This window comes from Ursus maritimus, unplaced genomic scaffold (assembly GCF_017311325.1).
Source record: "Ursus maritimus isolate PB19 unplaced genomic scaffold, ASM1731132v1 scaffold_8, whole genome shotgun sequence".
In the NCBI taxonomy this organism is placed as follows: Eukaryota; Metazoa; Chordata; class Mammalia; order Carnivora; family Ursidae; genus Ursus; species Ursus maritimus.
The window spans coordinates 53,203,427-53,325,322 of record NW_024426996.1 but is presented as its reverse complement, the minus strand read 5'-3'; the positions used below and the strand labels follow the sequence as shown (position 1 = coordinate 53,325,322).

Genomic DNA, 121,896 nt, shown 5'->3' with positions numbered 1-121,896 from the left:
CAATGTGTCAAGATAACAGTGTATCTAAGAGAGGAGAAAGTTGTGGTTCTGAGGAACTTAATACTTTCTATTTATAACTCATTTTATTTCTGAGCTACAAAGATACTTGAATGTGTATACTATTGTTCTCCTGGTGATGACATTATTGTGTGGTTCTGAGGTGGGGTTCTGAGCTTGTCTTAGCCCATTCATAGTAATTGGAAGTGCTCTATTATTTCTAAAAAGCAGCAAATTACGCAATCCTCAGCATCCCGTCCTCACTTCAAAAACGAGTTTCCATGATGTTGCAGGTGTGGTTCCTGCTGAAGAATTGTAGGAGAAGGAAGGGAAGAAGAAGAAGGGGGGGGTAAACAGAAGGGGGAATGAACCATGACAGACTATGGACTCTGGGAAACAAACTGAGGGCTTCAGAGGGGAGGGGAATGGGGGAATGGGATAGTCTGGTGATGGTTGTAAGGAGGGCACGTATTGCATGGTGCACTGGGTGTTATATGCAACTAATGAATCATCAAACTTTACATCAGAAACGAGGGATGTACTGTATGGTGACTAACATAATGTAATAAAAAATATTATTATTAAAAAAAAAGAATATGCTTCTTGCAAATTTATTTTTGTGGTGTGAGGAATGAGATGGCGATTCCACTTCCCAAGAGATGAGTCCTTGTAGGACACGTCTGGGAATAAGGTCTCTAGAAGATGTCCTAGAATACAGGTGAAGGGTCACTTTGTGGAACTGAGATCTAGAATAGCACAGTCATATTCGATGGGTAGATTATGTTATGACTGTCCAGAGGGAAGGAGGGCACCTAGAGGTGAACTTGGAGAAATATATAGTTTATATTAGACCCTTCTTTTTTCTCCTTTCTAGACTTCTCCTTCTTTCAGGTTTCTTCTGTCTTTTTCCAGAACTACCCTCAAAACTCTAATCATACCCTAGAAGAAATCAAGTCATGAGGAAGGTATAGAAACATTCTAAATACTGGGATACCATGGGTGCCTGGGTAGCTCAGTCAGTTAAGAGTCTGCCTTCGGCTCAGGTCATGATCTCAGGGTCCTGGGATTGAGTCCCGCTTCTCCCTCGCCCTCTACTGCTCCCCCGTTGTTCTCTCTTTCTCAAATAAATAAATGAAATCTTCAAAAAAAAATACTAGGATACCATAAAGTACATAGCAACAATGCATCTAGCACACCCTCATTTGAAAATGTGTCTCAGGAAACTTTGGCAGAGAGGAAAACTATCTAGTTTTTATTTCACATAAAAACTTACTTCATTGGTTTCATGTCATCAGCTCATGACTGTATAAAGAGTCAGAATCCTTACAATCACATCAATGACTCAACAGAGAAGTGTTCCAAAGCTTTAATCTAAACCCTGGTATTAATTTCAGAGGCCAATAATGCTGCTAAAAAAGGAGGTTTTGCTAACCAAATAATGGAATACCTTTAATAACTTTTCAATTCCAATATAGTCCCTGACTGTACTATTACTGTTTCCATTTTCTTTACATAGTGACTATAGAACTTGCCAATGGAGGACTTGAAGTATTAAACTCCCAAGTATGACAAGGCATCTCAAATTCAATAATTACTATAATTGAATGATAAAGATTGAGTATTTACATATAAAGAATGTAACTACTGCTGCAAATATGTCTGCTGTAGTTTTGTAAATCTGGTGACTTAGTTTATTTTTTTATTTTATATTATTTTAAAAGGTTTTACTTATTTATTTGAGAGAGAGGGAGACTGAGAGAGTGAGAGAGAAAGAGAGAGAGAGCACAAGCAGGGGGAGTGGCAGGCAGAGGGAGAAGTGGGCTCTCCACCAAGCAAGGAGCCTGATGTGGGGCTCGATCCCAGGACCCTGGGATCACACAGACGCTCAACAGACTGAGCCACCCAAGCACCCTGGTGACTTAGTTTAAATCAACTCTTACTTCTACTTCTCATCACACATAAAAATGGCAAAAATGAAAGATAAGCTTTAAACCTATAATTAAATTGCTCTATCTCCATTTTTACTGGCATGTTGTTAATGAGTTTTTTAGTTCTTTAGTTCATATGAAAATCATTAACAAGGAGTTCGTTGTGTATTTGGACTTTATTTGGAGCCCGACTTCTAAAAACTTGTGTGAAAAATACGGTGTTTATGACTTTTACAAGACAACTGGGAACTTGAACCCTGACCAAGTATTTGATAATATGAAGCAATTTTTAAAATTACTATTTAAGGAGAAGAGTCTGATGACTTTTTTTTTTAAAAGGATGTGTGGATTATTTATTACATTTCATCATTGTCTTAATCATCCAACATTTGTTGACCTTCTGCTGTATCCAGAGCTCTGTGCTCCAGATGAAGTATTTGACAGCGGGCCATCACCAGGTCGTAATTATGCCACCTCTGTTTGAGGATCGTGCCAAGTGCAACTGACTACTTTTAATTTAAGTTCATTCTTGAACACCTGCCACTGAATTCCAAGCATTTTTGAATGACAAAATATTCCTTATGAAGTCAATAAGAATATGCATTCGTTGTTCTGAAGGAACCCACTTGATGTGAATATGTTATGCAACTGTAATATGAATGCAACATTTGGCCTTAGTTCTTTTTTAGTGTATAAATGTCATTTATATCAAAGTAATACCTGTACATAGTTCTTAAAGAATCAATAGCTCGACAACAACTTTAAAGAAAGGCAACAGCGCTTGCTCCTTTCCTTCCTCTCAGCCGAAGTACCCAAGCATCTGTTGATGTCCTACAGTCAAAGGCCACCAGGAACACACCTGTCATTGAATAGGTAGAGTTTACTACTCATTTCAGTAAAATGAGTAAAACACCATGGGGTTTCTCAGTTAAAGAGACTTATAGGAATGGGCTTTGGTTGTGTGATTTGGGGGACGTTTCTTGATCTGGATGAGAAGTTGTTTAGAAATGGAGACAATTCTATGATTGGGTATTTCCGTAAATTTTATCTATAGGGAGGGAAGACTAGAGAAATTCTAAAGCTACAACTGGTAAGAAGTAGCCCTCAGCCATATGAGCTGAAACAGGGAGATATTTGGTATTTTGTGGCTAGGACAATGCTCGTATCTTGTTTGTGTTTAGACATGATTATAGACTGGCCTTCATTTTGCCTTGACCCATTATGGTCACAGAATGTCCTTGTATGATATTAATGTTCTTTGAATTTTTTCTGTTTCGCAGAATACCAGGGCCTAGCTGTGAGTGGCAGGCCAGTCCCTAACAACACCTGGGCCCAGCAGGGAGCACTGGACTAGCCCTTAGAGGTCCGGAGTTGCTTTCCTTTTTCCCACAATCTTCACCAGGGGCAATGACATTCAATTTTTTTTTTTTTTTTTTTTTTAGCGGTTTCTTCTGGCACTTACCTCCAGATTCCTAAGTATTAGTTTCCTCGTATTCTTAAATATTTGATTTATTTTTAAATATTTGGCTTCCTGACATAGAAATAAGCCTTTTGCTCTCATATCCATCCAATTATACTCATTCTCTATGTATGCGCCTCCTGTACCCATCCTGGTAATGTACTAATATCACCAGTATTACTTAAAAGTAATTACAGTTATTTTTGTTATTATGGCTGTGTAAGTATTATCCATACCAGGGTTATATAGTATACTATGATTATATATCCTTTCCTTTAGAATTTCATTTTATTAATTGTCTCATTTTATCTCATTTGCTCAGTTATCAATAATTCTTCCCCCAAATTCCCCAATAGAATTGCAAAAATTCTCTTTGAATGATTAAAAGATCAGATAGTTCTTTAATTCCAACTTCCGCTTGCAGACAGCGCTCCTGGACCCCCAGGTGACTGCCGCAGCCTGGACTAGGAACTCTCGAGGTCCTCAGCATTGCTGCCAGCCTGGATTTCATTTTAAGCGTTTAATTCATCCGTCCCTATCTTTCTTGGCTTTTCTATTTCCTGATTCCCAAGCCTTTTTTCTTCTGTTAACTCTGTTGCTTCTGATGAGTACCACCCCTAGTACTTCCCAAGAAAATGTACATAGGAGGCAAATTTTTTGATATGTACATACCTGAAAATGACCTCCCCTCCCTGCACACTTTTTTTTTTTTTTTAAAGATTTCATTTGTTTGACAGTGAGTGAGCAAAAGCAGGCAGAGTGGCAGGCAGAAGGAGACGGAGAAGCAGACTCCCTGCTGAGCTGGGAGTCCACCACAGGGCTCAGTCCCAGGACCCTGGGATCATGACCTGAGCCAAAGGCAGATGCTTAGACCAACTGAGCCACCCACGTGCCCCACCCCTCACATTTTAAAAAATATCTTATTTTTTCCAGTTGTATTGAAAGATAATTGACAAGAGGCTTCATTACATAGGCATAATTGATGAAATCATTGGCCATTAGTAATTGATTCAGCCTCCAGCCCCTCTTGCCTCCCTGGAGCAGAGTTTGACACCCAGCCCTCATCCGCAGGGACTGTCCAAGAGTCACTTCATTAGCATAACAAAGGACACCTTGCTTGCTCTCAAGGCTTAGGAAATTCCAAGGGTTTTAGGAGCTCAGTTTTAGTAGCTCAGTTCCAGAACTGGGATCTGAAACCAAATATACCTTTCTTATGATAAATCACAATGTCACAATATTGCAATATGATTATCACCATAGTGTAGGCCAATCCTTCCAGCACATCCCAGCAACTTTTCGTTTTTGTGCCCCTGCACACTTACATGACAGTTTAGGGGAAACAGAATTCTAAGTTAGAAAGAGGTTTCCCTCTGCATATTAAAGCCACAAGTCTGTTATTTTCTAGGTCTTAGTGTTGCTGTTGAGAAGTTCAATGCCTTTTGATTTAAAAGAGACTTTTTTTTTCCCTCTTCAGAGGCTATTTGGATCTTTGTCCTCGGGGTTTTGAATATTCATTATGACATAACCAATTATGATTTTATGTTTTTTGCATATATTGTTTTCTGGGAACTTTCCATCCAGAATATGAAATTCTTCAGTTCTGGGAAACTTTCTTATATTACTTCCTTGATAATTTATTTCCTTCAATTTTTTTCTCTCTAGGGGGCATATTAATTGGACTGCCAGGATCGAACCATTAATTTTTCTTAACCTCCTTTTCCTCCCCATTGTCTCTTGTCTTTTTGTTTGACCTTCTGGGAGATTTCCTCAACTATTTATTTCCACCCATATACCAGTTTGAAAAATTTCTGTTATCCTATTTTCATTTCTGTGAGTTCTTTCTCATTGTCCAAATGTTCCCTTTTTTAGAAAACCTTTTGTTTCATTTTGTAGATGCATTATTGTCTTGTATCCCAGGCTCTAATGATGTTAATTATAGCTTTATTTGATATTTTCTCCTCTTCCCTGTGCTCGCTCTATTTTTTCAAGTTCTTTATTCATGCTTGCTTAAGTGTCTAACATTGTATTAGAGGCTTTTTCCAATGCCCAACTCCCTGTTCTGTTATTCCATTCTTAAATGTGAGACATCAGGAGCATCTTTAGCAAACTTATATGCATAGATGGGGCTTATGACTGCCCAACCGGATGCTTCATTGTTGATGACCTGGCAGGGGCAGGACAAACTTTTGGGGGTAGGGAGTAGGGGGAGGGGCACTAAAAGTTCCTATTGATAGATTTTTCTCTTTGGGTGTGAAGTTACTCTAGAGAGGAAACCTCTAATTTTCTGCCTGACAGGTTATGCTTGCCGGACCCTGTTCTTGGAACTGAGCGGAACAATAGAGTGGGACCTCATTATTTAACACTGTCACATTTTACTTAACCCTTGTCATCATCATAGCACTTCCTTCCATTTCTTGCCTCAGCCCAGGCCTCGTACTCCCTGCTGCATCTTCTTCATAGAGAAAATCTCTAGGTTCTGATGTATGGGAGAGAGAGTTGTCTGGCTGTTTGGGGCCGAAGAAGGGATTTAGGAATCTACTCCTTCCAAAACTGAGTTCCAGTAATAACTTGCTTATATTCCCCACTTCACTCTCACAGTTAGTGGTGCTTATATCTCTAATTCCTGGTACCTTCTGAGATTCCATGGCGAGAACTAGCCTATTTTCTACCCTAGAGCTGCTCTCTTTGCTTGGTTAGTCATTTAACTTGCCCATGTGATTTTGATCTTTCAAAAGATCAACAAATACAGATTTGTTGACATCTTTTGTCTATCATAGTAGCACCTGTTTTCTTTGTCCTTTAGGGTTTATATATTATTTATCCTTTTCAGTGGCATTTTGGAAGGATGCAGAGATAGAATATATATCTAACCTACATTGTTTAACCAGAAGTCTTAGCTTCAATTTTTATCACTTGTTCTTTAAAAGCTTTTAAAAATCGGGGGCGCCTGGGTGGCACAGCGGTTAAGCGTCTGCCTTTAGCTCAGGGTGTGATCCCGGCGTTCTGGGATCGAGCCCCACATCAGGCTCCTCCATTACGAGCCTGCTTCTTCCTCTCCCACTCCCCCTGCTTGTGTTCCCTCTCTTGCTGGCTGTCTCTATCTCTGTCGAATAAATAAATAAAATCTTAAAAAAAAAAACTTTTAAAAATCGATAAGCACACTGAGAATTCTGTAACAAATTACTGGGGGAAACAAAAACAAAATGATTACTTTTCCTACTCCTTCCACACATCATGCAGTTGTATGAGCTAGTCCGAAACAGATAAAAGATAAACAGAAATCCAACAAGAGTTTTCAAATGGGGCAAATTTAGCCTGTGCTCGTTGCACCAAAATGTCTGATGTAGGCAACTACAGGCACTCAAAGAAAAGAACATCAGATAACAGGATTTATAATATTGACTCCTAGTACCTCAAGCCTATGTAACTCTTTTGCTTAACATTTGACTTATCAACCATTACTCACTATAAATTCCATGGCAACTGGCATACTCTATCACACTTCAAACTGCATTGCCGTCACCTTCTACTGCCATCAACACATTGTTCAGTCTCTTGCAGAGTTTTCTTTCTCAGGTATAGTAAACAAGTGACGCACCTACTTAACTTGAATTTCATTTCTACTCCCTGTGATGCTTTTAACGTTCAGAGCTGTTGCTTTTCAACCCCCAAATGTTTCGTATGAATTCCCAACTGCATAGGAGTTTCACGTCAGTGGAAGCAAAGAGTTCTCAGGAAAGAAAGTAAAAGAAAGTCTCAGTAGTGATAATAACTAGTAGCCACAATGAAGATGCTAATCAAATGTCAAACCCTCGAGGTGAATTTTTGCAGTTCATGTCTGTGGGTGTCACAAATCTTGATGGCAAATGTCAGTTCTTTCCATGGTTAGCGACATCAGTTCATCGAACAAGAGGCAGGAACATGCAGGTGCTTGTCTGAGCAAGTAAATGTACCATGGCCTGTGGTAGGTCTGACTTTGCAAATATTACATGTTCCTGGGAAGCCAGACAGAGAACAAGTTTGGACTTGAGGATAGCAAATGTCAACGAGGCTAAAGAGAAATGTTGGGGTTTCTTGTTTTGTTTTTTTGTTTGTTTGTTTTTTATCCTCCTGCCCTGAGGAAGAATTTTCCCACATATTTAGAAGGGGAAAAAAATGTGGATTGGTCCCATGTTCAGCATTTGACCCTCAGTTCTATTCAACACTTAACATGTGCATGGTATAAATCTCCACTGATCTCTTCTACTTCCACAGATTCATCCATTGGCCGTTTGCTGATGACATTCAAATATGCCAAAATTATTCTAACTTTTCTTCTTAATTTCTAGTACATTTCAAAGGACTGTCCTAAGCTATCTCAAACTCCACAAATACCAAATTAATCCAATTATCTACCCGGCAAGTCTTTTTCTTCCTAAGTTCCTTAATTAAATGAATTTTTTTTACCATCTATTCAGTCATCAAAGCTAAAAATTTTAGTCACATTCTACCACCAAGCACAATTCTTGCACCAAGAGCCAATAAATATTTCTCAAATAAATGAATGGATTTTTAATGCTCTCTATTCCTATCCCTCTAACTAATGATTTAGTAAGTTCTAGTCACTTGACAGCAAACCCCCTCTCACGGCATCCCCTTCCCTTGGCTGCACTGTTGCTATTCCAACGTGGGCCCTCAAGCCTCCTCCCTCTTGGGTCTCTACTATCTAAACTATCCGCAGTGCAGCTTTGGTCATATTTTAACTTGGTTTAAAAATATTTAATTTCTCTCTTTTGCCTGCCAAACAGAATTCCAACTTCTCTTCCTGACTCTCCTCAATTATTAGACCTTCGTCACTTCCTCTGACTCCTTCCTGAGTCTTCCTCTAAAGCCATGCTTTCCCATTTTTGATCATGCTGGATCATTCCATGCCTTCATGCCTTTGATCATGTGATTATTTCTGATGCTGGGATGTGCCTTTTCCCTATTGTCTATCCGCTCAAATCCAGATCGTCCTTTAGCTCCCAATCCAAACACTTCCCGGGCCTCTAGCTGGAATGATTTTTCTACTCCTCACAGTGTTCGTGACCTGTTGATTTCTACTTTTGCTCTACTTCTCAACACAGGCTGAGCTGCACTGTCTACACTGTTATGTGTCTGCCTCTCTCCCAAGTCCTAAAAGGCCCTATTCCCAGCACTTAGTGCCCAGCCCACAGTAAGTGCTATAGAAAGTTTTCAGAAATGACACTGAATTAAAGCCATTCTATACACCATTACCGAGAATCAAATACTTATTTCAGGAATCAAAGGAAAAGAAAAAAGAAAAGAAAATTGAACCAGAAAGTGTTTAGTATTGAGAAGAAAGTGAAAAAAAAAATATTAAAACAATGTGATCCATGATGTGGTATGAACTCATATCTCAAAAAAAAAAAAAAATCTCCTTTTCGGTGAACAGAGGTTCACTGAGCCCCCACTTCCACCACCAACCTGGCACCATGCGGCATACTGCTCCTTTCCTTTTCCTGCAGACTCTTGAAACCACAGGCAGCTGGGGCAGTATTTAGACCTGTGGTATTCATTCTTTACTCACTGGGTTTTGATTCCCTATCTTGTCTTCCAGGTGTCAGGAGTGTGGCTCTAAGAATCCCCGCGGTAGGTGAGATAAGGCGATGGCCGTGGGAGGAAGCAGTCTGGCTCCCCCTTTGGAAAGCTTTCACTTCATCTAGTACCTCTGAGGGAACAGGGGTCCATGTGAAATGTACTGCTCTCTCCCTGCGGGGCTGTGTTCTCCCTTATCAGGGGAGGGGGGGAGGTGGAGTTGGAGGGGAGGAAACAGGCTGTCCTGGGTTCCCCCACACCCTCCCAGGTTCTCCCGTATCAAGTCCTGTGTTGCAATGGCCTCATGCATAACGTGCCAACTGAGTGGCCAGTGGTGATGAGAACTTGTTGCATTAGATTTTTAATTATACGTGCTGAAGAGTCCTCGCTAGTTCAGAGAAAGTCACTCTTCAGGTTTGCTTTATTTTAGTGAAGGGGCGTTTTTTTCTAATTAGAGAGAAATTATCACAGAGTAAAGAATCCAAGCACCTATCTCAATCTCCCTGAAGACTTGCCTATAGGAAGGTACTAATTAGACTTCTCTAACCAATGGTAACACACTTGCTCCAGCAGAGAATTTTTTTTAAACTCTTTACTATAAAAAGTTATAAATATATGCTAATTAGAATTGTAAACCATATCAAGCTTCAACAAGTAACAGCACATCTTCATGCATCTGTACACTGCTCCCACTCCCCTGGATTGATTCGCAGCAATTCAAACATCACACTATTTCATTCATAAGTATTTTTAAATATCACATAGCAATCTTGTTGGCAATATTGTTAAACAGCTTACATCTGATTAATAAAGTTCTCATCCTACCACAGTGTCTATATTTTGTTGCCTCAAAACTTGAGTTTTTCAATTACATATTGAATGTGTAAAACTTACATGGCGAGGGGGACCGTGTGAGCTAGTTAGCTAGTTCTATCCCTGTGATTAATCTGTTCTGTACACAATGGCACCCAGGGTGTGGGAACGCCCCTCCTTTGGTCACCTAGTAACTTTTCACTGGTCAACAAGAAGCTGAATAAACTATTCTACTGCGAGAAAGTGCTTGGCTGGCTCCCTCGGATCATCTCCTAGATTAAGCGAAGTAACATCGCCAAGTTTGAGTTTGCTAAACCTTTAGGCTTTGCTGGCAGAAAAGAAGCATTCCACTCTTGGAACATAAATGGATTCAGAGGACATGGGCTCAGGTAAACTAGGCCAAATATTGAAACAGATCTGGAGACAAAACCTGATGCTAAAGCAGGCCTTCCTGGGTGATAACCCTTGTGAAGGGTCTGGTGGGGCCACTTGGGTAGCCACAGTGGTCTTTCTGGGTCAAGAGCTCAGTGGGGCCCTTCACCAACTCTTGGAGCACACGGCAGGCACTCTGCACTCCACCTGCCAGCAGCTGTATGTACTGCTTGACAAGGAGAATCAATGTATCTGGAGACAAGGCAAGTATTTCTTTTATTGATTCCTTCTCTAAGAAATGTTGATTGGGTAGTCACTTTGAGATGTACGAAGGAGCGTGCAAAGAACGCTAAGATACAGCCTTGTCCACAAGGGACTAACAATATATTAGGGGGAATAAGGTAAGACAAATGCACAGTAATGCAAGGGACGTTAAGGCTAGTTCCGTTAAAGACATACAAAGGAAGTACATTGAGACTTCCCAAGCAGGTAAGATTCCACTTTTAGAGTAGACAATAGGGAATTTTGTAGATCAAATGTTGTATTTAAACTAAAACTTAAGTAATGAATTGGATTTATGCAGCTAGAAATGAGGAATCTTAAAAAAGCATTCCAGGCAAGCATATTATTAGCAGGATCCAAGATTAAAGGTAGGAAAATATCCCTAGTTTGAGGTAAAACAAGCAGTTTTTCTATATTGGATTATGATATTCTATCTGTAGAATTATTTGAACTTGAACCAATTACTGTAAAAACGCTAGAAAGACCGGGCTGGGCTATAGAATTAGACCCTCTTCCACATACACTAGGAGGGGAGCAGATTCTTGGGAATAGTCCCAATTATGGCTGCTGAGAAGTATGGCAGGAAGAAATCATCTAGGGGGCAGTTGGTAGGCATCAGGGAAATCTGCCCAAAGGGAGCACGACCCAGACAATAGCAGCTGGAGCTTGTAGCTGGGACTCTAGTCTCTGGACAGAACTGAATATGGTCCTAGGCAACATATTGAAACAAATACTTATTCATGGAAAATGATAAGGGCACAGCTACTAGAACAGGAGATCAAAATAAAGATGGTCTTAGGTACAAGACGAAAACACAAGTTGTCAAAATTGGAGCCCCAAAATAAACTCAGACTCGTAAAAGGATCCTTTAATGATGATTCTTAAAATACTGACCAATGGGGCTATAAATTATATATTCCTTAGTTCAGAATTGAATTCTAAAGATTGGAGAGTTGCCAGGCCTGCAAGAAGTGATCAGATGACCTCAGCTGTGAGCTGTAACCTCAGAGGAAGGATGGAAAGAAGAGAATGCTAGGACGCGGGGATGAAGTGAGAGATTATATCAGATCAGATCATGGGGAGGGTCTACACCAGCGTGAAAAGGCTTGACTTGGTTTAGCAGCCTTTGAGTCGCCAGTGCCATTTTAATCAGAGAATCAGAACTCGTAAGACTAGAGCTATTTTTTGGAAGGCTAATTTGAAAATTGTAAATGATCACAAGCTCAGCAGGAGGAATAGTGTAAACCTAACTTAATTCTCATAGCAGCCAACAAAACACCTAAAAAAAATATAGCATCTGCACCAGTAGGAGTAATGTAGCTATGGTATGCCGGCTACCCAAGGCTCATCTGAAGTGTTCTGCTCAATTTTAGGCAAATAATTATATGTGGATCATTGATAAATGATATAGTACATTCAAAGGAGAAGGAATAATTCTCAAAATCATACTAAAACATCAAGGAATTATTGAGAGAGATGTTGACTTCAATCGACGAGTTTTATGGGTGTCAGGGGATCATGGTGTCTGCCTTCAAATATTCAAAGCATTTTTATGAGCAGGAGGAATTAGCCTTATTCTTTGCCACTACAGTAAGAAGCAATTTGTCCCCAATTCCTAAATGTGTCAAAAGAGTGACAGTTGTACAAATGACTTCTCCTTCAGGAGGGAGAGAGGCTTAAATGCCTGGTAAGTGCCTTGGTAAGTTTCTAAGGTTATCTTGCCATACCTCATTAGATGTAAGTAGAGAAATATAATTTGATTCAGTTTTGTATTTTGTTTTTTTTATGTGTCTGTGTGTGTGCAGAAATCTCTACTTTCATAGACTGCCTCATGAAAATAAATGAATATTTGGGGCGCACTGCTACACTTCTAAAGAAAGAAGAAAAAGAGATGTGTAATTTATGCGGCATGCATGATGAATGTACCCCACTGCAGACAATGTCCACCATTCACGATATCAAAGCAGCAGACATTGCTGCAAGAGGGGAACAAAATGTCATAGAAACAGCCACTGTTTCTCCCACAAATGGAGAGCAAAGTCCTTATACAAACCAGGTCCAGTTAAAAAAAAATAAAGCACATATGAGTTCAGAATTAGTGGGAAAAAAACACAATACCTCATTGAATGGAGACGTACCAGAGCAAGGGGAGTCACAGAACAAAATGTTCCCAGATAATGCTGAAAATGAAGATGATAAACAAACAGAACACATGACTGTTGAGAACATAAATGGCAACAAGGAAGAGATGCATGACATAATTCAGACAACAGAAAGAGAAATTCAAGAGACCTCAGAAAGCCAAAGAGAAGAGATTACCACATCCTCAATAGCATGTGATATCTCCAGCAAGTATCTGAATAGTCTTCTTTCCATTGACTCAGAAAGTCTAAAGCAAAAGAGTAACATAATGGAGAAGGAGTAAGTAAATGTAATGTGAGAGGTGCTTGTCTATGCCTGCTGATGTGTGTGTTTCTGTAGTTATTATACGTAGTACTTACATATGACTAGGATTTTATATTTCCATTTCAGATCTCCAAAAGATATTGTAAATCAATAATTCAGTTTAAATTACTCCCAGTAAAATTATACGACTGCTATTACTAATATTTTTTTTTATAATTTTAGGAAACAAACACTAAATGTTTCTTTCAACAGAGGAATCCGATAGAAGAAAGTAGTCTAAATGAACAATTGTCCAGAACATGAACACTCTTCTAAGTCACTACTCTTTCAATTATAATAAGAAAAAACTAGGAGGCTGTGGAGAGTTCAAATAATAGAAAAGCATTTTCCAGCCTCGGATTTATTTTAACTATATCCTCAAATAAATTCTTATATTTATTTTATTTATAAATTATAAATTCTTAACCTGTGTCTGTAGACTCTAGGGGGCATGGCTAAGCTTTAGGCAGTTTTTAAAACTGAGTGTATATTTTCATACCTATTTTATCTCCTTGGAGATGGTCCAGAGCTTTTCCCAGATTCTCAAAGAGCCCCCAACTTAAAAAAAAAAAAAAAGTTGAAATTGACAGATATACTTCATAAATTATCTCCCTTATACAAGGGGATAATAATTCCTATTTGTCCAAATAAAATAAAATATTCACAGCCATAGTTTTCCTGCGAAGATCACCCCCTTAGAAGACAATGGGGAATAATTAAAAAAAAAAAAAATCATTGCTTTGGGAGTCAGACAGACTTAAATTTTATCTCTTGTTCTTTTACATACTAGTTTTGTGACCCTGGGCAACTTACTTCATTTCTTAGCCCTATATTCTTCTTTGTAGAAATAATATATACTTCCTGGGATTATTTGGTAAAGTCAAATGAGAAAGTCATGTAAAGGGCCTAGCACCACACTACTTTGCAGATGTTCACGCTGAGCTAAATGTGAGTTTGTAATTGATTTCACTCTCAACAACCTTCACTTTCTCTACCCCCCACATACTTCCAACCTTCACTTAACCCCTCTCTGCCATGATGTGTGATGCTCTTTTCAGGTGTATAATACCATTTCCAGGACAACACCATAACTGAGTCTTCAATCTCAAGCAACTCATTTTGCTATTTTGACCTTAGTTATCTCATTAATAAAATTAAGAGGTTGAGTTAGATTAGCTGAGAGGTCCCTACAGGGTTGAGAATCTAATGAATTTTATAGATGTCATGGAAGTACTTTCAATGCTTGATAGACCCCATAAGTTCAAAGAATTACTGCCCCTACAAAACAACTATTAAGTTAGTTAATATGTGGCTGCCCATTTCACTTGAGAAAAACATTAACACTTCATATTCTCACATTCAGAAATGACTCGAACTAGTGAGTCACTGCTGAACCACTCCCTCCAACACCTCCCTTAGGTGTTCCCTCATTGGTGATTTCCTCTTTGCAGCATCCAAACCAATTGTGCTTGACTTGCATATTTATAAAGATGACTACTCCTTTCAATCCTTCAGGCTAGGAAACCATCAGGCCACTTAAAATACGTGTGTCATAAACAAAATCTCACTGGGAATCTGTTGTGATTCCTCCCTCGATAGCTTTCTGTAAGAAACCTATCTCTTCTAGTGCGTTGTCCTAGTGTATATAGACTCAAAGGGAAACAAGAGTAACACAAAACAATCTGATTACTTTAGCTGCCAGACTAGACCTATTTGACTAAGGCTAGAGGAAACGGAAGCATTTATGGGTCTCTTTCCTCACTTCATCCTCAGTCTTTTAGAAGAGTGTATGCAGATAGTTTCCAAGGCACAGAAGAAAATCATTTTTGAAGTTATACAAGGCTGGGTCACTGTATTGTCTATTAAACAATTCAGAAATTGTTTCTCATTTTCTGAAGTACCATCATCAGAGAATATACAAACAAACCAATGTACTGGGTAATTTTCATTCCAACTTTACAGGTTCAGAATTATAAATATAAATAAATGAACTTCTCTGCAATTGCAACATTTTTTAAGATATCTATGTTCAAGTGCATTATAAAATTCAATTTACTAATAATTGAAAAAATAGTTAAAATCTGATTATCCTAGAACTGGGTATTAATGCTCAATTTTATATTGATCCTCTCATTTTTCTCGACATTGCCAATATTTCAGTCATTTCACTGACAAGAAATGAGAAGAGGAGAAATTCAGGTTGGTAATTTTAATGTAGAGATCTAACTTATTGAGCATGCAATTTATGCTAACCCCCTATTATAACAAGTTTAAAAAGAAGTTGAAATATTTTATCTCATTCCATCTTCATACTATTGTGGATTAGGTATTAGTTTCAGTTTCTAATGGATAAAGAAGCCAGTGCTTTAGAATGATTTGAGGATATTATGTCAGAGTTTGGGCTTTTGTGCTAAATATAGATGGATTCCATTATTGATTCTGTAGACTTACCATCCATGTGATTTTCAACAAGTGAAATTTTCTAAGCCTCAATTTCCCTATGTGTAAAAGGTAATGACAGTAGTACCTGCCTGACTCCCTAGTGAGGATTAAATGAAATAATGTGGGGACACCTGGCTGGCTTAGTCAGTAGAACATGTGACCCTTGATTTAGGGGTTACGAGTTCAAGCCCCATGTTGGATAGAGAGATTACTGAACAATAACAAAATTAAAAAAAAAAAAAGAAACAATGTGTAACCTAAAATCTGGTCCATAGAGCTAAAATATTGGGTGTTTTAATAATAATTATTGTTGTCTAAGGTCAAACAAATAATGATTGAGCTCAAATTTGAATTCAAATGTTTAAGACTCTAAAAGCTTTGGCAAAGGTGATGGTTATAAAAAGCAAGAGTACAACAAATGGTCAAAATAAGGTTTTGTATTGATTCTTCAGGATTGTCAATATTTTGCTTCTAATTATCTTGCTTAGTCATAAGTTCACAGTACTTTTGTACCTTTCTCAGGTTTTATAAAAAACATAATAAACATCATTCGATATCATGTGCTTGGATAATTCCACTGCCAGATATGTATTTATCCCCTTTCCTCAAAATTTAGTAAATGATTCAGGTATTAGTACTTGGCTTATCAAGAAGCATTAGCAATCTTCAGATTCATATTGTAAAGCAAACAAAACTGAGAAATCAACCACCAAAATAATAATAGTAATGTCAATAGTAACAATAGTAATAATAGCTCATATACATAATACCTACTATGTGCCAGGCATAGCTTTTTAATTATTTGACATATACTAGTTTCTTTAATTCTCACAGCCTTGGAGTGCCTGGGTGGCTCAGTCATTAAGCGTCTGCCTTCGGCTCAGAGCCTGATCCCAGGGTTCTGGGATCGAGCCCCGTATCGGGCTCCCTGCTCCGCTGGGAGCCTGCTTCTTCCTCTCCCACTCCCGCTGCTTGTGTTTCCTCTCTTGCTGGCTGTCTCTCTCTCTGTCAAATAAATAAACAAAATCTTTAAAAAAAAAATTCTCACAGCCTTCTTAGGAGACAGGTATTATTTTATTATAATTTTGCAGTTGTATAAACTGAGGCACAGAGAGCTTTAGTATTTTGCTAAAGGTTACAGAGTTAGTAAGTGGAAGAGTTGGGAGTCACACCAAGACAATGTGACTTTAGAGCCTGTGCACGCTTGCCTGCTTATTTATTATTTATTTATTTTATTTATTTATATTTGTTTTATAGTTTATTTTTAAAAATTTTTAAATTTAAATTCTAGTTAGTTAACATATAGTGTAATATTGGTTTCAGGAGTAGAATTTAGTGACTCATCACTTACATTCAACACCCAGTGCTCTTCACAAGTGCCCTCTTTAACACCCATCACCCATCTAGCCCATCCCCTGCTCACTGCCCTCCATTAACCTCAGTTTGTTCTCTATAGTTAAGAGTCTCTTGTGGTTTGCTTCCCTCTCTTTTGCATTTAGCCATAGAGTACATAAATCAACTAACTGGAAAAACGGTGTATTTTTTTTTTCCTGCAGGTATTTTGATATGCTGAGTGATAGCAGCCCTCAAGTGTCTTGTTATATTACAGCACCATCATACATTCTACAGCATCTAGAATGCCAGGTCATTAACAGCATGAGTTCTTTAATAGTGAATGATAACGAAGAGTTGGTCAGTAATGTCATCACTGTTGGATGCTCAGATATGGAAAAAAAAATCCCATTTCCAATATGCATTGCAATTCCATTTACTGCACGTTACAGGGGAAATTACAGAGACATCATGGTGAAAGTGTCTGACATAAACCTTCATTCAAGTTACCTAACCCCAAATTCACTGGAAGGAATGAGAGGAAGTTACAAGGTTGGTAAATCCTTGGCTATATCTACATTTGCTGTTTGACTGCTCTACTAAATATTACTCAGATTACCAGATTGTGTATAGATATAATTGCTCCATTGATAACAAATGGGAGGGTTGATTAGATTAATGCCAGTGAATTCACGAATTTTTTTGCTATCTTTTGATCTTTATGATCAAAGAGCAGAAATTACTGGCCAAACTTAGGAATGAAGAACTTGGGTCTAGGACCCAGCAAATGTTGTATTTTTACCTGGGAAACAAAATCAAAATCATGGCTTAATTAGCTTCATGCTTTGGATTAGCATTAGACTAACATTTAAGTGTGACAGACCTCTGTCTAAATTTAAGAATGTTGGAATCCCCAGGTAATCTAACTTTATTTTTTATCATTCATGAGTTGGGAAAATATGTAAAAAAAAAAACCCAAAACCAAACCAAAACAAACAAAAAAAAACGATGAACAATTGTGTGTGTGTGTGTGCCTTGAGATAGTTTCTAAGTCTATGAATTGTGTTTTGTTCATACACAGAAGACAGTACATGTGATAGTTAGGATGTGGGTTGTGGAGGAAGATTAGCTGGGTTTCAAATCTGGTTGCTGTACTTCCGTGCTATGTTAGTGTGGGTAAATTATGTAACCTTGCCATGACTCAATTTCTTTACCTGAAAAATGAATACAATAATAGTGTCTACCTGATAGTCATAGGGATTAAATGAATAAATGCACTTACAAAGACAAAAGGGAACTACTAACACGGGTTAGTAGTTAATAATTACCATTTTTCATGGTAGACTTAATTGTAATAATTCTGAGTTTCTCTGTGGTCACAAATTCATATGTTTTTTTGTTTGTTTGTTTTGTTTGTTTTGTTTTGTTTTTTTAAAGATTTTATTTATTTATTTGACAGAGAGAGAGATAGCCAGCGAGAGAGGGAGCACAAGCAGGGGGAGTGGGAGAGGAAGAAGCAGGCTCATAGCGGAGGAGCCCGATGTGGGGCTCGATCCCAGAACGCCGGGATCACGCCCCGAGCCGAAGGCAGACGCTTAATGACTGAGCAACCCAGGCGCCCCAAATTCATATGTTTTGAGGACAAGTTATAACAGTTATTAAACTTAACATAGAGTTGATGGGAACTAAGGTTAAAGATTCTTCTGTGGGCCACTGAATTTATTTTTAAACAGAATATTTGTCTTTTTTGCTTTATGTGAGTTGTCATTATTTGAAGAGAGGGCAAGGAATAAATATTTTAAAATTCCACTAAATAAGAAATTCTTTATAATACATCTCTTCTTTCTCTGATTTGTGTCTTTTCTGAGTTACAAACAAAGTTATACAGTAGAATATGAAAGCTAAGCCTGTTCTAATTATTTATTCTAATTCATGTCACCAGGATATTTTATATTTAGTCTAGGAAGCCTGTATATATAATAGCCTGGTCCACATTGCCCTTGACTGTGGCTTTTTAATCTTGACCAATCCGTGTGACTGTCATTATAAAAGCAAAACCTGTTGATAGTGCATGTGACTTTCACAAAATGGGCAGCAAGATGTTTTGTAAATGGATCATCAGAGCAAAACAGAAAACAAAATAAGAGGATCCTTGTCTACTGGAAAATATAAAAGCATATACTTTTCATAGTTTTCTAATGGTAGTTATCCCTATTTTTAGCTCAAAAAATTTTAAACTCTGGATTCCTTCCAAAATTTCGTGTGGTTCATATGACATCTAAGAATTCTAATTCTGGGGTCAGATAAACAAACCATCACCAGAGTTCTGTTCATGACACTTCCCTGCTTAAAAACACTTCTGGTTCCCAGCATCTGCCAAATGTGCTCTAAATGCACAACCCACTATCAGTTCCGGGAAGACTTTTTTTCTCACCTCTCACCATTTTCCCTTCAGCCAATTAACTACATTCATCACGCCCTGAATTTTCCCAGCGATGGATTCCTGAAGTGATATTGTGAAATGTCTTCCTTAGTCAGTTTTCAAACGATAGATTAGTCTCCATTGTGATTGTGCCTGATATGTTTGTGTGTGTGTCTGCGTGATTATCCACTCCTGCTGGGGCGGAGCCGGGCTGGTGTTTGGGGAGACATGAATAGACCAGATGACTTTCAAGTCTTCCTCTTCATTTTAAGCTTTGGTGATTATACGAGTAGATAATTTTGTTTTCCTTTATGTACTCAGTTCCTTTTTTGTGTGATAAAAAAGCTTGAATACAAGCCTGCATATATGCATTACAAATTTAAATGTCACTATATAAAAATGAAACACAAATATCTCTCTTCAGTCATCTGGTCCCACTGCACATAGGAGAGAAATAGAGAAAATGACTTTACTAAGAGATTATGAGTTGTCAGAAGGAAGAATTTGCTGACAGAACAGGTGCTCTAGCTTTTGCATAAACTCCCCAAATGATGACATTTGGAATTCCCTAAAACAGTGTTGAATTTTCTGGATAAAGGCCAATATTAAAGTTTATTCTGGTAAAGGAAGATAGGATTGCAAAAACAGTTAATATTTGTGAGAACACTAAATGTGATTGTCCATTCACTATACATTTTGGGTGGAATTTAATTTAATTTTAAAAACATATTTATTTCTCTCTTTTCTATCATGTTGTTCAAAATTGAGAAACTAATATCTACTTCTACTTCATCTCATGAGATGACCATCCCTTCGGAGTTAATGAAATCTTTCCCAGCTGTGGGAGATTACAGGGTCAGCAGATAGAGTGTGCACAGCAGATACTCCCAGAACAGCACCGCGTTAATGTCCTTTCCCGTCTTCGATTCATACAGGGCACCTGTGCCGAAGTGAAAGTGTACAAATTGGGTATCTTTTCTGTTGTGTCTTGTTTAAAGAAAGAGTCCTTCATGGTAACAAAGAAAGGCCTTACTCTTAAGCCAAGCATGGATTCCCGAGTGTCTTTAAATTACCCTCCAGGAGTTTTTGGCTCGCCAGTGCTGGTACAATTAAAGGTAAATATTGAAAGCTGGTGAGTTTCTTCTCATAGATTTTGTGGGTCAACACACATGGTCCAAAAAGGATAAAGAAGGTACAACTGTTTAATAGATCAGTAAATGAATTCTTCTCTTATACTTTTAACGACCTAACATACGGTGTTATCAGTGATAAAGTGATGATTTAGAGCATAGTGAAACTCATTCCAAAATAAATCCCTGCTTTATTTGAAAGCTTTCTTAGCTACTTTTGTATGTGTGTGTGTTTCTTAATGATATTTATTGACAAAAACATATGTCGAGTAGCTACGATAAAATTGATGCCAGACATTGGGACATTCATATGAGTCAAGGTTTGCATTTGAGAGGATGGCAAACAGGAGGCTAATTAATTAAAATATTTATAATTATGAATATTGTGTTATATTTAACTATAAAACAGCCCTTTTTTGAAATGAGGAGTTCATATAGACAAACACTATTCGCAAGGTATACATAAGATATAATGGAACATCATTGTACATTTGAGAAGATACGTTTTCTCAATATTTCCTGTCCTTGCAGCCTTGACTCTCCCCCATGCTCTCCTGTTTCTCCCAGTTATTGTAAGTGGTTAGCAAAGAAGAAAAACTAGGGGAAAAAAACATATTATGAGCAATTTATTCATAGATATTTTTCATAAACTTTGAAATTTTAGAATCATGCTCGCTATTTTTATTAGCCATTATTATGGGAGAGGAAATAAATAAATATAGTCTTGTTTTTATAGTTTCTGAAGATCACTTGATCTAACAACAGTCCTAATTAGAAATTATGTAAAATGTCTATTTTGTTTTCTAGGTCATTTTGTTGCCTACAATTAAGAGTGTTTCTCAGTTATTTATAACATAGGACAGGGAACCTAGATTTCAGACAGACTTTGTAAAAGGGGGACCAAACGCTGTGTTTTTAATAAATTAATGCCGTGTTGATTCTAGTCAACAATGCATAAAGAAATGTATAGAACTAGGTTCTATCAAATTTTCGGAAATGGCTTGGCTTAGAAATGTGCTGGTATGTTGCATCTTTTGCTATTAAAATATATGAATAGATGTGTTTTTTCCTTGTTTAGGTCCAACCAGTTGACCCATCCTTGGTGGCATATTTAAAAACACAGCAAGAAACTTCCTACCCGGTGGTATCCACAAGCCCTCTGATACATGTTAAGCACCCGTCAATACATCCTTTCCAGAAGCCAGTCACTGTATTCCTACCTTGTTCTCCACACCCTGATAAAAAGACTCTTGGGTCTGAGATAGATCATAAAAGAACAGCTAGTGCCACATCAGACAGGATCATACCTTTATACCTCCGCCGGTGAGTTAAATCCTAGTATCTCTGACTGACTTGATGATAAAGAAATGTAAAAAAATGAAAAATGTTATTTGATGTCCCATATTTGAATATCAGTATTGAAATATTATGAAACATTTTAATTAGAAATAAAATATTGTGGATCCACAAAAGGTAATGATTTTAGCTGTAATGGGCCTGAACATATGCTATGTGATAAGGTTGATACAGAAGATGTAAAATTAATCCTTGCTTTCAAAGAAATTATGATATGGTTACTTATAAAGATGTGGTATAGTGATTTTAATTTCTATATTTTTTGAGTGTTTTGTTAATGTAGGAAAAAGATTAACCTGGACTTTCCTAAAACAAATTAAATTTGAGTCTGTATTTGCCGTATGGGTAGATTCTTTCCTATTTTTTATAATTAAACAAAATCCCCACCAGTAAGACAAATACACATATTGAGTTACTAGCCAGAAATGAAATTCGAAAGGACATGCTCACAATAAACAGCATGCCCAGAATAATCCCGATCTTAATTCCTATTCTTTCATTTAATACTTATTTTCTTTTCCTAGTGAAAAAGGTAGAAGGGGGGCGCCTGGGTGGCACAGCGGTTAAGCGTCTGCCTTCGGCTCAGGGCGTGATCCCGGTGTTATGGGATCGAGCCCCACATCAGGCTCCTCCGCTGGGAGCCTGCTTCTTCCTCTCCCGCTCCCCCTGCTTGTGTCCCTCTCTCACTGGCTGTCTCTCTCTCTGTCAAATAAATAAATAAAATCTTTAAAAAAAAAAAAAAAGAAAGAAAAAGGTAGAAGGGAACTTGTCAATCCTTCAGTTCTGAAGGAAAAGTTTTTGGTTTTTTTTTCCTCTGAAAAACTGGAAGATGGAGAAACAACTTCAGACACTTAATTGAAATGCTAACTACTATTAATTGAGAAGCTACTGTGTGCCAGGCTTCCTGTGTATATCCTCTTATCCAATCTTCCCACCATCATATTTTCATTTTACTAGCAAGAAGACTGAAACTCAATGAGATCAAGAACTTGTACAAGTATCTACATCTACCAAGTGGTGCCATCTTGGATGCACCCACGCATCTCTAGATCTACTCGTGACTCTGTGTAGCCATCATTCATTCAGTCTGAGGCTGCAAGGCTGGAAATTAAGAAGTGAATTATGTGTCCTTTCCCACCATGTTTGCAATTTAGGGAGCTGGCAACAGTAGAATATTCGGTTATGGCTGGGAGGAGAAATTAAACTCTACCTCGTGTTAGATAAGTGAGAGAGAACATAAAAATATATATGGCTTCCGGTTATATATACTTTTGCTACTTGATCAATCAATCGATAGATCTATCTAACTATCTCAGTGGTAGTTTAGTTAATCCACATTCCTGTGTATCATGGTAAAGTAAGATTTAAAACCAGAAATATCATGGAGCTTCCAATTTAAAATGTACCAGTCTAACAGATTAAGACATTCTCTTTTAGATATTTCCTGAAATACATATATATATATTTAAAGACAAGGACTTAATCCTTAAAATGGATTTTTGCCAGTAACTGGTTGCTAGAATCTGGTATTTCTATTGTATATAGAGGGCAGATGGCAAAGGATTAATAAAAATAATTTGTGACTGATATGTACTTTCCATCATAAAACAAAGCAGCCCCATTTGTAAGAAAATGATAGAAAAATAATTTGTCCATCCCTGATTGTCTATTGCCATAGTCTCTGTAATACATAGATATCATTTTTGGAACTGATTACATCAGCGTTCCTTCGCCCCTCTTTTGTGATACTTCCACATCATGCAGAAATGACAGAGTAGAATGCAGAGAGAAATTGGAGGCAGCATTTTTCATTGTCAAAAATGAAATTCCCACAAGTATAGAGATCAGGAGAGAGACAATAAGAGCCCTAGTAGAAATCATGCTGAGGGTGGCACATTTTTATACACTTAATTGATTCGAAACATTTAAAATCCAGTTATATCAGGTAGAAGAAGATTACACATGGTAACCCAGATAAATGATACTCAGTAAAAATGATTAGACGCTGAAAATTGATTTCTAAATTATGCACATGATCTGCTCTCCAGATCTAAGAAAGATTCAAGCAGCTACCAAACTGGAAGTGTGTGGATGAATATTCATTCAAGATTAAGGAAAAAGTTCCTACATGGTTTCTTACGGGAAAAAAAAAAAAAAAAAAAAAACAACCAAAAAGATTCCAAAAGCAAAACAAAACCACCAAAAAACAGACTATAGAAATAAGGAAGGAGGACATTGTCTTGATGTTTCATAGTAACTTGAATAATGAGAATCACAGTTCCCTGGAGAGTATTATAGAAATCTATTTTGGAAGTTTAGGAGTGGTCAGTAAGCAGAATTTCTGAGAGGAAGAAAGCCATCAGGATAGACCAGAAAAAGACAAGGACAGGAGGATGAGATACAAAGATAACAAACAGAGATGAAAAGGGACCAAGGTATGATAAGGAATCATTTGAAGTGATGTCACCTAATAATTATGGGTACCATCAAAGTAGCAACCAAAACAACTATAAAGGAAGCAATAATCAAAGGCATAGTTGAATTTAATTTCCTGATTTGATTAAAGCCTTGATTTAGAAAGTGCTGATTGATTGCTAGACATAATTATGGAAAAAAAAAAACAAGGCATACATAGGCATAACACAGAACATTGAAATGTACATTTAAATAAAACATAATTCTATAACAATCCATTCAGCGGAAACAGATTAAGTAAAAAGGAATAACATCAGTCTCACCTCAGTCTCATTCATAAAAGCAAAGAGCAGAAAGGAAGAGTTTATATGGCAAAGGATAAGAGAAAAAAACAAGAAAACAGCATGGTGATGTTATAGAGAAAAGATGATATAAATATAAATGGGTTAAGCATAATCCATACTGTTGTTCATCTTACATAAATCTTTAATATTTTTTAATATCTTCTATGCTGTATTTGAAGTGATTTCCTTAGATTTGTCATATATCTTACATCTTAAAAATATTTTACCGTTTTTTAAATCAGTTGTTTCAACTGTTCATTTCACTCATTGTAGTTCTCATTTCTAAAAAGCTATCGCTATATCTTAAAAATATTTTTTCCAAGATGCTCTGTTTTTCATTAAGGCTTTCTATTTCTTTCTTTATCCCTTTAATCATTGCAAACATGCTCATTTTATGGTTTCATTCAGATTATTCTACCACCTACCTGTTAACATGATATTTAATATTATCTGTTAGCATGGCGTCATCTATTACATTGTCTATAATGCTGGCTCCATCCTTAGAAGTTCATTTCCAAGTATTGATTATGATTTTTAATCAGATCAATTTTTCTTCTCCCCTTCCCTCCTGCCCAGAGCTGGTTTGCATGTTTGTTGATTTCTTGAGCCAATGTTCCAAGAGAGTTTGGTTGCTTTTGTTGTTTCTCATTTCATGGACAATGCTGCCCTTTTGAGATTCCAGTTTTATGACTGAGTTAGTTCTAGCTAATAGCTAGAGACTGTATCTAATGTGCCTGATAATATGTTAAGCTCCAGCCCCCACATACCTGGTGTGTAAGCGTGGTTGGTGGGGCAGGGTATGTGTGTGGAGGAGACTGATGAGGGTGGAAGTATTCATAGAATCAGTGGCTCATGTTCCCTAGGAAGAGAAGAGAATTCTAGCTTTTTGAGACTTTTTAAAAAAGATTTTATTTATTTATTTATTTATTTATTTATTTATTTATTTATTTATTTGAAAGAGAGAGAGAGTGAGTGAGCATAAGCTGGGGCAGGGGGAACGGCAGAGGGAAAGGGAGAAGCAGACTCCCTAGTGAGCAGGGAGCCTGACGCAGGACTCAATTCCAGGCCCTGGAGACCATGACCTGAGCCAAAGGCAGCTGCTTAACCAACTGAGCCACCCAGGAGCCCCTAGCTTTTTGAAATTTTGTTTATTTCCAGACCTAAGGGACTTTCTTTCAGGCTTTTGAGTTCCTCTACTTTACTCTCTTTGTTTCTGTGTGTGTGAGAAAGAGAGAGATTTTTGTCCAGCATTTCTATGTAGTGGGAAGATGGCCATTTGTCATCAATTCAATTGGCTGAAATATGGATTTCTTTTTTCTTCTCCTTTTCTTTGCCCTAGTATATGCTCTCTATGCTAGAAAATCCTTTGTTTATCATGTTTAGGTGAAGAACTCTGGTTTATTCTGTAAGTGGTAGCTCAATTTTTTCCTTATCTGTCAAGACATTCTAAGATCTCCAGGAGGGATTGATTTTTTCTCTCTTTGTGTCAGTCCCATTCTTTGTGCACATCCTATATCGTACTATAGTATTATTAAATTCTCTTTTACATTTAGCACCACTCAGCACAAGTACAAGATAGTAGGTGCTCAAAAAACATTGCATGAATTAAAAAATTAATGAATAAATTTGTGGAAATGTAAATAGTATTAGTAATTCTTCTATACCTTTTAACAATGCTAAATTCGTATTTTATAAAATTCTCTGTTGTTATTAATGCTAGATATGGTAGATGCATTTTCTCTATCCAGTGGAACATAAAACAATAAAATGGGACCCTATACCAGCTGTTTATTTAACATTCTTTCATCAAAGGGTGAAAATAGTTGAACATCTTCTATGGAAATAGGAACACAATGAAGCACTCCATGCATCATAAAATAAAAAAGATAAAAACTAGTTGATGCCAAAACAATTCTTAAATATTAAGAATTAAAGGTCTTTATTACATTACATTCCTTTATGTCTGAATGATTTCTGGGAAAAGATGAGAGTCATTTAATTATGAACCAGAAAAGATTTCTTAATAGTAATGAAAGGTGAAATTAATTTATTAAATAAAAACTCCATATTATATAAGAAATATTTTAGAGTTAGATGGGAAAACATTTTTGTTCATGAAAAATGCCATTTCTGCATAATGTTATTGGTTTTAAGATGATCTTGTTCAAATGTAATATGCGAGTCATATACAAGAATATTTGTAAAATAGATGTGTCATAACACATAAGAATAAAATAGACAAGTTGGTAAAATTACCACGTCACTTAAGAAATCAAAAAGAGATGATCCCCCAGAATAGCCAACACAGGAGAAGAACAGAGTTGAAAGAGGGGCACTACCTGATTTTGAGACTTACTATAAAGATATAGTAATCAGCACAATGTGGTATTGGTGAAAGAATAGGCAAATAGATCAATAGAACAGAATAGAAAGCCCAGAAATATCTATATCTATATCTGTATATGTATATATAGTCACCTGATCTTTGACAAAGGAGAAAAAGCAACACAATGGAGTAAAATAGTCTTCTGAAGAAACGGTGCTGGACCAAGTAGATGTCCTCATGCAAAAAAGAATTGAATCTAGGCACAGACCTTATACTCTTCACAAAAATTAACCCAAAATGGATTATAGACCTAAATGTAAAATGCAAAACTATAAACCTCCTAGAAGATAACGTAAGTGAAAATCTAGATGACCGTGGGTATGGCGATGACTCTTAGAGACAGCATCGAAGGCACAATCCATGATAGAAATAATTGATATGCTGGACTTCATAAAATTAAAATTTCTGCTCTGGGAAAGACAATATCAAGAAAATAAGATATAATACATAGTTGGCAAATAAGAATCTGAAAAGATATTCCATATATGTCATCACTGAGATGCAAATTAAAACAAAAATGACACAACAATACACATCTATTAAGATGGTCAAAATCCAGAATACTGACCACCTTAAATTCTGGTAGGGATGTGGAACAGCAGGAATTCTTATTCATTTCTGGTGGGAAAGCAAAATGGTACAGCAACTTTGGAAAACTGTTGGTTTCTTAAAAAACTAAACATACTCTTATCATAAGCACTTCTTGGTATTTATCCAAAGGTGTTGAAAACATGTCGACACAAACACCTGCATATAGGTATTACAGAAGACTTACTCATAATTGTCAAAACTTGGAAGCAACCAATATGTCCTTCAGTGGGTGAATGGATAAATAGCATCCATACAATAGAAAATTACTCAGTGCCAAAAAGAAATGAGCTATCAAGCCAAAAAAGACATGGAGGAATCTTAAATGCATATTGCTAAGTGAAAGAAGCCAATCAAAAAAGGCTACATACGTATGATGCATATTGGATGACATTTTGGAAAAGGCAAAACTATGGAGACAGTAAAAAGATCAGTGGTTGCCAGAGGCTGGAGTGAAGGAGGAACAAATAGGCAGAATACAGAAGATTCTTAGGGAGGTGAAAATACTCTGCATGATAATATGATGATGGGTACATGTCATTCTACATTTGTCCGAACCTATAGAATATACAACACAAGAGTGAACTCTGATGTAGACTATGGACTTTGGGTGATTATGATGTATCAGTGTAAGTCTACCAGTTATAACAAAGGCACCCCTTTGATGGGGGATATTGATAATATAGGAGGCTATGCATATGTGGGCATAAGAGATAAGTAGGGAATCTCTGTACCTTCCTCTCAATTTTGTTGTAAGCCTCAAACTGCTATAGAAAAAAAGGATTAAAAAAAAGAAACTGTCCTTGAAAAGTTCCCAGCAATGTCTATTCAACTTGTGGAACCTTGGAACACATCTTTTTTATCTTGGGAAAAATCTTCTGAGTATCTTTTAATTGTGTGGCGTTAAGGCATTGATCTCAGAACAACGTATTAGGACACTGTTAGACCTGAGAAACGCAGTCTGGAGTGGACATCTGCTGCTTTGTCTACCCAGCCACTTTATTTTTTGGGAATTGTATCACAAATTCTTTCCAACCATGTGGATGCAATGGGATTTTTCATGTTTTTCAATGTCCATGTTAATTATAATTGAACACTTGAACCCAAATGGGCCAGTTATAATTCCCTTAATGCCTGGAATTTTGATATGGAAAGTCTTCAACTCAAGAAATAGCAAGATCAATTATTCCTGAATAAACAAATTGATGTAATAAAGGTTGATTATGTTTTATGGAACTCTTAACACATCAGAATGTCCTGTGGAGTGTGGTCAAATGCTATGCACTGCTAGGCAATACTGGATGTGAAACTTTGCTAATAGCATATATAAAAGGAAGAGTTTATTTGCAGAGTTGTTAAGAACAGCTGGGATTAATAAGGATGCTGCCAGATCATTTAATTTCAAGATGAGGTATATCTAGTATCATATTAAAGTCTAAATTTGAGGTGATAGATGTGTTAACTAGTTTTACTATAATAATCATTTTACAACATATACATGTATTAAATCATCACATTGTACACCTTAAACTTATACGTCAGTTATATCTCAATGAAGCTGGAAAAAATGAAATCTAATTTTGATCTTTATATCATTAAGGATTTTTTTTTTTATTTTAAGTGTCAGAAAAGCAAATTCAAATTTTTAAGGAGAAAGAATTCTTTGGTTCATGTAAATAAAGTCTGGGGATATATTTATCTTTACATTCCTCTTAAACCAGAAAGAACATAGTCTCTCTCCTCGCTTTCTGCCTTCCTCTGTGCCAATTCCATTCTCTGACAGGCTTGTCGCTCATGCTGGCAAGATAGCTACATCTTAATAACTCCAAGTTCAGTAGAAAAGGGGAAGCTGCTCCACGGATATGCATAAGAACCCTGAGAGTTATTCTCACCCTAAATCAGTTACAAACCCATCACTGAACAGATCACTGGGACCAGAAGGAAGATGCACTATATAGGGCAGGCTAGGCTGGGCTATGGCATATTAATAAAAACCTGAATTCCTGAAGGCTGATGACAATCTTTTATTTTATTTTATTTTATTTTATTTTATTTTATTTTATTTTATTATTTTATTTTATTATTTTACTTTATTACGTTATATTACTCACCATACAGTACATCATTAGTTTTTGATGTAGTGTTCCATGATTCATTGTTTGCATATAACACCCAGTGCTCCATGTAATACATGCCCTGCTTAATACCCATCACCGGCTTAGCCCATCCCCCCCACCCCCTCCCCTCTGAAACCCTCAGTTTGTTTCCCAGAGTCCATAGTCTCTCATGGTTCATCTCCCCCTCTGATTCCCTCCCCACTTCATTTTTCCCTTCCTTCTCCGAATGTCCTCCCTGTTATTCCTTATGTTCCACAAATAAGTGAAACCATATGATAATTGTCTTTCTCTGCTTGACTTATTTCACTTAGCATAATATCCTCCAGTTCCATCCATGTCGATGCAAATGGTGGGTATTCATCCTTTCTGATGGCTGAGTAATATTCCATTGTATATATGGACCATATCTTTATCCATTCATCTGTTGAAGGGTATCTTGGCTCTGTCCACGGTTTGGCTATTGTGGACACTGTTGCTATGAACATTGGGGTGCATGTGGCCCTTTTTTTCAATACATCTGTATCGTTGGGGTAAATATCCAGTAGTGCAGTTGCTGGGTCATAGGGTAGCTCTATTTTTAACTTTTTGAGGAACCTCCACACTGGTTTCCAAAGTGGTTGTACCAACTTGCATTCCCACCAACAGTGTAAGAGGGATCCTCTTCAACATTTGTTTTTTCTTGCCTTGTCAATTTTTGCCATTCTAAGCGGTGTAAGATGGTATCTCAACATTGTTAAAATGTCTATGCTGTCCAGAGCAATCTCTACTTTCAATGCCATCCTGATCAAAATACCAATGGCATTTTTCAAAGTGCTGGAACAAACAATCCTAAAATTTGTATGGAACCAGAAAAGACCCTGAATCATCAAGGAAATGTTGAAAAAGAAAAACAAAGCTGGGGCCATCACGTTTCCTGATTTCAAACTATATCACAAATCTGTGGTCACCAAGACAGCAAGGTACTGGCACAAAAACAGACACATAGACCAATGGAACAGAATAGAGAGCCCAGATATGGACCCTCAACGCTATGGTCAACTCGTCTTCAACAAAGCAGAAAAAAATATCCAATGGAAACCAGATGGTCTCTTCAATAAATAGTGCTGGGAAAATAGGACAGCTATATACAGAAGAATGAAACTCGACCATTCTCTTACACCATACACAAAGATAAAGTCTAAATGGATGAAAGACCTCAATGTGAGATAGGAATCCATCAAAATCCTAGAGGAGAACATAGGCAGTAACCTCTTTGACATCAGCCACGGCAACTTCTTTTAAGACACGTCTCCTAAGGCAAGGGAAATGAAAGTGAAAATGAACTTTTGGGACTTCATCAAGATAAAAAGCTTCTGCACAGCAAAGGAAACAGTCAACAAAACAAAGAGGCAACCCACGGAATGGGAGAAGATATTTGCAATGACACTACAGATGAAAGGCTGGTATCCAAGATCTATAAAGAACGTCTCAAACTAAACATCCAAAAAACAAATAATCAAGTCAAAAAATGGGCAAAAGACATGAACACACACTTCTCCAAAGAAGACATATGAATGGCTAACAGATGCATGAAAAAATGCTCAACATCATTAGCCATCAGGGAAATTCAAATCAAAACCACATTGTGACAATAATCTTTATATCTCACACATGCTGTGTTGCCATCAAAGGCAGTCTACTTCTTGGTTATCCTTACTCCAGGACTCGGTCTGAAAGGCACCCACTTTCTGGCTGCTGTCATGGTAGCAGAAGAAAAAGCTCTGGGTAGACCCGCATGAGCAATTAAATGCTTGGTCTCCACATGACATTCACTGTTCATTAACCAGAGGTAGTCACACGACCCCACTCAACCATAGGGAACAGGAAGTGTAATCCACTCTGGAAAACAGTATGGAGGTCCTCAAAAAGTTGAAAATAGAACTACCCTATGACCCAGCAATTGTACTACTGCGTATTTACCCCAAAGATACAAATATAGTGATCCGAAGGGGCACCTGCACCCCAATGTTTATAGCAGCAATGTCCACAAAAGCCAAACTATGGAAAGAGCCCAGATGTCCATTGACAGGTGAATGGATAAAGAAGATGTGATATAATAGAATGTTATGCAGCCATCAAAAAATGAAATCTTGCCATTTGCAATGACGTGGATGGAACTAGAGGGTGTTATGCTAAGCAAAATATGTCAATCAGGGAAAGACAATTACATGATCTCACTGATATGTGGAATTTAAGAAATGAGGCAGAGTATCATAGGGGAAGAGAGGAAAAAATGAAATAAGATGAAACCAGAGAGGGAGACAAACCATAAGAGACTCTTAATCTTAGGGAAAAAACTGAGGGCTGCTGGAGGGGTGGGGAGAATGGGGTAACTGGGTGATGGACATTGGGGAGGGTATATGTTGTAATGAGTGCTGGGTATTATATAAGACTGATGAATCACATACCTGTATCCCTGAAACCAATATTACATTACATGTTAATTAATTGAATTTAAATTTAAAAATATTTTTTAAAGGAAGTGCAATCCTATCATGTGTTCAGAATGCGGAAAATTGGATTTTTTGGCAAACCATATTAATGAATGCCAAATGCACAATTTGGCTCAGGTTTTACACCCACCTGGATCTGTGAGTAGGGTCATTTCCACTACAGCTAATAACCTGTAGGTCCCCACAAAAATTGGTAGAAAAAAACAGTAAGAACTGTCATCAGAAAAAGAAATCAATACTACATTTAATTAAGTAAGTTTCTAGTAAATGATCAAAGTTTTGGATTCAGTTTGAGTGTATCTTCCTGTGTTAATAAATTATTAACTTCAAAGGGTTACAAAATTTACTGTATTTGTGGTTTTAAAACAAAACCCCAAAACTAAATGTTCTTTCTTCCTCATCCTCCTTATTTTAAACTGGTCAATTCCCTGAAGGAATCAGTAGAGTCTAAAGTTTTCAGAGTGGACATTTTAAATCTGATTTAGTTCCTAATTTATGGGTCATAGGACACTTCAACCTGCAAACATTAAGGTGGTTTTAAGCCATAACTAATTCTTTTTTTTTTTTAAGATTCTATTTATTTATTTGAGCGAGAGTAAGAGAGAGCATGAGAGCAGGGCGAGAGGCATTCGGAGAAGCAGATTCCCCACTGAGCAGGGAGCCTGACGTGGGGCTTGATCCCAGGACTTCAGGATCATGACCTGAACTGAACGCAGATGCTTCACTGACTGAGCCACCCAGGCGCCCTGCCATGACTAATTCTATTCACAAATAAAGATGTGGGATTCACACTTGGGTCTTCTTTCTTAGTAGCTAGCTAAAATGGTTCTGAAACCCTTGTGAGTAGTAGCCTTATTAGATCATTTTTTTTTCCTCCAAGATGTTCAGTATCAAGGACTTTTCTTCCTTTGTGAGGAACAGATATCCATTTAGGTGAATTCAGGAAAAGAGTTTATTGCAAGACTATTCCATCTCTAGGACTACATGGATTCTTTCATCGTGATTTTTCTCCTTTTCTCTTTTAACGTCTCCTCTATTCTTCCTTTCTTACTAATCTCTGTGCTTATTATTTTCATAACCCAGGGCACAGCAGCTAAAAGACAACAGTGACAAGTTATAATCTCTGAGCCTCAGAGACAAATGCCAAAGAAAAAGGATAAAATTTGCAGGGTGCTGAAAATTGGTCTACTGTGAGTCAGTTCAACTCTGGCTGGTGGAAGGTAGCACATGGTACATACAACTGCCCCTTTCAGGGCATTTGTGTGGAGCAGGTTAAAAAGGAAGGAGAACGGTGCAGGAAAGCTAATTGGCTACGTCTGCTGTAGGAAGTAGGATGAAAATATTAATGCCATTAATGCTTACTACAATTATAAGTGCTTTACAAACACTAATTTCGTTCTATGATGCAGATACTGTTATTATTCTCATACTATAAATAAGGAAACGGTGATACAGAGATCAAATACCCTGCCCTTGGTTATATAGTTAATAAGGTGCAAATCCACCAGGATTTGAAAGTAGGCAGTCTTGCTCCAGAGTCGGTGGTCTTACCTCTCAGGCTCCTGCACTACTCTAGCCTCTCTTGAAGCATCTGGATTTACACCAGAGAGTTTATTAATGTTTTGGGGTTTTCCCTTCACTCTTTTGCCAGTAATCAAATGCTTCTCATTCTCCAAAGCTCATCTCAAATATTCACATTTTCACTTTGCAAGCTTCCCTGAGCACCTTCCTTCCGCTGCTAACGCATCCGGCACATGCCCTTAATTACCACACCGACCACCTCGCCCTGTATCTGGATAATGCTGTAATACCGTGAGCTTCTGCAGAGCAAGGGCTATAGAGTTCTTATCTTTGTATTCCTGGTGCCCGGCATAATTACTGGCACATAGAATATATTTAATGTACTGTTATTGGATTATTCGCTTAATTAAAGAATGAATGCATTAAATAAGATTTATGCCACACGAATTTTACCAGTCTCTCTTCTGCTACCATTTTATAGGACAAAAAGCGCTTCCATAAGAAAACCTGGGAACAATGCCTGTGACTCTCTGAAATTACTGGGATTCAGAAGCCGAGACAGTGGTTGGTTTGGGCTGGATGATGTGGTGGTGAGAAACATGCAGAATGGCTTAGTATCATTTGAATTGTGTGAACAGTTAGAGAGGTAATACAATAGTAAACAATAAAAGTTGATGATATTATATCCTGATGATTTATAATTGATGTTTATAGAAATGGAATTATAGGATTAAATTTTTATTGCTCAAATAGGAGTCTCAGTAGTTCTTCAGGTGTGCTTAAAATGTAAACCAAAATTGATATGAATATGCTATCTATGATTTCATTCATGAGAGTTTAATAAGTGCTTTTGGAAACCACTCATAACTTAGATGCATTGTTTAAGGTTTCTTTTAACTCCCAAGTAGTTTTAAAATAGCACCTTTATTTATGAAATTCCATGAAGAGAGTAATTTACTGTTCATACTATGCTCATCTCGTAAGTCTGTATATGTAAACTGAATTTGTTATTTCTGTGTCCTCATTTTCTTTCTCATTTCCATGTTTTCTAGACAGTTCATTATGAAGAGTTTTAGACAGTTTTAAGGCTCATGAGGAGCAGACACTCATAAAGAGAAGGCAATCCTATGGCTAAAGATAGCTTTCATGTTAAAATGGAAGCTCTTACATCTATAATTGTCTTAGGTCAGAAACAAAGTCTAAGATGAGAGTTTATTGATTTATTGAGGGAGAACTCTTAGGTGAAACCTATAAGGGAATGAAAGAAACAAGTAGGGCAAGGGAATAAGATCAGAAAAGTCTGGTTTCAGTAGAAGTTTTACCTCAGCCTGATACCTCAAGGAAGCTCTGGAGCATGAGAACCAAGAAGGCTGACTTTACACCCTGACATCAGTCAGTCCTTGTCTGCGGGTTCAGGGATGCTCTGACTGAGGGGGCTCCTATAGGACAATTCTCTGGAGAAGAGTTGGGGGAAATGTGTGAGGGGGTAGTGATCCAGCCCAGAGAAAGGTATATGTATTAGTCTGCCAGGCTGCCGTAATAAAGTCCCACAAACTAGGTGGCTTTAACAACAGAAATGTACTGTCTTATAATTCTGGAGGCTAGAAGTCCAAGATCAAGGTGTTAGCAAGTTTCATTCCTTCTGAGGACTGTGAGGGAAGGATCTGTTCCAGGCTTCTTTCCTTGGCTTGTAGATGGCCATTTTCATGTTCACACAGCATTCCCTGTGTATGCATATTTCTATGTCCAGCTTTCCCCTTGTTATGATACCAGTCATATTGGATTAGGTATACCTAATGACCTCACGTTAACTTGATTACTCTGTCAAGAGCCTATCTCCAAATAAAGTCACATTCTAAGGTTCTGGGGGTTAGGCCTCCAACATATAAATTTGAGTAGAGGGGACAAAATTCAACTCATAAAAAGGTCCATTCATAACAATCCTTACCACACAGTGACAGAGATAAAAATCTTAATCCCCACTTAATTAAGACATGTATTCTTTGTCCTGTTGGTAGTAAATGGATCATCTTGGTTATCTTTCTCTACTATAGTTTGAAGTAATACTCCTTGGTAATGCTAGTTAAAATACAATTTAAAATACGCTGTCATATTTAGAGCTGATCTGAGTCTGGATGATTTCTTTGACTAAGAACATCTGTCTAGAACTTGGTTTGGTTTGAACGGTTTCCTGACTGCCAAGGGTTTCATTAACATCATTCATGAATCTATTTGGTTATCAGCATGCTTGATTTTGAAGAATGCTTGGATGAGAATGGCTCTTTCCTTGGGTGTTACTGGTTATCGGTGATATCACTGATTGGTCATCGATGAGATGGCAGGTGGCCCTTACGTCATGGTCATGCCTCTTTGCTCCCATGCAGGTTGATTGTGCTTCATCTTTCCTCCAACGTGGAAAATAGCCATTTGGTTTCTTTCGTGAAAGCCTTGGAAGAAGCCATGCTCGGCACCACTGCCTGTGCTGTACTCTGCCCCCAGAAAGACCATCCCCACAGAGTAGTTATTCTCGTGGTGCCATCTAAAGATTTAAACCAGATGCTTCGGAACTTGCGCTCAGAAGCGTTCAGTGGTCCTCCAGAGCCATCACGCCCCTTCCAAGTAAAAGAAGGAGACCAACTTCTTTTAAGATTTACTGGAAATATCTTTGCTTCAAGTAAGTATAAAGACGCCTGTTATACACTCTATGGGCTAATGGCCGCAAGCTTCAGAAAGGTTTGTGAAACTTGTATGACTAAGAACACTTCCAGAAAACTGAGAGGAGGCTTTTAAAAAGTAGGAAGAGGAAAGTGCTTATTTGCTTCTTCCTTTCCAGTCTCTTTCTTCTCTCATTAGGGGATGCATGATCCCTCACAGGTAGACTCTAAGTGACATTCTTCTAGAAATAGTCTTCTCCATGATTACTCTCTGGGTCCAAGCTAGAACCATCTCTCACACACCAGTGCAGGTATCTCCTCAGTACTCCTCTGCTTCCACGATTAGCCATGTGAAATCTAACTCCACACAGCAACAATGGCGATCTCTTAAAAATATCAATCATACTGTATTACCCCATCATTAAAACCTTATAATTATCTCTTATTTTACTTAAAATAACAACTAAACTCTTTCTGATGTCCTATGAAGAATCTAATCTGGAATCAGTGGACTCCCAAGAGATGTATGCATAGAACTATATCCAGTATAATTATCTGATTTATACTTCCACTTACTTTATTTTATATATTTAAAAGACTACTCTGAGAAGCAATCAACAGGTTTCACCAAACACCTAAAGGGTCCATGGCACAGAAGTGGTTAAGAACCTCTCTCTGATCTAGATGACACACCCTGCTGACCTCTCATTCTCATATTTATCTGGTGTTTTTGGCTTCCATTATAAATCTTAACACAATTTGAAATTATTTTATTTATTTATTTACTTTTCATTTATATACTTATGTTCTTCGCTGGAATGTACATTTCATGAGGGCAATGACTTTGTCTTTCTTGCTGTGTACCGCTGAGCCTGGTGCATTGAGCGCCTGGTACATCAAGAGCTTTCAATATGCAGTAAATGGGAGACTACAAGGCAATTCTAAGAAAAACAGCGCAAATGAATATGAGAGGTTGCAGGATAACAGGGGAGAAGTGAGGAAATAGATAAGAAAAAGAGATAAAAGAAGATGAAGAGAATGAGAAATGGAAGAAAAAGGAGAACACAGAGAGAAAACAGCTGTATGAGAGAAGAGATAAAAAGATTTCTGGAGAAGTTGCCATCCCAGTGATTTCTTTTTTACTAATTCAACCACTTCCCCTCTGTAACTTCTTTCCTTGATGTGGAATAGAATCTAACAGGTGCGCATGTAAAAGTGAGAGGCAGGGGAGAATGCAGGCATGGGTTTTATGGGGATTTCTGGCCCAGGAATCTTGGGATAGACTTGCCTTGAAGTAGTATTTTCTGTTCATTTATAAATTCATATAGATCTCATTGGTTTTTAATGATGCCTATTTTCTCTCTGATTCTGGAAATTAAGCCAAGCTCCAATGACTCTTTGTTGTCACCAAATGATGTCACAAGCCTCAGCCTTGAAGTTGAGGCTGCCCTTTTGCTGGCATCTCAGAAATGTGACCCAAAGTGTCCCAACGTGAACTGTCTTTTCCACTTCCACATTCAGAGTCCCAGCCATCTGAGTCAGCTGAAGGGACTTAGTGAGTGAATGACAAGGGTATCAGAAAAAGGGAAAGGGATGGGGCGCCTGGGTGGCACAGAGGTTAAGTGTCTGCCTTCGGCTCAGGGCGTGATCCCGGCGTTATGGGATCGAGCCCCACATCAGGCTCCTCCGCTATGAGCCTGCTTCTTCCTCTCCCGCTCCCCCTGCTTGTGTTCCCTCTCTCGTTGGCTGTCTATCTCTGTCGAATAAATAAATAAAATCTTAAAAAAAAAAAAAAAGAAAAAGGGAAAGGGAAGGGTGAGGAGGGGGAGGAAGGAAGGTGGAAGAGATCCCTTTCTACTTGACTTCTGAAGCAGAAACCACAGTGTCCATCCTGGGACAATCTCTCTAAGAAGAGATAGTCAAAAACTGGAAGTGTCCCACCCAAACTAACGATGCCAGTGATTTTCCTGTAATACTTGGGACAGCAGCTGTGTTTACTTAGTGCCCTAAACAGGAGTGATTTCCCGTGCTTCTCATAAGCAATGGTACCGAGTGTATTATTGCCCATAATGGGAAGGGGGAGCATAAGCTAAAATAAGAGTGCCTGAAGATAGCCAGAGCATGAGCAATTCCTCCATGTAAGGAATGGAGAAGAACTCGTCTTCTCTCGAGGGAAATGAATCAGACAGGATGCCAGATTGTGTCTGCTTTGCCTTTCCTAGAGACCTAAGCTCAGATCTGTGGCCTCAATGGGTTTTTCTCCATCTTAGAGGAGCGAGATTCCCAGGAAAGCACTGATACCTCATCCTTTCATTAGAGCCTGTGATAGTTTGTGAATCTCAAAGACATACAATCAGATAATGTCTGCTTAGAGGGTTGTCCTCCCCACCCATCCACCCCACCCACTTCCAGTTACCTCCTACTGTACTTTCATTCTTCACCTTGCTGATCATGTTTAGAAGAGGGTTCCCGTCTTTCCTGGTTCTGTCAGTACTTATCTTACTTTTTCAGATCTTTATGTACTTCCTTTTTGTGTGCATGGCCATAGATACAATCTTCATTTATTCATTTAATTGTTTGATCAATGTCCATTTCTCTGACTACAGTCCCTTGAGAGCAGGTCCTGTCCTGTTGGTGGGCACCATTCAATCCCCAGCACCTAGTACAGTGCCTGACAGTTAGAAGGAGTATTAGTTGGAAGAATGGAGACAAAAACTTGGGAAAGAACTTCACATTATAGAATTATTCAATTAAAAGTATTTAATACTTTAGTTAATGGATTTAGATGACTGTCTTTTGAGAAATGTCAAAGTTTTAATATTTATTTATATAGAATAGAGATGATTCTTTTGAGTGAGGTCATGGGCCACGTACTTTATTTCTCCTTCTAAGAGAAAAGAAGAGAGGTGTTCCCCTGGGTTTTTTATATTAGCCTTTGGCATCCTTCTGAATATATGCTTTCATTCTCTGGGTAAGAGCTGTTAATTCAGCACTCAGACTTCCTATTGCATGTCATCTAAACCCCCAGTGCTCACAAAATCCAGAAAGTGCCAGGAAATGGACAGATAAAATTTGATATCATGACACTTTGGCATGACCCATAACATCTAGTAATTCCTAAAGAGGTCTGTGTGAGTCAAAGTTGCCCTGAATGCCCTTTGGTCCAGGGAAGTGACTTTCCCAGAAACATGTGCACGATGTTAGAATGAGCACCCTTTTATGCATTCAACAAAAATTCCCTGCCCTTGTGTATATTTTATTCTACTGGAGAGAGACAGAGAAGCAAATAAGTAAAATATACAATGTGATGGGGGAATCCTTATAGATGAATAAAGCAAGGAAAGGATATCAAGGGTCTCAGAGGGAGTGGCAGAGTTGCAATTTTACATACACTCATGAAGGAGGACCTTTTTGAGAAAGTGATATTTAAGCAGAGACTTGAAGGTGAGAAAGGAAGCCATAATCCTATCTCAGGGGAGTTTGTCCCAGGCTGAGGGATTACAAGTGCTACTGAACAGAAGCAGACGCGTGCCTGATCTGTTCAAGGAACAGCAAGGAGGCTGAAGTGGGTGGATGAGAGGAAGCGAGAGGACAGTTGTAGGAAAGGAGGTGAGTACTGACCATTCCTTGAAGGCCATAGCAAGGAGTTTGCCTTTTATTACAGGTGAAATGGGGAGCCATCTTGTTAACAGAGGAGTCACATGATCTGAGTTAGATTATAGAATAGATTCGCAACACAGTTATTATCTCAGAGATAAAAGAAGAATTGGGGAGATGAGTCAATGAGCCATTGTAATAAACCAAGCAAGGGATGATGGTTACTTACGGATCGAGGTGGTGGAGATGTGTTAGAATACAGAAAACCCCTGAGCCAGTGGTTCTTACAAAATTCTCCTGGTTCTCCATTTTCCTAGCCTTTCACTTACTCATCTGAATTTCCTAAGCAAAAGCATGTATTTCTACATTTGTACTTTCTATGTCATCTTTGAAAAATATTCCAGTTCCCCTCATTAAGAACAAAATATATTGCCAAAAGGTATATCTAATAACATAAAATACAGGTAAATTCTGTATTTCTTCGTATGATAAATACTTATTGAACAGCTAGCATTCCAAGGTCTTCTAGGAACTATATTACACTATATGTTGAGGAGAAAGAGGTTCTCAAAAGGGCAACTAAGGGTTGATTTCATAATTTTGGAATGCAATAAATGAATTTTGCTTTTACTTCTCTAAATATGCCAATGTGGGAAAAAAAAACTAGAATAGTGAAATTTCTTTGTCCTGCTTGTTCTTTTTTTGAATTTTTTAAAAATGTTTTTCAAGGGGTATTCAAAATACAGTGCTATATCTTGGCAGCAATGAAATTCCAACTTAAAAAAAATCTAGGCTTTCTATTTATCAAACTAAGATCATGCTATTTATTATTAGTAAATCCTCAACAATTTCATCTTTATTTCATATATAAACATGACTCTTAGAGATTTACATTATAGATCTTTATTTAAAAAAATTAACTGGCAATGGAGAGGCAGATAAATTTAAGATCTAAATTGAACCAATGTAGCTAGGCCTCCCCCTCAATCTTTATATCCTGCATCTAAATTATTCCTTATGAGTAATTGAATACCTGGCATGGAGTATCTTTCAAAAGTTAGAAGGAGAGATTGATTAAGTTGTTTTCTATTTGGACCAAAGTAGCAACTCCAGTAGCATGGAGTAGAACTTCGCCAGGTGTTACTCCAGTGATCTAGAAACTCTAATTTACCTAATTTACTAGGTGACATTTCAGTGACTTCAAATTTTTTTCTTTTCTTTTCTTTTCTTTTCTTTCCTTTTTTTTTTTTTTTTTTTTTTTTTACCAGAGTGAAACTCTTTTAAGAAGTCAAGCCCTGGCTTGTCATTCCTTTCCTAGGATGTCCTAGGAATCATTCTATTCAAGTAGCCAAGTTGCCTCTAAAATATAAACTTATGTGAAGAGACATACTCCAACACATTTCATAACTTGGAGTAATTAAAATTCTAGATTTAACTGTGCTTTAGAGATTCACCAAAATGACATCTAGCAGTCCAACTGGGAGAAAAATATTGGTGTCATTTACATCTCTCACTGAACTCTTATGTCATTGGGAAGGTTTTCCATGAGAAAGAGCTCTGAGTAGTCAACGTTCAGGCTTCTAGGAATAGGAGGAAGTTGCAACTTCTATATAAAGACTTCATGTTGATGTTAAAAAAAATATTAAGTGGTTGAAGGATCCTGCTTCATTCTTATCATTTGCTATTATTACTATCACCTACTGAGCACTTACCACGTGCTAGGTCTTTGTGCCGAACATTTTATCCATATTATTTCTTTTCATTCCCAGAACAATCCTAGGAGGTAAGTTTTATTTCTCTTGTTTTAAAGATAAGGAAGTTAAGCCTCCAAGAAGTTCAGAGATGTGAAAGGACTGGATAAGTATTACAGTGTAGATAAATAGTTGGGCCAGCCTTGGATCTAGCTCTTCAAGTTTGAAATATACTATCTCAACTGTTACAATATAGCTTACATTTAAATTTTGCGAAGGGTAATGCAGACATGCCTTAGGGAAAATAGTAGCGTCTGTTTTGCTTTTGCAATGACAACATAAAATTGTCCTGGTAAAACCCCCATGAGTGAAAAGTTATCTCCACCAAAGCCCTAGTATTTTCAACAAGCAGTTGAGAAGATATACTCTTATTTGGCAGAATTAATCAGGTTTCAATAGAAATGTCAGTAACATGAATCTAGTAAGTCTTCCATTTTGAAGTTTGCTAAAACATCTCTATTTCTGTGATGGTGGAAATGTGTTGTATCTGCACTGGCAAAAGCTACTAGACATAGGTTGCTATTGAATATTTGAAATGTGGCTGGAGTGACTGAGCAATTGATTTTTCATTTTATTTAATTTAATTAATTTCACCTTGAATTTTAAAAGCCACACGCTGCTAGTGGCTACCATACATCTAGAATGCCTATTGTGAGGTCACCATAGTGTCCCCTATGTTATGAAGAGTTAGGGGAGAGAAAAAAGACAATTATTGAAAGGTAAAAATAATTTTCTAAATACAGAAAGAACTGAATATTTCCAATAGTTTTTTGTTAGAGCAAAATGGAATGGAAAAAGAAAAACAAAGATGATTAGATCAAGAAGCAGCCAGAGAGCGCCTGGTCCAATTACAGATAAGAAATCTTTTTAGTAATCTGTAGTCTCAGTCTATTGCTGCCTAAATTTTGGCAAAAGGTGATGATACCAAAAAAGCTTAAATTGTATTAAAAAGTGAAATAATTGTTTGGATTTTAAAAAAGTAAATAAGACAAAGTGGTATATTTTAATAGTAACAAATGTATTTTACTTCTTTTTAGGCAATGGTAAGGATTATGGAAAAGATTACAAGCTTATTTTTCATTTGCAAAGAAAACCCAGGCTGGAACTCCAACTAAAAGAGGTGGATGAATTTGGAAACTATAGCTGTCCTTATTATAAGGGCACCCTTGTAGTTTATAAAATTCCTAAAGAAGACGTAGTCCACAACTTGGATCAGTCTCTTACACTTGATGAAAACCATCATCAGTTGCCAGTTTGCAAATTACCATTGAAACTGCCAAAGGTAAGTTATTTTACTTCCCTCATTACCATATTTTGTTAATTCTTCATAATTCTCTACCACAATCTATACTTCCGGCATATGGATACTTAAGGTTAAAAAGAAAGGCAGGTCTAAAGTTGATAAAGAAGGAGTGGGTAGCTACAATTTTAGAGTGGTGGAATGCATATCAGGATTTTCACTTTCCTTCATAGCGACTTTCTAACAGGAACAATTCAAGTTAATCTGGTCCTGATAGTATGTTCTTAATGATTATGGAAATAATGTCATTCATTTTCTGTAACTGCATTGGAATAACTGGAAAATCATTTATGAAAACACTGAATATATTTCAGAGCACAACACATTTAGGAAAAGTCATGTGGTGAGCAGGAAAACAGCTTCAAAACATTTTCATCCAGACTTATCAAATCCTACACACTTAAGGGTGAATTATGCTTACCTAAAATTCTTATTCATATCAGGAAAGTAGGATTGAATTTTTCTCCAAATAGGTCAAACAAATAATTTTATTGCTGCGTGTACTATTTTCTTCAATGATCTAGGACTTAGTACTTCTGAAGTATATTCTTAATGAGAAATATAACTTAAAAATTCATTTTATCACTCTGAAGAGTAAACTTATTCTTTAAAGTTACTAAAATTATTTTTTCATGTTTTTACTTTTTTGTGTTATGAATACCAGAAATATGTTTTCCATACTGTTAGATTTTTGCACTGATTTTAAGTTAATTAGTAGAGTGATTAATAAATTTGACAAATATTAATTGAACTTCTGAAATAAGGTATGTGCTATGCTGGGCATTATGAAAAATACAGAGATAGGGAGGATAATACATGCCCTAAAACTGTGTTGTCCCAAATGATAACCACTATCCATATGCGTCTGTGGGGCACTTGAAATATGGCTTGTCCAAATTGAGATGTGCTGGAAACGTAAAGCACACACTAGATTTCAAAGATGCAGTACAAGAATATAAAATAAGTCATTAATCATTTGTTTTTATTTATTTTATAGTAAATTATAGTATTTTGGTTATGGGGTTAAATAAAATATATAATTATAATATAAATAATATAATAAAACACATTATTGCTTAGCCCCATAAAATTAATTTTACCTGTTTAAAAAAGATTTTTTATGTGGCTTACTAGAACATTTCAAATTACTTATTTGTCTCAAACTGTATTTCTATGGGGCAGTGTTTTAGATTTACAATCTAGCAGAGTATGGAAAACATGTAGAGTGGACCTTTGAACAACTCAGGGGTTAGGGGCACCAAAAAGTCAAAAATCTGAGTATAACTCTGGACTCTCCCAAAATTTAACTATTAATGGCTAATTGTTGACCGGGAGTCTTACTGATGACATAAACAGTTGATTGACCCATATTGTATGCTACATGTTTAATATATTGTATTCTTACAATAAATGAAAAAAGAACATTATTAGGAAAATCATAAGGAAAATGCATTTACAGTAATGTGCTGTATTTATTTTTTTAAAAATCAGTGTATAGGTTGACCCATGAATTTCAAGCTTGTGCTCTTTAAGGGTCAACTGTATACGAAATCGTCTTGTAAGACAATAAATGATTAGACTAGTGGGATAAACTGTACTCATAGTTGTTCAGAGGAGGAAAATCGCTTTTCTGGAAGCTGATGCTGGTAGAAATTTCATGGTGGATATAGCATTTTATCTGAGCTTTGGAAGTTGGTAGAAATTTGGCCAATGGAAAGGAAGAAAAAATATGTTACGACAAAATGGAATGATTTAGACTCAGGTGGTAGGCATAGCTTAGCAGGGATTCATAATTATAGTTATTATTTATGAATAATACAGTTATTCATAAATAGAGTAACCATTATAATAATTTGTAATGTCTCTCAAGTGCTTTACATGCCCTATATTATTAAATCCGCACATGAGACATTATCACTGTTCTCCTTTTACAGGAAACTGAGGCATAGACATTTCCATCAACTTGCTCCTGGTCCCATAGCTAAATAGGTGTCTGACTCGGAGACAAACTTTAAATAAACTCAAGGACATAAGATGGATTTTAGGACTTCCGTGTTCACCCCCTGAAGTTGTAGAATAATTTCATGAGTATTATGCTTGAGTGTAAACGTGGTTGGAAAATTATATTAAGAAATGATATGACATGGATTCTGGTGAGTCAAACTGCAAGTAGCCATGACAGCCCAGGTGCTGGGTTATAGAGACATTAATTCTTTCCTTGCTGGTTTGGAAGAGATTCTAGGGCTCCTGGAAGGCATAGGGAGGGTAGCAGAGTCTATTAAACCACTTATACTTAAAAAATTATATTTAAGAACAGTATCGCTGTGTAAGTGCACACCCACTATATTTTCCTCTGTGCATTTTCTTCTCCCTCTTAGGGCCTTTGCACTGCTGCTCACTGTGCTTGGGGCTCGCATATAGCTGGTTCATTATCATTCCCGTGTCATCTCACATATCACCTCCTATCATTATTCCCCCATCTCCTTATCTAAAGTCACTCTTAAACCCATGTGCCTTTTAAAATTTACTTCATAACTCTGACCATGAATGGAAATTATTAGATTTACTTCTTTGTTCACATATTTTCCATTTGCCTTTGCCCCTTGAGGAAGCTAGCTCCATGAGTAAGGGAACTTGTCTCCTTTTTCCAGTACCGTCAGTGATTAGAACAGTGCCCGGGACATCGTAGGTACTTTAAATATTTGCGACTGGATGAATGAAGGGGAGTTCTGTAGGGTGCGTTTGATTGTAAAAATTTACAAACTATGGACTTAATGAAATACTCCAATTCTCTTGAATCAGTGCTTTACAGCCTCATTTACAAACACTCAGCTGGCAGAGTTGATTTGGATCACACTGAAGATTCGAGAGCTAAGGAAGGGGACAGTGGGGACATTCTCCAGGTGGCTCAGTTTAGCGCCTGACTTCTCAGCTCTCTCTGTTGCTCTGATGCTATAGGGACGCTGGTGGGAGAAGGTGAGGGGGCTGTTGGAATTCTCCAGCAGGAAGTAGGGAGGGCTTCCCTGTGATGGTGGCAAACAGCTGAAAGAACGCCTCTTATGGAAGAGAGGACAGGCTTGAGGTCCAAAATGTGACACAAATTCACCTTTCAGTTTTCAGTGTTTTCTCTGCGGCCTATCGGACTTCATGAATCAACGAGCCAAATGAGCCAAGCTCAATGGCTTAGGGTTTTATATAGATTTTGCTCCGTAAAAGTCCGTGTGAAGTGATTGTCCAGGTCTTTTGCATAAGCTCTTCCTCTGCCTTGATTCTAGCAAACCATTCCTCACCTGCTTGTCTGAACAAATCCTGCTGGTCATCCCCTATAGCTCTGCTGAGGTGTGACTTCTCCCAGGAAGCCTTCTTTGACTTCCCCTTTCGTATCAGCTTCGGTGTGTATGGTGTGTGTTCCCACAACACCTTACACTTTCCCTATCACTGCAGTTACTGGATTTTATTATAATCACTTGTTTCCCAGTAGACAAATATTTCTCAATCTTTTTGTTTGTTTTTGCCCTCCTAACAAGTCTTTTGAGACATTTTCCCCTCTAATTAACCCTCCCTATTACATTTTAATATCACAGATATACAGTATGCGTATTTGTATTTTATAAATTAAAAGTCTAAAGTCTTTTCGACTGGCCCAAGAGCGAATTTTCTCTCCTGGGGGGTGATGTTACCCTGGTTGGAAATGCATATGATCATTATCTAGGTACAGATATCGTCCTGTTCAATTTGCATTACCAGTGCCACACGTATAATACATGCTCGAAAGTTATTTATGAATACTTAAATGAATGAGGTAATTTCTTCAGGCCTTAAGATTGTTCAGTCTTGACACTGATAATCTTGAAACTATATTGGCATGTTTAAACATAGTACATTTTACGTTTCTGCAGGCCTTCATATATCACTCTACTGTTCACAGCCATCGGTCCTTTCTTTTTCTTCCAGATAGGCTTGTATAGGGCTTTCCAGATTCACTCTTTTGGTCCTTTTTCATGCTTGTTTACTAGAAGTATTTTTGGGTTGAGAAAAAAAAAATCTGTGGCTGTAGAAAATTTTCCCTCTTTTCAAACTAATCTACCTAAGTGGGAATTGAAACCATGACCTTTAGTTTGTAAGAACAGATTCCTTCTATAAAGTTCAGATTAAAAAAAAAAAAAATTGACCTCAGCTTGACAGTATTAGAATATGCTATTTTTCAGGAAATGAAAGTAGCCCTATTGTATGGAGGTTAGCATTAATGAACACTATGGTATGCACATATTTGTACGTGTAGCATAAATTAGGTGAAGGCATTTGTCAAAAGTAGAAGTGCTTTTCACACAGAAGACAAGCAGTAAATATTTATACATGTGTATATAGATAGAAACATACACATTCACATACACATAATTCTTATGTTTGACCTTAATGTACTGTCTGATTTCCAAAGATATGAAAACATGTCACCCATTACCTCAGGCTTGTGAGGAACTCTGTGTCTCATTCTTCGGCCTCCATATTCCAGTCATTCACATATTGATCCATTCAACAAACACTTTTTGTATCCCATGGACCTGACATACAGTGGTGTTTCTTTATATGGTCTCATTTTCTTCTGACCTCTCCACAGAATGTTGTCAACTTGAGGAGAATGAGCCCCTAAACCATAAGTCATATCATTTCCTGTCTCTGCTCCAAACCCTCCAATGGCTCCTAGTTTCACTCACAGTAAAAGTCTACTTCCTCAGTGTGAACTTGGCCCTCGTTGACTCTAGGACGTTTCCTCCTATACTCTTCTCTTGTTCAACTCTAGCTGCAATGACCCTCTTACTATTATTGGAACTTGCCACATGTGCTTCTGCTTCGGAACCTTATGTTAGCGGTTCCCCTTGCCTGGAATGTTCTTCTATCCATCAGATACCAGCAAGGCCAACACCCTCACCTCCTTTAATTCCTTGATGAAATTTCCCCTTCTCTCTGAGATCTGTTCTGATTGTATTTCTTATTGCAATCTAGTCCCACCACACATCTTGACACTGTTAATCCTCCTTAACTTGCTCTGCTTTTTTTTCTTTCCTCTGAAGCATTGATACCGTCTAACATTTATTTCTTTGTTTATGGTATTTATCATAGAAACACTACTACTTCACAGTAAGAACATGAGCTCCTTGAGGGCAAGGACCTTTACCTGTTGTTCATTGCTGAATTACAAGGCCCTGGAAGAGTACTGCCATGGGTTAGGTGCTCAAATAATGTTTGTGGAATGGATGAATTCATAAGTAGAGCTTGTATTTTAAATACCCACAGTGTGAAGAGCAAAATGAGAAGTGTCAAGAAGGAAAATAAATTAGCCTTGGAGGGTTGACAGAATTTTCAGTGTGTGCTTACAGACGTGATAGCCAGCACAGGCTTCACTGTGGAGTGCCTTCTGGGCTGAGGACTAACTGACAGGAAACTCATCTGTCTGTGTGGCCAAGAGAGCACTGTGGTGAAGGAAACAGCAAGTACTCAGACTGTCATGCACATGAATTTTAATCAAGGACTCCCTGGCGAATGCTCATGGGAAGGACAGAGAGAGGTGAATCAGTCTGAATGATAAAGAGGGTCCTCATGATAATTCACATTTCAATATGATCTTCTGAAAATGGTCACATAATCATTATAGGTGAAAATGTATGATGGAAAAGAATAATGATTTGTCTCTAAGTCTTTCCTAAGTTGTGCTTCAAACTTCCTTCTTTTACAAAATAATCAAGTGAATTCAGTTCATACCATTTCTATTTGTACTTTGGCAGAAACTAGGCAAGTTTCAAAAAACTCTCAAAGACTTTTTTTTTAGGTGGAAGGAAGTGGTGTGTGTGTATGTGTGTGCTTCTGAAATCGCGTCACAAGGTGCCATTTGGTTATTTGTGCTGTGTTGAGTTGTGACTGCCTTTAGGTCTTCCTGTCTGCTTGGAAGTTTTTCTCTGAAGGAGAGAAGGGTTCTGGGTCTGGTGGCTGTTTCTGTGGGATTCTGTCAGGGGCCCTACATTCTCAGTCATACCTAACCTACAGATTTACGTAAGCCATCTGTTGACCCAAGTTTTGCTTAGCCTGAACTTCCTCTTTTTTTTTTTTTTTAACTGAACCCATGGCATGTGATTTCTAGTAAATAGTGATACTGCTTCAACACTTACTTTCTCACCACATTAAATAACTTGCTTTGTCAAAGGGAGGAAGCAGGCAGAGGCTGGCATACCATTTACTCCACAATCACCACCTTCTCACCACTTCGGACTTCCAGGGCCATCTCCCTGCCCTATCAGGAATGACTTTTTTTTAAAATATGATTTTTTTTTTTACCTAAGCATATGAAATACTATAAAGAACAATCTCAACTATATAAATGAGAAGATCCAAAGCTATGGAAAATTTTTACATTCATGGGCGCTTCAATTCTACTTAGGCTTTTTAGTAATAATTTACAAAGTTATTTTAAGGTTCAAGAATGACATGGAATTTCATATCCCATTGCTAGCTTTGAAGAAAGCAGATTTTACTAGGTGTCTGCTTTTCAAATAAAACTGGATAAGAGAAATCAGAGTTCTGTTGGCTTTTATGTGTGTGTATTTGACAGGGGGTGGTTGGAGGGGAGGCATCATGAACCTCATGGTGATTTTGGAATTTTCGGTACCTTAGTTTCATGCTTTCCTCACTAGAGTTAATTGTAACAACATGTATGTTGCTTTATGCTCCACTCCTATCAACTATAGAAGAAAGTCACTAAAATCTTGGTAAGTAGAGATATCATGTCAATTTTTATTTTTTAACCTGTGAAAATTTTACAAAGCCTTCTCCCTCTTTCCAGTGTTACAGTACTGGCTCTCCTTGGCTCTTCCTTGACATGCCTTCCATGCCTGCAATTTTACCTTCCCCTAAACTATCAGAATGACCTTCAAAGACAGCCTTGACCACACCACTGAAAAATCTACTTTATATTGTATATGAGGTGTTTAAGGAAGAATATGATCAAAACTGGTTTAGTCAGAAACAGCATCTTTTTTTGGAAGGGGATTTGCCTACCAATTTAATCAGAAGAGAACCTTTCCCTCTCTTGCTGCTTTCCTGCCTCTTTATCTACCCCTCCTTTTTCTTTTTCTTCCCCCCTCCACCTCCCCTCTCCCCCACTCTTCCCCATCTCTTCCCCCTTCTCCTTCTCTGTTCCTTCTCACTCCTCCTCACTCCCCCTCCTTCACTGTCTGTTCATACAAGGGAAGGTTTTCTCTGCTCAGCGGGCAGTATAACTAAACCTGGAAATGTGCTCCATATTGTCCTGTAGATTTCAAGAACTCTTTTACAAAGGAAACACATACATTCTTCTCTCTCTGAGAAAATTTTAATAAAAGAAGTAATTGATACATTTACATGTATTCTCCTAAAATTATAAAATTATTAAGTAAAAAATGATGTTCATTAATTCAAACTCTTTCTATTTCATGAACTCCAACTATAATATTTCTCTGTAGAAATATCAGCCAACATGTCAATTAATAAATACTAATTAAATGCCAACAATATATGAGATATTATGTAGGCCCTAAAAGATAATAGTAACAGTGGTCAAAGCCCCAGCTTTCAGAAATTACAATCCAGTTCAGGAAATAAAGCATAAATACTTTAAAAGTTATAAAACAATGCAAGAGATAAATAATAATTGAATATAACAATCTAGTAATATCGCAAGACAGGAACTGATGATTAACTGTAAATGAATGGCCAAGATGGTAAGTGCTAGGACATTTCAGAGAAGGGACAGATTCCTGTAGCTGAGCTGACCTGGGACACTTCACAGAGCAGGACACATGGAGAGAATGTCTAGGTTCTAGAAAGGAACAGGGAAAGAGGCAGTGGGTTCCACACAAGAGGGATGGCATGAGCTGAAACTTTGAAGTGGCAAAGCATAAGATATGTTTCAAGAAAGGACAACGTGTAGATCTGTGTGGTTTGAGTGGAAGATTTGGAAAAATCACATTGGAAATAAATTGGGGAAAGACTATAGAGGGCTTTGAATGCCTTGTTACCTCAACCAAATGTCTCTGTGAAATTGTTATAAGGTAGGGCCTTCTGTCAAAATTTGTCAAGAAAAATGTGATTGATTTCATGATACAGAGAACATGTATGAAGTAGAGCTTCAAACCAGAGATCCTTGGAGTATGAGCAAACAAAAAAAGTCTCAGCCGCTGGTATTCTTGGAATGTGTGGCTTTAACTGAGGTTGGAGAAGTAGGTATCCAATCAGTGTATAATTAAGCTTATCTTTTATCCTATAAGTAATGGCAAGCCATTGGAAAATGTTAACTAGGAGGGTGACATGATCGAATTTTGTTAGCATATCATTGCGATAGTCTGTAGGGATAACTTAGAAAGAGGTGAGCTCAGCCACAGTACAGAAAAGAGCTAATGAAGTAGATCATGGGAGAGAGGGCGATGGCCTGGTGTTAAGCCCATGCCAGTAAGGAAGGCAAGCAGAGAGCAGAGGCAGAGAGGTTTAGGATTTGGGACCAACTGGGCTTGGTGATGGCGAGAACTTGTGTGGGGGTTGGGAGGTAGATGTGAGAGACACTGAGAGAGAGAGGCAGTTGTGGAGGGAAGCTTCTGAGGGTGGCCCCCAGGAGACTGCTTTGAGCGATGGTCCTATGACACCACGTAGTATTTCATTGACTTTAGTTTGGAATTGTGTTCAAACTTCCATTGCATCTCTATTTCCCCAAACATGGCCCTAAACAATTGATGGTTGTGACTTTCTCCTTAAAGGCTTATCACCAGCCCCCTTTACTACTCTACACCACACAACAGACAGGGTGGTTTTCTCAAAAACAAATACGATTTTATCAGTCTTCTAAACTTACCAAATGTCCCTCTATAGCTGTTGATCAAGGTCCAAGCCACTCACCCTGGAGCATAAGGCCCTTCACAAAACCCCACCATCTACCCTCAACCCCTTCATATTACATTTACCAGACTGCTATCTTTTGCTCCAGTGCCACGGAAGGTCCCATTTCTTTCAGACATTATGGTCTTAACTACCTCAGAGTTTCTTCCCACAGCTGCTCTTGGGACAGCACTGACTCCACACTTAGCTCTCTTATCATCTCTTTAGAAGAAGCCTTTAAATTTCCCAGGCACAATTAGGCACTGCCCTGGGTCTATAACCATAGCTCTTTGAATATATACAAAGCAATAGTCTCTTATTTTTATTTATATAGTCATAACAGTAATGACAATAACTCACAGTTATTATCTACTACAAGTACCTTGATAAAGCATTGACACATATTAACTCAGTTACTGAAAGGGTAGGCGGGTGAAGAAACTGAGGCATGGAGAAGCTTGTTCAAGGGAAAATAGCTGGAGAGTGGCAAAGCTACTGTGGGAATCCAGTTTGTCTGATTCCAAAGGTGGCACTCACCGTGATACCTAGCGTCTCCTTTGGTAACTGAGTTCCTTCAGGGCTGGAGGCATAGTCCGTTCCATTTTGTAATCCCATCACCTGGGTATGCATTCAATAATGTTTTCTTAAACTGTCTAATGAATAAATGAATGCATGCTGGGGAAATTGATAAAGCAATTGAAGGAAGAGTCTTAGTAGCCCACAAAAGCTTTACGTGTTTGCTTTCCCAGCTATTAGTTACATTTAGCAGAAGCCTGTCATGCCTTCAAAGCAATGACTAATGTGGGGATTTTACAGTTGTGGCCAGACCTGGAAGGAAGATGTTTGTGGCTATCCAGGCCTTTCCCCCTTTCCTGGTAACATTCATAACACTCTTTCTGTTGGAAAGGCTACTCCTATCTCTAAGCCAAAAAAACTAAACAAAGCAAAAAAATCAGGAAACTCAAAAAAAAAAATTCTACAAAAGAATATTGGAATTAGATATTAGAATCTAATTTTAGAATCTAGAAATTAGAATATGCTAGAAAAAACAAGGCTCAGAGTTGAACAGGCACTTTGACAGGTCTTCAGGATTGACAAAACCTCATCAGGATTATAATTTAAAAGTGGAGCAATAAAGAGGAGGTAGTTTATATAAATTTGAACAGTGTTGTGTACGTTCGATTTGTTGAGCTGCTTCTAAAATCAACAGTGTCTCACACATAGCTGCATTTAGGGATCAAGGGCATCTGCTTTTGCCAGAATTGCCTGGAATAGTGAGCAAAGTGTCAAGTATATTAGCAATAGTTAACATTTACCCAGTGTTTGCCATGTGCCACGCTGCAACTCTCATATATGTATGGCTTTGCCCTTTGGCAGATTTAAAAAAAAATTAACATGGAGACATTAATTTCAAAATTGTATTTATCTATTCCAGACTGATTTTGATGACTTTTCTTTATTGACTCCACGTATGTCTTATCTATAGTTCCTGAGTTATCTAGAACCTTCCTCACTTTTTATCTGTAGCCATCCTTGAAAGCCCCTTCCTTCCATGTGTCCCAGCTCCTTAGATCAGGTGGGGTTTCTGGAATTGGTCTATCTGGTTACCAGCGTCCTGAAGCTGTTTCCTTTAACTGATTCCTTCAAAGGCTGAGAGATACTTACTCCCTTCCTCTTGACAAAGCCATAATCAAATTAAAGCCCTAAATAAAAAGAGCCATTTTCTAAGAAGTAATCGAAAAAACTAAAGAAAAAAACAAAACATAAGCTTGACTGCAGTAAAATGAACACAGTCTTAAGACTAAGAAAGACCTGAGCTTAAACAAAGATAGGGATTGGGATTTTTTCTGGGATTGGTAGCAGTGTGGTTTCATTTCCATAAAAAGTTAATTTCTAGATTTATCTCCAAACTAGACCACTCTCGGTCAGCTCTTCTTTCTCTAAACCTATTTTTTCCCCCTCTCTCTCTTACGTTAATCTTACTTCTCTGTGGGTTTATGCTGGTCTTCAAATTTCTCTGTGTAGAAGCACTTCCTTTTATTGTGTGGGCCAAGCATTTCTGCCTAAGCCTTCAGGAAGTTCTACTCTGACTGTGCAATTACAATAACATCCACGATGAAAACAACAAGAGGATATGTATTGACTGATGTTGGAGTCTTTTAATTTATTTTAAAAGTTTATGGGGTGGGAAGGGGATTTTCAATGGCACACAGAAATAGAGAGGATACATAATGAATTTACATGGACCCATCATCTTGTGCCATTTTTTAAAAAGGATTTTATTGATTTATTTGAGAGAAAAGGAGAGAGAGAGGGAGCATGAGCAGTGGGGAAGGGCAGAGGGAAAGGGAGAAGCAGACTCCCCATTGAGCAGGGTTTCATCCCAGGACCCTGGGATCATGACCTGAGCCCAAGGCAGATGTTTAACCAACAGAGCTACCCAGACACCCTTGCCATTCTCGTTTCATCTAATACCACTGTTTTGTCACAGCTACTGTATCACTTTACTTGTAAATAATTCTGTATGTTTTCTAAGAGGGCAAGGACTTAAAAAAAAAAACACAGTACAATTGTTACACACCCAATGATATTAGCAATTATTACTTAATAGCATCTACCTCCCAACCCATGTTTTATATTTAACTCCTAACTCCATTTTCTCTTTCTATAGTTAATTTGTTCAAAAACAAGTTTCAAAAAACGTCCACACATTGCATTTGTGTCTCTGCCACGGTCGGTTGAATTTTCAGTGTAGGTCATGTCCTTCACAGACTTTATTTCGATCTACCCCCAGCGTACTTGGGTGGTAGGATCCGTGGTCTCTGTCTCAGAGAGTTCAGTAAGGGAGTGTAGATGACTTGCCTAGACTTGCACCACCTCCCAGGGCCAGAGGCTGTGCTACAACCCAGACTTCAAAGTCTTCCTGTTCCATGCTGTTCCATGTCCCCTTGTCCCTTGAGCAAGCCAGATCCTTGCTTACTTTCATCTGTCACTTTTATTACCATGTCATGATGCCTCTCCTCGTCTTTGCCCCTTCAGTGTGTTTGGCAATTCTAGACCTTTCAGAGAGCCAGACGGGTTGGACCTTTTGTTGAAACTAAGCTTTGAAAATGAGCTGCCGTAGGCTCGGATGGTGGTTTCCTTTGTTATTTGGGATTTTTCTGCTTCTGAGGCAGAAGCAGACTTTCTCTATCATCTTGGTGTTAAAGGCAGAGTCACTTCGGAACAGCTCAATAAGGTCCTCTGTTTAACTCATGTGGTGACAACAGTTCATAACACCTCATTTTCGGAGCAGAGATAATTGCTATCCCTTTCACATGATGAAGGCTCCAGCTTTCTCTGGCTTAGGTTATAAGTTCACATTCTTTGCTTTTTTTTGATGATTTATAATGCAGATTCCCTCAAAATATTCACTATGGTTTTAAAAGAACAAAAATAACTTTCCACATATGTGTATAGTAAAAGATATGATTCCCAGCAAATAAAAGGGGATGTTCAGTTATACTGCTTTTTTTCCAAATTGCAAGTTTTTTCTTTTTTTTTTCTTCTTTTCTTTTTTAAGGATGGTAACACACCAGCTTTAAATAAAATGGATTCACATGGTGAGGGAGTTATTCCTTCTCTAATCCTTTCCCTGACCCTCTGAGTAGGTCTCAAGTTAGTGTTAGCATATTTTCATATCTCTCTAACACAAAAGTTCCCCTGTTAACAAGCAGAGAACAATTCTTAGGCTCAGAAATCTTGGCTGGCAACAGAATTCATTAATACTGTTTTAATTTTATTTATTTTTAAGGTTTCCATGTGGTTATATAAGTGAAATTGTTTTTCCACTTATGACAGAAATATCCGTTTCTTTTAAAAATGTATTTGTGTAGGTTAAAAAAGTAATATTTTAAAGAGAAAAATATCAAGTAATGACAGCTATTATTTTGAGCGCTTATTACATACAATGCCCTGCTTTAAGTTTCATGATAGAACTCAGTGTTTCTGGGGCACCTGGCTGACTCAGTGGGTAGAACACATGCCTCTTGATCTCGGGATTGTGATTTCAAGCCCCACATGGGGTGTAGAGATTACTAAAAATAAATAAATAAAAATTTAAAAACAACTCAATGTTCCCTTCAATGGCACTATGAAGCAGGGACAAGTATCACGCCCATTTTGTAAATGAGGAACACAAGGCGCAAAGGGAATACATTAAGATGACAGGTTTAATAAGAAGTATGAGTAGGGGGGCGCCTGGGTGGCACAGTGGTTAAGCGCCTGCCTTTGGCTCAGGGCGTGATCCCGGCGTTATGGGATCGAGCCCCACATCAGGCTCCTCTGCTGGGAGCCTGCTTTTGCTCTCCCACTCCCCCTGCTTGTGTTCCCTCTCTCGCTGGCTGTCTCTATCTCTGCCAAATAAATAAATAAAATCTTTAAAAAAGAAAAAAAAAGAAGAAGAAGAAGTATGAGTAGGAGCTGAGCTGAGCTCTTTCCCTTCACCCAATGCTGGCTCCCCATCCAGACCAGTAAAATCGATAGATGTAAATGGTGAGCATGACACAAGAAGTACTAGAATGGTTGAGTGAACATCTTACGTTACACTTTCAACCTTCACTTTACATACAAGTTTTAACTTGCAGGTTAAAAATAAAGAATCTGTATTCTTACAAGTGTTCGTTTAAATATTTTTGGTCAAATTATTTTACCTCTCTCAGCCTCAGTTTTCTCATTTGTAAAGTAGACATAATAATACCTATGTCACAAGGTCGTTGATAGAGCAGACTATACCGAGATTATATGATATACTTTAAATGGTTAGAGGAATTATCTGTACCTGGTAAATAACAAAAAATAGTAGCTGATATCATTATCTGGAGGCAATATGATTCACTGTTTAAGTTAGGGCTTCAGACAGACCTAGGTTTTAAGACCATGTTACCTTGGAGAAGTTACATCTGTGAAACGGGGATGACAGCTATTCAAACTATTGTCATGGGTTTGGAATGAAATAATAATAGTTCTGTATTGGTCTGTCATTTGTCCTGCGTGGTAGTCTCTGAGCTTCTTGGATCTGTGGTGTCATCTCTGACATTCATTTGCAGAAATTCTCACTATTACTTCATATCATTCTTCTGTTCCTTTATATATTTCTTCTCCTTCTGGAACTTCTATTACATGTATGGTTTTTGTAGTTGTTCCACAGTCCTTGGATGTTCTGTTTACCTCTTTTTTTTTCTCTTTCATTTTTAACTTTGTGATTTCTATTGAGAGACCCTCAGGAATTCCCTCCTCAGCCATACTGATAGACCTGTCAAAGCCATTCTTCATCTCTGTTACAGTGTTTTTGAGCTCCAGCATTCCTTTTTGGTTCTTCCTCAGAATTTCCACCTCTCTGCTTACATTGCCCATCTGTTCTTAAGTACTGTCTGCTTTTTCCATCAGAGCCCTTAGTGTATTGATCCTAGTTTTCTAAAATTTTCGGTCTGCTAGTTCTAACATCCTTGCCATATCTGAGTCTGGTTCTGATGCTTGCTCTGTTTCCTAAAATTGTGTTTTTTGCCTTTTCGTATGTCTTGTTTTTTTTCTTGATAACTGAACACGCTGTACTGGGTAAAAGGAACTACTGCAAATAGGCCTTGAGTAATATAGTGGTAAGATTTGGGTGAGGGGAGGTGTTCTATAGTCCTGTGATGGGGTCTCAGTGTTCAGTGATGTTGTATCTCTGGACTATGAACTTCACATGTGTCTCTCAGTCTCCCTCCTAACCTCCCCATTCTGGGGAACAGGATGGCTAGAGGGACCTGGAGCTGGGCATTTCCCTTCCTCCCCAGTCAGTGAGACTCTAATAAAACCCCCGCAGATGAGGCTCTGGTTATACAGTTCCTACTAAGGACAGACTTTGTTAAGAAGAACAGAACTCTGGTATATTTAAAAAAATGGTCTTTTCCCCTTCTTCCTGCTGGGAGCAGGGGGATTTTTTTTCTTAGCTTTCACTATGAGAACCTGGTTGAGGTTCATGGAGGTGAAATTCCCAAAAGTGTGTGAGTCCCGTTTGACTGAGTCTCTCTGAAGTTTTTCACCCTTAGATCTGTTCACATTAAGCGTCCAGCAATTTGTCAATTCTAGTTCCAGTTTCCTTACCTGGCATGAGTCTGGAGGCAGTTTCTGCTCGTGGGTTTCTGCTCTGGTAAGCTGTGATGCTCTGTATTCATCTGTCAGTCTCTTCAATTTTGGGGACAGAAGTTCACCCCGTGGCCTCACTTGTCTGATGGACCTAAAAAAGAGTTGTTGATTTTTCAGTTTGTTCAACGTTTTTACTTATTTAGGACAGAGTGGCAACATCCAGCTTCTTACATGCCTGCCTGGGATCTACAAGTCTAGCCCAGTTCTTCACACCAGCACATCCCAGCTCCACACGGATACTAGCTTGAATTTGATTTGGTGTTATGTTGCCCCCATAACTGCAGCACAAAGTTTTATGCTAACATTAATCATTTCTACCAGATGATGTCTTTGATCAATAGTCTATCTAACTTATTTACAATGCAAAGCCATTAAGAATTCTATAGAAGTCGTACGTTAGAAAGATGGAGAATATACAATTTCCTATTATGATGCAATAAATGGGCTCAAGTTGAGCAAATGGCAGTCATTATGTAGTTGCAGAGACCTTTATGCAAGATAAAAATAGAGTGAGAGGAAGCAGGGAAAGCCAGTATTCAGCTATGGTATCATAAAGGCTTCTGGTAAAATCTGTGCTAACGATACACAGAAACATCCTAATTATACATACTTCCCTGGTCCATTATTAGTCATACACTTTCACTTGAATGTCTTCTAACTACAAAATAAATGACCCATTTACGAGAAAACTCTGCAATAGGTGTGTGGAGGTAGGAAGGGTATGGGAGTTAAGACTGGATGGAGGAGTTGTGGCCACAAGATATCATAATAATTAACCAGTGAAAGCCTCTTTATGCAAAAGTGCTGTAGGGTAAATATAAAATAATAACATCAGCATGGCATTTTTGTTCGTTTGTTATATGTTACTGATGTTGATCTGCCATGCTAGGTGGCATCCATGTTTGATGGTGCTTCTAGTGTCAGAAAGTTTTCATGTTACTTGACATAAAAACTGGTTCTCTAGTAGAAGCCCCCAAAACTAGCAGACAGGTAGAAATTAAAGAGAAAACCTCTACTTCTTATTATTTCTGTATCTGCCCATAGCAATAATATTACTGTGGGTACTCTTAGAATTAGCACCTGTTACAATTTAAAATAGAATATTCCTTTTTTTAGAAAAAGATTTTATTAATTTATTTGAGAGAGAGAAAGAAGAGAGCAGGGGGAGGAGCAGAGGGAGAGGGACAACCAAACTCTGTACTGAGGGAGGAGCCTGACGTGGGGCTCAATCTCAGGACCCTGAGATCATAACAAGAGCTGAAACCCAGACACTCAGCATACTGAGCCACCCAGGTGCCCCAAAATAGGATATTCCTGTGGGATTCCAAGATATCATCATATTATGTCATTGTTTCCACTTAGCACTTCAATATATGTGTGAAATCATGGGAAGGATTTATAATTGTTCTGACTCCGCCTCCCCTTTTTTTACTTTTATATTAAGTTTTTTGGATTATTGCGGTGATCTCTGCAGGAATTTCACCCCATCATCCTTGCTGAACTCCCTCATTCGGTGCAAGTTTGTCCTGGGCTAGAAGGGGGGAGGGGTGCACAATGATGACTTACGTTATCAAACAAATCAGCCCTAAAGGCAATCGTCAGTCGGGGCAGCTGCTTGCGCCACATTGTTTCTCATTCTTGTTCTCATGCACATGTTTCTGGAGTGAGGTTAACTTAGTTAACCCCAGCACCAACCTAAGCATCCTGAAAGCACAATGTAATGAGGCTGAATCCTGGCCAAGATGGAAACAGTGTGTTTCTTTCTAAGCCCCATCAGAGACTAGATGTGAGCCCAGCTGTGAGAAGACCTGGAAAGAGAGGGTCTCTGATATTTTCATGTCATGGTAACACTCAGATCAGGTCTTGCTATACATAAAGCTATACCTAATGGATTAGCTTTAGTTACAAATGGATCTTAGGACAATCATCTATGTATTTACATTTGGGAGGGATATACAGTCTTTCTGCATGCCACACGAGACTCTAGTTCGACAGGTGACTTTTGTTGAGTACCCACAGTGTGCAAGGAGCTCAACTAAGCTATTGCATTTTATTTCAGCTAAAGTACATTATTTTCTTTCATTTAAAGCTCACTACAAACCTAAGAAGTAGATAAGTAATGATAATAAATTCAAGGTTTAGGAAACTGAGGCATGAGTTGACTCCCAAGGGCCAACAATTGACAGAGAGGGGTTTAAGCTCAGACACACCCCGGAGTCCGCATGCTCAAGCAGCCTTGTATTAGGGAAGTAATCACAGTGGGGTTCAACCCCCCACTCACTCTCTCCGAGGTCCCAGCCAGGAGACCTCCACCGCTCTTGAACCTTGCTATCCTCACTGATCAGAAAGGAAAACAGTTCGAGCTCCTTCATTTTCCTCACAGTATTTTTGGCAAAGATAGATGAAATAACCAAGAAGAAAAAAAATTTGTAAATAACTGAAGCGGGCTCAATTCTGAGAGTTTCAGACTTGCCTGATAAATGGGTGCTGAGGGTTTACCAGCCTGGAAGATTATTTATATGAAAGTTGAGGTATTTTCTGGGGAAGAAATTAACCTATGTTCACTGGGGCTGAAATAACTGAGTAAATGTGATATGACCTGACAGAATTCCATTCGCAGGGGTCCGGGTGGATTTGCCTAAAAACACACATACACATTTATATACAGCTGCCCCCTAAACAATGTGAGGAGTGGGGGTGCTGTCCCCTGAACAGCTGAGAATCCACATGTAACTTTTGACTCCTTCAAAACTTAACTACTGATAGCCTACTATTGACTAGTTGCCTTACTGATAATAAACACAAGTTGATTAATACATATTTTGTATGTTACACAGATTATATGCTGTATTCTTACAATAAAGGGAGCTAGAGAAAGGCAAATATTATTAAGAAAATCATTAGGATACCACCTTACAGCAGTTAGAATGGCAAAAATTGGCAAGGTAAGAAACAACAAATGTTGGAGAGGATGTGGAGAAAGAGGAACCCTCTTACACTGTTGGTGGGAATGCAAGTTGGTTCAGCCACTTTGGAAACCAGTGTGGAGGTTCCTCAAAAAGTTAAAAATAGAGCTACCCTATGACCCAGCAATTGCACTACTGGGTATTTATCCCAAAGATACAGATGTATTGAAAAGAAGGGCCACATGCACCCCAATGTTCATAGCAGCAATGTCCACAATAGCCAAACTGTGGAAGGAGCCTAGATACCCTTCAACAGACGAATGGATAAAGATGTGGTGCATATATACAATGGAATATTACTCAGCCATTAGAAAGGATGACTACCCACCATTTGCATGGACATGGATGGAACTGGAGGGGATTATGCCAAGTGAAGTAAGTCAAGCAGAGAAAGACAATCATCTTATGGTTTCACTTACTTGTGGAACACAAGGAATAGCAGGGATGACATTAGGAGAAGGAAGGGAAAAATGAAGGGAGGGAAATCAGAGGAGGAGACGAACCATGAGAGACTATGGACTCCACCAAACAATCTGAGGGTTTTAGCGGGGAGAGGGATGGGGGTTTGTGTTAGCCTGGTGAAGGGTATTAAGGAGGGCATGTATTGCACGCAGCACTGGGTGTTATATGCAAACAATGAATCATGGAACACTACATCAAAAACTAATGATGTGCTGTACGGTGACTCACCTAACATAATGAAAAAAAAGAAAAAAAAGAAATCATTAGGAAAATAAAATACGTTTACTGTGCTGTATTGTATTTACCGAAAAAATCCATGTATAAGTGGATCCATACAGTTCAAACCTGTATCGTTCAAGGATCAACTGTACACTAAGTATATAAATATATTTTATTAAATACATATAAACATATATTAGATATTCTATGTTAAATACACAGCATATTAACATATATTTAAAGCATCAGAAGCTATCAGAATAGAGTGCCATAGTTGTTAGTGAAATCTATTTCTCAGTTTGGCCCCTTGGATACATGATTGTGTCCTAAAGAGAAAGCTTTTAATTTAAAAACGGAAGACCTCTTTCCCTAAACTCTCTGACACATGAGGGCACAATCAACATTACTCTACTGTCATGTGACGCAATGGGTGGGGAGCCGCTTTCTCCATTCCACCACGTCTGACCACAGGGCATACACACCAGGAGGGTTTAGGGGGGCCACCAGTGCAGAACTGCTTTGCGTAGGAAAAAACGAGGAACAAGCGTGAGCTCTGTGCGGAGCCAATCAGGATGCGGCGGAACGACGGCAGAGCAGCCTCAGAGCAAACCTATCCTGAGTGCGGGCGTGGACCAAGGTGCTCATACGACACCTCTGGAGCCATAGTGCAGTATGGGTAGAAGCCATCATGGCGCACCCGGCCATACTGCACACGGGAGCCCCGGGAAGGGAAACTGCTGTGCCCACAAAAGGAGCACGGGTGGCTGCATGGCCTGGCTGAACACTGAGGAAGGGGTACCTAGTGGCACAGGGTGGCTGCCAAGAGAGGAAAGCCTGGGAGACTGCTCGGGACACTTGGAGAGGACTGTGCCAGAAGCTAGAGATTCTGGATGAGGAGGGGGCACCAGAGCTAAGTCGTCTGTGTGACCCCTGTGAGGTCATTTATGAACTAGTCATGATTATGAGTACTGTACTCCTACAGGGTTAGGTATGTAAGAAGCAAGCCGAATTTCACATTGGTCCTGGTATTAGAAATCTTCATCATTTTTTGGATAAAGATATTTCTTTCATTCTTCTGTGCATTCGGTACGATCCGTTTGGGGTACAAATTGATAACTGATGTAGGTCCTACTTGATAGTGTTTTTCTAAGTGCAGCCACCATACTTCAGTATCAGAGTCACCCAGTTGGCTTGGTATGAATATGGCCTTATCTGAGGCCCATGGAATCAAGCTGGGAGCTTTTCTTTTCTTTTCTTTTCTTTTCTTTTTTTTTTTTTTGCCTTTTATTTCAGATTAATTTTCATGAACACTAAGGTTTGAGAACTACGGCTTTATTTTCTCAGTGAGTAGAAGATAAAACCCCTTGCCAAGAGAGTGGCAGTTAGGGGTGAGGCAGAGGTCTTGCAAAGAGTGGTAAAACTTTGAAATATTCACCGTAGGGAACCATGGAAGAATCTCCAGGGATACATAAAAACATTGCTGAGCAGCCCTGGTCCCCACTGAAATGGCAGACCTTAAATTTATGATGATAACATTCCTCGTGATTGTCCACAGAGGGTCCTCGGGGCTTTGAGGTATTTCTTGAGGTTCGGTGCGGCAGCCATTTGGTAAATATAAGTACTGATATGAAAGAAGATATAGAAAAGCATATAATAGGTTCTATGAGCAGCGTGTCCATAAATTGGTGTTAAAAAATGATTAAAGAAGACAATTGAGGTGATACAAACTTTATTTAATACTTCATGAAGTAGACAGTCTCAGAGAACTACAAAATGGTGTGGATGGCAAGATGCTTTTACAGGACAACTAAAGAACAAGGAAGCGACAAATGGAAAACATCTGATTGGCTGGGGCCACGTAGTCAATCTTGTTTGAGGTGAGAGGCTCAGAGTTGGCTTGACCTTTGGGGATGGGCTAGCTGGATATACTGCATTTCTGGTCAAGCAGAGAATTTACAGGCACACAAAAATTATTGAAGTTGTGGTTTTCTGATGTGGCACCTCCATCATGGGCCTAAAGATTTATTTAAACAGAGACACAGGGACGCCTGGGTGGCTCAGTTGGTTGGGTGTCTGCCTTTGGCTCAGGTCATGATCCCAGGATCATGGGATTGAGTCCCGCATCGGGCTTCTTGCTTGGTGGGGAGCCTGCTTCTCCCTCTGCCTGCTGCTCCCCCAGCTGTTCTATCTTTCTCTGAATAAATAAATCATATATATATATATATATAAACAGAGGCACTGTCATGTCTTGAAAGGGGCCTCAACATGTAGAGCTCTGGTTGACAGCTGGGTCTCCATTTTGTCACTGCTGCTCTGCCCACATGGATACTGTAGCTCTGGGTTAGCAGGAAAAATGCAGCCCTTGGTCATCATCAAACGATCAGAACCAGAGAACATGGAAGTCCTGGAGGCTAAGGAAGATTGCAAGCAATTTCTGCTTCCAATCATCAGCAAGATGCAGGAGGACATTACATCTTACACTCGAGTGCAGGGAAGAGCTTATGTAAAGAGTAGGAGCAAGCCATGGAAAATGGACAGTCTGCTCATCCTCATGCTTGGAGGAATGCACTCTGGATCATCTTTAGAATGCAAAAGATGGAGTCTTGGAGTGACCAAAAAATGCAAAGAATGCCAAAGAGATTCTAAAAATGGCAGTGAGGTATTGATGAACCTAGTCTAGGAGATAGAGAAAAGCACATATGTCATCTTGGAGGATCAGCAGTTTACAGCCAGTGGTTTCTGGTCACCTGATGTAGACTGACTGACATCATAGAGAAGCTGAAACTAGAGAGCCTTTTGTGTTTTCTCTTTCTTTTTCTCTTTTCTGTCTGCATGCTGTCCTCACTGGTACTATGCTTCTGTTATGGTTGGTCTGTGGTTGATGACTTCAGTATGAATTTGGATTGTTAAATGTTTCATTTGGGGAAGTAACTTTTTTTTTTGAAAATGCTCTCACACAAGAGAATTAGGGCCTAGATTGTAAACTCTTGCAGGAGTCGCATTTGTTCTGGACTTTGGTTATTTCTAAATGTTAAGGTGCTTTGCTCTTTCCTGTGTGAGTGGATATCTCCCCAGAACTTTGGGTCTGGGTGTGAATCATGAGACTCTGAATTGGATTTCTCCAGCTCTGGAGGTGCTGAAGGAGCTCCATTACTTCCAGAAGACAACTCCATGCAACAAGGGGTGAAGAAGCTGAAGAAGGGACCAGACCTCAGCTGGGAATGTGAACGGGGCTGGTAAGGCTAGGAAGGATGAAGCAGAAGAAGGAGATGAGGATGTCATTGTCTATATTTGAGACTTTTAATATCCGGGTGAGATCAAAGGAGGAGGGATGTGTTTTCTTCAAAACTTAAACTTTATGTGACACACTAACTGACATAACTGTTTGGTCAGTTTGTTGGACAGCCTAACTCAGCTTTATTTGACATGGAACCTAGAACAGAAGACAAGATCTTGGTATTCTATACAGGTTGATGGAATCCCTTGATGCATTTCAGGGGATTCTGGGCATAAAATGAAAGAGATATTTACAAAGGCCTGAAGGGCTGGTGAAGAAAAGTGAGGACTGTCTACATTGGACCCTACACTGGACAGGGAATTGGTCTCTTCAAGGTTCTGTAAGTAGTCCAGCCATAAGTTCATTTACATAGCAGAACTGATAAGTACTTGGGGTCAAAACCCTACTATGAATGGAAAAAAAGTTGCCGTGTTAATAAAGCTATTCATTTGCTTGAAAAAGAAAAAGGATACAATAAAGTATTAAAAGCCAAACCGGGGAGAGAAAATAAGCATCTATGAATGTCATTAATAGCAACACAAGGCAATATTATGCTAAAAGATAAATTGAGTGATAGTACCTAAATTCCCAAATATGCAACCAGGGATTAGAGTAGTTGATAAAAGAAGCGAAATTTGACTGGTGCCTTAAAAATATGGTAGGATTGGTAGGAGGAGATCATTCAAGTCAAGAGAAAATATCATCATATAAATAGTTTATACTACCCTATGTATACGATACCATTTCCAGCGCTGTGAAGAATTGATATAGGGACAAGATGCCTTTGGGTTCTCAAAGACATTCCAATCTAACAAATAGAGCCACGACTGATCATAGCAGGTTCTTGGACTGGTAAAGCATAATGAAGGGGAGCTTTTGAAGGTGCCTTGGGAAATAATGTTGGGTAAAATAATAAATGTGCCCCAGTCCAGTTTTTTGGGTTGCACAAAAATAGATCAAGATGGCATATATATGAGCTCAACTAAAAAATGGTTTGCTTAGTTTTAAGAATTCAGTAACAGGGTTGTATTTAGGCAACGCGGAAAGAATAATAATTGAAGGAGTCTCAACAACAATGGCCTATAAAACTCAAGACACAATACCATTTCAGGTGAGAATGGCTTTCTTTGCTTCCAAGTTTTTCAACCACTTCTAAGTGAATGAGGCCTGTACTGCACTCACAGTATAAATAAGACACATCTGTATATATCTGAATTCCTTATGATTTTATGCTGACGCCTTTGCGAGGCTCACAGTGAAGGGAAAACTGCTACTTACACCGCACTACACTCTTTTACAAGGTAGGTGTGCATTACGGAGAGCTTGGGAGCCAGGTTTAGATTTTGCCAACAATCTTCCTAAGCAGTGACATGTTGAACGTGACATTTAAGAAACTATATCCAGCAAAATAAAATACTCAATATTAATACAAAAGCAGGTAACCTTAGAAGAATAGCAAACTTTCCTTCACCAAATAGGTGAACTGAGAAGATGCCTCAGAATGACACCTTTGGATTAGAACAGGGAAGAGAGGAAAGAAGGAAAAAATTACAAAGTCAGGGCCACCAAGGAAGGCATCCAGGGAGCCACAGGTCAATACTGGGAATCTGTGTGAGGGGATAGGACTTAGGACAAGCACAGGCCTCCTTGTTCGGCCTGGAACAGACAGCACTAGTGAGATTTGAAAGGTGGTGTGCAAGGCACAAAGTGTGCACAGATGGGGCACCTGGGTGGCTGAGTCGGTTAAACATCTGCCTTTGGCTCAGGTCGTGGTCCCAGGGTCTGGGATGGAGCCCTGCATGGGTCAGGCTCCCTGCTCAGCAGGGGGGCCTGCTTCTCCCTCTCCCTCTGCCCCTCCCCCCTTTGTGTGCTCTCACTCTCTGTCAAATAAATAAATAAATAAATAAATAAATAAATAAATAAATAAAATCTTTAAAAATAGGGCACAAAAATCATGCAAAAAAAGAAGGAAAAGGGAAACAAGAGGAGGGGAAGGAGCACTGAATGTCCCTGATGAGGAGGCCAAGTGGGAGACCAGCATATGCCTTCAAGTCTAAAAGAGCCCAAGACTTCCATGCTGCTCCTACCCACTGCTTCTCTGGTTGGGCGTCAGAAGAAGGACGGGGCTTGAATTTTCATGTATGTAAAAAAATACACAGATTTAAACACTAGAATCACTCTCAGTGCATCAAGATGCTATGAGACATTTCTGAAGCAAGAATGACCGAGGGGGGAAGATGATTTGCACAAAGAAAAAACACAGTGTCTGTTTGTCTCAGGCTCAGTCCAGGCCATGTGCCCTTTGTTGGAAAGATAGAATCTGCTTCACTGTTTAAATTGCTATTTCCCTCTCTCTCTGTCTCTCTCTCTTTTTTTTTTTTTTTGTGAGGTTCAAGCACGTAGTTGATGTTCCAAAAATTACGTGCACTTACACTGCGATTTCACAGTACTGATATCCTTGAACTTTTGTTGTTCTTATGTTATTTCCTAATTCCTCCCATTAAAACTTCTTAATAGGAATTTTATGTACATGTTTATGTGATGTCTATGACAAGAATACCTACAAAGTATGACATTCGGATTTAACCACTTGTACTGAAATCTCCCTATGAACCAGCTGTGTGCCATGTATTAGCATAACACACTTGGATGATCCTTGTATCATTGCTGTGAAGTGAATATTTAAAAAAGAGTTTTTATTTTGAAAAGTGTTGAAGCATATGTGAGGACTGCCTTTGATCAGGCACTTGGCAATTCAATAGTTTACAGAGGAAAATATTCAAATATAAGAGAAGCTTCACCTCTTGTCTTAAATGTTAGAGGTATTTGCCTTTGAGAATGTTCTTACAGGAGTGAGGCATTTATAGTTAATGACACTTTCACAATAAAAATTGGTGCCATTGAATATTGGATGAATACGTTGTCATTAAAAATTAACTTTGAAGGGCACCTGGGTGGCTCAGTCAGTTAAATGTCTGCCCTCAGCTCAGATCGTGAACTCAGGGTTCTGGATTGAGCTCTACCTTGGGTTCCCTGCTCAGCAGGGAGCCTGCTTCTCCCTCTCCCTGTGCTACCCCTGCCCCCTCCCTCCACAGCTCATGTGCTGCATTCTCTCTCCCTCTTTCTCTCTCTCTCTCTCTCTCTCTCTCGCTGTCAAATAAATAAAATCTTAAAAAAATTAACTTCGATTATCAGCCAATTTTCTGAAAGCCTGTATGGCTCGTAATATATTAATTCATATGCTTTTATGTATATATTATTTTGACCATTTGGACAGTATTAATGAGAAACACTAGCTTTTCAACAACTTTATTGCTCATACCAGTACCTTAAGTCGGATCACTGAAATATTCTTTATTTCATGCATACACGCACGAAATAAAGTGCATGCATGCAAAACTTGTTTCCACTCTACGTTACTACTGTAGAATTTACTGTTACACGTGTGTGCATATATGTAAATCCATGTCAGGTTTTATAGACAGCCTTTTAAAAACCTACATGAAACTTGGAAAATTATTTGTAGAAGATATTTTTTCCTTCAGTATTATCTGTATTTTCCAAAATTTTTCAAATAATTAAAAGGTATTTAAACTTGCTCTATAAAAAAAAAGGTTTTTATTGAAATAATTATGGATTCAAAGAAAGTTGGAAAATAGAGTACAGAGAGGTCTGGGGTGTATCTTCTACCCCATTCTCCTTAGTGGTTACATTTTACATAACTACACCACAATATCCAAACCAAGAAGTTCACATTGATACAATGTGTGTCTATAGTTCTAGGCCATTTTATCACCTGTGTAGATTGTGTAACCACTGCATTCAAAATACAGAGCTATTTTATCACCACAAAGATCTCCCTTGTGTTACTCCTTTATGGTCATCTCCCTCCATCCATAACTCCTGGCAATTTCTAATCTAGTCTCCATCTCTATAATTCTGTAACTTCAAGAATGTGATATAGATGGAATCATAGAATATGTGACCTTTTAAGACTGGAGTTTTTCACTCGACCATTAGGCAGAGGCCCATGCAAACTGTTGCTTGCATCAGTGATCTGTCCCTTCTATTACTGAATAGTACCCCATAGTGTGGATGTCCCATAGTTTGTTTAACCATTTACTACTGCAGGAAATTTTAATTGTTTCCAGTTTGGGGCTGTTACAAAGAAAGCTGCTATGAACATTTGTATACTGGTTTTTGAGATTTTTTTTTTTTTTTAATAAATCACATTTCAGAGTGGAGACCAGGGAGGTAAATAAATTATCCAGAGCACTGAACAGTTTTCCAAACCTAGATGTTCCTTTATCTCCTGTGTTGTTTCCATGATCCTATATTCACTGAGAACAAACTGTTCTATAGACAGCGGAGAAAAGTAATGATTATATATTTGAGTATTCTTGATAAAATATTGGTTTTAAAATAGTATCTGCTCAAAAATGTGATCATTTTTGGCATCATGTATGCGCACTGATTCACTCATTCATTCCCCAAAATTATTGTTAGAAAACCCAGGCCTTGTGCCGAGGGCTGGGGCAAGGTGTCTTCCCCATCAGGGCTTTACGAAAATAACGCATTTGTTGTATACAGGTAGTTTGCTCTATGTTTGTTGGTTTTAACAGTTTCAAATTTTAGTTGGAAAATATTTATTCAGAGTTAACATGACTGCTATACTAATATTTAAATGTGTAGTCTTAAATTTAAATTCACTGAAAGATTTAGGTTAATATATTTTGCCTTATCTTAGGAAAGCAATTGCTGAGCACGCGTGCACAAACACACAATCTGCTTTTGCAAGGGGTGCAGTTCAGTTCTTCTTTCAAATAGGGGTGACGTTCAGATGGATTTTATTTGTAGCTTGTTCACAAATTAATGAATTCTTCTGCTTATTCCGTGTCCTTTTCCTCCAATAGCATAAAAAATTGATCAACCGTCCACAGAGTACCAAAAGAATTTCTACTGATCCTGTAGGTAAGAAATATTTGCTCAGTCCTCCTTACAGTGGCATTATTTTTCCTCTTATACTTTATATGTATGTGAATCATTGTATAAAAAAAGGATAAAGTGACTTCGCACTTAAATAATCATTATGTTTACCAGCCTAATAAATGAATTTTCCTTTGGAAGTCATGCACATATAAACCAAAACATTCTCAAACATGGGTGTAATTAAAATTGTTAAAAATCTACAAGAAATCTGAACCCTGCTAAGGGTTATTTTATTAAGATAACTAGTAATTGGTTAGTTTGGTAAATAAACAACTACTAGTAATTGGTTAGTTTGGTAAATAAACAACTACAGTAAATAAACAACTACAGTAAATAAACAACTAAATAAACAACTGAAATGTTGACAGTTAATTTGTGGATCAAAGTGTGGTCACTTCGACTCTACATTTGAGGTAAATAGATTTTAAACAGAGGTATGTTGGTATAAAACCATGAAAAAGGAAATGTTTAATTGTTGCTTGTGGTTATACATAATTCAATTGTATAACGATGTAGACTTCAGGGTAGAATTTGACATTTTTATTCTATTTTAGCATTTGAAACAATTCATTTTATAATGTAAATGGTCACCAAATAATGTATTGGTCTTCAAATAATTTATTATTTGATCTTGGTCTTCAAAAGATATCAATGAGTCTGTTTTGACTACTGTGTCAGGCCCACCACTGAGAGCACAGCATTCCAGATTGTACAGAAAATGTGCAGGCTTTACTGAATTACATTAACTGTGAGGATGGACATAAATCTTAGTGTTATACACCATCTAAGAGGCAATAAAAACCATTTTCAAAGAAAGAGCAGGTGATGTAGAAAAACTAAGTTAAACATACCAAAGCCAAAACCAAGAACACCCAGCAAAGCAGATCTAAAAAAACAGCAGTAGGGGTGCACATGGGTGGCTCAGTTGGTTGAGTGTCTGCCTTTGGCTCAGGTCATGATGTCAGGGTCCTGAGATTGAGCCCGCATCAGTCTCCCTGCTTGATGGGGGGTGGGAGTAGGGGGTAAGGGGGAGTGGGGGGGGGCAGGGTGTCTGCTTCTCCCTCTCCCTTAGCCCCTCCCTTTGCTTTTGCTCAGTCTGTCTTTCTCTCAAATAAATAAATAAATAAATAAATAAAATCTTAAACAACAACAACAAAAACTTAGCAGTAGATATGAAAACTTGGCAAGTTTAAGTGTTACCTTTTGAAGAATTTAATGTCCAAAGAAAAGCATTCTCTCTGCCATTGTCAACAACCAGCAGAAAGCACAAGAGTACATTGATCTTCCCTGTGTGTACTAGGAAGTCCTGGGTTGTGACAGTGTGAGGTCCCTCAAAACCAAGCTGCTGCAGGAAGGATGGTGGTAGATGAGGTTGGAGAAGGATAAAACTACGAGAAGTTTTAAATGCTGAGTTAGGAAGTTCAGACGGGAGGAGGAGCCCATACGACGCTTATTAACAAGGAACGGGTAAAATCAGATGACACTTTGAAAACTGTTAGTTGAATGGAGCACTACAGTGGATCAAAACTGGTAGCAGGGATATGAGTTAGACTCCTGGTTCCTGCAATACTCCAGAAAAGAGAGGTGGGGCATGAGTGAGATTGTCAGTAAGGCTGGCAAGGAGGGGAGGTATCTGAGGTATGTTTAGAGTTAGGACATGGGTGCGGGGGATAAGAAATAAGCATTGAGAAATTTGAATAATGATACGTGTTTCAGCTTACTCAGCTGAGCGGTCACATTCACTAAAAAGTGCATAGAGTGAAGGAAGAATCTAGACAGAAAAAGGCCAAAGTTGGTTTTGACTTTAGAAACCTGTGGCTTGGACTGGCTGTGATATATACTGGTACAGATTATTAGGAGATGAATATTGCAAATGCTGTACCAGGATTTAGGGAGACAGAGCCAAAGATAAAGATATAAGAGCTGGGGTATTTCTTTTTCTTTTCTTTTCTTTTTGTTTAAGATTTTATTTGAGAGAGAGCACGTGAGCACAAGCGGGGTGTGGGGAGGGTAGGGGGAAAGGGAGAAGCAGACTCCCCACTGAGCAAGGAGCCCAACGTGAGGCTAGATCCTAGGACCCTGAGATCATGACCTGAGCCGAAGTCAGCCACTTCACCAACTGAGCCACCCAGGTGCCCCTATAAAGCTGGGATATTTCACATTAGAGGAGATGGTTAGGGCAGTAAAAGTTGATGAATTCACTGAGGGGAGAGGACAGGGAAGGAAGAGGCCTGAGAGAGGAAATAGTAATTCAGCAGCATCAGTAGGAAGAGAGTCAACAAAGGGGAAATGGAGGAGGAGAACCAGGGCAGGCCCTGGAACCCAAGGAAAGGAGTGAAATGCTTTCTGGAAATCAGAGAAAATGCAGACTGAGAGTCATTTGCTCTGAGTCATAATTAGGGGGGTGCTAGGAAGATCAGAAAGAAGATTCCACAGAGTTAAAACAGATAGCATATAACCCCTAAAGCAAGGGCTTGAGGAGTGGGCTGAAATGATGAACTTGTGGCATCGAGTTTACATTAGGCATAAAAATATTTTATGATTAAAGGGAAGGGGAGAAGGCCTGGTAGCTTGAAACAGTAGCAGAAGCAAGGAAAGGGGAGGCTTGAAGCCTGGGTAGAACCGTATGGTAAGGAGGAGATTGAAGGAAGGGGTGTGAAGGGAAATCACTTGATGAAGAACACTGTGGGGGGTGGAATCTGGCAAACATGGGGGAGTGAGGTTTTGTAAGAAAGTGATCTATAAGTGAAAATGAGGTTTATGAGAACTCAGGTCAAATGGCTTTGGGTGAATTAGGAGAAACAGACATTGGCTGAGTGAAACAGGTGAGTGAGATTGGGGCTTAAGGATGCTAGAAAAGTTCTGGGTCATTGCTGGGAAAATTTTAAATTGCATTTAGGAAAAAGATTTTTTTAACGGGTTTGTTAGCTGCTATAAAGGCTTGAATGGTGTAAGGAGCACAGAGTTAGTTGACGACATTCGGCATAGTTTCATAACCCTGGACATCTCAGTAGTTGAGTGCAGGCTGAGTAAAGCAGGACTGGCAATTGATAAATTGATAACGATGAAAGCTAAAAAGGACAACAGATTCCAAGGTGGATGCAAGGCGGTCGTTGACGTACGCAGCTGATCATGAGGAAGAGCTTGTGCGTCTAGTAGTACAAAGGTACGTGACACCCAGTAGAGATGAGTGACGGGCATCAAAGGACTTGCTGAGTCAGTGACGGGGCAAGAAACATATTAAGTTGGAGGCACGGAACAGAGCTGTGGAAGTTTAGGGAAGTAGTGGTCAGCAGTAATATTGCGAAGCTGATGCCTTGGAAGGGGAGGAAACATGAGGATTGGCCATGAAAGTCAGTTTCTTACGTGGAATCACAGCACAGGTCGTTGATGTCGACAAGATTAAAGAACCATGTGCTGGGAGGTGTGATGGATTATCAACAGGGTTATTGATGCTGCTGCCAGCCAATGGCAGGAGATCGGTGATGTGGACAGGGAGAGGAAGGTCTGTCCGTACAGCATGAGCCTATATTGCACGATGGAAGCAGAAGGTTGATTTGAAAGTAATGGAGAGCAAGGATATGGTGATACCATTTCCCGAGTAGCTTTCCCAGAAAAGCGGCACGATTCATAATGGAAATTTGTGTGCAATTTCAGTGAGTAGGTAGATGGAAGGAATCGTGGAGTCAAGGGTGGCAGAGGCAGAATTCTCCCCCACATCAGACCAGGCAAGAGTTAGCTGGAGAGTGGTGCAGGCTGGGGCACAGAAGCAGGGGGATGGGGGGTTTGGGGGCTTTACTGGAGTGATGGCTCAGAGTTACACAAGGAAAAAAAAAAACTAAACAAGAGAAAAATGGAATCATGAGTTTAGGTGGTAGACGCAAGTCACAGGATAAGGGAAGGGGTCTGCTGAAATACAGGATCTATTCAAAGGAGATGTTTGCGGTTGTAAATAGCCAGGGGAAATGTTGGCGTAAAGGACCTTCCATAGAACTGCTCTTTGGGTAGGACCTTGGTGAGTTTGTGTGCGAATAGTTGGGGCTGGTGGTGAGAGGACTGCATAACTGCCGGTATAATTTATGCATCAGATTAGTACTAATGAAGAAAAAGATTTTGAACCTAGAAGTATCCTTTAACATAGTGCTACTCAAAGTATGGCTGGGGACCCCAGTGTCAGCATCACCTCGGAGTTTGTTAAAAATGTCCAATTTTGCCCCTACCCTAGTTTTACTTACAAGGACTATCGGGGGCAGGGCGTAAAACTCATTTTAACAAGCCCTCCTGGATTTCAGGGGAGTTAAAATCTGAGAAGCATTCCTCCACCTGGCAATCAGTAGTTCCCTCCAGGGAGAAAACCCCAGAAATGGCAGGGGTCCAAAGGCTTTCAACTGTCCACTGGGGGGTTCCAGATCTTTCCACCGTTCAGAGGCCAAACCAGAGAGCCCTTAGATCTCCCGGGAGCAGGTGTGGCGGGTGAGATCAGCAGAGCCCCCAGGAAAGAGTCCTAACGCCGCGTGTCCCGCGTGTGCTGGCAGGAGCCCTGTGGGACAACCTGCTGGCCTGGCTGGCCGAGGAGCTCTCCGAAGAAAACGCCGCGCGTCTCTCCTCGTCCCTCCCTCTTCGCCGCAGCACCATTGAGGTCATCAGACTGAAGAACCCTGGCGATCTCACAGAACAGATCCACGAACTTCTTTGCTTCTGGAAAAAATCACTCCCAAATTCCACCGATAAAGCGCGCCTTCTGGCTCGTCACCTCCGCAAGATCGGCAGGAGCGATCTCTCCGAAGAGCTCAGAGTCAAGTGGGAAAAGAAGGTGTTCACGGAGCCCCAGCCGTGGTTTGATACAGCCGAGTAACGCCAGGTTGCTCTCTCTTTTGCCCTAGAGAAGGGTCACCGTTGGTTTTAAGGTGGTCTCTGTCAACATTTTACTAGCTAGTTTCCAAGTCAAGTTGTTTGAACTGCGTCTTTGATAGAGGTGCTATTTGAGAGAGGCGGAAAAGCACTAATCAGATCATAAAAAGCATTGTTGGGTTTGAGGGCTCCTTCATGGTTCAGAGATGTACATTCTGCAAGAATTATTGTCTTGAGTGCAGCCAAGTTTAATAGCATTTGTGATAGAGTTTGCATTTAATAGCAGAGGTGGTTTTCTAAGTGGGAAGGAAAGATATAATATACAGAATCCCTTTTTTTATTGTTATCTACATAAAAGTAAACTAGTTATGCAGGACTCCAAGCAACTAATTCACATTCGGCATAGACTGTGGAGCCTGTAGTTAACAACACAAAATAAATTGGGTTGCGGAGACCTGATGCCGGTGATAGTGAATCGGTAAGAAAACAGACAAGCTTGAAATAAATTAAAGATAGAATAACACCAGCCATTTGCGGCCACAAACTTTTCTTTTGTTAAAAGAAAGGATCTTGGAATAGGGAAAATCTCATATTTTATTATTAGTAAAATGAGGCAGTGCAGAGACAGTGATGTACCAGTGAAAGAATTTAGGGCCTTTTTAACTTAGGAAAACAACTTGCTCTTAAATCAGTTTTCATAGAAATCTTATTATATAAGCCCTATATGTTCATCATTAAAAAAATTGTAGAAAACACAAAACCAAAATAAAAAAAATAACAATTACCAAAGACCTTCCACCACTGATAATCCCTGTTAGTGTTTAGTGCATAAGCTTTGAGACTTTAGATTTAGCTAAAACAATGTGATACGAATGGGGTATTACATTCATATTATCATCTCATTAATGCAAAACCATCATGGCCTTGGCTTGTCAGCATCAGTGGTGATTAGTTTTGATTATTGAATACCAGAAAATTAATGAAATCCCGTGAAAAATTAAACACTCATATGGCTCTGAATTTTAAAGACAAGATTTCCTTCTACAAATTAACCAAGGACGTAGATATCTATTTGGCTACATATTGAAAAAGAGGATTCCAATTTTCGAATACATTCCTATTAAGACACATTTTGCTAGTCAAGATTTGTATTATTTTTACATGTTTTCAGAAAGGTACAATATTTTTCATGTGCTCTTGGAATGTAGAAAACAGACTGAAACGTTCATTGTTTCTCTGACTACAAAGTAGCAGAAAAGGAGAGTTGTTCACTGCCTGTAATGAGCCAGGCGCTTTATGTTTAACCCTTGACAAGCATTGACTTATTTAATCCTCCCGACTGCTCTGTGAGGTAGGTACACTGTCCCAACTTACAAGAGAGGAAAGGAGATTCAAAAGATTGAGTGCCTGGCCTAAGGTCATAAGTGAGTGACACAGCCAGGATCCTTGTTCCAACACTAGAGATTACTATTATGAACATTCTGGAGTATCTTCTTCCAGTTTTTTTTTTTTTCCTAGAAGCAACTGTTTCTATTGTTACGTGTATAGATGTATATAAATACACTCACCTCTGTGCTTCCAGGCACACGCATACTATCTATAAATCCCCTTACACACACTGTCACACTCATCCACCTCTTTACTCACACATCTTCTCACACCCCCTTCCACATCTTCATCTCCCCCACACCCAGGCACTACCACCCATACATACACACCCTCACCCCCCTCTCACAAACACCCTTGAACACATCTAACTATCCCTTACACATACACGTCTTACATCCATTGTACATCCTCGCACGCATGCGTACATTGTCACAGACACACGTCTTAGCACACGGCCTACTCCCACCTCTCACGCATGCTTATTCACAATTAACCCCTCCCACATGTGCTCATTAATGTACATACTCCACAAACATGCACATACACACACACACACTGTCACAAACACACGTTGTTCTCACACACGAATCCACTGACATTCTGTACATATATACCCTCACAGGCACCCATCCCTTCACACACATACTGTCTGACGTATCTTTCCAGAATTAAAAAAAAAAAGCAGGCATATATTATTGCAACAGTAAAATAATATAAAGGTAAATATAGAAAAACATGGGGCATCTTGTGGGTACAGCCTCTCACCTAGGTTATCAAAGGAATCAGTGCAATAGGTAGCCCCTGCGTCCTGTGGTCAGTGGGCCACACCCCACCCCTAGGCACCCTGCTCTCTGTCAGCTGACCTATATAGACCACATGAGCAGAGCCTCTGGCTACTTGTTGGGTTTGGGTAATGGAAGCCCCAGCAGGAGGCTGGGAGAAGAGAGGAGAGTGAGTTAGACTATTGCTGTCTTCCTCCCTTCAAATTCACCGGGACCAGGCTGTATCTCTCACCCAAAGGCCTCCATTCCTCTCCTCTCTGGGCGACTATGGCCTGGATTTCGAGATCTGCTCCTCCTCTTGTCTCTTCAGGTCTAAGGGAAGCAACAGCTCTACTGCTGCCCCATCCCTTGTGGCTCCCCCAATCCCTGCTCATCCTTTAAGATGAAGCCTCCTTTAATTATTCTGAGTGTTATCATATGTTTTGTATCAAGACTCTGATACTTCTCATAGCAACTTATATATATATAAGATTTTTTTTCAGAATGGGGGTCATATATTATGCATACAGCTTTAAATATTACTGTCCTTTATTAAATTATGAACATTTTCTAATATATTTAAATGTTTTAATAGCTGCAGAATATCCTATTTCACAGTCATGTCATTGTAGTATCAGCAATTTTTGAAAATTTAAAAAATAGAATGATGCGGTATGTATTCTTTTATGTCTGGCTTTCTTATATTCAGCTTTAAGTTGTTAAAAATCCATCCATGTTGTTCATGAGGCAATACTTTGTTCCTTCTCCTTAGTAGTTTCTTAAAGCATACTAGTGCATTATATGAATATACCACAAATTACGTATCAATTCCACTTACAGATGAACATTTTAGTAGATTTCAATTTGGAGCTATCATGAGCAGTGTTTTGGGAACACTCTGCGCATGCCTTTAGTGAACATATATATTTCTTCCAGGTATAAACCCGAGTGCAATGATTACCATAATTAATTAAAACTTTCCCCTTTTGTTGTAACTCAGGTGACTTCCTTCTTTTCATACAAATAACACTGCAATGGCTATTTTTTACACATGTATGTGGATTATTATTTCATCAGGATAAATTTTTTGAACTGGGATTACCTGCTAAAAGGATTTTAAAGGCTCCTATATACATCGCCAAATTGCCATTTTATATTCTAATCATCAGGTTATGAAGATTCTTAGGAAAACAGTATTTTTAAGAATTCATAAAAAGGAATTAACTTGAGTCACATAACATGAAATTCTACATACTAGTTAAGCCTGGATTTTCTTCAGTTGCTCTACTGAGAAAAAAAATTTTGGCTTAATTTTTTACAGTAATGTCTCTACTAATTGATAGAGTATATTTCATTGACAATGTTATTTTAAAAAGCATCAGAAGGAGAAATAATACATCAGACATGCGGACAGATTCTAGGATGTCAGAGAGCTTATAGTACCAAAATATAGCCAAAGTCCAATGCAAGAAATGTTAAATTCATTTATTCAATAGATATGTATCGAACACAAACTCTGGGGCTGGCCATCTGTTCAATGCTACAAGCACAGAAATGCGTAAGAGACAGTTCCCCGGGGCTATGTTTTCTCTATAAACAAAGAATAAACGAATGAGATCAACACCTACTTTATCTCTTGCAATGAACCAGACTCTTCATGCTTAGCCCTTTACAAGCACTGACTTATTTAATACCCCCACTACTCTGTGGGGTAGGCACTTAGCCCCCAGTTTGTGAGAGGAAGCTGGAGTTTCAAAAGACTGAGTGCCTTGCCTAAGGTCGTAAGTGAGTGACATGTCAGGATTCAAACATCGAATGTTGGCTTGGCTCCCACCATATCCTGTTGCCACCGCACTAAGGAGAGGAAATAAAGGAAATGGACATATCTATTTCTCCATTATCCTACTTCTTACTTTGCCAAACAACATTTCTAATTCACATCAGAGGTACAAATAGATTTGAATTTTGAGGATGGGGATGGGGAAAAGGAGGGGAGGTGAAAGGGAAGTGTGATGTTGACATCATGGGTATTTGTCCCAATTCAGTTAGTTAAACGCTCCCTTAGACTTGTTCAAGAGACTGACGGTTTAGGAAACTATTGCAAATTGACCAACACAAAGTTTGTGATGCATAAATATTGGGTTATTTGTGGCAGATGTGAGCGTCACCAATGAGTAGAGCCACTTTGCCACGATTTGGCAAAATTGTGCCACTCGGGCACTTCAAGAGCCCTTCAAAGGAGTGGCTGCAAAACAGGACATTGATTTAGCAATTAATAACAATCTAACAAAAATAATCCCATACCACGAAGGGATATGAATGTTTCTACCATTCAGACCGATCTACATATCTTGAATAACATCAATTTCACTAATAAAAGCCCATTACAACCATCATTTTGCTAATTATTAAGCACTAAATATTACAATAAAAACTTCTAACATTTATTATTCTAATTAACAAAGTTTATGATGTTAAACCATAGCTATCTTAATCAAATAAATGCTATATCTGTAGCATAAATTCATGATTACAGCAATTGATTATTCCTAAAAAATGTAGCTTAAATGAACACATACACAATATCACATTGTATATTCTGAAGTATTTTAAAATAGAAACATCATAACAGGTTAAGTTAGGTAGACTTTGAGGGTATCATAATCCAATTTTCAAAATATCTAATTTTTGTGGGGAAAGTTCTATTTTCCTACCCAGTGTTTGTCAAGGGGGGGTGTTATTGGCATTTTGAATGGAATATATTTTTTTAAGTAACCTGAACCAGATCATGCACTGAAGACCATTTAGCATGCCTGACCTCTGCCCACCAAATGCACAGAGCACCCCCTCACCCCAGTAAATATGAGAAGCAAAATTCCTTCCACGCATTTGCAGTCCGGGGGTGAGCGTTGGGAGAGTACAGAAATGCTATCGCTGGCCTGAAGAACAGGGTACCATAGACCTTAAGGGAGGCTGTTGAGAACTACTGTTTCAATCAACTTTTGGCTTGGAACAGCATAAAAGAAAGGGGGGCAGAACAAGCCAAGGGAAATATAGAGCATTATAAGCCACAGAAGGCCCAACTTCAAATTCCCCAACTGGTATCAGCATTTATGAGAAATGTCAAAGGCTGTCTGATGTCTTGCCCAGAAATATTCTCAGTGAGGAATCTCCTCTGAGTTTTAATCCAGAGTTGTACTATAGAATGAGCCATTTGTCTAAGGTACGAACTCAGTCCCCTGAAAGGTAGAACAGTGGTGTTCAGAAGCAAAGGGAAATGCTGAGTGAAGTCAAAGTAGTGGCTGACAGGCAGGTGCTGGTTTCCCCTTTAGCTGAGCCAAGCATGGCTTCTGTGACTCAGTGTCGTGAGAATACCTCTGTGCGAAGTCCAGGCATTTTTACAGATGTCACACCATTGAATTCTCAACTTGCCCCTTCTCCCAGGCTTTCTCTACTGGCGTGCCCAATTTCCTTCATTTAGGACCTGACATGCTAAATAAATTTACATTTCAATTATGGTTATTATTTACTTTTGGTAAACTCCCACCTTTGTGCATGCTCTCTGGGGGCAGAGAGCGAGTCTCTTGTTGCTGATGTAATCCTGTTACTTAGAACTCTGTCTGGCATTCCATGCGTGTTTCTCTGTTTTGTTATCCTTACTTTCCAGATGAGAACCTGCAGCTCAGAGTTACAGTGATACCCACTCAATGGTAGAGCCTGAATTAGAGGCCAAATAAGTCTGTTTTCCAAGTCTTTTTTTCTCTACTACCACTTTCTGCCCTGGTTCCACCCCCTGATCCCCACCCCCACAGTCCTCTATCTTCCATATCCTCGGGTAACATTTTTCCAGTTCCCTAAATACCCAAAACTGGGTTAATTGTTCGTGGCTTTTCTGAAGTCAAGTTAAAGCTCTTCCATTCTCTGCTGTAATTGCCTATTTATCTGTGTTTTTCTCCACCCAGTTGGTAAGTATCTTAAGGGCAGGGACTGAGTTTTGTTCATTGTCGAATTTCTGATACTCTGCAGGGGTCCCAGCACGTAGTAGGCACTTATTTAGTCTTGTCGAATTAACGCGTGAGTGACATCTATATGCTGACGACGTGCTATGACCCTCTTTTCCTGTTCCATTTTCCTTCTGGAAACAACCCTGCGGGTCAGATGTCATGTCTAAAAAGATAAAAGTTAGCTTGGACTGCAAACATCTGCCCTGCCATTTATCAGGCTAGACTAGCAAACAGAGATGAAGCCAGCTTCATTAACAGGATTCAGTATTTCTCCCAAGAACATACTGCAGCTGTAGAGTGTCCCTTTCTTTGAGTCACTGCTGCTTTCTTATAGACTGAAAAACTTCGTTTTTCAAAATCACGGACTATTACAAACTTCGCTGTTTGAAATCACATCCGTAAGAGAGAAATACTCCTCTCTTGTCTGGAGGATCTAAGACACTTTGACCTAGAAACGCAGTCTTCACTGACCATCCAGGTGCAAGTTTCAGAGAGAGGGTTTCTGGCTGCAACATTGCACACCTATCTCAACGTTATTGTTTTCAAGGGAGCGGGACCGTGGGTCCATTTGCAGAGCAGACCCGATGTTGGTTCCTTTACACAAGCTCTGCTTTACTGTGAGCCCATGAAAATAGTCAACCCCGCCCTATGTCTATGTCTTAAAATAACTATCTTTGCTTTTGGTTACTGAGACACCACTGTTCGTTTGGCATGCAATCTCTCTCACTGCAATGAGTCAGTTAAACCTGACTTTGTTGAATGGTTAGGCGTGTCTCTGGTAGTCTCTGGTTGTTCAGGCTCTGACATCTATGCTGTGCACTGGCCTAGTAGTTTTCAAATTGGCTGCACATTAGAATCAGTAGGGGGTGCCTGGCCCCATCCTGAGGAATTCTGATTCAAGTAGTCTGGGGTGGGTCCTGGGAATCAGAATTGTAAAGCTCTCCAGTTGATTCTGCAGCCAGGGCAAAGAATCATTTTTCTAGCCAGATGGCCCCAGAAAAACTTGGAAGCGGTGTTAAAACCCAGTTTCACAGAACCACGAATCAGCTCCTCAAATCAGTGTCCTTGTCTACAGAACTGAGGAATCTGTATTCTTAGTGAATCCCTCAAGGATGTTTATGCACATGGAAGTTTAAGGATATCGCCTGCTATTTACTTCCTGTCCTAAGCACTCTCAATTTTATTTTTATTTTTCATGATTAGAACACAGAGAACACAGGAAAGAGAAGGGAACAGGGAAGTCTCTGTTCTGTGCTGAATATACAAGATGTTTTCTTTCAGTTTATGGGCGTTTATTTTGAGACAATTTATCTGTTCACAAGATGAAGCAGGGTGGGGTTGGGAGCTGGGGCAAGGAATTGGGATGGTTAGGAAGGAGGAGCACTTGACCCAGGCCTCATAGTAACGCAGGAACTTAAATGCAGAGTTTTAAAAGTCTCTCTTAATGAAAATAGCTGTGCCACAGTCACGAAGATGGACTGACTTCCCTGGAAGCGGATTCTTCTATGCCTTTAAATCTGGTCCCATTAATAGTTTGCATACCAACCTTACAGTGAATTAATATTTTTGATCTCTTCTTTCATTTTAAAGAGCAAAGCTCTATTCTATTGCATTTTTTGTGTGCTAAAGAATTTAAAACGCACTGTAATAGATTATATTATTTTTAGACTTCTTTTTGGTCATTTTTACAGACACTGATGGACTAAAAAATTCAAAGTGAAGCAGGACCTGTGCCTTCCAAGCTCAAACTCATCTTTAGAAATAGTCAGTTCAAATGCCTAGAGACTGCCACAAGAGGGCCTCTGTGTCTCAGATAAAATTAAGGTATCACTTAAGACTACTGAGAAAATTCCTGTATGTTGTCAAAGAGGTGTTTTGCATGGTTTAAAAAAATAAAGTTGTTTTAGGGTAGAGGGAATAATTTGATCTATGGTTAATATACCGTTAATGTAATAGTACATCATTTTGTGGCTAACTTCTGGTCTAATAGAAATACCCAATTCCCTTTTGATATGAAAAAAAGGAGTAAATAGAAATTTCTGCATTTATCCAGGTCTTTATGTTACATTGAACCTTCGGTTTCTTCAACCAATGCAATAGAAATAACAATACAATCTATTATTGATCATTGCAACTGATGTGTGTAATTTCGTTGAAATTGTCTGAGAATAGAAATTGAAAGTAAAATGATTGATAGTACCGTGGAATAAATGTACTTTTGATTCACTTAACCTTCCAATAAATGCTACTGATGAATGGGACTTCCGAAGAATTGGCTTCTAATTTTTAAAAGGCTTTGATGGAGTGTTCCTATGGTTTGTCAGTAAATAAAAGCAGATAACATACATTAAAAATAAATCTCCAAATTAAGATTATTATTTAAAAATAACCAGATGACATTTTTCAGAATAGTTTTAGTTTTGATTATATTAAAGTAATATATCTCCTGAGATAAATTCTGAAATAAGCTGAATATTACTTCTTCCACAAAGCATCACAAACACACAAACCAACAGTGTTGTGATGACAATAGAACAGCCCCTGAATATAAAGCAAAAATGAGCAGCACAACTGAAAATAGTCAAATGTACAAAAATGACCCCTGAAATGTGATTGAGTATACTAAAATTTCTGCTACATTCCTATCCCATTGATGTAACCCTTGATGATATGCTTTCGTGTGCCCAAGGAAATGAGTGCCATGTTTGAGCAGATGCTTTAGGAGCCATTAAGTGGTTCCATCATGTTTCTTCTCTCTCTGCCTCAAGATCAACAGTGTCCCTGTGAAAGCTCTTCGATCAGCCTGGATCCTGATACGTGGATGAGATCCAGAGCCTACTTGTGACACATAGCATGAAAAATATATATGAAACATATATTTTTGTTGGTGTGACTCCCTATTACCTGCTTGATATAATTAATTTACCAAGCATAAGTAAGAAAACAATATGATTGGCTATCAATGCTATGAGATTTTAAGAAAAGGAGTTGAGCCATAGAGTCCATAAACAAAGCAAAAAGAAGAAAAAGTGATTAGAAGGTCAGCAAAAATTCAAAGATTGGAATCCCTGTGGGTATTAACAGCAGACTGCAACAGCAAATGGGGAAATAGAAGTCACTACAGAAATGATAAGCCCAGATACTATGCCACTGTAGAAAGATTAATAATAGATGCTGATTTATTGAGTGCTTTTTTCCTAAAGACTTTTTTTTTAATCTGAGAGAGAGAATATGCAAGCAGGAGGGGCAGAGGGAGACACGGAGAGAGAGAGAGAGAGAGAGAGAGAATCCCAAGCCAACTCCCCACTGAGTATGGAGCCCGATCATGACCTGAGCCAAAATCAAGAGTCAGATGCATAAGCGACTGAGCCATCCAGGCGCCCACCAAGAAATTTTTATGTATAATTTAATTTCATTTTTATAAGTATTCTTCAATTAGATGCCATTATTTTTCTTTCCTAGATGATGAAATAGGTTTTGAAGGTTAGGTTCATTTATTTATACATTTCCTTGTTTATTTGTTCATTTATTCACTCAATCAATGTTCAATCAACAAGTATTTATTAAGCACCTATTACATAACAGATCGTGAAGCTAGGTTTTTAAACCCCGTCCTATCTGATTCAAAGTCTGTGTTCTCACCATTCTATAAAACTGTGGTAGGCAGAATTCTAAGATAACCCCTAGATTTCCCACTCTCGTGTCATAAACACTCTATGAATATAACGAATATAATGGAATTAATTCCCAGGAAGAGGCCATGCTACATGACACAGTTGACTTTAAAATAAGATTATTCAAGTGGGCCTGACCTAATCTCATGAACTGGTCTTGGAGGGAAAAGTTAGAAAGAACTGAAGCATGAAAGAGATTTGAGATGACGAAGTTCTCAATTCCTGAAATAGAGGGGACCACATGGCAAGGATCTAAGTGTAGTCTCTAGAGAAGAAAGAAGACTGTGGTGACAGTCAGCAAGACATTAGGGACATCAGTCCTAAAACCATAAGGAAGTGAATTCTGCCAACAGCTTGTTGGAGTTTGGAAGAATATCCCTAATCAACTTGCAGATAAGAATACAGCCAGGCAACACTTTGAATTCAGCCTTCTGAAACCAAGTTCACACAAAAGCCTAGCTAAAATGTGACAGACTCCTGACCCATGGAAACTGTGAGCACATAAATAGGTATTTTTCAAGTCACTCAGTTTGTGATAATTTGTTACACAGCAATAGAAAATCAATACACTCTTCAGGTTGATAACTTTGAGTCATTAAAAGTATATTTTTAAAAAGATTTTATTCATTTATTTTTTTGACTGAGAGTGAGAGAGACAGACAGAGCATGAGCAGAGGGGGAGGGGCAGAGGGAAATGGAGAAGCAGACTCCCCACTGAGCAGGGAGCCTGATGAGGGGGCTCAATCCCAGGACCCTGGGATCATGACCTGAGCTGAAGGCAGATGCTTAACCGACTGAGCCACCCAGGTGTCCCTAAAAGTAGAATTTATGTTCAGAATTATCTGCTTGAGAAGATAGACACGTATGATGGTAGAGTTTAGAAATATGCTCAGTCAGTAGAGAATAAGGCAAAAAGAGAAAAAAAGAAGAAATGGAAAATGATAAGAAATGATTATAATAAAGGATCACTAAACCTCCTTCTAAATCCAGAGCTTATGATTGTATTTCCTGTGATTTCATAACCTCTCAAGTCTTTTCTTTTCAAAGTTATTTTATGGGTTTTATTAACTTTGCCAGATATGCTAACTGAGTTATTTGTTGACTCTGGGAGAATGTTTATGGCAGTTGTGGTCCACCCAAAATATAAGGACTTCGAACCCGAGATAGTTTTCAGGGTCATGAGTCATTTAATTTAGACTCTTCCATTTTTATTTTATTTTATTTTTTTTATTTAAAGATTTTTATTTATTTATTTAACAGAGATAGAGACAGCCAGCGAGAGAGGGAACACAAGCAGGGGGAGTGGGAGAGGAAGAAGCAGGCTCATAACGGGGGAGCCTGATGTGGGACTCGATCCCAGAACGCCGGGATCACACCCTGAGCTGAAGGCAGACGCTTAACCGCTGTGCCACCCAGGCGCCCCAAGACTCTTCCATTTTTAAAAAATTTGTTATGACTGTACAAGTGTGTGCAGCGGTTGGACGAGACCTCTTTATTCTTTCCTTTATGTGAGACTCAAAAGTCTATTCGAAAGCTTTTCCCATGAGAATAATATGAACAAATATAAGGGCACTTTCATTGTTATAGTCTTTATTTCAATGCACATATTTCTTACACTGACCTTGACCTCTCCTCACTATGCTTTTTCTCTGTTCTTATTTATGTAGCATAGGTTAAATATTCTTTGACCATTTGAGATATTTTTGATAAGTCCGCATAACTTTTGTCCAAGATCCTTTTTAATTTAATCTTACTATTCTTCTGTAGCAAAAGCTTCACAAATAATTTTAATTTTCCCTACTCATAATATATATCTATAAGAAAATATCATTTAAATAAAACACATGGAAAATAAGTGACCTTTAAGAAAATTCTTTCCCTATTTCAAGATCTATGTTAAATGTTACTTGGTGTTATTAGAGGAGTTTGAACAATATGCCATATAAAAAGGTTTAAACCGCATGATCTTAAAAGTTTACTAAGTTCATAAAAAGGCACGAAAGCTGCAAACGAGTCATCCAACCTATAGCTTTGTGAAATGAAATCTTGCCACAAGAAATTATTCCCAGGCTCCTAAGTAATGGATCTTCTAGTGTCTTCCTTGAAGAGTGCTCCATTATTCACTAGTATTCACTGCCAGGATGCCCTCCACCCAGGTTCACTTTCCTTCTCTTCCGTTATAACTTGTCCCGTTGAATTCTGTGTCTCTGTTCAAGAAAACAATCTCCTTCTTTCTTCTTCTTATATAATTGGGAATGTAATTATCTTTGGATTCAGTAACATTGTTTCAATTAATGTCTCAAGTTGTCTTTCTAGAAGAAAATTGCTCCTGTCTTGTCTGTTTGGGGTTTGCACTCTTTAGACTAGCATATAAAGAATTTAAATTGCCAGTCCTAAGTCAGTGGGTAAAATACGGCAAGCAGCTCTAAAAAAGTTGTTTACGTAGTTTCTAAAATCTTGCTGCTGGAGAAGGTCACTGAGCGGACGTGACTGCCAGCAGACCTGTGATCTGGACCCAGCAACTGGAGGTGCCTCACCCCTTCCCCTTTCAAGAATTTACGCTTCGCTTACCTTCCCCGCACTAGAAGCTGCTCAAGGACACCTGAGATAGAAATATGTGGTTGAGATCTTTGGGATGGTCTACGCAACTGAGCCCAGTTAAGGCTTCTGTGTAGACTCTTCAGAATTGGTGGGCACATGCGGAGATCCATTCACCTTACATGTCCCAAGACACACCTAAATGAGTTCCCTTGCTTTTTCAAACTGCCACCTGCCAGTCTGGCGCGGCCTGCCTCTTTCTGCAGTCTCTCCTTGTCCTCTGGATGGAGGGGGATTCTATTTTCCTCCCACCCCTATGTATATTCATAACAGATAGTTGATGGTAACACCGTCCATTCATTCATTCAAATTCAACCAAAATCCTCATGCTTAAACTCAGCAGTATTCAACACACTTATTTTTTTTTTAAGATTTTACTTATTTATGTGACAGAGAGACAGCCAGTGAGAGAGGGAACACAACAGGGGAGTGGGAGAGGAAGAAGCAGGCTCCCAGCAGAGGAGCCTGATGTGGGACTCCATCCCGGAATGCCAGGATCACGCCCTGAGCCGAAGGCAGACGCTTAACGACTGCGCTACCTAGGCACCCCCCTCAACACACTTATTAACACAGTGAAATTATCGTTTTACATGAAATGATAGGCCGCTGCTGGAACAGATGGAGATGATCTCCAAGTCCTCTTCTATTTTATTAGTGTTCCATGAGTCCTGCATGCATCTTTCTGTGCAAGGAATTTTGCATGACCTTAAAAAAGTTCCATTTTGCTCCAGGTCTTGGCTATGTAGCTTGCTTGCCTCCACTTTCCTTCATGCAGGTAATACTTTGCTCCTAGTAGATGGCCTTCTAGGACACTGGTGTGTACCAGCATCTGTCAAAGCACAGATAACTGGACCCCACTCCCGGTACGGATTCAACAGGTCTGAGGTAGACCCAAGAATTTGCATTTCTATCAGGTTTTCAGGTGATTATGATGTTCTTGGTCTTAGGATCATGTTTTGATAACCACTGCTCTCTAGAAGAACATTCCTTAACCTAGAGTTCATAGATCTCAATGGCATCTATAGATAGAATTCAAAGTTTATAAAAGATGGATTAAAAGACTGCATTCACATTTTTACTAATCTCCTTTGAATGAAGGCAGCAAACCACAAAAATAGTAGTAGAACCTGACTTTGTCCCAATAGAAATTGGAGAGATTTTCGTTTCCCCTTACAAATGTTTCAGATCTCTTGAAACACGGTTTACGCACATCACTACTTTGACATGATATTGGTTATTTTCCTCTCATTAGATTTTGTTACTTCACAACTTATTAAAAGATTATCTCTCAATATAATATATATTGATGCCTGTATTTCAATGTATTTTCTCCTTTGTAATTTTATGTATTTTAAACACAGAAAATATCACTTTGGATGGAATTTATAGATTTCTTCTACCTACCTGAAGGGTTCTTGGCAGGAGACATGAACTCCCTTCCTAAATGATGGGATAATAAAGGCTTTAAGAAGATCAAGCCCTATTCCACCCATCAGAACCGTTCTGGTTGTGCAAGCACCATCTAAAGATCTGGTAGCAACGGCACTGGAGGTGCTGAGGGAAGTCTATCCCTAATCATCTTTGCCCCTGATCAGGAAGATATTAAGCTACATCATTGGACAAATGACATTATGCATTAAAATTTTACCTTTCCCATGCCATTTTTGCTATTGTAGATGGCTGTACAATGAAATCCCACTGATATTTCTTTTTGTTTAACTATAGCTGAGAGCAATGTTTCTCAAAATATGGTGGTGGTGGGGTCCCTGAAACTCTCCCAGGGGATCTGAGAAGATGAAGTCAAAGCTCATTGCAATGTGACCAATATTTTATTTTCCTTTTTCATTCTCTTTCTCTTATTAGTATGGAGAGGAGTCTTCCAGAGTGTACATGATGTGTGATGATTGAATGTAAAAGCAGATATGAGAGTCCAGCTGTATTTTTTAAAATCAAACCCGATATTAAAAAGATTTGTTATAATTTAAACAATGCAAGTCTTGTCTATTTTTTGGGGAAAAATAGAGTTGTCTTTAATGAAAATGTTACTTAGGTTAACGTAGAATGGATTTATAATTGCTGTTTTAAATGAATTAATCAATATAAACATCAGACATTTGTTTTAATTTATAATATGATAAATATAGCTAGATAAAACCAACATTGAAAAAAAGCACTTTGAGATCATTCATTAGTAGGAAGGGGTCTTGAACCAAAACGATTTTCCTTAGGGAATTTATAGCCCAAAGAATATAATTACGGGGAGCCTGGGTGGCTCAGTCAGTAAAGCATCTGCCTTTGGCTCAGGTCATGATCCCAGAGTCCTGGGATTGACTGAACCCTGAGTCAGGCTCCTTGCTCAGTGGGGGGCCTGCTTCTCCCTCTCCTTGTGCTGCTCCCCTGCTGTGTGTGCTCTGTCTCAAATAAATAAAATCTTTTAAAAAATGCTTTAAAAAAACCCAAAGAATATGATTATGAAAATACGAAAAAGCCTACTAGCGACTGTGTTCTCGGTGCCTTTGGAATTTCCTAAGAGCATCTACATTGACAGGAACTAATATGAAAAACAAAGAAAAAATATCAAACAGTGAACATGAATAAAGAGTTTTTTTAAAAAGTCCAGTATCTTTAGCGGGTAACAGGGGTATATGGAAGCAGAGTGGAACTGGCGGGTTGAGCAGGTGACCACACCTGAGGCATGTGCCAGCGGGCCAGGATGCTTCCCTGTCCTGCGAGTCTCCTTTATCTGCTTGCTGTTATTACTGCGAGATGAAATAAGACAGAGTACAAATATTCCAGACGGGTAATACATTGAACAAAATTCTCACTAATGTGTGTGAATCACTGTCATTAAGTCATTGTCTTGGGACAGCAGAAAGTCACCCACCGGCGGAGCCAGGCAGGGAGTGCAGGAGTGCAACCCCCCCGTGGTGTTGGACAATACAGGAGTTTGAACTCGATTGGACTTTATCCATACGTTGCTCAAACCAAAAGGGCCCTGGATACAGTCTTCCCACAGGGCAATGCGTCTTTACAATCCTTCCCCGGGAGGAAGTGTTGATAGAATTGAGAGGAAGACGACCTCAATGGGACCCTGGAGGACATGCCAGCCAACGGGAAAGCGCATCTGCTTCAAAATACTGTATTCTGTAAACACCGGCATATCTAAAATCATGACTAAGAGTGAAAATAATGTCTGTTCTTTTCTACATATAGCAGGACATCTTCTGTAGGACGTTGAAATACTTTTATTCTCATTCTCTTTATCCTCATTTTAAATTCCTCCTGGAAGCAGAGGTATTTGAACTGTGCGACAATAATCTAGTATCTGGAAAAAGGAGCACATTACTTAAAAAGTACGTTAATACGGATTAATTAATATGATTGGTTCTTTAGGCTCCCATAAATCATTATTGAATGCTCACATGAATCCAATGACTAGACCTATGGTCAGGTGCGAACACAATAGCAGCCCCACCCTCAAAGAAGCAACTAGATAATTATTCCCAGCTATTAGTAACTTGTGGTACAGCTTGTGGGCAATTGGGTACTAGAACACATAGAGATTCTCTCTTTTGTTCACTTATATTTCTGAAGTGCTGAAAACGGTACGTGACTGAGAATTGGTACTCAATAAATATTTACTGAATGAATCGATTGAGTCAGTTTAGATTGCAAGTAAGACAAAATTTAATTCAAATTAGATTAGATAATAGAGTGAACGTATTAGTTCTCACACTGATCAGTGCATAGATTGGGAGAGATTTAGAGCATCCTCTCCTATAAGGAGGGGCTTTAGAGATCTTATACTATCTCTCAGTGATTCTCCCAAAATTACTTTCATGAATGAGTTGTCTTTGTGCACAGGCTGTCTTTACCCATGGTTGTAGCATACACCAGCTTCTTCCACATGTGTCTGAAGGGAAGGAATCTTACTCAAAAGCAGTGATCAAGAGCCTTCATCTCACAGTACTTGGACCATGCTGAACATATGCCAAGTGCTGGGACACTCAGAGGAACAAGGAACAAAGCAATCAACACATCCATCCACGCTAATGCGAATGTTAAGCATCATCTCTTTTTCTTTAGAGTTCTGGTAACAGAGAGCCTCAGCTTTGGCTGAGGGACTCACCTTTCTTCTACACTTCAGCATTAATAAAGTAATTTCCCTCCACACTGTTATGGTTACTTTACCAGAAGAAAAGAACAGGTTAAACAAAATGTTGTCCACTTTGTTAAACGTTGGCTGTGAAACCCAGCCGATCATCGGAATCATCGTTGAGTTTTCTAAAAATTCAGATCCCTAGGCCCAAAGCTGGTGATTATGATTTAGTTGGTGCCTCAGGTCATTCCGACAATCAGGTCTCAGAATCATTGCTAGAAAGCAGTGCAAAAAGGTATGGTAAAATATTCGAAACCCAGAGCTTGTTTGTATGTTTGGCGGTCATCCTTAGAATACTGGTACCTGCTTATCTTCGCTTTCCCTGAAAATTGCTGGCATATTAAAAACAAAAACTGTTTCCTATATTTGTATATGCCTCACTGTATCCTCATACTTGATATTCTGTGAATAGCGTGCACTGGACAAATCTGATTGCACTTGACACACCACCACAAAGGAGAGGGTAGGGGTTTAAGACCAGCATATCCAGAAGGCTCAAGTCTGGCTTTTGGAAACTGAGGGACCCTGCCTCGCATTTCACCCAGAAACCACCCCATAGATCAATCAGGAGCACTACTCTTTCAAATAATTAAGGAATGTTTAGTATGACAGGTCAGTGGTATGGTCAGTTAAAAACCCGTATTTTACTTGAATAAATGAAAATATTTCTAATATATAATATTTGACATTCATAAATTCTATGTCAACATTTATCAGGTAAAGTCAAGAATAAGAAGAGATTCAATGTAGATTTAAAATTAGATATTGCTTCTAGAGATGACTAGTGAGATGGCAAGGCAAGGAATAGACATGCTAGCCCATACTTTCTACTATGATAAATTATATTAAATCTTGTGTTTTCCTATTTTAGTAAAACTTCAACAAATAATTTTTATTTATGCTTTAAATCAGACTTAAATTGAAATCTTGAAAGACTAATATTAATAAATAAATGCAGTATTTATTTGGATATTCCCTTTAGTCTAAAAAATGAATAATAAAGGGAATACCTAAATACATATATTTTATGAAAATATTCAGATTCTGGATAATTTGATATTTCATGTGAATTATAAACTCATTCCTCTTGGAAATCTGAGGTACAATTCCATGGAGAGTATTCAGGGAAAACTTACTTTTTTATAAGTTTTTAATTTGTGGAGTTACTCTTGTCTACATTTTGCCAATAATCTAATCAATTGTTGAAATTAATGGACTCCTCAGCCAGTAAAGCACAGGCACTTTTTGTGGTCTGCTTAATACCTTCACTTCCTAAAGTAACACTTAGCATTCAGTGCAATTTATCAAGTCCCTAACTTGCTTCTACTAGATTGCATATAGGGAGAATTTATCTTTCTGAGTTCTGACTTCAACTCCCTATTCAGTAAATAATGGATGTGCAATTATAAGCAAGTAAAAATACATGTTTCCATACCAAAAATATGAAATACAGAAGTTGGAGCTGGAAAGAATCTTAGAGATCAATATGATATGATACTTTTATTTTGCATATGAGAAGACTATAGTTCAAAGTATTTAAATAACTTTCCATACCCTGAGCACCTAATTATTGACAAAGGAGGGGTAGAATACAGGTTTCTTAATATCCGGTTCATTTATCTTTCAGTATAGCAGCATTTTTCAAAGTCTCTTTTTTTCTTTTAAAGATTTTATTTATTTACTTGAGAGAGGGAGAGAGAGCATGAGTGGGGGAGAGGGGCAAAGGGAGAGGGAGAAGCAGACTCCCCGCTAAACAGGGAACCCAACATGAGGCTCAATCCCAAGACCCCGGGATCATGACCTGAGTGGAAAGCAGACACTTAACCAGCTGAGCCACCCAGGTGCCCCACAAAGTCTGGTTCTTATAATGCTGGTGGCAAAGTATATGAGTCCAGGTGGATATGGATGAAAATTAAAAAATTATTATGCATTCACTTTCAAATATATTGGGGACTTCTGGCTTCTGCTTAGGATATAAAAATCTGGGAAAGGCATTGCTTATAACCCAACAATCAAAAGAATCATGATAATCTACAAAATCATAAATTTTCTTGAATCCGTCAGAGAGATGAGGTTGCAGGTCAACCAACTAGTCTGAAGTTAAAGGAACAACTGGTACCTTCAAGGAGGTATAGACCATATGCACTGACCCTAAGTGAAATATCACGGGTGGAAGATGGGGCTTCCATGCAAGTTGATAGGAAGAATTCAGCCATAAATAAATAAATTTTAATTTAAAGTTGCTAAAGATGGAGTGTAGACAAGTGTGAGAGTATAGAACCCCTGAAACTAAAGATGCAAGGGGGGATTTGCACCCACTCAGAGGTTCTTCTCCATAGCTCTCTACTGGCTGCTCACAAGAAAGATTAGAAGATTCGGGGCAAGTGGGAAAAGAAAACAAGCATTCCTCATGGTCCAGTTCTGGATAAGGGGAGGAGTCACTACTACAGGAAAGGTAGAAAGTTCACTCGATGCTTCTCCCTGTGGAAAAAAATATCCCTGTGTTATTGAGGGAAGGGCAGTAAATCCTATTGCATGGGCCAAGATTCTTCATGGCTTAGAAAACGGAAAAGAAAAACCCTCTACATCTTGGCGAGAAATCTCCTGGGCCCAGATCATAAGAAATCTCTCCCCTGTGAGGGAGGGAAAGGATCACTGAGATGCAGTGATACCCAGCCTGCCTAGGACTGAGGCTGAATCAAGTGGAGAGCAGACGCAGCTTCCCTTCCCATTGGACTAGCAAGCACGGAGTAACCAGCACTAGTAATCTGCTGGGAAGGGACAAAAGCATGGAGAGAGCGCCTCTCTGAAATATAGATACAGGGAAGGCCTACAGCTTAAGGTGGAACAGGAACGTTGTGAAAACCCCTCCAGCAAGCCAGCCCACACCATAAGCACAAGGTGACAGGAGAGGAAACTGAAGCCGGCAGTTTCCGGAAAGTGCACCACTGCAAAGATAAAATCCTTTCCCTGCCTCTACTCACTAAAGACTAGCAGAAGAAGAGGTGTGCCCACTTCTGGAAATATATACTATTTACTTCAGTCTCTACTGTCCTATAACAATGGTAAATTTTCAACAAAAATTACAAGACACACAAGTAAGCAACAAGCCACACGCTGTTCATGGACAAAGCAATAAATAAAATCATATTCACATATAAACTAGATGTTGGAACTATCAGACAGCAAGTTTTTCTTTTTTCTTTTTTTTTTTAGGGGTGGCAGAGGGAGAGACAGAATCTTAAGCAGGCTCCACACTCAGCATTGGGCTTAATCTCAAGACCCTGAGATCATGACCTGAGTGGACATCAAGAGTCAGATGCTTCACCGACCGAGCCACCCAGCCACACCCTATCAGACAACAATTTTAAATTACCATGATTAATATACCAAAGGCTCTAGTGGAAAGGTCAGTCAACAAGGATGAGTGAATGGACAATTTCAGAAGAGAGATGAAAAGTAGAGGAAAAAGTCAAATGGAGATGCTAGAAATAAAATTACAGTAGCAGAGACAAGAACGGCTTCCATGGGCTCATCAGTAGACCTGATACAGATGAGGAAAAAAAAACCAGTGAACCTGAAAATAGGTCAACAGGAGTTGCCCAAATTGAAACACCAAAATAGAGTAAAAAATGAATTAGAAAAACATAAACAGCCAACCCAATGTGTGATCTGAATTCTACTAGATAAGGTTGCCGTGAACAATAAGTAAGTTAATATCAACAGAGACGTCCTATTGATAGTATATAATAATATAACGTGATGGGCGTGGGCACTTTACCTCTGTGGTTTTGCTCACAAAAACCTATAACCCCAGTCTGATCATGAGAAACACATCAGAAAATTCCAGTTGACAGACACTATACCAAATGTCTGACTCATCCTTTCCCCAAATGTCAATGTCCTCAAAAGCAAAGAAAGTGTGAGAAACTATAGTAGCCAAGAGGAGCATTCGAGGGCGATATGATGACTAAAGATACTATGGGGGGCGCCTGGGTGGCACAGCGGTTAGGCGTCTGCCTTTGGCTCAGGGCGTGATCCCGGCGTTCTGGGATCGAGCCCCACATCAGACTCCTCCGCTATGAGCCTGCTTCTTCCTCTCCCACTCCCCCTGCTTGTGTTCCCTCTCTCGCTGGCTGTCTCTATCTCTGTCGAATAAATAGATAAAATCTTAAAAAAAAAAAAAAGGAAAAAAAAAGATACTATGGGATTGTGGATGGGATAATGTAACATAAAAAGAACATTAAGTAAAAGCTATTTCCAAATAAACTAAAGCCTTCAGTTAATAGTAATATATGAGTAATAGTTCATGAATTGTGGCAATGTTTCATACTAATGAAAGATGTCAATAATAGGGGACATTGGTTATGAGGTATATGGGAACTCTCCACCATCTTCACAATTTTCTTATAAACCTAAAACTATTCAAAAATAAACTATTTTAAAATAAACAGTTTTATTTTAAACCTCAAATAATTATGTAGGTAGTATGCATAAATGATAAAAACATGAAAGCAGTATGGGAATAAATGAGGTTTGGGAAACACTTCATTAAAACAGTTAAGTGTCTATACTATGCCATGCTATTTGCTAATTTATTTGAAAAAAATTCTGAATTTCTCTGTCCTGGGCCTATATTTTTATGGAGTTCCTTATTGGTGCTTTATGGCTCCATAGCTCAACAGCAGAATTTCTTTATGATTCATTGGGACAGAGCATATGTCTTTCTTCAATCCCCTGGGATCCTGTATGACCATGTTCAAAATGGGTATGAAGCATTTATTCACAAAATCAATTCCTATGAAAATGAATGTTTATTTGTGCTTTTCTTTAATTTTACACTATCAATTTCTCTGAAGTGTTAAGAAGCTGTATTACAGCTATATTTTTCTTTAGAGTGACTTTAAGATTTGGATCACTAATAATACCAAAATTGTCATAGGGATTTTTTTCTGTGATTACTTGCATTATCTTATATTGAGATCAAAGCAGATGAATATCTTGATCTCTGCCAGCTCTTACTAAATCTGCTTAGAGCTGGGAGAACAACGAGGTATCATTTCGCAGGCCAATTCCAATCCCATTGCAATGCCCGCCCAAGAGTCTGTCCTGAGGATTCTGAGGTCATATGAGCTGTGATGGGTTTAAGGGTAAAGGACAGAGAATGATAAAGCCCTGATGGCTCATGTGTCACATACCTGGAAAATTCAATTTGAAAACTATTCGACACTAATAAATGTTATCACTCTCACAAAGGGGGCTCTGGAAGCCTGAAAAACTTAGATATTGAAATATATAGATTTCAATGGGCAAATTCAGACATTTTGGCAGGTGGCAGATGGTAGGGCTGCTCTTTTTGGTGTTTTTTTTTTTCTTTTTTTAAGATTCTATTTATTTCTTTATGGGGGGGGTTGTGAGAGAGCACATGCAGGGGGAGTGGCAGAGGGAGAGGGAGAAGCAGGCTCTGCACTGAGCAGGGAGCCTGATGTGGGCTTGATATCACGACCCTGGAATCATGACCTGAGCTGAAGACAGATGCCTAACTGACTGAGCTACCCAGGTGCCCCCCTTTTTGGTGGTTTTCATATATTTTCACCAAAATCTTTTTTCTTAATTTTTTAAATTTAAATTTAATTTAGTTAACATATAGTATATTACTAGTTTCAGGGATAGAATTTAGTGATTCATCATTTGTATATGATTATCATTGCTGATGGAAAAAAACCCAAAAAATGTAGATAAACATAGTAAAAATTTCCATTGTATAGTATAGGTTATTTTTTATTGGAAAAGAGGACCAAATGTCAATCTTTCAAATTTAACAAAACATTTTCCGGTTAGAGTGGCAATGATCCCAGGCCTGATTTCTGGGAAAGCTCTGAATCACCTCTGACTTACCATACATGCCAATTTAAGTATGGTTCATCCTAACTGAGGCCAAAGGCAATCAATTACCTCTCCATCTCACCTCACCTGCCACCCTGCTTATTCCTGGCTGAGAAAGATGCTGTTGTAATCACCAACCAGGTACACCTTCCCCAAAATATTTTTAGAATTTCCATTTATAGGAAGTATTTGTAGAAGGCTAATGAGTGAGCCAAGTCTCCATCACATCAGTTAGCAGCTTGATTGTAAGCTCTTGGAGAATTGGAGAGATGTTTTATTTATCTCTACATCTCTAGGACCTAGGACAGATGAAGGAGATCCTGACACTCTTCATGTGGAGGGCTACTTGGCTCTGGTATTTGCAGGTCCCTCTCATCTGTCCATCTCTCTCTCCACCCATCTATCCGTCACACTGATCAACAAACATTTACTGAGCATCTACTTTTTTCAGGCACAAAGAGATGAATACACCAGGTTTTTTTTTTTTTTTTCCTACAGCACTACATCAAGAACTAATGATGTACCATACAGTGGCTAATTGAATACATCAGTTTTTGTTGTCAAGAAGATCATATTCTAATATGGGAGAATTAAAATACCTCTACTTTAGTTTTCTGCAGATAGAGAAGGAGTGCAATTACTGTCTGCCCAGGGATCAGGGAAAAATGTTTTTAAGTAGTATAAAATCTAAATGTCAATGCTTTTATAAGAGACATCATTTCTGGACAGGATCTTTCTAGAAATTGGGAGTCAAAGTACAGAGAACTTCTGACTAACTATGAAGGGCACTATATTTGAATGACAATTTCTATCCAATAGGAAGCACCTGGGTCAATGTTGAGGCCAAGCAGGTAGGAATAGGAGTGTGCCTTGCCCTGAGCTCTGGTAGAAGCATGAGACTGATGGATATGGTCCTTGCTTTGGAGAAGGACACCCACTCTACCATTTTTTTCTTTCTTAGAAGACATATCTGCTCCACTCATTAATCTGAAAGTTGAACACCAGAGGCACGCTCGAAAACACATCCATCTCTCCCTGGAATCTGCAAACATACTTTCCTTGGCAGCTGAAAAGTCAGTAAGTGTTCCTGTGATGACACTGGCATCATGGGCAGCAGTAACGGATGCAGAGCCAATCTCGCCCTGCACAGGTTGCAAGTGTCAATGGGAAGTACTTCCCTATTCATCAGTTTGCAGCCTGGGACGTCCATAGTACTCTGATCACCAGGCCAACTGAGAATGTATTCATTTGGATCTATTAGGATGACAGACCCCACAGGTAGATCACGATTTTTGGGTATCTTTTCTCTTAGACAAAATATCAGAAGAAATAGAGGCAGCATCCAAGCCTTTTGAATAGTTGTGCATTTTTTTCCAATGGAGATCATTTTAATCATTCATTTAGTCAGTCATTCATGATTGTTTTTCATTAAGTTAATCATTGAATACCAACCAGCACAAAGTCAGAAATAATGCTAGATGCTGTGACTTCAACAATTTGAAAAAGGTTCTTTTCTCAAGAAGCTCTCATTCATTGATTCTTTCATTCAGCATATATTATGTGAATGTCTACTATAAGGCACATACTATACTAGGTCCTAAGGATAGAATAGTAAACAAAACCAGACATGTCTAGACCTCTGTCCTCATTATTTTGGACTTTTCTTTTAATAATTCACTGAGAATACTAATAAACTCCATCAGGTTCTCTGCCTGTGGCTTCTGGGTGTGGGAGCAGGCTAGTTACTCCCAGCAAAGTAACTTATTCTTTTAGAACTAAAGAATCAGGGCAAGACAGTCTCTTCAGTAAGTGGTGTTAGGAAAACAGCATAGCTACATGCAAAAAAAAAAAGAAAGAAAGAAAGAAAGAAAGAAAGAAAGAAAGAAAGAAAGAAAGAAAGAAAGAAAGAAAGAAACTGGATCACTTTCTTACACTGCACACAAAAATAAACTGAAAATGAATTAAGGACCTAAATGTGAGACCTGAAACCATAAAAATCCCAGAAGAGAGAACAGGCAGTAATTTCTCTGATATTGGCCGTGGCAATAATTTTCTAGATGTGTCTCCTAAGGCAAGGGAAACAAAAGTAGAAATAAACTACTGAGACTACATAAAAAAAAAAAAAAAAAGGTTTTGCACAGCAAAAGAAACCATCAACAGCAGCAAAAAAGGTAACTGACTGAATGGTAGAAGATATTTGCAAATGATATATCTGATAAGGAGTCAACGTCCAAAAAATATTAAGAACTTATGCAACTCAACACCTAAAACCCCCAAACAATCTGACTAAAAAATGGGCAGAGAACCTGAACAGACATTTCTCCAAAGAAGACATGCAGATGGCCAGCAGACTTATGGAAAGATGCTTCATGCCGCTCATCAGCAGGGAAATGCAAATCAAAACCACAATGAAATACCACCTGTCAGAATGGCTAAAATCAAAAAGATAAGAAGTAATAAGTGTTAGTGAGAATGTGGAGAAAAAGAAACCCTTGTACACTGTTAAAATGTAAATTGGCAGAGCCGCTGTGGAAAAGTATAGTGTTTTCTCAAAAATTAATAGTATATATGCCATTGTGATCTAGTTATTTCACTAATTTTGGTATTTATCCAAATAAAATAAATACACTAATTTGGAAATCTGCATGCATCTCTATGTTTATTGCAGCATTATTTACAATAGCTGAGATACGGAAGCAACCCAAGTGTCCGTTGATGGACAAATGGAAAAGGAAGATGTTACACACACACACACACACACACACACACACACACAAGAATATTATGCAGCCGTAAAAAAGGAAGAGATCTTGCCATTTGCAACAACATGGATAGACCTAATATGTATCACGCTAAGTGAAATAAGTCAGGCTGAGAAAGACAAATCCCATATGATTTCACTAATATGTGGAATCTGAAAAAAAAAAACCCACAAATAAATAAACAAACAAATAACAAGCAGAAGCAGACCAATAAATACACAGAACAAACTGAAAGTTGCCAGAGGGGAGTGAGAGGATGGGAAAAATGGTTGAAAGGGAGTGGGAGGTACAAGATTCCAGCTATGGAATGAATGTCATAAGAATAAAAGGCACAGTATAAGGACTATAGTCAATGGCATTGTAATAGCATAGTATGGTGACCGATGGCAGCTACACTGGTGGGGAGCAGAGCAAAATGTATAAACTTGTCCTGTCACCATACTGTACACTTGAAACTAATGTAACATTGTGTATCAACTATGCTCAAATAACAACAACAACAACAAAAGAATAAGGGAGAGAAGGAAGAAGCCTCTTTACTATGTGAGAGAGGAATCACAGTTAATCTTTGCCTTGGAAATGAAGGTTGTTAGGTAAACTGATTAATCTGATGCATGTTTACTGTATCACTGTGCTATGCTGAAACATATATTAGTTCCATGCAGAATGGATTCTGGAAAGTAGAATTATAGATATAAAATGGATGAAAAAACTCAGAAAAACAGTAAACATTTTAAATCCTCTTTATCTATATATTGTTGTTAAAACACTGTTTCTCACACTGAAATGAAACAGTACAAAAAGCCTAAAAGGAAATAGAATAATGACACAGCTAGATTTTTTGACATGGAAACCTCCCGCCAGCGGACTGTCTTGCTCTCTGACAGCTGGCATTCCTAAAAATCTGGGCAGGAAGTTTGAATTTAGGGTTCCTTTATCTTACACTGTTAGTAGAGGATAGAAATTGAAAAATAATAATACTAGTAGATTTTAAGTAGAAGCCACACCAAGAAAGCCCACACATAAGAAAAATAAAAACTATGGCCGGTTTTTATGACTATTTCTGATTTTTCTTTTTATTTGTTTGTTTGTTTGTTTGTTTTTTTCATAAGAAAAGCTGGAAAGTGAGGTTGAGACAATTGAAATGAAAATCTGTTACCCTAGGTTGGAAGTGGAAAATTCTTAATAAAAGGAGAGGTCGTCCAATTGTCCTCCTCACCATCCCACAAACATGTCACATACGGCATTGGCCTACGGCACATGCTACTCATCTCTACCTGCAATGAACTCTCTTCCCTTCTGACCTCCAGCCAAATGAAATAGTTCTCAAATATTCCCTCTTTATGGCTTTTCTAACCGCAGTGATCTCCTCTAAATGCATTATACTTGCCTCTATCACCAGTTTCTCTGTTTAACCATATGCTGCCTCGTGTGTGTGTGTGTGTGTGTGTGTGTGTGTGTTTTAGATCACTTATTTGTTCTTATTGTTAGTGTCCAGACTGGACCCAAGATAGACTCACTCATGTGAAGCCTCACATCACACACCAGAAGAACTTAAATAAGTTTCTGTGTTGTGTTCTCCCAAAAAAGGAAGGCCTACGTCAACCAATCAGGCTTGCCTGCTCAGCATGAGTTCCCTGACCCCCTCCCAGACTTCCCTCTGCACCATAGGAGGGAAGGAACCTTGCTTTAACCCATCAGCAAACGCCCAGGATAACTTCCTGGTTCCTGCTCATGTTGGTCTATAACATCCTCTCACCTTGTCCCACTCTTTGAGGCTCTTTTTTTGATTTTCTAGACTGGATGCTTCTCAATTCATGAATCGTTGGACGAAGCTTACCAGAGCTTTTCAAATTTTATGATTACTGGACTTTTCCTTTAACATGACTTCGATCTCCCAGGAGGAAATTTCTCATATTTTTCTCACATCAGTGATAAACTTTTAGGGACCAGGGCTGCCTCTCCCACTTCTCTCTTTCTTTCTTTCTTTCTTTCTTTCTTTCTTTCTTTCTTTCTTTCTTTCTTTCTTTCTTTCTTTCTTTCTTTTTTCTTTCAGATTTTATTTATTTATTTGACAGAGATAGAGACAGCCAGCGAGAGAGGGAACACAAGCAGGGAAAGTGGGAGAGGAAGAAGCAGGCTCATAGCGGAGAAGCCTGATGTGGGGCTCGATCCCAGAACGCCAGGATCACGCCCTGAGCCGAAGTCAGGCACTTAACCGCTGTGCCACCCAGGCGCCCCTCTCTTTCTTTCTTTCTTTCTTTCTTTCTTTCTTTCTTTCTTTCTTTCTTTCTTTCTTTCTTTTTTCTTTCTTTCTTTCTTTCTTTCTTTCTTTCTTTCTTTCTTTCTTTCTTTCTTTCTTTCTTTCTTTTCTCTTTCTCTTTCTTTCTTTCTTTCTTTCTTTCTTTCTTTCTTTCTTTCTTTCTTTCTTTCTTTCTTTCTTTCTTTCTTTCTTTCTTTCTTTCTAAGATTTTATTTATTTATTCTACAGAGATAGAGACAGCCAGCGAGAGAGGGAACACAAGCAGGGGGAGTGGGAGAGGAAGAAGCAGGCTCATAGCGGAGGAGTCTGATGTGGGTCTCGATCCCATAATGCTGGGATCACGCCCTGAGCTGAAGGCGGACGCTCAACTGCTGTGCCACCCAGGCGCCCCTCTCCCACTTCTTTCTATACCCATCGGGTGGAATAAGTAGAGAAGCAACGCCTGAAGCATGCCATGACCTTAGGTAACTCAGAAACTACCCTCTACATTTGGACCAAATGGATTTAGAAGCCAGCTGGAGTAGCGAGCAAACTTGCCTATCCCATCTGGGCCTCATACATGCTTTGTCCTATTCTGGCTTCTTTTATGAATATTTTTTGCATCTTCATAATAAATATTTGTTGAACAATTAAATAAATGAATGAGTGAATTTTGTCCCATCTGGCAGTCTTGTGATGGCTCCAAAGATATGGAATATTTTGGATATTTAAGAAAAATCCTTAAGGAACATTTATTTGATCAGAAGCCTTGAGAAAAACATCGGGTGAGCTCCCTGACCTCTTGTCAAATATGCAAAATGTTGTAACTTAGCCTTTGCTCAGGATAATGCTTTGTCAGAATTTTGTAGAACCTGGAAGAGATTTCTTTCCTGGCTCCTTCAGCCTCTCCTGGCTGTCTCACCATGTCTAAACTGAGAGGACTAGACTCCAAATGAGCTAGTTTGTTCCTTCTTCTAAGGTTATACTGCACTACCATTTTATTCCAACTTTACTGTCTACTTTAGGGTCCTTTGTTGTTCTTAAATTTTGATTTTGAGTTCCTAGAAAATGCTAGTAACAGTGTATCCAAAACTTGGCTAGTACAAAGTGGAAGTAACTCAACACAGCCAAGTTGATTGCATCTTTCTTTACAATTTCAGAAGGCCCATGAGCCTCTTGATACATTTTAGAATAATTATTATGAACATAAATTACATGTGCCTTGGGAAGAAAACAAGTGCTTTGAGCTTTCTATTTACTTGATCACTATATATATGGGGCTTTAATATTTCAGTTTACTGTGATAAGGAACATTTATTCTCCTAATCTCAATGATGAAATGAAAAAAAATGATACAAATATAAAAATAATAGTTAACATATATCAAGTACTTGTATTTTCTAATTACATGTATTATCTCCATTGTTGTAAATTCTTACAAATACCCAGTGAAATAATACTTTTTTTTTCATGGTCATTATACAGATAAGGATTGAGATATGTAGAAGTAAGTTGCTCAGTTACATAGTTGCTAACTGCAGGGTCAAGATTCAAACCCAGGCATTTGACTCTGGAACTTACACTCTGATAGCAAAGTTCTGATAGCAAAAACTAGTTCCTTCTGGCTCATAAGCTGACTGCTAAATTTTCAGGAATTTTGTGTGCCAATTGATGTCCTTGGTAGCTTGAAACTGGCTATGTAGTGGGTGTTGTAGACAGAATAATGGTCTCCCAAGGTTGTGCATATCCTAATCCTGAAGCTTGTAAATCCATTATATGACAAAAAGGACTTTGTAAATGTCGCTATAGTTAAGGATGCTGGGGAGGTTAACCTAGTTTATCCAGGTGGGTCAATCTATTCACATGAATCCTTAAAAGTGAAGAATTTTTCCCATCTATAGCCAGAGAAAGAGAATTAAAAACAGAAGGAGGGTCAATGAGACGCAGTGTGGGAAGGAAAGTGCCAAGGCAGCAATATAAAACTATGGGTTTGAGGGGAGTATTTACACCACAGAAATCAGCAAATGGTATAAATTGGCTTTTATGTTTTGTTCCTGGAGGGACAATTTTAAACACTTATTAGCACATCACTGCTTGTAACCATTATATTCTGCTGTATCCTATTAAATACATGAATAGAAACATAGAGAGGTTAACTTATTCAAAAGAATAGAGATTCAATTGTCTTCATAAAAATGCTTGTTGTACTGAATATATAAGCATGTTTTTAATCTTTGCAATAACCAGGAGGCTTAATTTATTTCTTTATTGCTGTACAATGTATTTAGGTTACCTGTATTTAAGTAGAACCCTTCCCTACTACAGCACATTTCTTCAGAGCCTCCTGTTTTTCTGGAATACACCTAGTGCATACCACTGTGTCCTCAAGAAACAGGATAGTATCCAAGAATATGCAGGCCATTTAAAGAAAATAGAGAATCGGTCAGTGATTATTCATCCATCCATCCATGCATCCATGGATTAATTTGCGCGTTCAAACAATAACCTGGTATCAGCTCTAGGTATTTGGTTATTAGTGGACAAAACAGCCAAAAGCAACAACAACAAAAAAAACCCAAACTACCATGCTCTCAGAGAGCTTAAGTTCTAATGGAGCAATACACAAAAATGACCCCAGACACAGAATATTGATTTGGAGGGTAGGGACTTTCACGTAACCAGATGCTGCCATTTTGGGAGAGCCCAGGCCCCAAGAAGCCAGTACGGTGTCCACCCTTATAGCCTCTTCACCCTTTATTGCCCTTCATCCTTCTTATGCTCCTCCTCCCCTCCTTTTGCTTCTTCCCCTTAATATAAGGTGGGTCTCCTTTAGAAAGATCATTAGGGGTGCTAGGTTGGTTAAGCATCTGCCTTCGGCTCAGGTTGTGATCTCGGGGTCCTGGGATGGAGCTCTGCAGTGGGCTCCCTGCTCAGTGGGGAGCCTGCTTCTCCCTCTCCCTCTGCACTCCCCCTGCTCATGTTCTCTCTCAAATAAATAAATAAATTAATTAATTAATTAAATCTTAAAAGAAGAAAGAGATCATTAAAGGTCCAGGCAAATAAAGATAGGGTTTAAATAAAGAGCCTTTATTAAAGCCACTCTTAAAGAGGCATGATTAAAGCTATGGGGTACTAAAAGATGGTGGGGGGGGGACACTCAGAACTAGCAATGACACATTCCTAAACCCTGAAGGAATAGGCTTTGGATAGAAGCTATGCTCATGGAGGGACACAGCTCCTGACAAAGGCACAGCACCCAGGCGGGGAGGCAGTAAGGAAAAAGTACTGTGACTATCTACTTCCTCCCGACACCTGTTCTCACGCGGGTGCCTCCCACTGGCCGGACCAATTAAGAAGCCAGCCAGCAAGGGAACCCGGGTGATGCAGCCTGCTGTGGTCAATGTTTGGGGTTGCAGAGTTCAGAGCCTGGATCTGAGGCAAATGGAGAGTTTTCAGCACAGAAATCATTCAAATTATGGTCCAAATGTATAAATAATTTACCTACTAACAGAGGGAAGGTACAATCTTCTCATAGTAAAATTGAAGGTAATGTTAAATATTTTGGGTCGATGAAGGCTATCTTTTGACCCTCAGATCACTCTTGATCTCTTAGGAGTTGTCAACCTTATCACAGAACTTCTGTGTTACTCCAGAAGATTTTGAGAAAATACGAGGGGAGATTCGGATGTTCCAATCAGACTGTCTTCTCTTCTAACTTATTAATGTTTATGTAAAATGAAACCTTGGTGTGGTTTAAAGAATGGATCTGTGGGACACTTTGGGTGGAAGGGAGCCTCCCAGTGCTGTGGGCATTGTTCTTACATGGGTAGCCTTGGGGTAGTTATCCAGTGATGTATTTGGAAAAAAGAAAAACGAGCTCTTGCATCATGTTCACCCTTAACCAGCAGATGTCATGCAAAGTCCTGTGCATGTGCTTTTCTGCTTATTGTTGTCAGTAGAATAACACTAGTGTATGAAATTCAAGGAAAATTTCTCATAGGCTTGTGACACCAAGAGCTATCTCTGTTTTCTTTGAGAAGAAATAGCAAGTTTAATAAAAATAGTTTATATTTTAATATATTTGAGGGAAAGAGAAGGAACCAGATATTTAATACATTTAAAGAAGAGAAGCAGCCAGGAAGAGAAGTTATCGGATATTCCCAGATTCGTATCTTAATCTTAAAAAACAATTATTCTAATTATTCTCCATTGGTAGTCTAGCCTTCCTAGTTTAGTAATTGTGCTATGCATGGAGGATAGGATAGATTTAGAATGCCTTTCACTGGCATTGATTTTGTTCCTTTTGGTTAATGGTCTGGGGTATTTAAAAAAAACCTAAATCCTATAGATTTATGACAGTGCTTTATACTGAAGAAATGTTATTATTCCCACCAAATCTGCTTGTTAAACACAGGAAGAGTAGCCTCTCCATAGTCACATAGAAAAGGACAGTCACATTCTGGTGTAAGGCTGCTTATATCTTACTGGAATTTTGTTTTTCATTTCATACTACATGGATATGGAGATTTTTTTCATTTTGAATCCTACTTTGTTCGCTCATAAAGAAACGCCCCTTCAGGCATATTTTGCCCCTGTTTTCCCTTTGCTATCAGCTGCGTCACTTATAAGCTTTATATCACTGCCATAATTTATCCATTTATTGTTATCCTTCTCTTTCAGAACCTTAGTAATTCGGTAGACGTCACTGGGGTAAGTACTAGGTTTTGTGGTACCTGACTGGCCATCTATTAATTATTTGGGAAAAATACAGTGCATCACTATAATCTAATATACATGATTATGTTTTCATTCAAGCTAATGTGAAGCAGAGAGTTTATACCCAGTGGGTCAATAAACCAATTATGGAAGAACAAATGCTCGATGCTAAGCAGGCAGTGATTGTTGATGGCAAATTTCTAGGCTATCAGACTTATTAAGTCTTTATGCTTTTTTACATCTAGCCAGAGCTTCTAAGTTACAGGCCATTTATTAATTAGGATTCTCCAGAGAAACAGAGCCAATAGGGTGCATATACAGAGATGTACTGGAAGAATTAGAAATTCGCATTTATGGAGACTGACGTGTCCCAATATCTGCACTTGGCTGGAGATGCAGGAAAGCCGGTGGTATAGCTCCAGTCCAAGCGTACAGAACTGGCAACTAGGAGAGCCAATGGTGTAGACTGAGTCCCAAACCCGTCAGGCTTGAAGGGCTCAGCCTTGCTGTTGTATCTGGGCCTGCGTAGAGCAACTGATTTAGTGTCACATCTATATCATGGAGGGCAATCTGCTGTACTCAGTCCACCGATTTCAATATGAAACTCACCCCCCAAATCCTCACAGAAACACCCAGAAGTATCTGGGAACTCAACCGCCCAGTCAGGATGACACATAAAATGAACCCTCACAGACCATAAGAACGTTCACTTCTCTTGCCCATTTCCTCACTTCAAAATGAAGAGTGTTCTCCATCAGTGGTTTTCAAATCTAGCTCAACTTCAGAATCATTTGGGTCCCTTAGAAATACAGTACCAACTTGAGAGTCACTGAATCAGACATTCTGTAAAGAGAGTCGGGAATGAAGTGATTCTGATTCTATATTCTGCATATTGATGTTTGGGACTCTGCAAACTATATTTCTCCATTGTCAGCTGACTTCTTACCATTTCTTCCAATAGAGTTCACTAGAAGGAGACCAGGATGTGGCAGGAGGAAAGGAGGGATTTCTTTTTTTTTCTATTTGCTTTCTGTTCCTGTTGGCACCACTCTAGAAATGCCCCTTTTACCCTGAAAGAGGCGATACCAGTCTTCAATTTTTATTGGCACTTTCAGAATCAATCTCGTTTGGACCCCTGAGAGCCCCCACCCATCTCAGTGATCTCGGCCCCGGTTCTCCAGGCACCTCATTGGCTCAAACGTCTGAGGCATCAGTGCAGATGGGCAACTGTCCTTCCTCTAAAACAGGAGACTAAATCCTGCAGGACCTCTTCTGAGCTCCTAAGGTCCCCAAACCAGATGATCAGTGCACTGTCTTCAGACGTCTGAGCCTCGACTCCACGGCCACTCCCCTGAGCTGTTAGTCTAACTCTGAACCCTTCCATTTGTTTTTCTTCGTTGTAGAGTTACTAGACGCCTCTTGCCTTTATATCAAGTGTTAACCTTACTGTTTGTTGCGTTTGGCTGTTCCTGTCCTTCAATACCTGCTTCCCCAATTCCACGTCAAATCTTCTCTGTGGAAAGACTTAATGTCCTTCATCAAGACATTCAATATTCTTAATGTTTCCTGACTGATAACTACCTGCAACACTTTAGTGAACTATCCGTGTGAATGTCTATGTGGACAACTGTCCAGTCAGTGCAAAGAGCAGGTACAAAGCCCTTAAGCAGACACATGCCTGGAATATTTGAAAAATAGCAAGGAGCCCATTAGGTTGGAGTAAAGTGAATGAGAAACAAGCATTCGGGGATTTCAAAAAAGCCTAGATCATGCATGGCATTCTAATTATAGAAAAGCAAAAAAACCCAAAAAACTTTGGCTTTTGTGTGCTAAGGGAAGAAACTGATGCCAGGAAATCCACTCTCTTCTCCAAGGAGAGGATCGATATGATAAGAATCTTGTTTGAAACTAATATAACATTGTGTGTCAACTATTATTCAATTGAAAAGAGAGAGAGAATGGATGTAAACTGCAATCAGAGTACAGACAACTTTTCCAAGTCATTTTCTTTCTTTTCTAAGTAAATGAGGGAAGTAAGATGGTAACTAAAGTGGGAAGAGGGATTGAGAGTTGTTTGTTGTTTGTTTTAAAAGATGATGGGGAAGAAAACAGCACCTTTGTGTGTTGCTGGGGAAAATCCACTAGAGAGGACAACTTGGCGTCCTTGATCTCGGGCGAAGGTGGAGAGATGTGCTTTAGAAATATGGGAAATTCACCTACAGCATTTTTATTTTTATTTTTATTTCTTTTTAAGATTTTATTTATTTATTTGACAGAGATAGAGACAGCCAGTGAGAGAGGGAACACAAGCAGGGGGAGTGGGAGAGGAAGAAGCAGGCTCCCAGTGGAGGAGCCTGATGTGGGGCTCGATCCCATAACGCTGGGATCACGCCCTGAGCCGAAGGCAGACGCTTAACGACTGTGCCAGGCGCCCCTCACCTACAGCATTTTTAAATCACAAAACCTATTATTTCATTCCCCCACTTAAAACCTATGAATGATTTCTCTTTGTTTAAGAACAAAATCCACAATCCTACCCTTACAATCAAGGTTGGACTTGACCTGGGTTCTGCCTTTCTCGCGGCATCATCTCCTACCACTCTTCCTGCCACACTAAACTCTTAGCCAGACTGGTTTCCTGTCTGTACCCTGCACACATCAAGCTTTTTTGTGCTGCAGGAACTTTGTGCCTCAGGAAATTCGCACATGCTCTTCCTTCTGCCTGGTAAACTATTTTCTTGGCTTTTTATTCCTCTTTCACATTTTTAGATTTCAGCTAAATACTTCTCTTTTTCAGAGAATCCTTTCCTGTTTCACATTTTTAGATTTCAGCTAAATACTTCTCTTTTTCAGAGAATCCTTTCCTGATAATCTCATGTTAATACATGCTCAGAAATTACTATCATTATGCCCCGTTGTCTTGACCTTACCATGATTTGTAATGATCTTGTGTAATTATCTTTGTGTCATTATCTTGGATCATTATCTTTCTCCCCAACGAAACTGTAAGTTCTAGTTATACTTGCAACAACTAGTAAAGTGTCAGGCTCACACAGGTGATCAATAAATTGTCTGTGACATAAACAAGTCTTTATTAAAGTAATAGTTCAAACTTCAGTGTCCCAAAGTTCTCTGGACCTCTAAGGTGTTTATTAATTTTAATATACATATAACAATAATGTGAACTCCCATATTGGATAATTGCAGGAGGTCTAATTCTTTCCCAAGTCTTTTTGAGATCACTCCTTATATGTCCTAGAAATCCACCCTTTCTTGCTTGCCATTTCTTTTTCTTCCTTACAGATTACCTCCAGCTGTCTCTCACTACTTTCTCATTCCTAAGCATACTCCATCCCAAAAGAGGGACTGAGGTGCCTAAACACAGCTAGAGCAATGCTCTCATGTTTAAGATTTTATTGATTCTTGAGGATAATCACAATGCTCGTAATAATAACAATCTCACATTCAGCACTTGCAGGACTAGACCCTAGTGTGTGTGCGTGTGTGTGTGCACGCACATGTGTGCATGTGTATAGTCACTTAATTATCCCACCGATCTTATATTACAGCTCTTATTATCCCTATTTTCAAGATGAAACACTGAAGCACTGAGAGGATGCATGAATTCCCCCAAAACATGTAACTAATAGTGATTCACCCAGGCTTTATCTCAGGCAGTTTGACCCTGAAGTCCATTGTCTTAAATGGAAGGAGACTGTAATGTAGAAAAGGAAAGGTTAAAAACTGGCTATCTGATAATGTTCTTCCTTTAATATACTGGTGGCTCTCTTTGATTCAAGGTCTTCTACTAACACGTCTTTCTCAGCTGCCGGCTTAGTTCCATATGACTTGGAGTAACTTGGGGCTTGACTCTCTTTCTTTGGGATGAATTCATTTTTTCTCAGCTCTTTATTCACCCTCGTTACCTGCCCTTCACCAGAGAAAATCAATATACCCTTAGAAACAGAATCATCTCTGCAAAGACTAACTCAACTCAAACTAAGCAGAGCCTTTTACATGATTAAATATATAACCACAGCTTAATCTGAAGTGTGTGCACTTTCAGTCCTCCACTCGCTAGAAGAGCAAAGGCAGGATGTTGACACTCACCCCAGACTTCAGAAATGGCTGTGGCCTTTCAAATGGCACACTTTGTCCCCACTTTATATGCAAGACACCGCAAGGGTAACAAGAAACAACGGTGGCATTTGCTACTCCGAGGAGCTAACAGGGAAAAAAAGGAGACAGCATGACACATGATTTCAAGGGTTATGAAATAGCTTCTGAGAGCTGGGAAGTAGCAGCATTTTGTTCAGCAAAGAGATGATACAGTGCCCGAGGCCAGAAGTAAAAGTCTAAAGTAACCCTCATAAGCCTTTAAGAGAGCATTCGTGGGAAGTGTTTTTTTGGGGGGGACCGCTCTTGAGCAATAAGGATGTTAAAAAAGCCTGACTCTCATGGCCACGCACAGAAAGTAGAGACCCTGTTATGTTGGAAACCTAACAGCAAATCTGTTTCCCCTAAATGTTTTGAGGACAGTACACACCTACACAGGTTGAGGATTTTTTTTTTAATGTGTTTTCTCTCCTTACGAATATCATATACCTCATAATCTTACATTAACAGCAACTACAAAAACAGCAATACAAGCAGCTGCCATTAATTATTTAATTATATACAATTTTACTAAGCGCCAGGAGCTGAGAATTTAGTAATGAACAAAGCAGATAAAAATTCCTGCCTGCATGCAAGTTATGTTTATGACGTACTTACCGTGTGCTAGATATCGTGGCTGAGGTTTCACAAACATTTATGATTATTCTTTGTAGCAGGAGTAGTGTTTTGAGATAGCTTCTCTTTTGGCAAGTATTTTACAGATCTAAAATGAAAACAGTGAAGCTTAGCAGGACTGATCAGGGTCCAGTAACCAGGAAGCAAGGGAGCTAAACTGCAGTGGCCGGCCTGCCTGAAGTCTAGGGGTCTGATGCTTTTCCACACGAAGGTGTTGGCTCCTACCATACCCGTTTGTGTTCTGTGAGTTCCTTGGCTCTCTACTGCTAACTTCAGGCTGCAGATTTGCCTTTGTGTCCTCTGCTCTAGCCGCAGATATTTCTACTACAGAATAGATTTTTGTCTACAAGTATAATACCTTTGCTGATTTCACCCAGGCATACACATAATCATAACAGTGCCGCTAGTATTTCTTGTTTTCTACCTTTCTTGTTTCTTGTTTTCTACCTTTCTGATGAGGGCATTCATGAAGAGCATTATTGTGAGATATCAACTTGTAGGATCCTCACCAAACATAACATTATCTAGGTGCATTCATGTCTTCTACCCATTTTTAAATTGGATTATTTGTTTTTTGGGTGTTGAGTTTTAGAAATTCTTTATATATTTTGGGAACTAACGCTTTATCAGACATATCATTTTAAAATAACTTTTCCCATTCCAAAGGTTGATTGTTTCCTATGCTGTGCAGAAGCTTTTGATTTTGATGTAGTCTTATTAGTTTATTTTTGCTTTTGTTTCCTTTGCCTCAGGAGACATACCTAGAAAGAAGCTGCCATGGCCAATGTCAAGGAGGTTACTATCTGTGTTCCCTCACAGGAGTTTTATGCAGGTCTCACATTTAGATCTTTTATCCACTTTGAGTTTATTTTTGTGTACAGTATAAGAAGTGGTCCAGTTTCATTCTTTTGCATGTTGCTGTACAGTTTTTCCAACACCCTTTGTTGAAGAGACTGTCTTTTTGCCCTTGGGAATTCTTCCCTGCTTTGTTAAAAATTAATTGACCATATAATTGTGGGTTTATTGCTGCATTTTCTGTTCCATTGATTGATCTATGTGTCTATTTTTGTTCTGGTACCATACTGTTTTGATTACTACAGCTTCGTAATATAACTTGAAGTCTGGAATGTGATGTCTCCAGCTTTGCTTTTCTTTTTCAAGATTGCTTTGGCTATTTGGAGTCTTTTGTGGTTCCATACAAATTTTAGGATTTTTTGTTCTAGTTCTGTGAAAAATGCTATTGGTATTTTGATTATGGATTGCACTGAATGTGTAGATCGATTTGGGTAGTATAGACATTTCAACAATATTTGTTCTTCTAATCCATGAACATGGAATGTCTTTTCATTTTTTTGTGTCATCTTTCTCCAAAGAAGACATCCAGATGGCCAACAGACATGTGAAAAGATGCTCATCATCACTTATCATCAGGGAAATGCAAATCAAAACTACAAAGAGATATCACCTCACACCTGTCAGAATGGCTAAAATCAACAACACAGAGAAAACAGGCATTGATGAGGATGTGGAGAAAGGGGCAGCCTCTTGCACTACTGGTAGGAATGCAAACTGATGCAGCCACTATGGAAAACAGCATGGAGGTTCCTCAAAACATTAAAAATAGAACTACCTTATGATCCAGCAATCACACTACTGGGCATTTACCCAAAGAATGCAAGGACACTAATTCAAAGGGATACATACTCCTTATGTTTATTGTAGCATTATTTACAATAGCCAAGATGTGGAAATAGCCCAAGTGTCCCTCCATAGAAAAATGGATAAAGGAGATACGGTATACACACACACACACACACACACATACACAATGGAATATTACTCAGCTATAAAAAAGAACGAAGTCTTGCCATTTGCAATGATATGAATGGAGCTAGAGAGTATAATGCTAAGCAAAATAGAAAAAGACAAATACCATATGATTCCACTCATATCTAGAATTTAAGAAACAAAACAAACAAGCAAAGGGAAAAAACAACAGACAGAAAGAGAGACAAATCAAGAAACAAACTGTTAATTATAGAGAACAAACTGATGGTTACCAGAAGGAAGGGAAGGTGACCAGAGGGAAGGGGTAGGGAGATGGATTAATAGGTGATGGGGACTGAGGAGTGCACTTGTCATGATGAGCACAGGGTGATGTATGGAATTGTTGAATTACTATATTGTACACCAGAAACTAATATAACACTGTATGTTAACTAACTGGAATTAAAATAAAAACTTTTTAAAAAGGCCGAAGATGTGTTCTACTATTCTGCACGTAAGTAGACTGAGATTTCAAGCAGAGACACACTTAATAGCTTTATCTGAGTTTTACAAGGACAGAGTGTATCTATATCTATATCTATATCTATATCTATATACGACATTTACTGTGGTCACTTTGATTGGGCTAGGTGTTATATTTCCCTGTATTCTTCCAAACTACCATGGTCAAAAAGGACTTGTGTGTATTTGAAATTCAGAAATAAGGCCACATCCATTATTTTCTGAAGGCCTTTTCCCAATCATGTGGTGACAGACATCCACCTAGGTGCCTGCTCTTTATCCAGTTAGGCCTCCAGACTCCTGGCCAGGACCAACAGTGACCTCAGGCTCTCCCCACACTTGGCTGTGGACTCACTGATTCAATAGCTACTTAGAAGCAATGGTTTCTCATAGGCTTCTCCACAAGTCCACCTTTCATGGTTCTAATCTATAGCTGGTAGTACGTGGTTTCTCTGATTGGTTGGTGACTCAATCTCTGATCCCTCTTCTGGACCAGTATTTTCCAACAATTGTCTAAGGTCTACTTCCTATAACCCCTCTGTTATTCCAAAGCACTCAAACTGACGCTTCTCTACTGACTGAGCTTGGGTTGATTCATCGGCAAGAGGTGAATGATGATGATTAGCAAAATGGGAAGCAAGATGGCAATTATTCCCAGATATAGAATTCTCAGCAAAAATATTTATAATCTCCTTTTAAGAAGTGTTGTCCCTATCTTGAAGAGGTATCTGTAACCCATGTTCATTGCAGCATTGTTCCCAATAGCCAAGACATAAAAACAACCCATGCCTATCAGTGGATGAATGGATAAAGAAAATAGAGTGTGTATGTTTGTATGTGTGTATATGTGTGTGTCTAGTGGAATATTATTCAGCAATAACAAAGAAGGAAATCCTGCCATTCGTGACAACATGGATGGACCTTGAGGGTATTTTGCTAGGTGAAATGAGCCAGACAGGGAAAGACAAATATTATATGATCTTACTTATATAGGTTTTCCTGGACATCTGAATATAGTATTTTTTTTTTTTAAAAAGATTTTATTTATTTATTCGACAGAGATAGAGACAGCCAGCGAGAGAGGGAACACAAGCAGGGGGAGTGGGAGAGGAAGAAGCAGGCTCATAGCAGAAGAGCCTGATGTGGGGCTCGATCCAACAACGCCAGGATCATGCCCTGAGCCGAAGGCAGGCGCTTAACCGCTGTGCCACCCAGGCGCCCCTGAATATAGTATTCTTATGAAAACTTTCATAAGCTGAAACAGCATAAAGTGAAGAAGTGATTATCATTAATTCATATGGAAAAATTTTCTAGTGTTCCCAGACCCAAAAAACTACCCCTCTTTAGGCTTTCTGATACCTTAGGACAAGTCCTACAAACAGATGGACAAAATAAACTGAGATACAGCACAGACGCTCACAGACAAAGTTCAAAGCTACGGTGGCTTGATGCTGAGAGGCTGAGTGTGGTTACCAGAAGGGAGCCCGGCGGGACCCCTCTCGCTGCCCAGCCACGCACTACCTCTTTTGGGCTCCCTGCAAATATAAACGCCGAACCCAATTTTTGCTTTTCACTTTTTTTTTTTGTAAAAGCAAAAATCATTTTCAGATTTCTCACAGTTAGCAAAAACAGGTACTAATGTAGGTCTTTCATAAAAATGAAGTGACGTAACATGGATTTTCAAAAAGTAGGTGATACTTGTATTTAGAATCTAAAAAAGCTGAACTCATCCAGAGTTGAATGGTAATTTCCAGGGACTGGGGGTTGGGGGCAATGGAGAAATGTTGGCCAAAGGATGTGAACTTTCACTTACAAGTTGCTTACATTTTGGGGATCTAATGTACAGCATAGTGACTATTTTATATGCTTGAAAGTTGCTAAGAGAGAGTGGATCTTAAATATTGTCACCACACACAGATAGAAAAAACTATGAAAAAAAGTGTTTTTCTATTGGGAAAATTAATATGCCACACATGACTTAGTATTTCGGCGCCTCAGATGTTTTTCTAAATGGTTACCTTGACTTCTATTCATTTTAAGAAGCAATCATCTGAAATTGACAAGGCAAGGAATGACAGGACGTCTGCCCCAAATCCCCAGACAGGTTTGATTTTAAATATAATACAAAAGATAAAGATTACTGATAAATCTTTGACTCTGCTCCTTTAAGTCATTACTGCAAAACATAAAACAATTGCTCAACTGAAATTAAATGAACTGCAAGTTGTTTATGTGACTGTCTGAGAATAATATGTCAAAGAATTTTATGATTCCTAGTAAACTGATGGGGAAAAACAATTTGTTAGTTATAGTTTTGAAAGGATTAAAAAACTCTTGGAGGTTGTGTTTGAAATATACATTCTGCCTCACTGAACTGAATAATTTATATCAATAATTTATGATCATACTATTTTTTATTTAATGTGCATATTAGCTTTTATGAGCATGTTGGGAATTATTGCAAACTGAATTTCATGCAAAGTATACCTGTATTTCACAGTACTTTGCCTTATGCATTTTAAGTACATTAACAAATGTACAGCTGATCCATTTTTTTCATTTATTTTTTAAATACACTTTTCATTTTTGAACAGTTTTGGATTCATATAAAAGTTGAGAATACAGAGGTTTCCTACATAACCCAGGCCCGGTTTTTCCCTATTATTAACATCCTATATCATACACTTGTTATAATTAATATTGGCACATTATTAACTAAAATGTGTAAGTTATTCAAACTCCCATACTTTTAACCTAATGTCCTTTTTCTTTTCTTGGGTCCCATCCAGAATACCACATTACATCTAGTCATGATGTCTCCTTATAAGGGCTCCTCTTGGCTTTGACACTCCCTCAGACTTTCCCTAATTTTGATGACCTTGACAGTTTGGGGGAATACTGGTTAGGTATTTTGTGGACTATCCCTTGATTGGGATTTGTCTGGTTTCTTTCTTCTTTCTTTCTTTCTTTCTTTCTTTCTTTCTTTCTTTCTTTTAATTTTTTAAAGATTTTATTTATTTATTTGTCAGAGAGAGAGAGAGCACAAGCAGGGGGAGCAGCAGGCAGAGGGAGAAGCAGACTCCCCGCTGAGCAAGGAGCCTGATGCAGGACTCGATCCCAGGACCCTGGGATCATGACCTGAACAGAAGGCAGACGTTTAACTGACTGAGCCACCCAGGCATCCTTGTCTGGTATTTTTCTTATGACTAGATTGAACTTACAGGTTTTTGTTAGAGGTTAAGCGTCCTCTTCATCACATCTCATTGAGGGTAAATAGTACCAGTGTGACTCATCGCTGATATTAACCCTGGTCACCTGGCTGAGACAGTGTTTGCCAGCTTTCTCCACTGTAAAGTTACTCTTTTTTTCTCTTCTCATACTCTTACTCTTGAAAGGAAATCACGGTTAGTTTGCTAGGGCTACTGTGACCACATGACACTACCTGGTCAGCGTAAACATCAGAATTTATTGTCCCAAAGTTCTAGAGGCAAGAAAGTCCAAGAGTTAAGGTGTCGACAGGGTGGCTCCCTTTGAGAATGAGGAGGGAGAATTTGTTCCATGCCTTTTTTCTAGCTCCTGGTGGTTTGCTGGCATCTTTGGAGTTCTTTGCACGCATATTGCCCGGATCTCTGCCGTCGTGTTCACTTAGCATTCTCACTGTGCTTGTATCTGTGTCCAAATTTCCCTGTTTTGTAAGCACACTAGTCATACTGGATTAGAATCCCACCCCGCTCCACGAGGGCTTCATCTTAATTACATCGGCAATGACCCAACTCTCAAAGTCAAATTCTGAGCTACTGGGATCTAGGACTTTACAATATGAAGTTTTGGGGACATAATTCAACCCATAACAGTTGCTATGTGCACTACACCCTTAAAGGTGTGGAATTATAGTCTTATTTATTTATATTAGTATGGGCTCATTCATAACTACTTCGTACTTAAGGTTCTAATCTAATATTACTTTATTTTGTTGCTCAGTTTGGCCATTCGAGCCTTTTCATTTGGCTCCTATGTCCCTTTCACATACCCCTACAATAGTTTTTATTTTTATTAAAAATAATTAACATTTCCTTACTTTCTGACACCACAAAATGCTCCAGACTTGCCTTGTATATTTCCTGCCTCAGTGTTATTATCAACCATTCTCCAAGAACTCCAGGAGCCCTGGATCCTTTCATTGAGAATGTCTTTAGCAACCAAGATAGGACACTAGTGCTCATTGCTAGTGAGTTGCTTCTACGTCCTTTCAGCTGAGGAAGAAAGGAGCTCCATGTGTATATACTCTCCTATGTGCGCGCGCGCGCGCGCACACACACACACACACACACACACACAATCTATACGTACTTCCATTATGTAACCATTTGAATCTATATTCAGCTAAATGAGATCATTCTAATGTCTCCATGACTATATGGATCATCCTTGCCCCTTCCCCTTGCTTATCTGTAACCTCCTACTACAACAGTGAGAGACTTGGCACCGACCACCCTCCATCCATTCACTTAATTGTCCAATCCTAGCATACATTTATAGCAGGCTTTCATTTACTTTTAATCCACAGAATTATTGCAGTATAAATATTTATAAGCCAATCATAAATATTTAAATATGCAAAAATCCCACACAGTAATAGCTTACATTTCCTAGGAAGAGCTGCAGAACTAATTGATGAAATGTAATTTCTTCTCTGATCATTGTTAATGAGGACAGTTCCATTATTGAAGTGCAACTGGTTTTCTGTTTAATGTAATATGTGAAGATATGCATTAGACCAATTAGAATAAATGATACAAACATCAACTGCATGTTTTCATCAGATAGTAATAATAAAGTTTATGTAATCTCCTTCCCTATATATATGTTACTTGTATTCATAAGTTACATATGAGTGTGCACATACTCTACATATCCTTACATACACGTAATAAAAACTTCAATAAATATTTCGCAAGTAGTAAAATAATTATTGAGTTTCTAAAATAGAGATACAAAACTAAAAGCTGAAAGGTATTTTCAGTGCATTAAATGTCATTGATTATAAGAGGGGAAGGAAGAGCTTGATGCTAAAGGTTTGTATTGGGAGAATTCCAAATATCTCAAATATATCAAAATGTAAACTTTGGTCTTCGTTCATCGTATACAACACTGAAGTTTGCCTGCCCTTTGCATGCTGTATGTAGCATAGTATTTATCAATAGCATTTTTCTTTCCTTTCCTTTTTTTGTGTTATAAATCTAGTTTTAATTGCAGATTACTGCTTGCTTCAAGGACAAAAAATTGAGTACATTTGTGGGAAGGTACAAAAATACAAATTAAAAACAAATGGAGATAAGGGCGCCTGGCTGGTTTCGTCAGTAAAGCATCCTACTCTTGATTTCAGCTCAGGTCATGATCTCTGGGTTGTGAGATCGAGCCCTGCATCGGGCTCCATGCTGGGTGTGGAGTCTGCTTAAGATTCTCCCTCTCCCTCTGCCCCTCTCTCCCACCTCTCTCTCTCTCTCTCTCTCTCTCAAAACAAACAAACAAACAAAAAACAGGAAAAAAAACAAATGGCGTTAGTAGGCAAAATGCATGCCATATTTCTCGCACTAGTTGGATCTAAATTTTCCATCAGTCACTATATACCAGACATCTCTTTTTGTACTGCGTTAGAGTCTTTCAGCCTCACTTGTCACTTGTCCCAGCTGCCACTGTAGTGACCAGCTCTGCACAGACCTGGACTGACTTCACACAGATGCAACATGACAGCTCCGGGCCCTGGACCCAAGCCACACACTCTCACCTCCCATCCTGTGGGCTTCTCTGTTGACATGGCTTTGGGACCTGAACTCTGAAATCTCAACCCTGTCCTCGATAAAGAGCATGGCAATCTGTTCCCTTTCAAAATGTAATCCCCGATGCCATTTTTCCCTTCTACTGCTCTTTTCTTAACAAACTCATGCATCTGTATGTTTACCGTGCTGTGGACACAGCATCAGAAATCAAAGCAGAGCCTACCACACGTGAGCCTTTAAGTCTCTCGTGGAGAGAATATGGTAACTCGTTACAACATTAATACAGCTGGTAACAGCAGTTTTTTTTTTTTACCTTGTTTTATTTGTCTTAAGAGTTGAATATGAAGTAATGGAGAGCTACATCTATGTCAGGGAAAGGGTAGTTACCCTTAGCTGATCAAAAAACAAGGGATTTATATTTCAGTTTAGGCTCATTGAGATTGCTCAGACAAAAAAACACTTGCAGATTCCATTTTACCTGCAAGCCCAAGCCCGGGGTTGCCTGGGCAGGTGTCCTTGAGAGAACTGCCTTTACCAAGGCTATACTTCTGAGCCCAGCAGAAGGAACTCAATTACTCAGCCTCCTTTGTCACTGACTGACTGCTTTTAAAGTAAAACCTATGTCCTGCTAGTCCTTCGGACAATACCCCGAGACAGCAGGGGGGATTCTTAATGTAAACTGGAGAACAAAATAAGAAAAAAAAAGAAGAACATTAAGACTTCTTCCCAAACCATCCAAAGTAAAATTCAGGCTGTAAAACAATGATGCTTTCCCTCCAGTAGGGACTTTATAACCTTTTATTCATGGGAAATTCAATTAAAATGTGCATCTCTTCTCTTTCCTGAAAAATTTAATTTGCATCCTAACTTGCTACTGCTGTGCCCAAGATTTTCGAATCAAATATTAAAAATGAACTTGTCATCTAGAGCAGCTTAATGCTGTGAGCTAAACACTTCATAAATTCTCTTTCATTTTGTAGTCTATTAAGATACACTTATAAGTGAATGTGTAGTGGCTTAAATTGTTAATAGGTAAATTTTACAGTGAGTTTTAAATTAGATTCTCTCTCCTTACTCATTAACCCACCTCATTTCCTGTGTGTATTTTTGTCTCCATGCCCGATTCATGATCTCAGAATCCCACACAAGCCATTATGTTGTTTGAATCATTTCAGAAGTCCTGCAGTCTAATATCTCATCAACTTGCTTTCTCTCTTCCATGTTTCTGAACTATTTGAGATCTACTTAACCAACAAGGCAAAAAAAAAAAAAAAATCAAAATTTGTTTGACATGTCTGCCTTTGAATGGAGAAATTATCACCTTACTATTTCTTGAAAAAATATTCGAGATTGTAATTTAAGAGGGCTTTTTTTTCTTTTTCGTGTATATACCAATTGACTAATATTTGCTATGTCCTCTGTATAAGTCAGAATTACCTTTACTTGCTTGTGGGAGGGATGGCTAGATCCTGGGGCTCCTTCAGATTCTGTATCTTTCATATCTATTCCAGTGGTTTGCAAACTGGCTATGAAAAGCCCTGCATTCCTATCTTTCAAACTTACTAACTTCAGTGGGAGGATGATCTTTACAAATAGTCCTTCAAGAAAAGTCCACAAAGGGCTATTTGTTTGGTTTGGATCACGTGATCTTTAGAACCAACTACTTTGGTCAAGGCTTCACAGAGCCAGACCTGGGTTGCAGGCATATTTTCTATGGCATCACAGAACCCCACGAAAAAAAAAAGGGTGGGGGGAGTTGTTACCAAAAAAAAGGGAGAAGAAATACTGAAAAAATAAAAATAATGGCAGTTATCAAACTCTGTTTACTATTCTGTTTCAGTCTCTTCTCACACTTGATTTTAGATTGCTTTTTCCTGGATTATAGAATTTACCATGTTGAATTGCAATTGTTTTTATATTTCTGGCACTAATCAAACCCAGAGCATCCTAAAGATAAGATGTCAATAGTATTACTTTACAAAGTATATATTGTCATTATTTCATTTTCAGAGTCTAATCCAGCATTTGGTACTTAGTAGCTCTTCAATAGATGATGATTAATTATACTAAATAATTACATGTTTTGTCATCCTTTTATCTTTTTATTCAGCCCTTACATGTCCTTTTTTCTTGTATTTCCTTTAATTTTCCTTTTTTAAAAAAGATATTTATTTGAGATGGAGAGAGTGAGAGAGAGAGAGAGAGAGCACACGAGCGGAGGTCAGAGGGAAAAGCCGACTCCCCACTGTGCAGGAAGCCCAACTTGGGACTCGATGGGAATCATGGGATCCCGAT

At 38.7% G+C, this 121,896-nt stretch overlaps 1 protein-coding gene across 1 annotated transcript; it reads left to right on the top strand.

Annotated features, from left to right (window-relative positions):
- The first annotated feature begins 10,138 nt into the window (after positions 1–10,138).
- DTHD1 (death domain containing 1) lies at positions 10,139–75,278 on the top strand. The gene is made up of 10 exons (XM_008701377.2): positions 10,139–10,409; positions 12,234–12,849; positions 16,872–17,199; positions 20,005–20,184; positions 21,278–21,522; positions 33,900–34,064; positions 35,803–36,092; positions 42,458–42,702; positions 69,624–69,681; positions 74,235–75,278. The coding sequence occupies exons 1-10, from the start codon at positions 10,139–10,141 to the stop codon at positions 74,552–74,554; spliced, it is 2,718 nt and encodes a 905-aa protein (XP_008699599.2). The 3' UTR covers positions 74,555–75,278.
- The last annotated feature ends 46,618 nt before the right edge of the window (positions 75,279–121,896 follow it).

Excerpts from the sequence above, each read along its gene's own strand:
- DTHD1 (XM_008701377.2), top strand. The coding sequence starts at position 10,139 with ATGGATTCAGAGGACATGGGCTCAGGTAAACTAGGCCAAATATTGAAA. Across the intron at positions 10,410-12,233 it reads TCAATGTATCTGGAGACAAG|AAATCTCTACTTTCATAGAC; the intron begins GCAAGTATTTCT and ends GTGTGTGTGCAG. Across the intron at positions 21,523-33,899 it reads ATACCTTTATACCTCCGCCG|GACAAAAAGCGCTTCCATAA; the intron begins GTGAGTTAAATC and ends ACCATTTTATAG.